Source organism: Dermacentor silvarum, chromosome 8 (genome assembly GCF_013339745.2).
Source record: "Dermacentor silvarum isolate Dsil-2018 chromosome 8, BIME_Dsil_1.4, whole genome shotgun sequence".
In the NCBI taxonomy this organism is placed as follows: domain Eukaryota; kingdom Metazoa; phylum Arthropoda; class Arachnida; order Ixodida; family Ixodidae; genus Dermacentor; species Dermacentor silvarum.
This window is the reverse complement of record NC_051161.1, coordinates 90,779,646-90,923,824: the sequence shown is the minus strand read 5'-3', so window position 1 is coordinate 90,923,824 and position 144,179 is coordinate 90,779,646. Positions and strand designations below refer to the sequence as shown.

General features: G+C 47.6%; 4 protein-coding genes across 4 annotated transcripts in view; 1 reads left to right on the top strand and 3 right to left on the bottom strand.

The window, feature by feature from the left end:
• Positions 1–5,137, bottom strand: part of LOC119462274 (uncharacterized) — a 21,147-nt gene extending 16,010 nt beyond the window's left edge. Inside the window, exons 1-3 of the mRNA XM_049672914.1 lie at positions 5,133–5,137; positions 4,777–5,041; positions 2,738–2,929 (exon numbers count right to left, since the gene is read on the bottom strand). Of these exons, the coding sequence (XP_049528871.1) occupies positions 2,738–2,929; positions 4,777–5,041; positions 5,133–5,137 (462 nt within the window). The remainder of the gene's footprint in view (positions 1–2,737; positions 2,930–4,776; positions 5,042–5,132) is intronic.
• Positions 5,138–23,106: 17,969 nt separating this feature from the next.
• On the bottom strand, positions 23,107–51,658 carry LOC119462273 (disintegrin and metalloproteinase domain-containing protein 10 homolog). Its single transcript, XM_049672913.1, has 9 exons — positions 51,581–51,658; positions 49,076–49,269; positions 44,744–44,936; positions 36,565–36,742; positions 34,050–34,209; positions 32,630–32,728; positions 32,335–32,525; positions 25,392–25,597; positions 23,107–23,301 (listed from the first exon to the last, which is right to left on the bottom strand). Exons 1-9 carry the CDS (start codon positions 51,656–51,658, stop codon positions 23,107–23,109), a joined length of 1,494 nt encoding a protein of 497 aa, XP_049528870.1.
• An 18,341-nt stretch (positions 51,659–69,999) lies between these two features.
• Positions 70,000–71,067, bottom strand: LOC119462272 (glycerophosphodiester phosphodiesterase 1). Its single transcript, XM_037723614.2, has one exon. It carries the CDS (start codon positions 71,065–71,067, stop codon positions 70,000–70,002), a length of 1,068 nt encoding a protein of 355 aa, XP_037579542.1.
• A 9,057-nt stretch (positions 71,068–80,124) lies between these two features.
• On the top strand, positions 80,125–129,445 carry LOC119462270 (disintegrin and metalloproteinase domain-containing protein 10). Its single transcript, XM_049672912.1, has 15 exons — positions 80,125–80,313; positions 80,480–80,627; positions 92,190–92,346; positions 94,728–94,846; positions 96,711–96,973; positions 98,956–99,237; positions 101,219–101,371; positions 104,739–104,931; positions 110,878–111,062; positions 116,132–116,309; positions 120,190–120,349; positions 122,660–122,758; positions 122,863–123,053; positions 127,568–127,779; positions 129,251–129,445. Exons 1-15 carry the CDS (start codon positions 80,125–80,127, stop codon positions 129,443–129,445), a joined length of 2,724 nt encoding a protein of 907 aa, XP_049528869.1.
• Positions 129,446–144,179: the final 14,734 nt, after the last annotated feature.

Sequence of the window (144,179 nt, the reverse complement as noted above, 5' to 3'; positions counted from 1 at the left end):
TTGTTCAGAAGTAATCGTTGTTTCTCTCTGCCAGCAGATAGCATCAAGCTTTGATTCCGCGTGAAGTGTGAAGGAGGATTCTTAGTTTTTACAGCGAAGCTGTTTATGCAGACCCTGTGCCGTCGTCGGACTTCGCTAAAAAGGGGCCACGTGACCTAGCGAGAGAGGAGAGGAAAAGAAGAGCTCAACAGGGGGAAAAGGTTGGAGTGACCCCGTTCCCCCTGTGAAAATGCTGTGAGAGGGTGCAGATGAAAAGCAAAGCGGGGAGGAGGGTTGACGTAAGTCTCGCCGTCCAATACGCGCGTTGGAGGGAGAGAGCGTGAGGCGCGCCAACCAATGACACTGTTGGAAAAAACTGTCAGCCTTTCCACTGGGGTGGAGATGGAAGGCCAGCGAAGCTTTACTATGGTGGGAATTATGTATTTCAAGTTATTATTATTAAGATGTGATGGTGTAATTGGTTATTTGACCTATTAAAGAATAAGAAATATATATGATCCGGTGGTTTTCATTTATTTAATGATCACAGGGCCCATGGCCTTATGGTCGCTACGGTACACCGCCATAGGGTGTACGGCAAAGGTTGGCACGTTCTTCATCAACACGTCACCAACGCCACGCGCGTTTGGTGCGAACGCGGGCAAAACATCGCCGCCATCGACAACAGTTCTGCACGTTGTTTGTGTGACCGCATCAACCGCTGTGAAAACGCTGGCGTGAGCAAGCGCACCAGCAGCAGCAAGCGAAGGCTCCTGCGGTCTATCGCTTCAACGGAGACTGAGCGGTGAAAGCACAGCGCAAACAAAGGTAGGAGCCGTGTTGCAGATCGCTTTCGAGATACGGTGCGCGCGACCACCCGGCGTCGCGCAATGTACAAGTTGCTCGCAGATTAGGAGCCGCAACCCGTTCCTCCCGCGCTGCCTTCCGGCTGTCCTCCTTTCGCGTGGGAGATTGAGTCACCACTTCCCCTTGCGCCCGGTCACAAGATACGCATTTGGTGCCGCAGGTAAACGTCGCCTCCCCTCCTTCCCGTCCCCCCACGGCTTTTCGCGTGAAGAAAGAAGTGGCGTTTGCTCTCCGCCGTGCGCTCGGTCCCCTCGAAAGCGCTAGTTTATTAAGTTGTTCTACAATTTTCATATTGGCACTTTTCATCTAATTGTAATATGCGAGAAGTTGATTAATTAAGAGTAATTATGCAATTAAGCGGAATGCAAAAAATAATCGGAGTATCTACAAGCGACGGCAAACAACATTGCCTTGGTTCTGTCCAGCTACGGGGCATTAGGATATTTTTAAATCTTCTTGCATGATAGTTGGGACACCCTGTAGATGATTCAACTGGGGTTCGAAGTGCAGCTCGCAGATCTTCCAAGTCCTGTCTAAGGCCTTGTACGCACGGGGCCCGGGCCGCTGCCACGCTTTAAGTGCCTCATCGTCATCAGGCACCGAGAAAATGGATGTTTTTTTTTTTCTTCTGCTTTTCTAGCAGAAACATAGCCTGTATAGCCTGCCCGGCACAAAACAGTGCGTGGCAACGGCATGGCAACGTGTAAAACTATTGTCATCACAAGGAGGTACAACTGCACAGCGTTAATGCGAACAGAAATGAGCTGTGGAGCTAAAAGAACCGAACAGAAGCATGCAAACCGAGCGCACTCGCTAGCTCCGGCAGCAGCCAAACTACAGCGGAGGCACCTTAGTGTCTACGCGCGCGCCACCACTCGGCATCATGAATCACTGCAACACGCGCCGCGCTCTCCGACGGCTGCGTTGCTCCCACCTCCCCCTTCTAGCCACCGTAACTGAGCCCTTAACAGCTTCGCTGTAAAAAGTAGGTCAGCGGAGGAGTGGGGTGTTAGAGGAGTGCGCGCTAGCGTTGGTTGGATTTAAGGAACTTTGGTCAAGGACTCTTGTTTGGGAACGTCGTAGCAAAATCGTAAAGAACACGCTAGGAACGCCGTCGCTCGTGGACGCCGACGAGTCCAATCCCCCCCGCTAGTCGCGCCGTCCGGGCCAGCCAAGCAGCCGCGAATGCAACTACGGCTCGGACACTCGCTCCCATTGCAGCCGGCCTGACGCGGCATGCCGTACGTTTTTTTTTAAAGCATGGTCACCACGCGAAGCACGTAAAAGCGAAAATAAGGTGAAAGAATGGTAAAACAAACGATTTCCGATATAGCCTGCTTGCGACTTGCATGTTGTAAGACTCGTTGTAACTAACACAGCTTCGCTGTTCGACCATCTTCACGGAGTGGAAGGGGCGGTGATTTTTTTTAGCTTCGGAGCACTCGGCGCCGCAGGCTCAGTGCCTGGGGTCTTCTGCTGCTGAGTTCGTGGTCACGGTTTTCATTGCGGACCGTGGCGGCCGCATTCCGACGGGGGCGGAATGCAAGAATGCTTGAGGATCATGATTTGGACACAGATAAAAACAAAAGTCTTCGTGGTAGACATTCACCAACAGCCTCCCGTTATGGCGTTTCTCATAGCTCGCTATTTCATTAAGGATTTAAAACCTGGGTCAAACGTATATAATTTAGTTTCATTTTGCTAGTCTTGAGCAACACTCGGTATCAAAGAGTTCAATTCTGCGTTGCTAAATGCGGACGCCTAACATAACCTAACTTAATATAATGTAGCATAACTTAACCTATCTAAGGTTGCACTGACAAAGCAGACTATATATGTATATCACGATCCCTCGTGTGCCCTGTATGCATCGTGTGGCCTCATAGCATACCTCGGCGGTGAGATTGTCACAGAGATCCTCGAGGCTTTTCGAGCCGGTGGGCAGCAGCACGGTGGCCGAGAAGGCCTCGCACGTGAAAGGCACCTCCACGGCCTGCAGCGACAGTTCCTCGAGCAAAGCGTAGCCGTACACGGCGCACGTTTCCAGCGTCGGTGCAGCCTGCACCTCGCCGAAAGGGCTCAGCTGCACGCACGTGCGCAAAAATAAACAAAATAAAAGAAAATCGATTATCAAATCGATTCGAACGCCTTCATAACGAAGTGCTTGCGACCTCCGAAATCATTCGTTATACAGGTCACTACGTTGTAAAGGTCGCGCACCCCGCAGCTCGCAATAGAACGGATGTAGAATTATTCCTTCGTTATACAGAATATTTGTTCTAGAGACGTTCGTTGTAGAGACGCTTGACCATATTTGGTTGTGGCAGTGAATGAAGAATGACTAATATAAGAATAATCACGCTGCTATTATATAATCGTGGCAGTGCTGGATAAATTAACAGTCAACTCAATATTACAGTAATGGAATCTTTAGTTCCAAATACCGTGTAGACTTCTGGGTAACGAACAGAAAGACACCATAACGCATCGCCCTAGCTTGGTACGGTTTCGCTTACCGCTGCTCGCTGAGTTGAGTACCGCTAAGCTGCCAGACTGTCTTACCTTACGGTAAATAAGCCCTTTTACACGTACAGTAACGACACCGACAATGTAGAAGAAAAAATTACACCGTCTTCCCGTAGGGGAACCCTGAGCAGTATGCGAAGCAGCCATGGGGTCGACTCAAGGTAGTTTTATCAGCTGTATAAACTTGGACATGCAGCAGCACCAGCAACGCGCAGAACTGTTGTCGACGCCGTCGGCGTTTTGTCCAGCGTTCGCACCGGACGCGCGCGGCGTTGGTGACTGTTGCCGGTGCCTCTGGGGCGCCTACCGTCGCGCCTCTAACCTAAGCTGCTTCGCATTATCGCGCGCGGAGCCGCAGGTGTTGCCATTCGTTGCGCAATCCCGAGAGCAGAGGAGCGTCGGAGAGGAGAGGAGGAATGCCGAGAGGAGAGGAGATGAGGAGAATGAGAGGACGAAGTGAATGACGATGAGTGGGCGAAGCAACGGGGGATCATTCGGGCAAAACGCCGGAAGCGTTCTCCGGAAGCCGGAAGCTGGCTTCCGGAACCGGAAGCGGAATCCGGTAGTTGAACCGGAGGTGAAAGCGGAACCGGAAGTGGAACCGGTAGTGGAAACGGAAGCGGAACCGGCGACATTGTGCTGCGGCGCCAGATGCGTATCTTGCGACCGGGCGCAAGGGGAACTGGAATCTCGCAGGCGAAAGGAGGAAAGCGGGAAGGCAGCGCGGGAGGGGCTTCTGCTATGCGAGCAACTACGAGCAACTGCGTACTTTGAGCGGCGGCGGCCTGTCGCGCGCACCGTATCTTGAAACGATCTGCAACACTGCTCCTACTTTGTATGCGCACGGCCGCTGGTGAAAAAAAAAGTTTTTTAAAATCCTTTTTTATCCTTTTTCTACCTTTTTTTTTATCCAGCAGCCGTGGTATGCGCTGTGCTTTCGCCGCTTCCGTTGAAGCGATAGACCGCACGAACCTTCGCTCGCTGACGCTGGCGTGCTTGCCGACGCCAGCGTTTTGATAGCGGTTTTGTGCGGTCATCGGGTCTGATCTATTCATATTTGCTTGTGCGCGCTCACACCATGCTGGTTAATTCAGTTAGTAAGCGAATGTGTCCAAGTTTATACAGCCGATGCAACTACTGTCCTTACTAGCTCTCTACTAATTTGCTATCGCAATCGATGCTTCGCCTTTCGGGCGAAACTGCGAACTTTTTTTTTACTTGCATCGTAACTGTGGAGGTGTATTGCTTGCTTCTCGGTGCCGAGGCACCCGCATCGGTGGAGCACGGAGTAATCGTACATAGCGACTCCCTCGAGTGGCGTCCGTGTACGCTGAATGCCTTTGTGACGAAAACACCCGCGAGCGCGCATCGCACTTGTGACATGTAGCGTAAGGACAGACAAACCTTGGCAGTGACAGGCTGCCGCCACGAGGCAACTCGCACGGCTGCGGCGCTGAGCAGAACAATTCCCGTGTCGGCGGCCAAGGTGCACGCGTCGCCCAGCAGGTCCCCGGTGATGCCCGCGTTGTTCTTCGCCCACTCGTTGACCCTGCGGCGTTCGCCGGCGGCATCGTCGGTGAAGTCCGCTTCCTCGACGGTCGTGCCGTAGACGCGACTGCCGATCTTACAGTAGGAGTCGTTCAGCGACAGCGCCGAGCCCACCAGCACTCTGCGTCGGCATTTGGCAGAAAAATAATAATTATAACGTTCATAAATTTTGGGGTTTTGCGTGGGAAAATTCCTATTTGATTATGAGGCACGCCATAGTGGGAGACTCTGCTATAATTTCTACCACCTGGGGATCATTACCGTGCCGCCAATGCGTGAGACGCCGACGTTTTAGGGCGATATATCTATACTACTCCATGTACAAACCCAGGACACGCCTGGTTCCGTAAATATGACCTTCAAGCTCAACCAAGGTCAAACTGGTACTTAGCCTGAGGGCGCCTAATGTTTAGGTAACATGAAGGACTCCTTGCGGAAGGTAGGGAAGTGGTGTAAGGTTAGGAGCATTTCTGAATCCGGGCCTAAGAGTCTCATGCTCTACCGACTGAGCTAGGCGGGCGCTGACGTGGCTGTCAAAGTTGCAAAACCCAGCCGGACGTTTAGCCCGCTGGGCTCTGGCTCTTCAGAAGTATACTTACAGAGTGGACTACAAGAAAGGCACCTTCAACAAAGTAGCCGACGCCCTGTCGCGAGCACCATGCACTATCCGGGGATGGCGAGCCGGCATCCGAGGTCCTGACATGACAGCGCCTGTAGACGCCTGGGAAACACTGGTCGCCTGCCAGCAGCTGCTTGACGCTCAGTTAAGCAACGACCACTGCAACCTAATACGCAAGGCTCTGGGAAGCGCCAACTCTGCTGGGAGCGGCAACTACGACTGCTACTTGCAAGCAGGCGATGGCCTGTTCTTGCGTTATATACCCGCTGTCGATGCGGATTGCGGTGAGTCCCCATTCCATGTCGTTGTGCCTAAGAACCCGCGCAAGCCTTTTCTAGAGTACTCTCATGATGCACGCCTCGCCGGTCATAGCGACGGCACGAAAACATTTGAGAAGTTGAGTCGCATCGCCCATGCCAGACTTTGCCAGACTTTGAAGCCGAGGGGAGGCAAGCCACTGGGCTTCATGCAACCAGTGGAGAGCTGATACTCATGGGAAATTGTGACCTGCGATGTAAGGGGGCCGTACCCCAGATCAGCTAAAGGGAATCGGTACTTGTTAGTAGCCGCTGACCATTTCTCGAAATAGGTAGAACTGTACCCGCTGCGCAGGCTGGATTCTAAGATAATCTGGGATAAGCTGTTCGAAGCATTTACCCGTTTCGGTTTACCAGCGCAGCTTATCACAGAAAATGACACATATTTCGTAGGCAGCATATTCGTTGACACCTGCAAAGCTCTTGGCGTGCAGGACAAAAGGACGAGATCCTACCACCCTCAAGCCAACATCACAGAGCGCGTCAACAGAAACCTTACGACAATGGTGGTGGCTTTCACAGAGCGGCACAAGGACTGGGACGTTCGTATTCAGGAGATGGCCTTCGCCACAAGGACCATGTTAAACTGGTCGACAGGGTTTACACCGGCAGCTATTCTCCTCGGTCGCGAGCTCCGGTTTCCTATTGAGCATGCTTTCAACAGTGGCTCTGAATTACCAACTTGCAGTTACTCTACATTCACACATAATCTTTACAGCCGCCTAACGCACACTCTGAAGGAAGCCAGGGAAAGCTTGGACCTTGCCCGTCTGGAACATGGTAACCAATACAACAAGGGCAGGCGGTCCCTGGAGTTCGCGGTTGCGTAGTGTCTGTGAAGACGAAGGCATTGCTTTCCACATTTGCGAATAGCCATGTTTGCCAGGCCGGTTCGGCGCTTGCTTTTCGCCTTGCGTGTTCTGTTATTGGTCGCAAGATTGCGGCAATTGATTGTCTGCTAAAGCCGCTATTTTATCGCCCCTTTGCCAGTACACTTGTTTGCCTCGCTATTCCGTTTCTTGCCGCGTCTCCTTGGGCTTTTTACTGTCGGCCGTGAGACTGCGGTGATTGTTTGAGTGCTTCGTTACGTCGTAAAGTCGGTTCTGTTCCTTGCGCCACTGGTTATTTGTCGTGCTGGTCGCGGCTCGCGGACCTCCTGAGCGAAGGCGAGGGGCCTTCAAGCTCGAGGATGGTCCGTCGAGTGTATGCCGCAAAACCTCCGCCTGGCGATTACGTCACCATGCGTCGCCTAGCAACGCTTCGACCCAGCTGCGCCGACAGCGACGAGCTTCGCCACAGCTGCGTGAACCGTGACGTCACCGCGCGCGCCGCATCGCTTCGCCTTAGCGTTGCCGAGCCATGGCGTCACTGCACCGTGCGGAGTGGTTGCTGCGGCTGCGCAGAGGCGGAGCTAAGCCATGGTGACGTCGCTTCACCGACCCACGGGATGCATAGCTCCGCGTCGCCGCCGTGGCGACACGAAAGCCTCGCTATCTCCGCGCCTAGCACATCGCCGTGAAGATGGGGCGGCCGAAGAAGAGCGTCACTCCTGAAGAAGAGGAAGCGCGGTGCGAAAGCCGCCGCACCGCTACACGAGAGCGAGCGAGACGACTTCTGTCCGATCCCGAGTATCGCGCCGCCGAAGGGGAGGCGAAACGTAGGCGATTCGCAGATGATCCGGAGTTACGAGCCCGCGAAACCGAACAAAAGCGTTTCACCGTCCAGAAGCGTCCAGATATTTTAATGACCGAGTGTTCGTTGCTCCTTGGGCTGTCGATGATTCCGGGGTAATCTTGCGCAAAACGTGGCCGAGTATCACAGCATACCCTCGCTAAAACTTGGCCGAATCGAGATAAAGCTAGGTGGCGTCGCCAGCTTCGCTGTTTGCCCAGTCTTCGCACCACTAGTGTGAAGCTGTCCCTAATTTTTAGATGCGAAGCAGCTTATGGTCGGGGCTGTGTCCCTCCCTCCTTCCGCCGTGCGGCGTCCACTTCCGGAAGCCGGCTTCCGCTTCCGATTCCGCTTCCGTTTCCACTTCCGGTTCCGCTTTCACTTCCGGTTCAACTTCCGCTTCCGGAGAACGCTTCCGGCGTTTTGCCCGAATGATGAGCGGTGCTTCGCCCGCTCATCATCGTTCACTTCGTCCTCTCATTCTCCTCATCTCCTCTCCTCTCAGCATCCCTCCTCTCCTCTCAGACGCTCTCTCCTCTCCGGATTGCGCAACGAATGGCAACACCTGCGGCCCCGTGCCCGATAATGCGAAGCAGCTTAGGTTAGAGGCGCGACGGTAGGCGCCCCAGAGGCACCGGCAACAGTCACCAACGCCGCGCGCGTTCGGTGCGAACGCGGGCAAAACGCCGACGGCGTCGACAACAGTTCTGCGCGTTGCTGGTGCTGCTGCATGTCCAAGTTTATACAGCTGATAAAACTAGCTTGAGTCGACCCCATGGCTGCTTCGCATACTACTCAGGGTTCCCCTACGGGAAGATGGTGTAATTTTTTTTCTCCCTTTCTTGCTGCGCGGTGCATTTACTGCGGCGGCTTTGCGCGTTCTGCGTTGGATGATTTATCGAATTCGCGTGGCATGGTTTATGACGTTTTTGGCAGTGCGTCTGACAGAGGCGTTTACGCGTGTGACATTATTTCGAGAAATCATTGAACTGGGCTGCCTCGAGAGGAATGGTGCACGAGAATTCCTTTGAAACTTCAGCTGTCTTTGCTCCATGCAGCAGTTTGATACTTTGCATACACGATTGTCAGCGCGTTATCTACGCACCACGCTCGTCTGCTTTCAATGCCCAAACCTGGTGAGGGGCGCTTTATAAACACATGAGATAGCGGCCGTAGCAGTGCTAAAATGACGTCAAGGAGCAACACGTGTCATGTCTAGGTGTCCGTAGAAGTTCTTGAACGAACGTCAAGAATCCCATTGGTGTTGGAAATGTGCCAATATAAATTCTTGAATGGCCGTTAAGAATGTTGATGGTATTGGCAGAGTGCGAGTAGAAACTCCTGACTGATCTTTAACAATTTTACATGTCCAACAAGATAGCTTTGGCGGATTTTTTGACTGGGATCGAACGCGCCTATTTAGCATTGGTTTCTTCAAGTCATTATAACAACCAGGACGACAGGCGTGTTTTGTTAAAGAAAGAAAATAAAGCCATGCGTCATTATTTAGAGTCGCTAGACATAAAGCTTCAGTGGACACTGAACCGAAACGATAGTAATATTCCAACACTATACGCCAGGCGTTTCGGTCGCGCTATGCAACGTACAGTTGTCCAGAAAAGTTTACGGATCACGGGATCTGAGCAAAAGCGGAATATCTCCGCAGCCTCACAACACAGCCTGGTATTGGCATTTCCATCCTCTACTTGTATATGCGAACAACATTGTGATGTACGGCTTTACTGGCTACTGTTACAGGCTGCTCGGAAATTCAACGTCTTGCTAGATACCGTTGTCCGTAAAATTTTGTGGCCGACTTTGCAGTCACTTTTTTAATCGCGTTATCAATTAACCTCGCGGGAGCCAAGGCGTTAAATTTCTTTCTAGTCTGCATATGTCGTTTTTTAGAGTGAAACCGTCATCTAGGTTCCAGTACATCGCGTCCGGCAACAAGCGGAAGTGCATCAACAATTTCAGACGCGTCGCGCCACCTTGTGGCGTCATATGAAAACGTCGGGATGGCGGCATTTTTAAACTTCGGGATTGTAAAAAAATTGCTTGGTTTCCTTGCTCGCTTGACCCACGCACCATCAGAATTGTTGCGTGAGCATTGCTTGCCTACTCACAGAAGAAGATGACGAAGGGGACCTGCACACCATCAGAATTGCTACGTGAGCCTTTGCATATAGGTCAGACACGATGTCGGGTCGGTGTAGTAAGTAAATACTGAAGTAAGTAAGTAAGTAGTAAGTGTACGATTTCGCTTCCACGACACGGTTTTCGCGTAAGGACGTTGAAGGTCGACTGAACGATGAGACATATAAGGCTTTCGCCTTAACCCTGTCGGCCCTGGTGATATCAATTGACGCCATTGCAGAAAACGTCCCACACAATTCATTAAATAATAATATTACGATATCATCAACAGATGCTCAAGAGACGAGCCGCCGCGAGAAAGACGATGAAGTCTGTGTCTTGTCACTCGTAACATTCTGGTGGAGGTTAGCGATCCCCGTCCTCGCCACGGAACTCCGAAGTGGTCGGTACATCGAGCTTGTCACGATGCCTCCCGTTGACGAGACCGCATGTGCAACGGCTTAGACCTTCCCGGCCCATTTCCCGAATCTATATCAGGAAACAAATGGGTTGCCGTCGCTGCGGACTACACGACCCGCTACGCCATAACACGCGCTCTTCCGGACAGTTGCGCAACTGATGTTGCGGACTTCCTACTACACGATATCATTTTGATGCATGGTGCGCCGCGTCAATTGCTCACAGACCGTGGCCGTACGTTTTTGTCCAAAGTCATTGACGTCATAATGCGTGCCTGCTCAATACAGCATAAATTTACCACCTCCTACCAGCCACAAACGAACGGCCTCACTCAGCGTTTGAACCGCACCCTTACAGACATGCTATCGAAATACGTTTCAACCGACCACCGTGACTGGGACCTGGCTCTACCTTACATTACCTTTGCGCACAACTGTTCCCGTCTCCAAACTGCTGGCTTTTCCCCGTTTTACCTCTTGTATGGCCGAGAGCCGACGCTACCACTACACACTGTGCTTCCATCCACCACAGCTTCAACTAGCGATTATGCCCGTGATGCAATCGCCCGTGCTGACCATGCTCGTAAACTTGCGCGCGCTCGTCTGCAAGTGTCTCAAGACAAACGGAAGCAACGCTACGACCTCCGTCACCGTGATGTCCATTTTGCGCCCGGCACCCTCATGTCCCTTTGGTCACCATCGCGTAAAGTTGGCCTTTGTGAAAAACTGCTCTCCTGTTACACAGGCCCATATCGCGTGCTCCGCCAAGTGACCGATGTCACCGATGAAGTCGTTCTAGCCACGCCCACTACGTCCTCCGCTGTGACAACCAGTGACATTGTCCACGTCGCCCGACTCAAGCCCTACAACTCACCAGGCGCCTTGGATATTTAACAGCTCTGTGACGGCGCTTTTGCCTCCGGAGGGTATTATTACGATATCATCGAGAGATGCTCAAGAGACGAGCCGCCATAAGAAAGACGATGAAGTGTGTCTGGGCTTTTGGCGCGAGCGAGTGTCGGCTCCAATGTAAATAGCGTGTAAATAGCCTCTTTCGTCTGTGTCTTTCCACATGTAGCAATATAAATAGAAAAAGTTAAACTTTCTGTGTGAAGCCAGCATAGTCCTGAGGGAATTGCCAGAATTGTAAGTCGAATGGAACAAGATAACAATTTTTCTGAGGTAAAATCAAACTCAGAAAAACAATAGCAGCAGTAACACTCTTCGTTTCACTTTAGGACGTCATCAGTGCCAAATAATTTGTGCATCTGCCTTCATAATTTTATTGTACAATAAAAATATCTTGAATAGAAGCTCAATAACAAAAATATGAGCAATATAATTTTGACGACTCGTATAATAGCTCATTTTGCCGTGTGCGAATTTGACGCCACCAGGGCTCAGTGGTTGTAAAATTGAGATTGCGGGTAGTCAATTCGTTTTTTTCCATATGTGTCCCGATGCGTTTTCTAAAAGCGTAGTGGGCATTTTCGTTGCTTTTCGGCATATTTACTCGTTCGGGACTGTTATTTAGCTGAAAAAGTGATAAAATTAACTCCACATGAAATTCAGGAGCATGTAGAATAATCATCAATGAAAAGCAAGAAGACTAATTGAACTCGAGTGCCCAACCTGTGCGCTAGACGAAAAATAAATTGGGGACCGCTTCGAGAAGCTTTGCCTACGGATATCAAAAAATGAGTGCGAACTGCGACAGAGGACAGTAGGTCACCTGGGATAAGCTTATTTTTATTTCTTACAGTTATATTTTCTTGTCTGAACATTGCAAGAGCCAGCATAACGTTCGAAAGTAATAAAAACCCACTTTTTCACCCCTGCAACATAAAATATAAGAAAGCTGTACGTTTCCTAAAAAAATCATCACCTGTTGATTTAGAACCTTTGAACCCTTTTGGCGTCATTTGACACCATATCTGTACGTAACTTCACTAAAAATTGGAAAATAAACATTTTCTTTTTGTATCGTGCTTGTGAGAGCTTTTTCACATTAAATATGTCAAGTGAAAAAACATCTGCCTAAAGGAGAAAATTCACGGCCGAAAGGATTAATGCGGGTACGAGCTAGGGACAAGAAAGAAAGAAAAAGAAAGAAGGCCGGGAAGAAAAAAAGAAGGAAGGAAAGAAAGAAATCACGTGTGGCTCATGCATATGTGTGGTGTCTTTTCAACCATTTAACATAACCCCAATTAAAAAAAATATTAAGATGCAATAAATCAAAACCAACAGCTTCGCTGGTCTTCCATTTTCGCATAGTGGAAGAGCTGTCAAAAATTTTTTTCATAATGTTCTGGTCCAACCTGATGGGATTCCAACATGCTCGCAGATTTCAGCTAATAGTTTAAATTTTGCGGATTTGGTAAGCGCTTTGTAATGGATGAGTATTTAGACAGCGATCGCTGAAGAAACGAACTTGAGCCTACACTGCATGGATGGACTTAGCAGCCTCACTTATCAAAAGGAAGGTGCCACTAAGTTGGACAGATAAATGGCCAAACTTAGAGGCTGCTCTGTTGTGTTGGGGTGGTGACAACGGAGAAGTGTAACTTTGTCATACAGTGAAACTTTTGCAAGCGTAGTTTCCTTCATGTTCTGACGGATCCATTTTATTACCCTGTCAACAAAAGCTTACGCCTCTTCACGCTTCACATAGATCGTGCCTTATAGATAACTCTTTGCGAAGCACGTTCGTGCGAAGCTGAGTAAAAGTGTTCTCATCCTACGCAAAAGCGTATGGCATGAAAAATTAGCTAAGGGGAAATTAAGCTACTGAGAATTACTAAACAGTTTGCTGGTAAACATGTGAGGTCACTAAACATGTGAGGTAAATAAAGGATGAGATTGAAAAGAGGTACATACACAGGGACGCAGTTCCGCCCTTGTTTTTCCCAAGACGGGCTTGAGCGCTGGCTCGCCAAAGTGTGAACCGACGTCGGCGGCATCATTTTTTTTTGTTTGGCGCGCTTACAGGCGAAATGTGGAGTTATGAACTTTTCGACATCTGAAGTTGGCGTAAGTTTCATGTCGTTTATTCAGGTCCGGTAATACTGAGCGGTGAGGCGGCGAAAACCTCGTGCCCATAGGTGAAGTGGAACACAGCGTTGAACTCTGCTACATGCCAGAGAGAAAGCTTATTAGGAAGCTATCAGCACAGAAGGATGTCCCTGGGCTGTGTTTCCGATCGATCACGTCCGGATATACATTCACTTTGGCGTGGCGTAGCGTAACTTCACTTAAGAGACGGGCATTGTCGTAGCGCATTCAAGATAGAGGCGATGTGCAAATAACGCTAGTTCTTGTGATCCCTCCGCACTTTATCTTGGAAGCGACGGCACCATCATATAAACGATACAAGTAATAATATCGATGAAGCACCAGATGAAGCCAATTTGCTAGAAGGCTTTCCTATTTAACGCTTCTCTGAAATGGTATTTTATGTCCCAGCTCCTATACGCAATAATGGCATAAGTTTAAGGAGAAAAGGAACTCGAAGGAGAAAATTGCCTCGCCATCACAGCCCGGCCAACGTTGAGGGCCAGCGAAGCTGTTGAAAACCACCACTACAACTGCTGAGGGGGGGGGGGGGGGGGGTATGCGATGCCTAATTGCTCAATTCCGCCTCCTCCGGTGCATTATTCAGCTAAACGAGAATGTGGACGTGCGGACTTTCCCTTTGCTGGAATTCCACATTCGACCAGCCGTAGCACGCCACCGCTGGTCGTATCGCTCGTATCGTCGTATCGTGGTCGTATCGGTCGTATCGTTTCCCTTTGCCGCTCCTCGTATTCACGATTCACGCGACGGGAGTCCGAACTAATTGCGTTGCCTACTCATAGCGGTGCTACAATAACAATGAAATCAGTTGCTAGGCTGGTTCTTTTATATACGACTGGCTAGTGACGTCACTCCCCACGTCACAAGCTGCCCTCGCAGTGGCAGCTTGTTCAACAGTGATCTCTACAGGTAAGCGCATGCGGGCAGAACTGCGTGCTTCGCATTGTTATCAGGAGCGCCTTATCATCAATCGAAGCGAAAATTGCGTATCAAAGAATGTGCGCACTTTTCGCTTCAATCGCTTAATGTTTTATTTTCTTCATCGCCGAAGGCATTTTTTCCCCCCATGAGGATGACGCCGAAAAAAATCTCGGCCAACTATACAGTCTGGTACAACTTAAGAAGACAGGAGAGGCCCCGCCCAGATGACCGACGCGCCGCAGCCGATTGCCTTCGCGACTAAATAAATTGTCCCACAGACGCGCTGACGCGCCTCTGACACGTCATGGCCGTTCGGCTCATGACGTCAGTCTAAGGTGCATGCCCATTGGTGGAGACTCGTGAACCTTTGAGGCGGCAAATACCACTGCCTTCTAGAGTTGTACCCGACTATAGAGGCTAACAGCTTCGCTGTAAAAATTTATACGTACTCGCAGTGGCTTAATAACATACGGCAGCGCTAACTTTTATCACCAGTATAGCGAAGTTCCCGATGCAGCTGCCGTGACTCCCGTTTCTCACAGACCCACAATCGAAATTCCCTCTATCTGCTGGCCTTACAATTGACGTGAATGCAGATCGCAGGAATATAGTGCATGTGTACTTGCAACACTGCAAATCCGGCCGTCATCTGAATCCACTCTCTTGAATTCATTGCCGACGTGCGTTATAGTGAGCGCTTGTCCAGTCGTGCTAAGCAAGCAGGCGACGTTTGCCGTCCGTGGTGGGCGGCTAATTCACGAAGTCGGCGGGATTGGATCCCGGCTTCGTCGGCCGCATTTCGATGGAGGTGATATGCAGAAGACACCCTTGTACTTAGATTTAGGCGCACGTTAAAGCCACCCGCCGCGGTGGCTTAGTCAGCTAAGGCGTTGCGCTGCTGAGCACGAGATCGCGGGATCGAATCCCGGCCGCGGCGGCCGCATTTCGATGGAGGCGAAATGCAAAAACGCCCGTGTGTTTGCGTTGTAGTGCACGTTAAAGAACCGCAGGTGGTCAAAATTAACCCGGAGCCGTTCACTACGGCGTGCCTCATAATCAGAACTGGTTTTGGCACCTAAAACCCCAGAAAAAAAAAGAAAGAACCCCAGGTGGTCCAAATTATTCTGGGGACCCATTGCGGCGTGCCTCATAATCATATGGTGGTGTTGGCACGTAAAACCCGACAATAAATTCAATTACGTTTGCCATTTGCGCGCATTGCGGGAAAGTACTGAGACTTCGGCTTTAGCTACGATGTCCATATATTGGCAAGTAACAAAGCAGACACAGTGCAACGGCTGTTCCATATGTCTCCTTTTGCCGTCGAGAAAAGTGCATGCTGCTTTGGTTCTTGGCGACATGGAACAGATAAGTAGCCCAGCAACGCGCAGTATGAAGCTACTTATCTCTCTCATAGCGGGCGATGCTATTCGTACGTCCTCACCTTCCGAGGAAAAATTTTACTGGTGCTCAGTGTCAGTTATTTTGTCTTCAAGAGCGCCCATTTGTTTGTACTTAAGGTGCTTCACGTTTAGGGCCCCATACTCTTGGCGCATGGCCATGTTATCGGTGAATTTATGTTTCGCGAACGCACGAACATGCGCTTGTTTTGCAAGAAATCTCTTGCTGCGGGGCGGCTACCGAGATAATCAAGACTGGAGGCAATCCACCCACCTGTTGGCCATGCGGAAGAACATCTTATCTTGCTCCGCCGTGGGGCCCCCGCCTGTGGGGAACAGGATGGTTCGGCGCATGGCGGCGTGTATCAGGGGCAGACGCACCTGCGTGAAACGGGTTCAGCCACATGAGGCGAGATTTCGGAGCGCTGATCCGAGTGACAATGTAGGGACAATATTTCTTGCCGTCGGTGCTGTATTCAATGTTTGCGCAAGCAGAATCTTGTTTTGGGCTAGTTGGTCGTTCATGCCCAAGGGAAATAAGCGTCGCTGAACGACGAGGACAGGAACGCAGAGGAAAAGGGTGCACGACGGACTAATACCCGCCGGGGTGGCTCAGTCAGCTAAGGCGTTGCGCTGCTGAGCACGAGGTCGCGGGATCGAATCCCGGCCCCGGCGGCCGCATTTCGATGGAGGCGAAATGCAAAAAAAAATGTGGTTGATCCCTCTTATATAGGAATCGGTATAGAACACGAAAGTGAAACGTGTCTTCACAGAAGTAGTGTAATGTTTATTGCACATTGATATATAATGTCTATTGGTGTTTTGTGGCTAAAGCGCCCTTAGGCGTTGATGCACCCATGCTGACGCCTGGTGGCACGTCTCCTCCATCACGACTACCAACGTCGATGACCACGAGCAACCGTCGTGCATATGGAAGCTGCACTACGCTGCACACGCTAGCACAACGCGAAAGACGAAGCACGTAACTGACACACTAATACAACGCGCAAGACAAAGCACGTAACTGAATCGTCACCGAGTCAAATCAGCGCGTACAGCGCGTCGTAATTGCAGCCTCCGCGATCAACTTCAGAAACATTTTCAGAGCTAATTGCGGAGGCCACGCTCCGCTGTGCTGAGTACGGTGAACGCCACCTAGGTGGCGTTGGTAGTGCTTCTTGATGCCAGCGTCCCTTCGAATGCTGGCATCGAGACGTCGTAGTGCTGAGACCACCGAAGCGTTCACTGTCGGTGCGCGTTAGTGTCATAATGCAGTACTTCTCTTTTCTGCTCGTAGGCGGCGGCACCGCCCCGAGCAAGAGCGCGGGTACACGGAGGAGTGTTAGATATATAAGGCGCGTCTGTGTAGCTCTCTGCAAATGCGTTTGTGGCGCAATGGGTTAAACGCTCGGCGATCTATCGTCGCGGACCGAGAGGTCGTGGGTTCAATTTCCAAATTTTGCATGTTTGTGGAACTTTTTCTTTCTTTGTATTATGTTCTATGACGTATTTCCGTGACGGAAATATGTCAGTGAAGTCTTGGTGGACCCCGGCATAAAACACTTTCGTGTAAAAACGCCCGTGTGCTTGCGTTGTAGTGCACGCTAAAGAACCCCAGGTGGTCAAAATTAATCCGGAGCCCTCCTCTACGGCGTGCCTCATAATCAGAACTGGTTTTGGCACGTAAAACCCCAGAAAGAAGAAGAAGACGGACTAATGACGCATACGTCCTGTAACTCTACGTCCTTGTTCTCGTCATTCGGCGCCGCTTGTTCTCCTTCGACAAAGTGTTAACATTGTTCGAGAGAAAAAGAACAAGGAAAAGTTCGGGCCTGTCACAGCGAAGCAGCTTTCTGGGAACATGCTATTGTGCACCGCAAGCAAGCACTGACGACGGGCGCGCCTAAGTTAAAATGCGACGGATGTCTCCACAGTGTTCACTAATGAGCTGCTGCTCTGCTTCCCGACACCAGCGATACATGTAATGGCACAACAAAAGAACAGGAATAAGGGCACAAACGGAACGACCCGGCAATCCGCCTGTCACAGGCTTCTGTCGGACAAGAAACGCGATTTATTTTTCTCACAAAGATGCAGGCGGGCAACTGACGCAATTATCGCTTCTTTTGTTAATCGCAACGGCTTCTACGATTTCCCTAGTCAGCTGATTAGCGCTCTTGGACAGCAATTGTGTGTGAATGAACAAAGGCGTGCACCGTTCGCGTTACGCTGTACCCGATGCCGCACCAACTAGCCCATCAGTCTTTCTTTTTGCGTAAAGCTGGGGCTTTGACGAAGGCACTGAGGACGAAGACCATCATGAATCGATACTCTAAAGAACACGCTGTTTTGCGCGCTGCGGATGAGAAGCAAAGATGCAGCACGGGGCTCAGCAATTAATAAAGAATAACTCATAGCTAAAGCTTGGACGTTGCCTTTCCTTCTACGCCATAGTGCGGGGTGAGTGACACCGCAACTTGGTGTATACGCTAAGCATTTGTCACCTACTATAAGTCACCTACTACAAGTCACCTACTATGAGCACTTTTGGACTTACTATCGCGATATTGACCCTTTTCGCGGCGATCCCGTGGGCGCTGCCATGTTTGATCACGTGGTGACGCTTCCATTGCTTGCCTCGACTGCCTCCGTTGCCTCCTTGTTTACAATGGAAGTGTACGACGCCGGCGCGGCTTGGAAAACCTCTGTTTTCGGAGATATCGTAGACGGTGACTAGGTGGACGACACGAAGCTTTGATCACAGCTTCAGAGAACATGCAAAAGCGCCTTCGGAGCTGATTAAGCTGTAGGTCCAAACGGCGCAAGCAGCGTATATGGTGCTTGTTCTAAAAGCGGGGCTAAATATGTATTCCAAGCTATCCAAGCTGTCCGATTATGCATTCAGTCAGGATTAGTGTGTTTTGCTCTTTGTTCTTTGTTCAGCAAATATTTTGGAGCAGTGGCTTGTCAGTTTTTGACTCAGCGAAGTTCCTCGATCGGTGCGGCCACTATCTGATTATTTTCTGCCTAATCGCTCGCGGATGGGTTCAGTTCCGATAGATTTGTTCTTGCTGCGCACAATGCTTGAAACGTAGCTGTTTTGTACATTCTAATACTTTGTAGCAAATATATATTACAGCTAGTAAGTCGCTTACTCTTGTGGACCGTCACGAAACATTCAGTTTCGACCATTCGTGCGCCATAGGTGTAGTCCGTCATTTATTGTGCATATACAGTGCGCATATATTTAAGAATGCGCGCATTCAGTTATTCTTGATACGTCCGCGATAGAGTGGGCGTAAGTTTTCCTGCCATTTGGGACAGATGTGTATATATAACGTGCGCGAAACTTACTATGACAGAAAGCGGCGCTACTCCCTTTGTCATTGTTTAACGAGTGGTACTCACTCTTGCCGACGTTCTGGGGATGAAGCCCTTTCTTTGAAGGTTAGCGATACAAGGCTGGCGGATGAGCAAATTTATGTATCCTCAAGGAAAGCCTTACATCACGAAGTGCCGGTAACACGTTCGGACAGTTGCAGCAGCGGTCCGCGAACTTGGCCACACAGATTCATTCTATTCCTTAACATGCCAGCCACTATTTTTGCAGCCAACTACTGCACACGTCTTCAATCCACATGATTCAATCTAGCATGATTGGAGCACAGTGTGTTAGCGAAAACTCAGTTGCCTTTCCGACAGCTGATCGCACAGAAGCAAGATAGAAGCGGTAATGGTTTCGTATTCGTGCGCTCTCGCTGAGGAGAGATATGGCGCGCCGCCATGAGTGCCATCTCGTTTCTCTAAAGCAAACTGCTCCGCGAAAAGGGTCAATAGACAGTGAAAATTTTCAGCTGATTCTGGCAATTTTAAGGGGCCTATTATACGTATGTGAGGTGCTTTGTTCAATGGGGATAGGGACTTGGTGATTGAGGATATCGGGATTGTTATGTTCATTGAGGTATATTATCACTATCACAGAAGAGCACCAGAACGGCTATAACCAACGATACTGATAATACGGCACTGCTTTAATTGGTGATAATCAGTTTTGCCGATGTTTCGAACATATTCTGTGCTACCTATCCAATTATATTTGACGCATACCTGTACAGTCGCGATCAATTAGAAGGTGATCGTGGGAGCATCGACCGGCGGGCCTTTCAAGCTGCATAGCGGCAGATTTCGGAACTGCGAAGATAGAGATTGCGCGGCCTTCTTCCCTTCGTAGGCTCTTCCGGGCTACAACCGTCACCCCCATGACTAACTCGCCACCGTTTTCTGGTGTTTGTTTCCCTCGCACGTCCACTCCCACAGTAACAGAAGAATGCGGAACGTGCGGTGTCAACGCTGCCTGTTTGTTGACGCGTAAAAAAACAACGAAAAGCTACCACTTTCTAGAAGGGAGTGACACCTTCTCAAGGAACAGCGAAAAGAGAGAGAGGGAAGCTACTCCAATGTTTCGCTCGCCACGGAAGGTGGTGACGTAACGTGGCGCTTGCTGCTTGTTTCGATCGCCGCTCAAGCGATCACCTTCAAATTGATCGCGACTGTACTCTAAATATTTGCGCTGGGCGAATCGTTTCTCGCATTTTCCGTTACGTGCGGGTGCGTTTCAAACCGGCTGTCAACTTTTACATTGAAAGCTGTATATGGCTAGGCGAAACGAAAAACCGTGCGCCACATGTTTCGATAAAGGTCTCCATTGGCTGCGCCGTCAGTTACGTCGTTCTCTACGTCGCATCCAAGCGCGCGGGCCATTGGCAGCGCCGTTAGTGACGTCGTTGCTGCTCTGCCAGCAACGCCGCCTCCTCAGCTCGCCGTTGTCGCATGCGTTCGATATCTCGAGTTAGCTTGGCGTCGTGGTTAGCAGCACCCGCCCGCCATTGGCGCTTGCGTTCCATGCACTAGAAACACAAACATGCAACCAATAATTGAGAAACTATTCAATAGAGCGTCGGGATTAACCCGCTGCTAAACACCGGGACCGCACGTTTCAGCTTCGCTGGTTAACCAAGTGTACGGAGTGCTCGGGCGTTTTTTTTTTTTTTTTTTTTGGCACGCGTTCCTGTGAACAAGCTGGTATATTCGTATTTATCGTGCACGCCATGAAAGGCAGTTACTGTGGCTTATTGCGTAGTACCTGTAGAGCTTCGGCGAGCTCCTGCTCGGTTTCTTCCTGCGCCCCCGCGGTAAGCAGCGACAGTGTCACCATGGCGGCATACGGCGACACCAGCACGTTCTCGCCAGTGTCGCAGCGGGAGAACAGACCCTTCAGCAGGTTGCAGCCGAGGACTCGCACGGCTCGGTTCACGTCGACCATGATTTTCCCGTTGTCGTTAGTCCCTTTCAAGGCAAAAGCTCCGTCCCTATTTCCAGCTCTTCTTCTTCTTCTTCGACAGACGCATGTATGCAGAGGTGACGGATGTTCGCATTGCCTCATTTTAACGTCCCGAACAAAGCCATTGAGGTATGTTGGTTGGTTGTTCCTTACTGAAATGCGCAACCCACTCTGTCTGATGGACCGTGAATCGGGCGGCAGTAAAAATAAAATAACAAAAATTGTAAAATTAAAGAGAAGGTAGTAGAGGGATATCTTTAGTATATTCACAATCAAAATGAAGGAGTTCGATGCTCTGAACTATGTTTCTGTCAAATTTAGGTTTTTATTGAAGAATAAATGTTGATAATCTTGTACCTTTTTAAGCGATCTGAATAAAAATAAAATTGCTTCGCCCTTGTTGTTAGAAACAACCAAACAAACGAAAACAACAACAACTAACCATAGTAGGTAGGTGCCATTCGTGTTGAGAGGAGCAACAATGGGAAGGATGCAAGCGAAATCATGGGCAAACCTTCAGTGAGAGTTATAATTTTTGTAACGTTCCTTCATATCTGACGCAATTTCGATGATGAAACTTAACTATGGTACGTACTCATTAGGTAGATAGGCCAAGAATCCGGCTTTATTTCCTCTCTCCGCTACCATGTTGTCTTTGTTTCCTTAGAACTTAAAACAGCCGCAGCCTTTTGCATTTCTCTGTATTTCAGCTCGTTCGTGTTGTTTACTACATGTGAAGGTTTGAACTGATGTGTCCTTTGTTCGCACTTAGTAGCCAGCTGCGCATATCGTCAAACGAGTGACAGCTCAAAATGGGAATGATATTGCCTATTCTTCATTCACTGCTGCTACTTTCTGAGAGAGAAGGATTTATTTATATAGCACCGAGTTTCTCTTGGTTTTCGAAGTGGAGATTGTACCGACGGTGTAGAATTTCTGCAATTGTTATTTTTCATGCTGGTCTTTCGATGGCGTGCTTTCATTTACACGCAATCGTGGCAACCTTATATTCGTCACATAGCCAGCGCGGCTAGCATATAGACCATTATACTCTGCCAGGTTTCCAGGCATATTTTATCAACAATTTTTATCGGCAGGTAATCCCAAACACAAAAATCAATTTTACCGTATATTTCATAACCTTAAATTATCAATGCATTAAGCACAATAGGCATTTATTTTTCTAGGAAACGTATAAAGAGGCCTTCCTACGACGAGTTAAATTAAAAAGACGCTTTTTTTTTGGAGTGATGTTTTTATACGTTCTCTGGGTGTAAGACACTGAACAGGAAGCTCCTTGCAGGTTGGAGGCTCAGTGCTGCCAAGGCACGTGGAAAATTTTCTTCGCTGTTTTGAGTAGCCTTGTTGTTCCAGCAACACATCTGTCAGTTTCTTCCTTGAAGCTGTGTCGAATTCGTTATTTTTCCATTCGAGTACACTTTTGCTGAAATCGTCCATCGCTTTACATTATTTCCGGGCCATTACCTCTCGGAGATAGCGGCAGACACAGGGGTTAAGGTTTCCTGCAGTCTCATCCGGCTCCCTGCTTGCTATAAACATTGCCTCCACTTGAGACCGTTGCCTTGATTCACCGGGTGGCATGCGAATTTCAGTGCGCCAGACCTTCCTGCCATTGGCATGCTTTATTTACATAAATTTCAGCTCACGGTTAGAAAGTTATTACTTAAGTTGCATTGCATCACGCGCACTCTCAGAACATTATAACCTCGTTGGGGCGTATTGGTTGCTTCAACTGTGCCACATCTTTCTGCAGTTCGCACAATTCTAAACTACTTAGCTTTATAGCCGGGACGTACAAATTCCACCTGGGCTTCTAATGTCTCAGTGGATGGATGGATGGATGCTATGAGCGTCGATCCGCATTGAAACGGGGTGGTGGGTTGCGCCACCAAGCTCTTGTCATCACAGACCAATGCTCATAACTCGTTTGTTCCTCCTTGCGGTTAGATCTGACGAAAAACTTAGCGCTGCAATCTGTTATGGTTTGTTGATTCTGGTTCTTCTTTAAATTATATTTCTTAGCTTCCACAAAACCGTTCCAGGTCATTCTCATTTGATGAATCCTAAACGTTTAATTCTATCGTGATGCGTTCCTTCTTATCTGGTATAAGCGGTAATGTTGAAGCTATGACCTTGTGACGTAATCTTATGCGATCGCGTCGTTCAACCTACACAGAGATTGTCAGAAAACAAAATAGACACAGCCAAGACAATACGTAGTTAACAGCGTGCGTAATTGATGCGATCGTCCACTGATGTGAAGCATAGTCTATAGCTGTAAAGTGGCGCCAGGGGATAGTCCCGTGCGCAGCAAACTCGTGGGTCGGCGCATGGTTTCGACGATGCTGTGTGGGCCCTTGAAGTGTGGGTTGCTGCTGGGCGTATGCACTGCGCAACACTTTATGAACAGCGCCGTGGCTCCGCTGCCCAGCAAGACGGCCAACAGCGTGAAGTACCAGTATTCCTGCAACGAATAGACAACCTGTATTGAGCCCCGGGAACACTCCGGCTTTATGTTTGCCCCGTACGCGTGCATTGGAGCATTTGTCAGCTATACGTACAGGCAGGTTTGACACGACGAGGTTGACTGCGCATTCGCCGTTGTCTTAACTGTACTGTTATGAGCCGATTTACTTTATCGAAAACGGAGGTGAGCTGACACGGTTTAATTTATTTGTAACCCAAATTGTATAACACTGCGCCATTTTATTATGTATTTCGTAGGATTTATTGCGTCGATTGATTTATTGACCTCGGAAGTACAGGTTATTCACGCATTCTTTTCTGCGTAGAGTACTCCTTCGTAGTATGTTTTCGTCCCTTCACCACTGTGGTGGGTACCTGCCGTAGTTGATCATTGTCATCGTTAGATAATCGATATGACAGTGCGCAAGCAACTCTTCGGCCATCTTGGCTACCGTTACCTGTAACGAGTCCGTGCATGAACATCGTGTAATTTTCACCTTCTGTATAAACTTTCGTAAGAGCCGCACTATTTTTTTTTTTTGCACAATTCTGACAAGGTGCGGCCCTTACATGGGACCGAACTTTTTGGTAAAGATATTGCTGCCGCAGCAGGCGACTTGCGCACACCCGGTATTCCCAGACGTACCCTTGCATAAGAGGTCAACGCGCAGCTTTCGCCATCTAGTAGCGGCACGCGGAAGTACTCAGCACACAAGTATTCGCCGATGCGAGCGCGCGGAATCGAGACACCGAACGCGAATGCTCCTCCGTTGGAAATTTCTTCCCCTAAATTTTGGGCTGCCAAGTTGGGGCTACGGCCGTTACATGGCTGCGGCCCTTACACGAGTCTATTTTGTTGCCCTGTCCAACACTAATGAATATGCAAGGTAGCCTTGCCAGAGAAGGCAGCTGTGAGGCAGCTGTATACGGTGAGACGTCCACCACAAATCACGAAACGCTATGTCACACTCCCAAAACACACAAAAAAATTAAGTGGGACCAATGACGTGGAAGTTTAGGAGCGCCTCGCGTTGTATGAACGGGTGAGCTGTTGCAGTAACTGCAAATTGACGCTATTGCTGACCGACGTATGTCATCTTATAACTGAAAGGAGTGGCGAAAGTAAGGTTTGCAAACCATAAGGATGCACTTAGAGGCTAGAATGAAAAACACTGTGATTTATTCGGTGTCAGGTGGGAAATATCGCACGTGAAGTGTTGAAGCGTTCATGGAGTCCTCCTACATACCCTACATCCAGGCAGGGTTAACTGTGAGGGTGCTGGATCACCATAATTAACCGAGACTCTCGAAACTGGCGAATGTACGGTGGAGCACTCAAGGTGTTTGCAAAAATGTACACACACCTTGCTACATTTCGCATACTTCTCTCCCTGCCATAATTTCACGGGCGCGCACGACGACGACCACATAATAGATAGTACCGCATAATCGTCAGCCATTGATTAAATGATTGTGTTGATTTCAGCGCAGATATATAAACGAAGTCATGCACTATTGTCTATAATATATTTTACTACTATTTCTCCAGGCTCACAGAACCATCGCATACACCACACTTATTGTAACATACGAGTTCCCGAGACCCGTGAAATTGTGTAAAAATTCGTTGGAATTTAAGCTAAGAACCGGGGGGGAAAAAGCAATGAGCTTCTGTATCAGAACGCGTATTTATAATCCTAATGACACCTGTGTCATAGTGGCATTGTGATGGCATCAAGGTATCAGCATGTGTCAAGTCTTGGCACCACCATCAAGCCCCAAACGATCATTCGTTTTTCACTTCCACATCGCTTAATCTTTCTTCGCTCAGTATTCGTTGCAAAAAAAAAAAAACACAAAAACAAACACGTTAGCATTCGTACTGACTGCATTTGTGAAGCTGCAATTGCGTTATGTACTACCTACGCTTTATATTCAAGTCTGAGACGACGTTCGAGTTTAACACCGTCTATTGAAAGAAATGGTGGAGTTATACTCAAATTGCGCTCGTCTAGAAAGCGCTTCAAGATGTGCCGCATCACTGTGCTGTACATGTTGCACTTCTTCCCCCTGCTGCCTCGCCCTCACCGCCATTACGCTGCGCAGGCCGCGTCCACCGAAAACGAGCCTGTGCAGACGGGCGAGCGCTCCCTCGGCGTCCACCAGGCGGCACCTCTGAAAGACGTCGCAGTAGCCGCGCAGGTCGTCACACGGCGCCCCGGGCTCCATCTTTTTCTTGCAGAAGTCTTTCATGCGTTCGAAGTGGCACGCCTCCATGCAAACGCTGTCGGACACTGCACACCGGAGTGACCAGTTCCATAAGCTTCGTCTACAGGAACACTATACCCGAGCGCGGGTCGAGTCAGAAATCGAGCTGACCCACTCCGACGTGGTTGCGTTTACATGCGTCTTGCCAAGAAGAGTTAACCTACACCTATGGAGCCGGGTTGACAGGACCCACCTCGAAGCTCCCTCGGCCTTACTCGCTATAATGTTTACATTAACTCGATGGCTGGTTTTCGTCCCCGGCAAGGAGACTCGACCCGACTTTATCGGGTTCATGTAATCGTAGCTATTGAATAGTAGAAGGGGGTTTGGCCCGTTTGCACAAGATGGTTTGTTACGATGATTTTTTGTGCCTATATGGGCGTCCTCACGCTGTAAATGAAGCCGTAGGGATATTGTCTGCATTCGATCGTAACAAGCGTCTTGTCTCTCAGTACTCGTAGGCTGCGAGTATCATGCTCGTTCAGTAATTAACTTTCGTTCTCTCTTATTCACCCAACGCAGAGAAGTAGCTTAAGGAGCGCACCTCACGTTAATAGTCCCTTAGTTCCTGCTTAAATAAGCCTTCTATCCTGTAACACATTCCGTATGTCCCAATTCATTCGCATCTCGCCTGTATTCGACCTCCACCTGGACTATCCCGACCCGAAACAACGGTACTTCGCCGATTGTGGCTTGGCAGTCGCATTTACGAAGTCGTTTGCTTTCCGCATCGGATGGGAGAACTAGTGCTGCGTGTGACCACTGCGGCGACGAGGAAACGATCGAACCCGTTGTTTGTCATTGTCGCCGATACAGCGCACACAGGCAGTCACTCGCGACTGCGCTGGCGCGTCTTGACGACAGGCCGCTTTCGGAGCAGACAGTCCTGAAACGGCGGCCTATGCAGTCGCCACAGAACAAGTCAGTCAAGGCACTCGATGTTTTTGCGTTCGAGCGGACTATCTGACAGACTATAGTTCTCACGGACGTTTCCAACCTCTTCTCTTTTTTAAAGCGAAGCTTTATATGGCTAGGTGAAATCACCTGTGTAGAGAAAACTATCATCATCAGCATTGACTCAAGCGTCGTCTTTCTTCTTCCGCAGCTGGCTCGTTGGCGCCCCTCGGGTTGCGCTCGCGCTCGCGCTCGTGCTCGGCAAGTGCTCGTGCCACTGCTCCAACGTTCATCGTCGTCGTCGTCGTCGTCTTCTTCCACAACTGGCTGCGTTGCCGCTCATCATTCCGGCGTTGAATTTCACTTCTCTTCTGTCGTCGTAATGGGGAGGCCGCGTTGACGGGGGTATGACCCATTGCTTAAGGGGGTATGAGCCATTCATTGTCTTACGTAACGGACATATTTAATTTTGAAGCAATTTAATTTCGAAGAATCGCAAGCGGCAATGGGCGGGCGGATGCTGCTATCCAGGCCGCCAAGCAAACTCGAGACATCAAACGCAAGCGACAACGGCGCACTGCGCCGTCAGTGACGTCGTTCTCTCCGTCGCAGCCGAACGTTTGTGTAACCTCATTAAGAAACACAAAGACGGAACCAATATGTAAGAAATACTTTAATGAACCATCGGGATTATCCCAGTCATAAACACCGGGGTCGCACGTTTCAGCTTCGCTGTTTAACCAGCTGTACGGAGTGCTTGGGCGGTGATTTTACTACCGCGTAAGCTGTTATGGGCTCATTCCAATAGCAGTTTCAGGTCGCGATGATGCCGCCGCCGCCGCCCCGTAGCCGCTATCGCACGCGAAAAAAAGTACCCGCTCTCCGCCGGGATCGGGCCCAGGCCCGCTGTGTGGGAGGCGGATACTCTACCACTGAGCCACGCCGTTCTATTTTTTTTCTTTATTGCCTGGCTTTGACACATAACATTTCACAAAAGGAACAGTACAATATAAAATTACAATATACAGTAGGGGAAGGCGTATTCAACCACCATCGTGCTGGCTGCGTCTAATTATAGAATTCGCGCAGATCCACAGGCGGCTCTACGCTTGAGAGCCACAGACTCCTCACCGTTCATTGCATCATACCGCAAGAGCTTAGCGGTCTTCTATATCCTGTAGAAATTTATCCGCAAATTGCATAGTCAAAATGAGAGAAAGAGAGAGAGAGAGAGAAACGGGGTGGGAAAGGCTGGGAGGGTAACCCGTAGATATTCTGGTTTGCTACCCTGCACTGGGGGAAAAGTAAGGGGAAATTAAAAACGGAAAGAACAGCGGCAAGAAAAAGCAAACTCACGAAAAAAAAAAATACCTTGAGAAGAATAAAAAAAAACCGCATATCCACGGGGTGAATGATGATGAGTGGGCGAAGCTCCGGAGGGAATCATCGGTAAACCGTGAATCTTCCTTGTAATTCGCCCAGTCTCGCCGCACTAAATCGAGCGATTGACTTCCACCAATGACACGCGCCATATGTGACGTCATTCCTATTTTATAACAGCGCCCTTCATTATAAATGCACCATCTCCCGCTTAAGGGGACGCTATAGCACAAACGCGTTAGAAACGTGCAGTACTCTCTAGTAAGGGGGAGAGGCCACAGCGTCTTACGCAGCCGTTTACACATGCCGGAACGTGCACCGCGTTTGCCGACGCCATCACATGACTTCTGAGAGAGTATAACCCCCGTATTCATAAACGCTCCTCGACTTGAACTTGACTTGCCACCGCCTTCAACGCGTTTCGAACGTGCTGCCCAAGGCGGTGGCAAGTCAAGTTCAAGTCGAGGAGCGTTTATGAATACGGGGGTAAGGCGGAGAGGCCACAGCGTCTTGCACCAGCTTCTTACACGGGCCGTAACGCGCTATCACAAACGCGTTATAAACCCGCATTCTTTCGTTAATGTTGGGTATTTATTGTCATCGTGGTGCGTGTGTCCATGTGCGCTTCGTGGCGTAGTAGTTAGCGCCGCGCGTTCGGAAGCGAAGGGTCCCTGGTTCGATTCCGCGCTACGGACACAACTTTCGGAATTTTTTTTCATAAAAGTAGACGTGGCTACCTACTACTACTACGACGACGACTACTACTACTACATACTACAGAGGAGGGACAGACCCACACCCTAAGGAGCTTCGCCCCTAAAAAATGCCAGGCCTACGCGGCACACGCAGCACAGTCACAGCGTAAGCTAGACGAGCGTTTCGACAGTACTACCTATACTCGCGGACAACTTTCTGTGGCAATGAAGGGAAAGCTACCGGCGCGTGAATGCCTGCACATGTGTTATCGCGCCAAGTAGTCCGGCAGCGTTTGACAGTGCTTTTGGTTGCTCGGAACAGACGCTGAATCGACGCAGCTTTCACGTGCGACGGTTTCGCGTTTGCCCAGACGCGGAAGGGAAAAGCCACGAAATAAGTAAACTTTTACGCTCAGTATAGTGTGCTCTGTCTTATTTAACTTTTGCTAATAAGCTGTTTATGTTTTCTCTTCCCCAGCCTAAACCAACGTGATTTAAAACGAGGGACTCTTTTCAGAAGCGCTCTCGCTTGTGCGCGCTTTGCCTCCGTAGCTTTCCCTTCATTGCCACAGAAAGTTGTCCGCGAGTATAGTAATTTGAGTGAATGCGTCAGGAACGCGCTTGGGACGCCGTCGCGCGTGCAAGCCGACGCGTTCCATCGCCGATGCCTAGCGCCGTTAGGCCCAGCCAAGCGGCCGACAATGCAACTACGGCTGTCACATTCGCTCCCATTGCAACGCGCCCGACGCGGCCTGCTTGGGACGCCGTCGCGTGTGCAAGGCGACGCGTCCTATCGCCTATTGCTAGCGCCGTTCAGCAGCTTGTAGAGGCGGTGCAAAGCAGTCACCAAGCGAAAAATTATTAGGCAGAACTGCCGTCTTGGAATAGGTTGCCGAAAATTTTAGCCATACCATTTTACCGCACATGAAAATCACATTACAATCTGTTAAAACGATAACCAGCTGCGTTCTTCCGGACGGAAGAATTCATTACAGGGTCAGGTGGATTACTGCGCGCTAATATGGCTCGGTCAAAGCTTTCTATCAGCGCCGGTCGGTACCAGTAGAAACCCTTTCATGGTTCGAGTGCTGGAATCGGCAGTCAATTTGTTTGGAATGATGAAAGGACCTTCGCGCATCAGCTATCTGCCACTCATGTGAGCTTTTTGCGTAGATTTCTTTCGTATTTACCTGTTCCTTCAACGATACCATTTTCGTCTGCTAAATATATATAGTGCGTTGAGTAAGATACGCTCGTTATTTCAAGGCAGAATTTAGGGCAATGGTCGACATCAGGCAATCGCTACTAAATGGACAGTCCCCTCGTTAATTAGTTAGTCAATAAATTCCTTCAAAATTACTATCATAGCACGAGAATTATGAGAATATCACGTTGTTCCCCCTAATCAAACGATTAAACAGAACGGTGTGCTGCCAAGCGTTATGCAGTGCTTAAGTAGAAGAATAAGCTCGGGACCAATTTCAATGCCACCTATTCAAATACATGTAAAATGCAGAAACGCTTTCATGAAACAGCCCCCCTTGAACAATTTGATTAAAATTTATAGCATTTGAGAGAGAAAGTTAAATTAGAGTGACTGTTGTGAGCAGAATTTGGATGTAGGGCCTGAATTTTTTAAAAAGAATTGCCAAAATTCCTCACGTTCAAAAAAAAAAAAAATCACAGCATATCCACGGGGTGAATGATGATGAGTGAGCGAAGCTCCGGAGGCAATCATCGGATCTCCCGCTTAAGGGGACGCTAGCACAAACGCGTTAGAAACGTGCAGTACTCTCTAGTAAGGGGGAGCGGCCACAGCGTCTTACGCAGCCATTTACACATGCCGGAACGCGCACCGCGTTTGCCGACGCCATCACATGACTGCTGAGAGAGTATACCCCCCGTATTCATAAACGCTCCTCGAATTGAACTTGATTTGCCACTGCTTTGGGCAGCGCGTTCGAAACGCGTTGAAGGTAAGGCGGAGAGGCCACAGCGTCTTACACCAGCTTCTTACACGGGCCGTAACGCGCTAGCCCAAACGCGTTAGAAACGCGCTAGAAACGCGGTCTTTCGTTAATGTTGGGTATTTATTGCCATCGTGGTGCGTGTGTCCATGTCCGCTTCGTGGCGTAGTGGGCTAACGCCGCGCGCTCGGAAGCGAGGGGATCCCTGGTTCGATTCCGCGCTACGGACACAACTTCGGAATTTTTTTTCTCATTTTTCTCAGACTGGTTACACACTACTACTACGACGACGGGGACGAACGGGTGCCGCTATAAGGAGCTTCGCCCCTAAAACAGATACTGTCGTTCTGAAAGTTACATTCGTTAGAGCATTAAACGCGGTCAAATTTGATTAATATATTTATTTCTTCCTTAACTGGTTAGAATATTTTTGAGGGTATTGCAAATGTCTTATTCACACATACGTGTTGTATTTGAGAGCCACACAATACATCAATTTCGTCCACTTTATATGTAGTTCACTGAGCTATGATATCACTTTTCACTGCCGAGTTACGGAGTTGTGAACTTGATAGTTTTGTTCTTCGAAAATTTCTGATTTTCAACAATTTAATTTAAAAATCGATGACCTAAATAAAAAATCTGCTACCTACAGTCACTAGATTTTAACTTTTGCTCTTTAGTTCAACAAGTCTCTTGAAATTTGACGCTATGATTGCCGAGAAAAAACTAGTTTTCCTTTTTCATGTATTTAGGTAGGAGCTCTCGAGCCATACCGTCCTCGTAAACAGGCTTTGTGGAAAAAGGCTGTGTAAATGATCGGTACATTTTCGTGTAATATTACGGGCAGATACGCCGGAACGCTACTCAGCAAAAGTGCTTTAAATGTTGATTGGCTTTAATTCCGCAATTCGAGCATGAGTGCTACAATTTATTAATTGTAATATGAATTCGTGAAACTTTATTGACCTAATGGCATTTACAGTTTTCGCATATTTTCTCATGTTCTTCAGGCCTGCGAATTTTGGTCTTAAAAAACTATATGTAGCATTAAGAATCTCCTATTGTGAGCAATTCAAACCAGTAAAAATACCGCGTGTATACTCGAAAAAACACAAATGAAGGGCAGTATTTCCCCGAGCTAGATCTAAAGAATATTCGTCTAGATAGTATGTTATTGTTTCTGTACGATAGTATAGGACGTCGTTGCGTAGGAAACATGACACTGAAGGTCCCACTGCTGCTTTTCGATTTGAATTCTTCATGAAAAGTCAGATGCGTTGACGTAATGTCCACGTGTCATGCTCCTCTGTCGCTCTCTCTGAATCAGCCAGTGTTGATGTTACATGAGAGCTACCATAGTCCAAAATAGGTCACGCCACTCCGATTGACCACTTCCGTCATTTTCTCGCTTACAAAAGCTGTGTTCTCAATGCGAATGGCGGTTTCATTATTCAAGAAGTTTGTATTTTCCAATTTAGCTCGACTGCAAATTTTCCTTTAGAAACTGATTTAGACATCTTAAAAGGTTCTGGTTTTACATGCCCTATTTGCGGGCTAACGTGAGCATTGAAGTAAACTTGAAGAAGGTATAGTTGTTTCATCTTAAGTCATATGAACCAGCCAGCCCGAGTTCGTACGGTTCCAATGTGTGCAGACGTTTTCCGCAAACAAAACCTGTTGGGAGGATATGGACCAGCATGCGCTAAAGGAAGCACATTTCATTATGAATTATTTCTATGCGTCATCTAATTAATGCGTGTAAGTGCAGTCAGCGCAATGAAGCGGACGAGTGCGACCGAAGGGAATACAGGGTCATAAGCGTACCGTTCTCTCGGCAAGCGATGAGGCACATCTCGTCCGGCGTCCGATGCGTCCCGGTGAGGTAGCACTCGACGAGGCCGTACACGCTACACACGGAGCGCACGCACTCGCCAGCATCGCAAGCCTGTGTGCCGTGGTTGCAGAGTACGCCGTCGTGCTTCTGCGCCGACGCGGGACACTCGCCGCTCCACCCGCTGAGACGTAGCCGTCAAGGTCATACTCACCGCCTGCGCCTGCGTCACAGCGCCCTGCTGTTTCGCAATCCCTGCCCTCAACCTCTTCGATTCGCAAAGGATACTCGCAGTAGGCCTCGAATCGGCAGTCGTCGTCATGTCTGCAGAGCCACGACGCGTTGCGGTACTGGCAGGTCTCGCTGCAACAGGCGCTGTTCGTGGGACTGCAGAGGAATGTTACCAGTGAGAAGCACAATAGTGTAGTCACGCTGGTTACTCGCCCGGCGAACACAATGGCGACGTACGCATGCTTTTCTTTTTGCTTCTGTAGAACGCTGGGAATCGCTAGTTCCTCAAATGCGCGCTAAATTCCTGATAAGTGCGCACCGCAAAAGCGCCAGTTTACTCCAAAGTTTCAGTGACGGGAAATGTCGGCGGCCGCAGAAAGTAGCAGTTTCAGTGCATAAAAAGACGTTTTGATAAAAAGTTAAGTGGGACAACAGTCCGCTTATCTGCGCTTAACTCAAAAGTGGTGCTTGTTTCAAAATTCGTTCCAAGGGAATGTGCCTTGTGAAATGACTGGCTTCAGTTCATGCATTGCAATAAGTGCGCTAACGTAATTGGTTCAAAGTTATTTAGGGAATTTTCTTTCATTAGTCAATAATGCGTACCGATTTCCAGTGTAAGCAATGTATACTAGCATTCCATCTCAATGGGTAGATTAGTGTAACGCAACAGGCAATTTTGTAATTTTCTGTTAACGTTAAAATAAAACGCCCGGTATATGAAAAACAACGATGTCGCGCACTTCTGCCTTTGTCTGTGGCCGCTCTCAGCACATTCAGTGGGATTGTTTAAAAAAGTCGCAGTTTCACCCGAAAGGCGAAGCATCGATTGCGATAGCAAATTAGTTGACAGCTATACGAAGTAAGGCTAAAAATTTAACGGACGTATAATCTTGCAAACATTTGCTTACTAACTAAAATGAACAAGCACGGTGTCAGCGCCGTACAGGCACACATAAACACGTCTCTTTCAGACCGCGGACACTGGCTATCAAAACGCTGGCTTGAGGTAGTGCGGCAGCAGCAGCGAGCGAAGTGACCTTCGTGCTGGCTATCGCTTCAACGCAAACTCAGCGGCGAGAAGGCAGCACGCACAAAGGTATGAGCCATCGACGCACCTAGACTCTGACCCTAACGCAGATGGCTTTCAAGATAGGGCGCGCGCAGCCGCGCAATACGCAGTTGCTGTCGGAGCACAACGGATATGGCATCACTGTATTTTTCGTTCCGCCGGAAGTGTTCTCTCGTCACACAGATGGCGCTGAGCCCCATGAACGGCTGATGAACCGCCATGTTTTGAACGTATGGGCTTCTATCGAAGCTTCGCTACCAGGCATATAGAAACCTTTACCTCGACGGACGTCGCTGCTGCACTCTTGCGACCATGAAATTCTCGCCTTCCGTCCGGCATCACCGAAGACGTTGCGCGCTCTTGATTGCACTTTCATTTCTGCTAGCTAAAATATGGCGGCGCACGCACCTGCACTTGGCGTCCGGTCGTAGCGTGCAGCCCTTGCGGTCGAGCAGGCCGTGCTCACGCGGGTAGCAGCAAGGCTCCTGGCAGTCGCGCCAGTCGTAGCCGCAGTCGCATTCTTCGTCCTCCTCCCGTATAGAGTTGCCGCAGAACGGGCCCCGCAGCTCTGCACAGGAAGGCGCGGAAATGCTGTCGCCCAGCCTGGTCGTCAATCGCGCATAAACTAGCCCCGCTTACCCGTTCTGAGTGAAGGCACTTTACTATATCACCGGCACCGCACTTTCAGAAGGAAACGGCACCGGCGTCACCGATCTGCTAGCGTGCGACACAAGGGCGGAAGTTTAGGACAGCGCAAGGAGTGATGCAACCAAAGGTGATAGGCGTAACACTAATAGACAGAAAGATAACATATCGATCAGAGAGCAAACGGGTGTGACCTGATGTTATTTTTGTGATCACGAGGAAGTGTAGCTGGACAGAACATCCAATGCGTAACACCGACAACCAGCGAAGCTATTACAGTCAAGGAAAGGATGCCAAGGGAATGGGAACGCTGCCGAGGACGACAGGTGGTGTGCTGAGGTTAGGAAATTTAGAGGCATATGGTTGATTCGGCTACCGCTAAACAGGGGCAATTGGAAATCGCTAGGAGATTCCTTCGTGTTACAGAGCACAAAAAATTGGCTGATGCTGATGCTAAGAACCCCTGCAGTGCCCTCGGTGAAGTATCGCCATGTCTTCAGGGCACTCAACAACACATACCGACGAACGGTTTGCTCATGATAATGATATTGATACTTTAATAGCAACGCCTTCGAAGCGAGTTGTTCAAAATTAGTCACTTAGTCTGCGTGTGCTAATCCGCTAATCTAAACATGCTTATCAGTCTAGAATTTTGTCTATCGCTCCTTAGTCTTTTCTCTCTTCCTTAAACTTTTTTATCTATACCTTGTAGAGTTATCTATGCTTGTAGTGGATCCGGTCCTACAAATCTCTTCCCTACGTTTTTTTCGAGAAATACTTTTAAACATGTCTTGCTTATCTCGACTGCTGCCCATTAAAATCTTCGATCCGCTTTAAATCTCAGCTCTACTGGAAGGTGGATGTTATACCTACTGGACTCGCTAGGTGAGTGTCTTGGCATTCAATTAGGATGTGCTTAGTTGTCTCCGGATCCCGTTGCGAATGGTTACTCAGGTATTTTTTTGTCCTCAGGCAACCAGCTCGGGCTTCAATCAGCAAGCCAGTGGCTTTTTTTGTTATCGGGCTTTTGTGTTATCGTACAGATCTTCCCTCTTGATTTCTTTCATGCAATTCTTGAAAATATCTATGCATTTTTCGTTTCCTTCCTTTGCGTCCAATTTACTGACTCTGTTTCTTCCATTTCATTTTGGATGACACCTGATTGTGTATTTACATTTTCAATTCTGTATTCTGAATCTAAATTTCTCATAAGTCGTACCGATCAACGAACGTGAACCGAGGCTTTCACGCCTGAGTGTATCAGTGTTTGTGGTTCTGAATCGATTGCACCAGCCTAGCCAGACGAGTGCGTTTCTGTTGCACGTTTTCGGCAACTCGAACTAGAAACAGCTTTCCAGGCCACTCTACAGCAACCAACGGAAAGTAATCCACTAGAATATAACTTGGGCAGTGAAGCCAGGCGCATGTTATTTCTGGTTTTTCTTGTACCATTAAAGCGTGTAATTACGATAATCACGGTACTGCGGGCGTTTGCTATGTACCAGCTTCGCCGACTTCAAGAGCCCGGCTTTGATTATGTGAGCATTTGTTTATTAGTTTGCAGCTAAAAAATTGTTCAAGAACAGTTTCTCTCTTCATTACACTTACGAGAACAGGTTGTCCGTAAAAAAAAGTCAGATTTGAAGAAAAATGGAGCGTGGTGGCAAATCCAACACACTGTCTGTTGCACCTCAGTTGCGTAACCTTATTCAGTACTTTTTCCTTGCATTTAAAAACCAAACAATTACAGGAGTGAATGGACATGTTCCAATCTAAATTCTATCAAAATGATTCTTAATTAAGCGCTATCTAAAAGCTCCTATCTAAATACATAAGGATGGAGAAATAATTTTTCACGTCAACTATTGCAAAAATTTCATGAAGCTTGCTGAACTTAAAATAAAAAGGTAATTTCTACCAACTATACAAAGCGTATAATTTTATTTAAGCCATGCTTTCTTTACAGTTTGTTTAAATCCGCAAAAACAAAACGAATCTAAAGCAGCATGTTTACAACTCTGTAACTAAGCAAAAAGAAAAATAAATATCACAATTCTTTCAAGTGCACTTGCTGATACATTTAAAACCGGCAAAATTGATGTATCATAAGGAATACCTATTAACGCTACAAGGAAAGAAACCCTTAGGAAAGAGGGAGTAGAAAGAAACAGGGTGTCAATTAAAAAAGAAAGGCAATAAAAAATCCATACAACTTAGAAATGATCACCCTCTATAGGCCTTCCGCATAGGTGGAGACGTGCGGATTGGACAAACTCACCCTGGAGGCAGTTTGAGCGGGGACTCTGTTCGGAAAACATCTGCGCGAGGATGGCCGAGATGTCGCGAATGCTGCACACGGAGAAGTGCCGGTTGTTGGGCATCGTGCCATGAGAGGCGCTGGCAAACATCAGGAAGTTGCCCACACTGCCCCCGGGCACACACTCGGGAGGGTCGTGCTGGGAACAGGGAAGTCAAGAGATCCACAAAAAAAAAATTAAAAAGAAATCAGTCATATCCCGACATACCTAGGATCTGTGCACTTTGCATACGGCCATGATTGTGAGTGAAAATACACGTGGTCCTTGGCTCGACTAGTACGCGTTCGCCTGGAATTTGGCAAAACCATTATCCCCTTAAAAGCTCAATGAAGCAGAACACTATAAGACGAATCTAGACTGATCTATAAGCTCAACTCTGCGTCCCGCCTTAACTGTATTGTGGCGGGCGTGGTGTGGAATCGGAAGTACACGGGACGTCGTATTCAGCATCAGGACGCCACATCAACTAAGCCATCGCGGCGAATTGTGGGATTGGTTACAGGGAGTGTTTCTATTGCAGACGCAATGCGAGAACGCCCGGGTGCGAGAACGCACACTGAAAAGCGATACGGACTTAAAAGAGTTGATTTACGGCTTCCGCTGTGGCCTTGCTTCTAGCTCGTACTCTGTTTCGGGATTCTAAAACACACCAATCGGGCTTCACATTGAACAACACATGGAGTTTAACACGCAACGAATCGGCTACAGGAGTTGCCACAGCGGGGAGCTCGGAAACAGTATTGACCAGGGTGTCGAACTGAACCCTATGCTGAACTCAAAACCGTACCCGAACCGGAATTCTAGCCGAAATTTAACCCGAACCCGAACCGGTATACTTAAAACGTGCCTGAACCTGAACCTAGTCTGAATGAACCGAAAAAAATAATAATAACGGTTAGTGGTTCGGCACGAAAGGTTTAAGCATAGAGGGCTAATCTTTTTTAACAAGCTGCGTGGTAGGACGGGACATGAGGAAAGAAGTGGGACTGACGAGCGCAGACTACGAACTGATTTGTTCAATTGTTAGTTTGTTAAAAAGATGAACCCGTACCAGCTCGCCCACCTGTCGACCCTTTTTAAGCAAAGAGACCTTAAACTGGTGCTCAAAACAATCGATTCCTCGAAGTAATTAATTTTCCCTCGGCACACTCCTAGAGACCGTAACAGCTCACGAGTTGGTCGAGCTGTGTGCGAGAACGGAGATAGACGATAGATTGGTGCTGGTAAGTGTATGGCCATCTTGACATGAACGATTGTAGTTATGAACTGGGACGGGACAGCTATGTCGTGTGGTTGAAACGTTGTTTCAGGGGCACCACAGAATATTTGTTTCTGTTGAAGCTCCCCCTTGGGCCGTTAGGCCAGTTCACTATTTTTGGAGATGCGCCATAAAACGCACATGCCAGGACACAAGAAGCGTAAAAAGGATGGCGTCCTCGAGAAGATAAAATGAGAAAAGCAACTAGTTCATCATCACGGTTTCTAGGAAGCATAACCGGTCGCTAATGAGTGCTGTCACCTTCGCAATGCGCGCTAACAATGGCAAAAAATGGCACGGGAAATATGCTTGTGGTGCGGGCCATGGTACATCGCACTTTTGGTGCCTCCAAACAGAATAAAACACTCTTCAATCTGTGGAAATCGCTCATGGGGCCCAATATGTGTGATTTAGACTTTATATAATTGCTTAGTCAGCGCATGAGCGACATGAAGTTGCCTAAGAAATATCGTCGCAGTGTTAAGCACAAACTGTCCTTGTTCTTGGTGCAGAAGCATCAATGCCCTCACCTGCTTCCATTTATGCGAAAAAACAGAAAAGAAGCAAAATCTTATTTGCTGGATTTCTTTGTTTGCTACAGATTTACGTAATACAAAGTAATTTATGTGAAATTATTTGACCAGTCTCACCCTGCTTGAATTTCTTCAAAGCAATGCGTGGCGCTGTATATTGCCCCTTGATCTTTCACGGAGACTTATACACTCACTACATGCATTTGGGAACTCGATCCTGTCACCCTTTTTATTACATTCAGTGCCTTCATGCGCCAGATGTGATTGTACTGTATCACGATGTACATATATCAAATAATGCAAAGCAGCTTTTTTTTTCAGCGAAGCAGGCTGCGCGTAATTTTTTATTTCACTTTTTTTAAATTGGAAATATTCGATATTCTATTGGATATTGGACGGTCGTTTTTTCACAAATACTCGTATTCGATTCAACTCGAAAATATCGCTAATCGAAGACCACTATAAATTTCTACTATTTTCGCCGTACTCAGTACGAATGACGCGGGAAAGAGGGAGGCCGCGTCTGGGCACCGTACCGCGTGCAGCGCTATCTTGCGACGATACTGCCCAAATATAATCGTCTCTTTGTGTATGCCTGCTGTAGCTGTACAGCATTAAACTTCATTGATATTAATGATGTAAAAAAAACATTGATTTTTGTCTTCAGTGGTCCAGGAAGCCCATTTCTTCCACCTCCCGAAAAGCCTGCGCATGCGCCATGCGGAGCAGTCTATAGCTATCAGCAGCATTTAGTCATAGGGCAGGATCACATTTGCTGTGCTGAACCGTTTCGCGAACCAGTTCAGTGTTGTGGAGCAGTTCGTAAACCGTTATAAATATTTATATATAAGGGAGCATGAGAAAGAAAGCGGAGGGGGAGGGTATGGTGAAGGCGTGAGAAGAAATGCGTATTTCCACGCAAGGCAACTGTACAGTGACGATGGCTACGAGATGGCGCCAGACTTGCGTACGTCGCCTGTATGGAAAAAGCACTGCATGAGCATAGGTCTGTCTGCGGCGGCTCCTGTGAATCGTGCCCACGCGTCATTCACGCGCTGCCTCTCGCGATCTCCCGTTCAGCGAGGCAGTCGCGCCACACTTTGCTACGTTGGCAACGTGCCGCACGAGACAGATTGTCCAGGCCAGCCAATATATCGCGAAATGAAAACACGTAGCGAGCTGCGCTCAAATTTCGCACTACGGAGTATCGTAATGGTCGGTGAACTTTTCTTTCTCTTTATTGTTTCAATAAAGGAGCCCTGTCGAAAAATTTGTGCCACATTTTCGTCTTGCTCCTTCCTTGTTTTGTTAGCTGCTGGCTTCGTAATCGTGGTATGAGATATTAATTCTTCGAACATTAAAGAAAAAACATACAAATTCAAAACGCGAGCCACATATAAGCGTGGATTGTTGGTCTACCGTTTGCTTGCAAGGGTTCCTCTAGACGTCAAGAAAATCGTGGTGTGGTGGTCACGTCGTATCACCGATGCACGGGTTGGTGTTGTAGATGAAACATTGAAAGCTTAAGAAGACAGCATATAAGGGTGAAAAGGTGAGAATGGCGCTGCGCAAGAAGGCATGCTCCATTTATGACGAGTTTTGAACAGGTCACATTAAAGGAGGATATAATGAGTGATTTCTTGCGTATTCGACGTATTCTGGCACCCTACTGCAGTTTCAGGATCGGCAGCTATCTAAAAGATCGAAATAAGCAAGATACAAAACTTTCTGTCGGTACTCAGGCAAAGTTGGCCGGGCTCGTTGTCCACATCGTCCTACAGTATATGAAGCAATATACTTCAGCATAGATTCAGTGTTAATTTTCGCATAAGTGAAAGAAGGTGCCTAGTTCTAAGAGAACACGCAAGATAATTTCGCAAAAGTGAGCAGTGCACGTACTATTTTACAAATACTTCCTGCATAATCATATTTACCTTAAGTGCGCAGCCATTGCGTAAATGCAAATAATACACAATAAGTGGTGCGAAAAATCACTCGCGGTTCTTAAGTGTTCACTGAAAATACTATGTAGTGCAGACACTGAGCAAAACGCGGTAGACATGGAGTAACATCTGCTTCAGCGTGGGTGAGTGGAGCTCTCGGAATAATAGAACTATATTTCTTCGCATTCCATAACGATACAAGTTCTATTTCAGGGTTTCCTCAGAACGCTCGTCCGAACTGCCTTACCAAAATAAAGAAAAAGGAATTCCACTTAATATCTACACAAAGAGCTTACAATGACATAAAATTGCGATATCGCCTATTAGCAGCCGAGCATAGCGAAGCAAAGTCCGCACTCACGCCTATTTTACTTAGTTGTTATGGCCTGCACTTTGCCTGGAAAGCTTCCGCGAAGCCCTATTCCGAGCTGCAGGAGCAAACAGCAGTCATTGAAGGCACAGTAAAATTAAACTGAGACCCGGGTATCAGACAGCATAACCAATATGCTCTTGTGCTTGAACACAGTAGGTGCCGTGAACACAAGCAGTACCTTCCACGACGCCGCCGCGTCGCTGACGCTCTGTGTAGACAGTTCGCGCCAACTGTGCGCACAGTGTTCTGTTTGGCCGCTCATGCGTACAGTTCGATGAGTCAATACGTTCGCTGTAAAGAGCCTGTTTGCGTTCACAGCTAGAGTGTAACAGGAGAGGGGATGCTGGCAGTGCAACACGCGCTGTGCCGTGTAGGTGCAAGAAATATTGTCTGCTCTCGTGGAATTAGAAGAAACACAGCCTTGTGCTGAACCTGTGGTCGAACTGGTTCGGAACGGTTCCTCCAGAACCAAACGTGTCGCCTGACAAAAAAGATCTCGAACAGAAAATTGGGCATGATGGAGGCCAATCTGCTGCGACTAACGCAAGCTTTCATCAGCAGCAGAGGGATATATGTCGTTGCCTATCTCAGACTTCGGGTAGCAGAACGCAAGGAAATTGATATCATAATCGGGAAAGGCATCAAAGTAGCGCTCGGCCTCCCTCTGAACGCGTTCACGGAAAGGGTAATGCAACTGGGACTGCATAACAAGCTCGAGGAACTCGTTGAGGCAGCGCTCACGACGCAGCATCACCGACTACTCGGGACAAAAGCCCGAAGAAGGGTACTGGAGAGCCCGGGTTATCAGCCCAGGCATGAGCAAAGGCGATCGCGGGATATAGACCGGCACGTCAGGGGACAAATTTAATGTTCCGCCACTATCCAAAAAACATGAATCAAGCCTTTCACGAAGGTAGAAAGAAGGATAGAGCGGAGGCCTTACAGATCAAATACGAAGGCAGGGACGACGTCGTGTACGTGGCAAAATATAGATAGGGTTGCCCACGTGGCGGTAGCACTAAAGGAGGGTGGATCCCCGGTGTCTTGCTGTACGCTCAGCGGGGTCACAACCATATAGGATGAATAGATGGCCATTTCGCTCGCGGCTAGTCACCCGGGGGTCAAGATGGTCATCAGCGATTCAAAAATGCGATAAAAAATTTGTCGCAGTTTCACCCTAAAAGCGAAGCAAGCATCAATTGCGATAGCAAATTAGTAGAGAGCTACACAGAGTAAGGATAGTATACAGCGGCTCGAGCACTCATCCACCGGGCGTCCCACATAGAAGCTGAGTACCTGGAACCCGAAGGCGGCTATCTCCTTATTTTTAAAGACATCACGACCTATTACAAGGACAGGCACCGCCAATACCCAACTCCTGCAAAGGGGCTGCGCAAGGCTGATGAACGCATTTTGTTCCGACTTTTCACTAACACTTTATTGTGCCCGGCAATCTTAAAACATTTCGATTCTTCCTTCACTGGCAAGTGCCAATACTGTGGGGAGGTGGCTGACACCTACCACATGGTTTGGGCTTGCCAGCTCAACTCAGCTCTTCCCCCCAACCCTAATCCAACCCGAGAGGAGTGGGAGGCGGCCCTGCGTGGTTGCTCAGACCTTAAGGCCCAAAAGGCCTTGGCTCAGAGGGCTACTCTGGCGGCTAGTACCAATGGGGTCCCGGAATAGGGACTCCACCCACTGCGAAGCCCCCTAAGGGCTCCACCTCTCTCTTTTGTTTTTAATAAAGGCTTTCAAGCAAGCAAGCAAGCAGAACTGTTGTCGACGCCGTCGGCGTTTTGCCCGCGTTCGCACCGAACGCGCGCGGCGTTGGTGACTGTTGCCGGTGCCTCCGGGGGTGGCTCGGAGGTTTTTGACGAGATCAGAACGGGACACTCGTCGAGCAACGTCGGAAATCTTACCCACCTTCTCGCCTCGCGACGTTTTATTGCGATAGCAATTATATGGACACTCCAAAGCAGATTTCTGCCGTCGGCGTCGCCGTCGTCGTCGCCGTCGCCGTGAGGTTCCGTATGACGTCAATGGAGATGAAATCGTCGCCGCGCGCCGCCGAACGCTGTATGTGCGAGTGAAAGGGCGCGAGGGACGCGCGCTTTCACGGGGAGTGAACCCACGGCGGAGAACAAACGCGCGTTCGGCGCCGTGATCCCTTAAGGGCTGCAGGAGTAGGTGTCTCTTTCCTCCTTTACAATCACCATATATGTAGAGCAAACGCGCCTTCTTCCGACGCGAGAAAGGCCGTGGGGGGAGGGGGAGGGAAGGGAGGCGACGTTTAGCTGGGGCACCAATTGCCTATTTATATCAGAGGCTCCGGCAACAGTCACCAACGCCGCACGCATTTTGTGCGAACGCGGGCAAAACGCCGACGGCGTCGACAACAGTTCTGCGTGTTGCCGGTGCTGCTGCATGTCCAAGTTTATACAGCTGATAAAGCTTACTATTATTACTCCGTATAGCTTTCTACAAATTTGCTATCGCGATTGATGCTTCGCCTTTCAGGTGAAACTGCGACAACTTTTTATATAAATACGCATTTGGTGCCGCAGCTAAACGTCACCTCCCTTCCCTCCCTCCCATCCCCCCACGGCCTTTCGCGCGGCGGAAGTCGCGTTTGCTCTCTACATATGGTAAAGGTAAAGGAGGAAAGAGACGCTTAATTCTGCAGCCCTTCAGGGAGCACGGCACAGAACGCGCGTTTGCTCTACGACGTGCGTTCGCTCCCCGTGAAAGCGCGCGTCCCTCGCCCCCTTTCACTCGCACATACAGATTCCGGGGCGCGGCGACGATTTCATCGCCGTTGACGTCATACGGAACCTCACGGCGACGGCGGCGACGACGGCAGAAATCCGCTTTGGAGTGTCCATATAATTGTTATCGCAACAAAATTACGACGGCAGAAATCCGCTTTGGAGTGTCCATATAATTGTTATCGCAGCAAAATTACGAATCAGGACGGGTTACGGCAGCCGCCGCCCAAATACTAAATGGAGTGAGGGGGCCCACGGAGCGACTACTGCTCGTGTGGGCGCCCGCGCGCCACGGTCTCAGGGGAACTGAAGAAGCCCACAAGGTAAATTAAATTAAATTATGGGGCTTTACGTGCCAAAACCACGATATGATTGTGAGGCACACCGTAGTGGGGGACTCCGGAAATTTGGACCACCTGGGGTTCTTTAACGTACACCTAAATCTAAGCCCGCAAGGTCGCCCGAGCTATCACATTCCGGTTGGCCTCCGGGGTACTTCAACCCGCTGAGGACGTGGACAGAAATGAGGAACTGAGAACCTATCACGAAATCACTGCGCGTTACAGACTGAGCAAATAGGCGTTTTCGGCGGCGGACCGCACGCTCAGTAAGAAAGAAGTTGTATGGCGGAAGCTGCAGACAGGGGTCTTCCCAAACCTCGCGCTATATAGCAAGTTCCATCCGGAAGTCTTCAAACCACAGTGCAGATTCTGCAAAGAAGTAGCGAATATGGTCCACATGGTGTGGACTGCGAAGCAATATACGATAGCTCAAACACGATAGAATCCTGTGAGACCTTACTATGCAACCCGGACAGCAAGCCTTAGCGAGAAATCACCAGCCAAGCTCTAGCTGCGGCTGAGCCCTTCGGGATCCCGGCCGACGAATAGAGGCGCTGCGGAGGAAGACCGTCTTCTGCAGCGTTCATTGACTGGTGGAAATAAATGATATTTCTCTCTTCAGAAAGTTCCCGTTCAGGTTCAGTTCAAAAATGACGCAAATATATCGGTTCGGTTCCTGTTCAGCTGTATATAACGGTACAGCTCCGATTTTTGGTTCAATTCGGGTTCGGTTCTACACCCTGGTTCACACGATGATTGGTGCTGATTTGTAACGTAACCCTTCAACTTTTCACACGCTTTGTGTGGCGACAAGGCTTCACTTTGCGGCTTGACCCCTGCTGAGGCGGGGGTCCGGATTATGGTTGTGCTATTTATAACGCTCTGCTGGCAGTTGGGCACACGAGTGCGAGGGTGCGGTCACGTACCTGGGCACCGAAGTTGTGTCCCAGTTCATGGGCGAAGGTGACCTCGGAGATCCGGTGGGGCACGCGTACGTTCTTGTTGACGAAGGTGACGACACCCGTGTTCAAGCTAACCCTGCCCGTGTAGTCAGAGGTTAACTGCATCGCAGCGTCCGACTGGAACTTCTCACACAGGCCGCCCGCGTTGCCTGCGAACAACAGGGACATCATGTGGGCGTTGACCGCCACGTGGTCCAGTCAGTGTGCAGGGCCCGCCCTGAATAGTTTTATTAGATGCGAAGCAGCCTTTGGCGGGGTCTTTGTCCGTCCCTCCTGCGTCCCGCGGCGTCCCACACCCCCACAGCGCATGCGCGTCCCCTCCTCCTCTCTCTCCTCTCCTACGCTCCCCCTTTCTCTCCTCTAGGAGTCCTCTACTGTACGGAGCGGCGCCCTCGTCCCACACCCCCACAGCGCATGCGCGTCCACTAAAAATTGCTCCATCGCCCGCTAAAGGAAACCATGTGTGGATGCGAAGCAGCGGGGAGATGATTAGCTTGAGCGGGAGATGGTTTTCGCGGCAGCGGCCCGAGCGCTCATCGCGGCGCTGCATAGGAGAGAGAATGAGGCGTGCGCGCTCCGTCATTTTCATACCGCGGAACTACCGTAGCGCGCCCAGCGGAGTATGCAGCTGTCGCACCACCTGTCGGGCTCGCCGCTCCGGATTCCTAGCGGAGAGAAAGGTGGAGAGCGTAGGAGAGGAGAGAGAGGGGGAGGGGACGCGCATGCGTTGTTGGGGTGTGGGACGCGTGCGCCGCTCCGTAGAAGATTCCTAGAGGAGAGAAGGCGGGGAGTGTAGGAGAGGAGAGAGAGGGAGAGGGGACGTGCATGCGCTGTTGGGGTGTGGGACGCCGCGGGAGGGACGGACAAAGCCCCCGCCATAAGCTGCATCGCATTTAAAAATTTGTCACAGCCCATCTCACGATGACTCTCCATGGAAATGCGCTTAGCATTGAGGCAATATAGCGTCACAATGTATTGCCACTATCGAAAGGCCTAATGCATTATGCGTGCTCTGCAGCTGGACGCCTATCTCGCACTTTCCCATGAACACTCAGTGTCATATAGCGGCGCCGCCCCTAAGCCTGCGCGTCGCCTCCGAAATGCACGGCACCTTGATTCACCCTCTTAGACACGCATATGGGGCAGCCGAGCTCCTCCTTCGCGCTTCATTCTGCAGACGCTACGCCATCCTGACGCGCTGCCGAGAAGTCCGCGCATGACTCCTAGATGCGTGGCGTGTGGTTCCGTTCGAGCGTTGCGAGTAGTCCCCTTTCTTGCCACGCACCTAAAGGTACATACTTACTGAACCAAGTTGGCGAGAGATTCATCGAAGAGCGACGCATACCCTGTACATTAATGACGCAGCTCGTCAAAGCGTTGGCATAAAATGCGTTCATTGAAAACCGGTACATACCCAGTGCATTTGTGGCGCCACTTGCTAACGCTTAATTACCGGTAGGACCAACCTCCGTGCGCTCCAGTCTGTGCAAGCTCAAACACTGCTAATATGGCTGGGCCTTCCCAGGTGCGCATCCACGGAAGCAACAATAGCCATCGCGCATGACCACCCCATCAATATGTACATTTAGGTCGATGCTTTAAGGATGTTCCTCAGGCACCTCGCCCGACTTTCAATGCATCATCTCACCTCCCTTCCTGCCGCTAGACCTCGTTCAGCGTTTAGCAGGATTATCGCCGCCAACCATCGAACATTACCGTCAAACTTGAAGCCTGCAGCAAACCACCTCTACCGCTGTGGTGCCTACATCCACTCCAAGCCTTTCCTGTCACTCCCGGCATAAAAACAAAAAAAAGCAGAAAACAAAATGGAGATGTCATCTTTCGCCCTCGAGGAAACCGTACTGTCATTCCTGCATGAGAAGCACAGGGAACGCATCCACGTTTACACGACGGTTCCATCTCCGCCAAAACTTCAGCTGGAGCAGCGGTAATTTCCGCGAAATCTATCATCGTCCAATTCAAGACTTCTCACATGACATCGATGGCTTCAGAACTCGCAGCTATCCGTGATGCTCGGGAGTTTAATAATCCCAGTCATCGTCCATCCTTTGTGATTCGAAGGCAGCTCTCCTGTGTCTGCTGTGCCCTTCCAACCACGTATCAATGCGCAATTAATCGCAGACCTCCGACTACTTCGCCATCACACAATCGAAGAGCGCACAACATCATCGACCAGCGGATAGCGGGTCACTGCGGAATTGATGGAAATCACCGTGCAGATGACGCTGCCGGATAGGCCCACGACGGTGCCCATACAATATGAATACCACTGTCGAGAGCAGATGCAGCCAAAACGCTTCCCTCCCTCGCACGCGAGCTTACACAAACTCTGTGGAACATCAGTGAATTCACCAACGCATGTCTACACAAATTGGATCCACGTCTACATTTCAGTCTTCCACCAGGGATACTACGAGTGTAAGCAAAACTTCTGTGCGGCATGCGGCTCGGCGTGGCCTTGACGAATGCCTATTCCTTCTGCATTGGAATGGCCGACAGCCGTGCTTGCGACAACTGTGGCTGCGAGGAGACGATCAAGCACCTGCTCTGTGACTTGTCCCCGTTACAATGTCGCAAGAAAAGTGCTCGCGACCTGGCTTCAAAAACTGGGCGCTCGCCCCTTTACAGAGGAAAAAGTTCTAGGAAACTCCAAGTCAGCGTGAAAGACTGACTGAAGACCAGCACAGAGCGAGTGGCAAATACACAGTGACCCATATCGGTGCCAAAAAGGTTCGTTGAAGAGCGGCGCATAGGCACACAGTGCCAAGGACCCAGAAAAAAAGGTTCGTGGAAAACGGTTAGAGACATAGATAGATAGATAGATAGATAGATAGATAGATAGATAGATAGATAGATAGATAGATAGATAGATAGATAGATAGATAGATAGATAGATAGAACGCCCTGAAAAAGCTCGAAGTACCCTGAGAATGCTAATGACATTAAAACACTGCAGGAGCTGTAACTGTGAGGTAAGCAACCTACAAGGAAAGTGCCCTTGATGCACGATATTGCGCGCCCTCACAATTATTGCTTAACAATAGAGACACTTGACAGAAGGGCGCGAGAAGTGCTTCCGAAGCCGCTTTACTAGTATTTCGATCTGGCTTGATCAGACTTCCACCTGTACGGATATTTAAAAGACGAAAATCGAGGACAACGATACAAGAACAGAAGCGATACGTGCAGCAATGCGTCACTGTCCGGAACGGTGTTCTATCGAAGATGTATAGTCAAGCTTAATATATAGCTTTATATATAGTCAAGCTTGCTGACTGGCGAGGCAAATGTATGCATTGAAAGGTGCATCATCATCATCAGCCTATTTCTATGTCCACTACAGGACGAAGGCCTCTCCCTGCGATCTCCAATTACTCCTGTCTTGAGCTAGCCGATTCCAATTTCCACTTGCAAATTTCCTAATTTCATCAGCCCACCTAGTTTTCTGCCGTCCTCGACTGCGCTTCCCTTCTGGCACCCTTCTCTTAAAAAGGTGCATAATGTGAAAAAAAAAAAGAAATGAAATAGCTGAAAAATGACGAAATTTCATTTTCACTAAAGCAGCGTAATCACTTCCGTGAAGTTGCCGCTCCTCACATTCAGTGTGACCTTCGTAGCATTCATAAGGGAACGTATGCCTACGTGATTAAAAATAAAGCACTAGGCAACAAGTAAAGGTTACGCTTCAGTTAATTGTAGTTAAATATTATTCATGGCAGTACAATTAACTATTGTTCGGTAATGAACCCTACAAATCAAACCCTTTGCTGTTTGTTGTCTTAGTGTTGTTTTATAAGTAGGATAAGCTTGCTGGGTGGTGCGACCGTAGGTAACCTAGCGGTTACAGGAACTTGTCTGCTACATCCTTGGCATGACTATTGTTCAGAGTGCATGTTCCGGAAACTCAGTAACGCCATTACAAATTTGAGTGGAAGAAACTTACACCCCAGTCTTCCGTTGTGTGTATAAGCGAAATCAAGACAAAGGGAAAATGTTTATATGTGCTGAAAATCGTACGTTTATCTCGTTTCCTATTGACATGCTTCCGAAAAATCGCAGACAGCTTCAACAAAACGACAGTTCACTAGGTAACTTGCACAAAGCAGACACGACATCTCCGTAGCCATACAACAGTGTCACCACCAGCTGGGCTAGCTGTTCCGGTTTGTACATTCGCTGTATGATTATAGGTAATGTATACGGTAAACATAGTACTCGCACGTTATAATAAAAATCCCCACCTTATATAGTATCACGCGAGTGCCTCGATACATACCATCGAGCTCTGCAACGTACGCCAGACCCAGCGTGCCACCTGGGAAGTCGCGGTACGTCCACAGGTACGAGACGCAGAAACTGTTGTGGTCTGTCTTGGACAGCTCGACAAGCGTGTGCGTTGCGTCCAGAGTGTCGGCGCAGTAAGGGTTTGACCAGCGCACCTCGCCGTCACACGCGCTGGAGTCGTTGATCTGGGGCGAGGGAGTAGCAACCAAAACGACCGTTCAGTTCGAGAACAACCATTCTCTCTTTGCACTACAGTGCTTGCTGCATTGCGAACTACGCGATTCCGTTCACCTTTTGAGAATCGGACGTCGCTGCATAATTCGTGCCGGTATGGGAAGGTTGGGACGGCGATCCGTAGCCGCGTGTGTTGGTGGGGTCATTATTTCTTGCTCAACAAGTGGAAAGGGCCCGTAAGCGCCGAAGGAGAGGAATACGCGCCGTAGGAAAGGATACAACTAGAGTAGGAAGGCGTCACCGAGACGGGAGATGCAGGGCCGCAATTTTGTAGCGATGCCTTATGACTGATTCTAGACTAGCCTTATCATCCACCGCTCACGGCCGGCTGATCCCGCTGATAACGCGAGCGGACCGTCACTCTGACCACTGACAAAACGCGAAAAGGCATTATTACCGTAAAGGCATCGCTACAAAATACCGGCCCAGAACTGCGAAAGCGTTAAGCGTTAACTGTGAAAGCCTGAGGGATCGGCCGGCTTGGCATCGTCATCCCTTCGGCGCTGCCTATGGATATAATTATTTTTAGCCTGTACGTTAGGTACGTGTACGGAGCACTGGAACACTAAATAGGGAACTAAATAGGTCATGGTTTCCGCTTCCATCGACGTCTCCGACGGGCTGATATACCGTAAACTGTATTACATTGAAGTACCGGCTCAAACTAGGAGCTCTAGATGGTACGTAAACGTATGGGGAATACCGAGTTACCGAACAAGTGCACGGCAGCAACAACGCTGGTAGCGCCATCTGATGACGCAGAGTTCAACCAGAAAGCACGCAAAGCTAACATTGCAGTGACCAACGATATTCTATTTACGTGATCATCGAGAGCGTCGGTAGCGACATAATCATGAACATGCAGTCTTTTTATGGTTTTCCGTCGAAGTAAACACTCAATCAACACAAGAACATTTCAAACGCATTGTAATTGGACAAAGCGTCACTATGTGTCGCTACCAGGTCCTGGTATACTGCCGTCCACGGCTCCGGTAAGCCGGTAATCCGTAAACCGCCATAAGTTACTCGTATCACGAAATCAAGACGAAGAAAACAACGGAACAGGCTGGATAATTAACTAAGCTATTCCGGAGGAAAGACAAATATACCCTCCGGGAAGCCTCCTGGCACAAGCGCAAGAACCACCGTAAAAACAAATCGAGTTAAAGATTACCTAATCTTTTTAAGCAATTAGATCTCTTTATCATAAAGCTCAGGCAAGTGCCACTTCAATAATCCAGGTTGTCCAGTCGTTTGATTCATCTGTTCTGTTTACCGCTGTTTTTTTTTCTTGTGTTTGCTAACATGCGCCAACTGGCTCAGCTCACTGCTTTGTTACACTGCCAGTTAGTTTCTTAATCGTATCACTCTACGTAACACTTTGCCGCTTGCATTTCCAGTGCCTTGACATCCATTCAATTACAGGACCAGACCACCATCTGTCGGCTCTGTGTAATACACGATATATCCAAGCCTGCGTGTTCCTCTTCATCTCGACTATAATTTAAGCTATCTGCATTTCCTCCACACCCATACTGCTGCCGTCCTGTCTCTGAACATTATGCCTATCGCTTTTCATTCCGTCACTGGTTGCACTTTTTTTAGTATCTCTTTAAATTCCTCTTGTTATCGTCCAAGTTTCCGTTTTGGGAACATAGTGACTCGGACAAAATTCGAGTCATCCGGTCAGCTGTAAGCCATAAGGTTTAGTACCGGCAGAGTGCACTGATATTATTATTATTATAATGTTTCTTTCAAGCTGTCGTCCACGACTTCACGGTCCCTGCCACACACGCTACAACCCTTTCTTTTTTTCGGCTGGAGATTCCATTCCCATGAACTAGGTCTGTTGTGTCTGTTTGACCTAAATAAACGCATTCATTCACTCCTGAGGCTGTTGCCAATTATGACCTGTTGTTTTAATGAGTTTTCTACATCATATTATTTCTTAAATTAAACTGACTTTAAAACTGAATTCAATTACTCAATCACTTGCTTTAAGTCATCTGTATTATTGCTGAAACGGCAACATCACCTGCGAAACACAGGTTGTGGAAATATATTTCGGTTATCGTTACGACCAATTCTTCCCTACCTAGTGGATACTTCTCACAAGAACATAGTGACTAGTAAAAGAGAATGATACAGAGCTGGGCTGGACGACGCTTTCTGCAGTCAGAATCCCTATTTTAGGTAGTGTGAACCCACCAAGTGTCGATCTTTGCGCCGTTGTATACTTCGAGTTTGGCCACACACACGTACTGCAGCACCGGAGACCGGTGCTATGTAACCGTACATGTGCTGGAGGAGAGGTACTAGTGCGCACGCGTGCTCAAGCATGTTTTTAGAAAAAAAAGAAAGGAACAGCAGTGCCGTTAGTAGTGATCTTCTGATGTTATGATCAACCATCAGGAGTTAGAAACGTTTCGCGTTGATTATGGGATGGCACCGTGTAGGTAAGTTAATTACAAATATGCGTGCTACCTCATATGAGTTTTGAAGCTTTCTTTCTTTCTTCCTTTCTTCTTTCTTGAGCAAACCATAACAAAATTCTACCATGACAGCTGTTTCCCGCATCTACGGTTTATGGCATTCCAGTAATAAGCCCAGGAGTTAGTACGCCTACGGTAGGCTTCTGCTCTAACGACACAATCATCAGTGTTTGAGAAACGTAAAGTTTCTTCGTAATATGTTCCATGGCCAAAGAGGCCAGAAGGAGCAAGAAATGAAAAATAGGCTTTCTGGTCCGTACCAGCGTAAAGTGAGATTTCGCTGGCCTTGTCTGATTTTTATTGTGGTTGGTGAATATACTCTTATCAACAAAGCAGAATTTGGCAGTATCGACGGCGCACACTGAAAGTACCTGCAAGCGTTGGACGACAAACGAGATGTCTGTGATGCCGTTGAAGTTTGTGTTCCCGAAGATTTCCGTGGCAGACGCGACATGCGTGTGCACCAGGCTCGTGATATCCGCTTGAATCTTGGTCGCGTCGCCGTACATGTCCGATGACACCATCTGCGGAGAGCAGGAAAAAAGATGTACAATGGTGCAGAAGTGCAGGGTTCCTGTGGCGAACACGGTGATCTCACCTCGAAGTTCGAGAGGCCATCGCCACCGCGGAGGAGGCCAGAGTAGGCATTATAAAAGAGTGTTGATCGATATTGCCTGTTTTCCTTCTTGTTTCGCATAATTAGCTAGCGTACTTGTCGGAGAATCACAGTGTGAATCCTCATTTGCAATAGAACGCGACAAATCAGAATATTATCTTCTCATGCGACCATCCGACCATGCCGTTCAAAATGCGCGCGCTAGTCGCTTCGCGGCTTTATGGGTTCAGAGCAATGTCATAGTGAATTTAGCTGTTGATCACGAGGTATTAGAAGCCAGCGTCGAGTCCAGCGGTGTCGAGCCACGGGATGCCACCCATAGCTGAGTATGTATCAATTCACTTCCTGCACGATCCCCAAGTCAGATCATTTCTTCGGTATTGAAAGGGCTTGGATCAAGCAGAACAAAATATGTAAAAAATATGAGTTGTCACCGTGCAGCAACAATTTTATCATGCTGTTCACTTGTGTGGTTTGTCTTGTTGGGCTCTTGTTTTGCCAATTTGTGACGATTGGGAGGCGAGACGGGACCAAGACAGCCAAACAACGAGAAGCCTCGCTTACGTCTGTTATCTTCAAATAATAAGCAGTGGCTGTTCGGCTGGTTGGTTTTGAATAGGTGATGAAGGAATTAGCTCAACCAAAGTCCCACCATAGCGCGCACACATGAAGGGGAGGTGAAGACAAGTGCTGTAAGTAGCGCTCGTCTTCGTTTACCCTTCTTGTGTGCGTGTGCGTCTTTCGTTGCGCTAATTACCCAAATTAGCCGTCTTCAATTAAACGCTGCATAATGTATTATTCCCTTAAGCCCCATTCGGCGTTCATTTGCATACGGAGTACAGGCGTGAGTGAGAGCATTCTACGTTGTGGATTCCTTAGAACGCAGAGCGTCCCCCTACGTGACTGTGCTTTTCGATCAGCTGACAGCCAATAAAACAAGAAGCAACGATTTTAGTTTTGTGATCATCGGCAAGCTAACGTGGTGTCATCTCTCCGAATGACGATTATATACTACTGTCATGTATTGACGAGGGCTCACATTCACAAAATGTTTCTGCACTTAAATTGTTCGGAAGAGAAAATCTCAGCCAATCCTGATACTAGACTTATCATGAGAGAAGGCCGATGGTAAGAGATTTTACATATGGCAAACTTTGTGAATTCGCCCCCAGATAGAATCTGTCACTCTTGCGCACCTGTATAGCGCAAGCGTACCGCGAAGTCGACTGGCGGCAAGCATTCGACAAGAACAGGCTTAGCGTTATCGCAGTCGTTCTTTCGTTGTCTCAGTCAGTGCCCACAGTGCCACCACCCTGAACATTCTGGTGCCAAATTCAAAAAACGGTTCATTAGCAAGTGTTTTTTTTTTTTTTGCCACTGGCTGGACACCTTTGATAATAATATATGTCCAGCACTAGGATTGACTGAAATTTTCTCTAACAGACAATTCTAGCATAAGACCTTTTTGTGGATATGGGCCCAGATCTATAGGCGGCACTTATTCTGCGCACACTCTTTCGCGACGAAAACAGGGCGGCGCGCAATAAGACGTTCTGATAGTCCGTGTTGTGCGCCCATTCGCTGCAGCCACCGTTCTTTGAACTTGTATGCCTGAATGCCTATGGTACCATATTGGACTATAGGCGCTCTTTGGCCGCATCTGGCCCTTGCGCCAATAAACCACAATAATCATCATATTGGACTATAATGACCTCGGAAAACAATTGGTGCTCAGTAGGCAATCTTTAAACACATATGACGAGGCGAAAAGTGATAAAGCAGTGCCAACGATTAGCGTATCGGAACTACATGTACAACATGAGAACAGCGATACAGGAAAGCCGGTATATTAGGCACTTTTTATGCTTGTAGAAACATTTACATCTGCTTGACCAACTCCGCTAGTGTTTAACAATTTCACGGGAGCGACGACCGACGGTCAGTGCCGCGTCACGGAGAATCCCTGATCCACCTTCTGGTAGGCGCCTGCGCACAGAATGTTCTCTTGTCCGCCATCATCTCCTTGCCTTTTCCCTTCATATCGACATAGCTCCGATGCTTAACCGTTCCAACGCAAACAGAAATGCGCTCACGTGATTTTAAGTAAACTGCGTTTGCCCGTCGTCTGCCATGGCTCTTGAGTGCACAGTGGTTACAATAAGCAGCTGCAAGCAACAGAGCATCCGATAAAACGCACGCAGCTCACACCTACGGTTTTGCGACCGGTTGTCTCAGGCTGTCCAATCACCATTGCCTCGTTATTTATTTTTCAAGCGAAGGTTGTATCGCCCCACAAGTGTCGGTGCCGTTGAAGGTGTGACCGCAAAAAACCTGTCACGTGCAAGGGAAGTAAAGCAGCCGGAAAGGCTAATAATAGACCGCTGGCGAAACATGTAAGGCGCGCGCCCGTGACACGTGACGGGAGCACCCAATCAGGAGCGGGAGCACGCCGGGAGAAGGGCAAGGGAAGGAAAGGTCCTCGCGCGCGTTGCGTCGGGTCTCCTCTCTTTAGTGCCCGCTGCACGATCGGCAAACGGATGGGAAGGCCCGCGTCGTTCTGTCGGCGGCGGAACAGGCCGTTTTCGACGAGAAACGTCGTCAACGTCGCCGGAAGCAGGCTCGCGCTCGCCGTGCGAATCCCGTGTTCAAGGCAGCGCAAGCCCAGGCTCGGTTACAGCGGCAGGCAGCGGATCCCACGTTAAAAGGCTGTCTTACCGAAGCCCAGCGTCAACCAAGGGCAGCGAACCCCGAGTCCAGGGAACGCGACACCCAATTTTGAGGGTACGACAAGCTTCACGTGCCCCCCTGTTCCCGGTAGGGGGGAAGGGTGGACGAATTTTTTTCGTTTCGCTTCACTAGCCGCGTGCTCCCCACTTCCCCCCTTTCCTCGCCCCTTTGTTTTTCAAACCATTCTTTCCCACAACGATGCCTAGAAGCGCGAAATGACAACGGTCATTTTCTTTTCAGTATCTTCTTTTACAGACAGCCGAACCTGACAGTGACACTACGTGACATAACCCTATTAACTCGTTAATACTAACACGCCAAGGATGACGAAGTCCCCTTTGACAAAGATAGGTCCACCTATAGACACGTCTGACAGCCCGTTTGACAAAGATAGGTCCACCTATAGACACGTCTGACAGCCTGTCTGAGGCACTTTGTCTGTTTAAACAACTTCTATCCCACAGTGTGCCTCCATCTGTCGGCTCCCATATTGACTTAAGTAGGGGCCATAATGGACTGAATGCTACAGCTTAGTATACGACGTTCGGATCCAGGATTCACATCCAGGAGGACGGTCCGCGCGCATGCGCGTAGTCTCGTTACTTTTGCATGTGAGTTCCTTGACACGACACTGCAACGTCGGGGTGGTCGATATTAAGAACTTGCAGAGCTGTACAACGAGCTCGATATTTATGTGTTTGTAACGGAACAAAATGCGGAAGTCATCGAGTGTTTCCGCTGGCCCACCTCGTAGAAGGTGTGGTCGACGCTGAGCTCGATGTTACACACGCGCTGCACGCTCTTGCCCTTGGCGACGACCAGCATCTCCCTGCGGGTCTTCATCGGTCATTCGTCGACCGGACAACCGCTGAGATGCACCGGAATCCGCCGACGCGTTGCCCAAGGCGTTGGCATCAGAGGGCTGCGATACTTTAGGTGCCATTTCGGCAGCCGCCACGGAGCGTCTGGCTCGCCTCTGATTGGTGGGCTATGCAGAGAAGTGAAGTATGACCCATAGATAGGATGAGTCAAATGCAATGGATCGTCTTCACATACAAGAGGGGTATAGGTGGCTGCGAATTCTTTAGAAAAAAATACTTAAGCTCAAAGACATGAAATACTAAGCACAGCCGACACAACAAGCGCCGATTTAAGTGAGCCGAAATTTTACTGCCCGAAAGTCTGCCACTCATATTCATGCCCGAGATTTAGTGTACTAGCTTCTGGAGTAAAAACTAAAATGTGGAAGCACACCGTAATTGGCAACATCGTATGGTATAGTATATAATGCTTATCCGCAGCGGTATATAAGCGACGCACGGTCATTTCGATGTCACCCCCTAAGGGATATTGGTTATTTCGACGCTGTGCGTTAATGCTTATGCCATTGAGAAGGCTAGTGTTACGCTTAGAACTAACTATGGGAACAAAAGTTTCACTTGTTCTAACCAGCTGCTTGTGTCTAATTTTTCGTGCCTTTGAGCTGTCAACCGTAGTGCGCCGTGATGCTTAATAGCTGACTTAAAGGGGCCCTGAACCACCCCTCGGGCTTGGTGAAATAACACAGTCCATGGGTAGCATACGCTGCTGTGAATATCACTAGCCCAGTTTTGCTGTCGTACGCGTTGCGTGGAGCTCGCAAGCGGAGCGCGAAGTCCCATTTCTCTCCAACGCTCTGTTTTCAACAGAAGCCATGATCCTCTCTCTTTTCTGGACGCTTTATTTCGTCATAAAGCGCACTACAATACGCGGCTGCTATTGGTCGCTGCGGTCGGCTACACCGCGGTCACCGCGGCGTGCCGCCACGAGTCCACTGGCTAAGCGTACTGCGGCTCGCTGAGGACAACCCCGTTTGTCTGACGTTTAGCGCGTCGTAGGCACCAAAATCGGAAGCCGTGGCGTCTATGTTAACATCCAAAATGAAACTTGAACTGCGCGCCACGGGGACGTTTCAAAGGCGGAGCGTTGTGGCCACGCCCCACTCCGCTGTAGCCTTCGCAGTGCAAGGCATTGAAGACGAAACGGGATCACAGCGGACGCCCTGTTTGACTGCCAATAACTCCGCTTCTGCTGACCGCATTGAAGCACTTTTTGCGGCAAAGTATTTTTTGAAATAGCCTATATTCACTTCAAATGTATTTCTCCACTTCTATAAAGAGTGGTTAACGCCCCTTTAAGTGCTGCGCAAGTCCAATCTGCACACTCCGTTAACTCCTGTGAAAACTAACATGACATTTCGCACGAAATGCACATGTTACTCCACGTGCTATAAACAAGAAAGGAATGTGGACTGCGCATACATCCTTCTATTTTCTTTTTCATGACAAGTGGCGCCTATGCTGTGATGTTGAGAAACAATGCCTCGTCTTTTCATTGAAAACAATATTCGACAAGCTTGTTCTTTTTTTTCATGGGGTGATATTTAACAGTGTCACTAAGGAGAAACCTCAACTCAATTTAACCTGACAAAGTATTCTTTCAGTACCGTTAATTCCGCAGGAAGACCTTCCAATTCCTTGAAAACAGAAGAAAGGTCAGAGTGTCATTTCTTAAAAATCACAGGGAAACTTGATCGGCGGTACGCCAATGTGAAATCACAGGTTTAAATTTTTGTTCTCTTTTTATTTTTTGTTGTCTTTCTTTGTTATTATATAATATAGTTCACCTTTATATAGAATAAAAATAAATAAACTAATCCCGGGCTTACGATATCAAAATCCACGGTGCCACCAAGAAGTGGTGCGGCAACTTGAAGGAGGCCGCCCGGCCACTATTCAATGTTGCGCCTTTTCTGGCTAATAAATCCTCCTGTCACAGCAAGAGCGAAGTTTTTTGATGCTGTAAGCGGAAATGACTAACACAGATGAATTTAGCTTTCTCTTTAATGTAATTTTCAAAACGGCTTATTGTTTATTGACTGTATTGATAAAGATGGCTTCTGCGGGCAAGCGCCAGAAAGCATGCCGCTTCATTCAATTCATGAAGTGTGACGTCCCAAAGCAACGCAGAGGTCATGAGACGGTCATAGTGGACAGATTCTTATCGATTTGGACCACTTGGAGTTATTTAACTTGCACCTAATGCTTGGTACGCGAGAGTTTCAGCACACCTCAACGGAATGCGGCTGCCAAAGACAGGTGTCCAACCCACACCCTCGTGCTTCGCTGCAGAACGCCAAAGCTACTGGATCATCGTAGGGAGCCTACATGCAAGCGCTGTTTTAAAACGGCGCTTGCATGTAGGCTCCCTAGATCATCGCGGTCTGTATCGCCCTCTCTCTTACACTCGCGTACCCTATGTACGGCCGCCGTCAAAACTTAGCCAAACAATGCAGACACATCGGTTAAGCCTCAACTTTGAGAAATGCGCGCTGTAAAGAGTAAACATCGAATGCCTTGAAAAGATAACTGATTAAGCTTGCACAGTCAAGGAACCCCCACCAGAAATCTCCAGCACAATCACAGGACGAGTAAAACGGCACCTAAGGTGCCAATGCTCACCGTTGCCGGCCCGCGCCCGTGTCGGCGTCGAGCGCCGACAGGAACGTCCTGCACGTGTCGGTGCACTCCACATCCGGCGTCGTCGAAGCTCACGTCCTTAGCGGCGTAGATGAGCGAGTGAAAGAGCGAGGACGAGGTCGAGGACAGGTAAGGGCTGGCGCGCTCTACGTAGGAAGTCTCCGTCGTCGTCGCCGGGTGCCAGCGAGATGCGCCCGCTGAACACGCCGTCCACCAGGGAGCCCACCACGCGGCTGCTGGGGGCGCCTGCGAGCCAACGAGGACACCGCACCGTCCGCGGTGGAACTTTCGACGTTACCGTAGAATCGTGGTGGCCGAAAAGCATGGACGGCACAGATGCACAGAGGTATAGGCGGAAACAAGTGAGCGGGCGGTAACGAAGGCACTGGGTAAATAGCTATAGGTTAGCCTCCACGCGTCAACACGGCAGCAACAAACAACAAGACATCTTAGTACAGTGTCTATATGCTCTTAACATTGCCCTTGGTAACCGCTGTGCAGCGATTGCGCCTGTTGTATTGCAACGTGCTTTGTCACTTAGCGCCTCGCAGAGGAGGTAGCAGTAAGGGTAACACAATACTGGGTGTCCTGGCTAACCGTAGCCAAGAAGTTGTTTAATTTGTTTAGTCGTATATATTCTTTAGTAATTAGCCCAGTAAATAGTACACAACAATTATCCTCGTGCCGGAAGAGGACACATGATCGAACACTGTACAGGTCTCACAACGCTATATTGTATCATGTTAATTTTTGAAGGTTGGCTAACGTTTACTGGCAACCCCCATAGAGTTCTTTAGCAAAGCGTAGATATATTTTTAGCGTAGACGTACGCTAAAAATACTGACCACCCGTCAGTTGCGACAAAGTTGATGTGCTAAAACGCAGCCTTCACACAGAGAGCCCGAAAGCTTTACGGCCATCAGAGAATGTTTACCTACGGGGTGATAATTTCTAAGTGTTAGGGAATTTTCAGAAATAGCTTGTTGCAGATAACATAATTCTAGTCCTTGAGGTGGATTATTCAGACAGGAGGACATTACGTGCCTCGAGAAATCGAAACAAATATTCAACTAATTCACAAACATTCACTAATTATCGTCTGAATTAAAAACCTTACGGCACATATCGCAATTAACGAATTGTAGCCGGTGAGTTTGCAAGACTTTTGTCACTTTGTTCATCTTTTGGTGCAGCTGAAACGCGTTCTCTCTTTATTGTATCCTCTCCCGCTCTTCCCGCCTTAGGATTACTCTCTGTCTCTCTTCACTGCATGCGTGAAAGGTAACGGACCTGGCAATATATAAAAGTGCGCGCTTCCACTGTTTTCCCGAAGACCCTGTTTCCCTGTTTGTCCTCTGCTGCAGATGAAAATCCCCTATGTGATTTCAATATTTGCCCCAGTGTTTAGTCGGGTGCAGTGACAATACTTGCGTTTCAATCACTCTCTGTGAGAGTACGACAGCGATGAAGTAAGTCTGCACGGAATGCACCCACGCACACATCGCATCCTCAGGACTAATTACACTACTTGTGTTTGAGAGTATAACGCTAATCGGAACGTTCGCAACCTACGAAAGAGCTAAAGTCGCAATTTGTGCGCAGGTCCAGCACTATGTTCTCTTACGGTCTCTTACTATACTAAAGACTTATACGTAGGAGTACTGTGTCGGAGACACAGACAGGCGCGCACCTGCAACGTGTCCGGAGTAGATGTGGTCGAGGTTGGCCTGGACGTGTCCTCGACTCGTCACCAAAGAGAAGTCCTCGGAGAAGACAGACCGGTCCTGGGTCAACTGCAGCCGGAACTCTCTGCAGGGCAATACGCAGAAGTACACACCTCGGAATAGCCTAACCCGAGCGAACAGAACAAGCAAAGGCGTTGGTTTTTAATTTTTTAAAATCTCAGGTGCGGAGCAATCTGCTTCTTGAAAGATGCCTCGAAAGCGGCGTTTCAAACCATCGATAGTGGGCGGCCGTTTTTCCGTTCTCCTTTGACGATCGCGAAACTTCGGAGCGCGTTCAAAGATCACTGCCTCGCGGGAAAAAAACGAACTGTTAAGAAAACTAAAATAAAGTTCTCTTTCACGTCTATTAGCGCAGTATGTCCGTGAGCGGGGCGGAAGGTCTCAAAAGCGGCGTTTCAAGCCATCGGTAGAGGCCTAACCATGCCCCATGGGCGTGGTATGGGTTAAAGGAGTTTTGAACGATGACTGAAGGAGTTTTGCAAAACGTTGAGGGTGTTGGACAGTGAAATGAGTAACAATTGACGTAGAAATAAATGAGTTTAGAGCCAGGACACATCAACGAAATCAACTTCCATATATTTATATTTTTTTTCTGGCTGCCGTTTCCACTAAGTCGGTATGAAGAAGGTCATGATGAAGAAGTGGGTACTTCTTTTGAATCGAGCGGTTACATTCTGCTTTCAAGCCAACCTATAAACATAACTGAATCGTCACCGAGTCAAATCAGCGCGTACAGCGCGTCGTAATTGCAGCCTCCGCGATCAACTTCAGAAACATTTTCAGAGCTAATTGCGGAGGCCACGCTCCGCTGTGCTGAGTACGGTGAACGCCACCTGGCGTTGGTAGTGATTCTTGATGCCAGCGTCCCTTCGAATGCTGGCATCGAGGCGTCGTTGTGCTGAGACCACCGAAGCGTTCACTGTCGGTGCGCGTTAGTGTCATAATGCAGTACTTCTCTTTTCTGCTCGTAGGCGGCGGCACCGCCCCGAGCAAGAGCGCGGGTACACGGAGGAGTGTTAGATATATAAGGCGCGTCTGTGTAGCTCTCTGCAAATGCGTTTGTGGCGCAATGGGTTAAACGCTCGGCGATCTATCGTCGCGGACCGAGAGGTCGTGGGTTCGATTTCCAGATTTTGTATGTTTGTGGAACTTTTTCTTCGGGTTTCTTTCTTTGTATTATGTTCGTGTACATTGTAAGCTGAAAATAAGAAACAAAGGAAGATAAGGGCGCGAAATGAAGGACTGAAAAAGAAAGGAGCAAGGTGATGCTATAAAGATCACGTGGTAGCGCTTCACTTGAATTGGCTGTCAATCTAGGAGAGCTGTGACTCCTTAAAATACATCAATAAGCACGAAGCGACAGTGCGAGAGAGAGACGCTAACCTGCCGTGGGCCTTGAAGGCGACCTGCACCGTGCGCGGCCTGCTGCTGTCGTGTCGATGAGCGGCGGCCGATCGCTTCCAGCGTCCCAAGCCGCGCACGCCGACGGGCTCGTACGACAGCGGCTCGTAGTGGCGCACGAAGCGGTTCAACACCCGCGCTGCGTAATCCAAGGAAACCGCGCATTTTATACCACTGATGAGTAAAGCGTACTTTACCACAGCAAACTGTTCGTTTGCACTCTACGCTTTGAGATACGTAATGATGTTTGGCTCGGTAACACTGTATCTGAAACGAGGCCCATGCGATCCGTTTTATGATTTGACGTGTTGCGACACTGAAATCAGTGAAAAGTTTGACGCTGGTTTAGTTCAGTTCACTCGCACGTGAACAGGCGAAGTATTGCACCCAGTTTACGTCGCCGGCTTATTGTACTTTCAGTGGACGCCATGGAGGGTGAGCCGTATAGCGAGATTAGTGCAGCGCTGTTATGGACTAAACTGGATAAAGAGGTAAGCAACTCGAACGGCTACATCAGTGTAATTGTTTGCGCTCGTTTGTTATGGAGAAGGCAACGAACGAAACCCGCAATTGGGGGTGAAGAAAAACACTTTTTGCTGCCATGTGTTGGGCAATTGACTGAGTTCTTTATTCTACTCTAATTTTTGTCCATCTCGCGCTATCTATAACACTGCCGCATAAGCCAACAAGTGCGTTGGATAGATTCAACGCTATGTTGCATTGTTCAAGCTCCTGTGTGTTTTATGAATACATCCTGCAATCGAACATATTCCCATAGTTGCCTCCCAGTCATATCTACAACGTATGCTATATGCCTATCTTTATTTTTGCCATGCTGCGAGTTGGCCGTGACCGCAGAGAGGATGCCGCTCCTCGCGGCGTTGGGAGGTCGTGGATTTCGCTGTGCCGATACGCGTGGGTATCGACACACTCAGTGCGGCTTGTCTACTTATACTCTAGCATTCAATGCTAATACCAGAGGCATCAATTTAGAAAGCGCTGCTGCGTTATTCATGGTGGACTAGGGCGTGCCGGTTGTGATGTATGTGAAAATTCAAGTGCCATCATTCCAGTAGTACAGGTGTCACGCGTGAAAGAATGGCGATGTATGGTTTCTGAGCAAGAATAGACGTTAATGAACTTTAGGGCAACTGCCTTATTACAAAAATTCACGATGAATCATGCATCTTTAACCCTCTATTGCACAGGGTGCCAAATTTGGCACATAGTGGTTATTATTTTTTTAGGCTATTGCAAGAAAGCCGGAGAAGAAAATTATGCACCCAAAACGAGGCCCATCGCCTTCCTGATCTTGAATTAAACTTGTACTGCTATCTATTGAAAGCTTTCCAAAGTAGAAACATTTGTTGTCTTGAAAAAACGCTTAAAATTATTTTGGCTTATGGGCTGGGTTTGAAAATTCGTTTTTTTTGTATTTTAAATGTGTGCAACAACAATTAAAAATTATATTCGTCTAATTTTAGGGGTAAACAGCAAGCAGGAATAAAAAGATATTTTTTCATGTACGAAACTAGTGGTCTTGGACCGCAAGATGGTATGTGCCAGATATGGCACATTGTGCAAATCTCCGCATGGATGCAGCTAGAGTGAGAGCATGGACTCGCGCACATTTTACCGGTTGAGAGGCCACGCGACTGGCGCTGATATTCCCTTTGGAAGTGAAGATTCAGTCCTTTCGGACTGAGATGATGATTATCGAATGGATGAGTAAATAAAACAATTGTGTATAACATTATCACATCATAGTAAAGCAGTGTTGACTTTGGTGCCCTTTTGTATTTGGCGCCAAAACGCGATCCGATGCATGTTTTGTTGGCTGGAGGCGCGCTGTGTAGGATGTTCGAGTCTACCAAGTAGGACACTGGTCCGAATTTGACGACAATAGAAAGCGCTGCAAGCGTCCATTTTGCACAAAAAAGTATTTTGTGCGCTGCAGTAAATGCAGTCAACCTGTGCTTCAATTCAGGAAGCAATTGTTTTCTTCTGTTTCACGAGGAAAGATAGCGCCTCCTTAAGTTGTCATTTTCACTTCACCTAATGCGGAAAAGGTTTCTGTGGATTCGCACAATGTGCCATATTTGGCACATACCGATATCTTTATCACCATGTGCCCAATAAACATATTTTTTTTCAGAATGCTTTCTTTTGACGAAAAATACAATAACACAGTAAAAATTTTTTCCCACGTGGTGTAATAATTCGTGCAGTAGAGGGTTAAAACCACATACTTCCCGAAGCATGGAATTTGGTTTATTTATTCCTTCGTCGACAGCTAACTTGTTTGGCGCTATATCACCTGGGATTATGATAGCCGCATATAGTTACTGTCCACAAGTTAATTTTGTCATTCTGTGATTTCTTAACAGAGCTCCTGAATAAATATAAACACTCCTGCTCTCCTCCCCTCATAATGTGGTCGTCTCGGCCGAAATCGCACCCGCAACCTCGTATTCAGGGACTGCATTCCAAAAAAAAAAAAAAGAAAAATCTCTTACCCTAGAATTGCCCGTAAGACAAATTTTCAGCCAATCATGATGCTTGACATGTCTTTAAGGATTCGGTCGGCCAATGGGAAAGAGCATTTACGAACATGAAGCTTTGTGAATTCGGCTCCAGGGCCGAACGCCAGCTACAGAGCTATTGTGGCAGGTAAGCTGCAACGACACGGGACACTGACCCGGACTGGGGTCTATTTTTAAATAAGGTTGTTCTCTCTCTCTCTCTGGTGGTTGTAAAGGACGCCACAAATGTTGTTACAGCCATACAGTTAAAAAATATCAGAGAAAGCTCTTGCGCTGCGATTATTCAACCAACCATGGTAATGAGGGATAGTACATGGATCTGTCTAAACTTTGTACATGTGGCTTCACACGTTCTTGCGGCGTTATCTGTTCAGCTTTATCCTTCTTAATTTCAAACCAATAATATTTTTTCTAAACACAAGGAGGCAATCAGCTTCTGAGCACATGCACAATTATTGCGGATTGTTTGATATATAACAAAGCCACGAAGTCATTCGAAGCTACACAGCCGTACTTTAGGCAAATCCATATTCTATGCATGCTGACTGAACCACCGTACTTGAAGCTCTTGCAGACACGAAAGTGTCAGAGTTTCTCTATTAACTTTTACAGCAGCCATATAACAGTATAGTTATATGGCTGACTAGTGGCACCACCACCTCAGCTTATTCCAGAGTTACGGGCCACCGATAAGTTTGAAGCGCCTTAGTGTGCTGACGAATTCCGAACTTTACACAACGCGCGGTGTCAGCACAGCCTCAACTTGGGACAGTAGTTAGTAGGCGAACAGCTAAGACGGCTACCGCGGTAACGCCGCCTCCTCGGCGTTTCCAATCCCCTTCGCGCGAGGTCGACGTAATTTTCTGTCAAAAAGCGCAGCGGGCCCAACGGAACTTAAATCCCAACTGCTGCACAGACGAATCGCAGTACTACTTTAGCATAAGACACCGAATCTATCGCGAGATGCGCTGGATAGGGTGACCAAGCGCCCAGCTTCCGCATTCACCTACTTCGCCTCTGAAATCGGTCAGTGCCATAATTTCTTCTTATAGTAGCAAGTGCCGAACTTACCGGTCTGCATTTCTTGGCTGAAAAGAACCAACGTAGTGAGCAGAGAAGCGGCGAGGCCTTTGCGTCGCCAACGCGATCTCATCGTGACCTACCAACGAGCAGCACGGTTCACTTCTTCTTCAGTGATCACGGCTGACTGCGCGTGCAGTTGTCAACGGCGGGACCACAGAGTGATGCATCATTATATGCACTGCGGACGAAGAAAGAACCTGTACCAACGAATACATAGCCCAAATAAGCCGTCGCACCTCAGTACTACAGTTCAATGGGTTCGGACACGAGGTTGGAGTCCGCTCAACAATTTGGCTGACCAAATGGCTCACTCGTCATCCTTTTCTCGCCAGTCTCGTTCTATTCTGAATCTAGAGCTCTCCTCTCAGCCCATAAATCCATTTCCTCTACCCCTTGGAGCACACGTGACATAGGTCAAGGCTGGTGGTTGTAAACAAAATATATAAAAACATTACAAGGACAACAACCAGAAGTCCATTCCCCGACGACACACAAGTGCACCTCCGTGTGTCCTGCTTCCTTCCCATAATCTTTCCACTACCACCAAGGCTCTACATCTACATCTTTCGCACATGGACGAAGCTTGACTGCGAAGGCTACTGGCTGTGTATTTCTTGACGGATGCCATCACCTGGGCCTGGGGATCTACAAATTAAAACCGTGGAAAGTGTCCTTAAATGTCCGGCTCCTTCGCCTACGGCGGACTCTTATCACCTACTGTGGCTCTATGCCTTGAAACTCGGAATAACTTAGGCACAAGGCGTTGTGGGAAGCCAGACTCAGTCCTAATATTTTAGGCACCTATGCCCGTTGGAAAATCGTAAGCAATACGCAAATTCATTGTTGCAGTGCTTGCATTACAGCGATATAGGCGTTTATCTTATTTAATTTTTTGTTACTTTTATTGCATATGCCTTGCGGTTCTGTCATGTTCTGTCATGCCGTATGTGGCTGACCTCTCGCAAGTGGTAGCCGACGTAAGACCCACGCAACAAATGCAGCTGCAGCGAATAGAAAACGTTCTCCTCTGTCCGTTGTGTATCCCTTTCATCTCGTAGCTGTGTCGCCATCAGTCCAGGACACCGATACATTAGGCTTGCTGTTGTCTAACGCTCTCGGTAAATGGCTGGTTGTCACTACGTGCAAATCACACAGTTATCGACTCTTTCGCGAGAACAAGTACACACAGAATGCAAAATTTGCAGTCGCCCTGGCACGCTGCGCTGCCATTCACTGCTGCGGTGAGGCCTGGGGACGTATTCTGCGACGATCGCCTCGGCGAGACTATCGCCTCCACGTGACGTAGTGCTCACTCAGCCAATTAGCTCGTCCAATTTTGCTGAACCAGCCTCACGCCAATACTATCGCCTAAATTGATCGTCGCAGAATACGTTCCCTGTTCGCACCATGGAGGAAGGAAATAAATTATCCTTCCTGCATGGTTCGCTCCACCAACATTACCGAGTAAAGACCACGCGAAATCGTACAGTATATGTGTCTTCCGTGGCTTCTGTGTATGTGGGTTGGCAAGGGGAATCGAAGCGAAGGAAAGCCGACTACAACGTGAATGCATTACCTTCTGCCACGTGTCAAAGAGACAAAGTAATCGGAAAAAGGACCAGGTGGGTGCCATTGTGAATATGTACCAAATTTCCCAACAGAAATAATAAGCACGTGACTTCGCTCGAGGAGCCGGCATGAAATCGACAGCTAGAGCTGCAAGTCAATGGAACGTCTTTCTAGCATATTTTCGGCATCACGTCACCAAGAATCGGTGAGTTGATCTGACGGCAAAGGATACTCATGCTATCTTTATAGTCGACGTAAGGCACATCGATATCCGCTTTAATCGACAACGACACAGAAAACAATGCGGCCATAATTACGGAGCGAATTTCGCACAGCCAGAAATGGATGTTCAGACGTCGGGTCATGCGTCGTAGAAAATACGACAGAAACACGCTCAATGTAGTCCCTGCTTAATAGATCGTTGTCGGATGACGAGCGTACGGTCAGTCTCCCTCAGAGCTTCCAGACGTGCACACAGCTGCTTAGCTTCAGTGATAGCAGCCTCAGTGGTAGCTGAAGCGGAGCTGCGCTTTCAAATTCCGCTGTTTATACGTGCGTCGACATCAGAAGCTTAGAATTACGCATTCGGAAATGTTCTCCAGCCTTACCTATCCAATATACAGCACACTACTTCGCATTTTACATACGTTACTTTAGTGACACTGACAAGAAAAAAAAAACGCACACACACACAAGAGGTAGTCTTTTGTTCTAGCGCCAAAGAAATCAGTGTCTAATGTCGTGTTCACGTTAGGGGTTCAAACGTGAATAGAAAAAAAGTTTAGGGAATAAATAGAATGAAATTTATGATAGCAATAAATATATTTCGCATATACATGACCAGATGTATTCTTTGGCGCCTCCATGAGCGGATTTTCCTGCGGTAATAATTTGGAAAGGAAAGAGTGATGGCGACTGCAAATTTTCTGTAGTGCTTTCTAACCAGCGATAGGAGGCGATGTTACAAGATGTTTTTTAAGTGTATCACAGGCGCTTAGCTGCCTTGTTGAATTGTTCAGCCGCTATCTTACGTATACAAGTATTTACCATGACCATTGAATTCTCATTTTTTACGTTAAATGAAGGTCGTAGCGTTCAAAACTCTAATATACTGGCAAGCCTCCTATAGAGCCTTTTAATTATCTTCTATAAGAGCTCTTCTACAAGCAAGTTTTAGTTTCGTTTCCCAAGAGATGTATTTGTCATGACGTCATGTCTCAGAAGGTGGTCACGTGGGAGCAGAATATCGCGACGCTTCTGCGCTGGCTCGCTTGGTGGTCTGCTACGACGCTACTCCTTACGCAACCCTCCCACGGATGGGACATGAGTGCGTGTGTGGTGCATGTCGATGGACTGAATCGTTCGCCGCTGAAATGCGACAAATTTACTGTCGAATGTCCAGCGAACATATTCATTTTGGAAGCTCGTTACCCTTGCGTTTTGTCATTATAGCAGTAGATCAGGCCTCGACAGAAGACCGCGTCTTGTCTGGTGTTCGTTTTATACATTTGCAAGGAGCTCAACTTCTTCAGGAGGCTGATTGGAAACCATTCAAAACACATGAGCTTTAGCTTATTCTACAGAGCAAAGCGGTCTTCTTTGGGGAACAAGGATCATTATAAAATCTGCACTTCAAGCTGAAAATTATGCATGAAGGCCATCCAAGTATTCATATAGTGAAGTCTGTTGCCTGAAGTCACGTCTGGTTTCCTGACCACGATATCATTCGAAAGGCGCTGTATGCCGAGAACATTAGCGTATGCTACGGGAACAGTATCTGGTCTTGGCCGTTTCTGGTGAAGCCTTCGTCACGCCTGCAAATTGTTTTCGTTGGTCCGTTGCAACACCGCTATTTCGCAGTAATAATCCCTGCATACTCAAAATGGCTTCACGTTGTACCACTCTCATCTCCATCTTCTGCAGCCACCATCAGCCGTTTGAGGACAATTTTTGCAACTCGAGGTATATCTGAGAAGATTGTGTAAGATAATGGCACCGCCTTCACAAGTGCCAACTACAAGGAATTCCTTAATAGGAATAACATCGGAGGCATCAGGGTGCTACCTTACCACCATGCGTCAAATGCTCCACACATTACCGTAGTTCAGATGGTAGAAAAAGATCGTAGAAAAAAATTCGTAACGAAGATTGTTTGGCAAATGTTTCAATACAAGACAATGGCACACAGTCCTACAGCCTTGTCCCCAGCAGAGCTACTTATGGGCCGGTCATTACGCCCGCCTCTCAAATCTCACCCCGATAATTTTCAAGTCCTGCGTCAGAATTTTGAAGAAGAAATCAGAGCTCGTCTTATACGAACTGTACGATGAGATCTTCGTGCAAGCCTAGCGCAGAAGTGTCACCTGACGAGAAGTCACTGGCAACCGCGAATCCTGAAACACCGGTAAATGAATCGCTAGTGACCACACAGTATTCACCGCCAGCTTTGTGACCGCAGATCATTGCTAAAGATCCCTTTAGAGATATCAACTAGAACGCGCAGGCAAGTCTCTCATTGCTCTCCGCAAAAATAATCCGAGCGAAGGAGGTGCCACAATACACGCCTCTAAAAACAAAGTCTCATTAATGCTTGCGCTTCGTGCTCACTCTCTGAATATAAATGAACGCGCCAGATCACTAGCAGTCGGTGCACGAGTTTCCAACCAACATGGCTCGAGAATTTCTTTTGGGGACACTCATAACAGTGGCAATGTATAGGGTAGCGTATACGGGACCGGAGAGCGTCATTTAAGAAGCCCGAATCCATTATGTATAGAATGAGATTGTAGAAATTTGCGGAGGCCTCACTTTTGTTCACCAGCGAGTTTCGACGTGCACCCTTAGTGTACACACAACTTGTCCCTGCACCCCACTGCTCCTGTAGGCACGTAGGTCGATATTTGGTTCGTGCAGAAATGCGCGTCTCTCCATGCGAGACACGTTTCACATAAACGCATAGATTGGGAGAGATGAGAGATTCAAAGCTTTTATTTTCCGCAGTGATTCGGCTTTCGGATGATCTTTCTCCAGAGCGCCGAAGATCTTTCTTCAGATCTTTCTCCAGAGCACTGATGCGGACACACAGCGAGGTGCGTACGCCGTGTTCCGCCTGGCCGGACCTTTAGGCTCAGTGTGTCCGTTATGATGGGTACGTGGAGAACCTGCAGAAAATATTTCTTCTCTACTCGGTCGTTCGGCGTCCACGCTATGACGTGCACACCCCGATCACGCCACGTGCGCACGCTTTCGGCATTCAGCGTGTTTGGGTCCGCCAGTAATGCCGAGGCACCTGTCACGTAATGGAGCAGGCCGGTGTTAAGCGCCTGCTCGAGGAACCAGTCGCCGACTTTCGCTATAAGATGCTCCTTGCGGGTGTCGAAACGCGGACGCCGCTCCTCCGCGTCCTCGTATGCCAGCAACCTGGGGCGCCAGATCAGCGCCGTCACGATGTCTGGATTGCGGTACCGGAGGGCGTAAATGAACCACGGGTCGGAGGACGAGACGAGCCCTCTACGGTACAGTTTGGGTCGCTGGCGGAACAACGCGTCGAGCAGCGCCACGGCGCGGTAATCGTACCGCTTCACGCGCACGATGAACCGCAGTCCGAGACGAAGGCACTGGTTGACGCCTTCTTCGAGAGTGGGAACGCGAACGCAGAGGCAGTTCTTGGACAGCGGGTGCTTGCTGCCGGCGTCCAGTCGCCGCAGGTCTTCGAAAGACGTGTCCGCCAGTAAGCCCTCGCCGTTGGTCGTGCGCTCGAGGATTTCGCCATGGAAGAGGACACCTGCGTCGTCGCGCGTGAAGGACAGGTCCACCACGATACCCTCCGCTATTCTCTCGGCCGCCACTTGTATGGCGGCCAAGGTGTTTTCCGGCGCGTGGCGTCCAGCGCCGCCGCGCGCGAACACGGGTGGCCGTCGCGAGGTGTCGCCGCTGTCGCCTTTCCCGAAGATGGCCTCCACGGCGACGTCGTCATCAACGGGGGGCAGAGAATACAATCGGCTGACGTAACAGGCGACGGCTGCTAAGATTAAGGTCACGTATAGCCAAGCCATAGCCCCGAGTACAGCGAAGCCGCATACGAGCTCGCCGTGGAACGTGCAGCCGAATCACGGTGCGCAGGAAGGCGTGGTCGAAGTCCCGATGGCTAGGGACACGACTCGGTTGACCCACGTTAGTGCAGATACGTTAAATCAACTAGCGCTCGTGATATGCATGCTGCGTGATCACGATGATGATGGTGATGATCACAGGCGATGACACATGCTTACAACGGGAAATTGGCCAGCAAACGCGCCATAGAACAATAAGAACGGAGGCGGGGGATAGTATAATAGTAATAATGAAAATATTAAAGCTTCAAATTATTGATGATAACATTATTTACATGAATATTTAAAGAAACTGTGAGCAGGTGACGCTTGTCATTCCTCGTATGGCTCACACCCTTTATGGGAATTCGACAGGTATTTGCCGCATAAAGCAATAAAGTAATAGAAATGAAATGCCGAAAACGTTATTTAAGTAATTGAAACATACCGGCAGAACTTTAATTTTGGCTACTTGGGGTTCCTGAACGTGCACCCAATGCTCGGTACAGGGACGTTCCTGCTCACTATGAATGTCTACGTTAATGCGATTAGTATTGAAGCAATGAAGCGACGCGCCGTATTGTCGTCACCGAAACGCATCATGTTTGAGGTGTGTATACTGCAGTCGGCCTCCTTTCTCGAGCTTCCTTCTGAACACGCTAAGTCGCCCTCAAAGTCAGTGTGTAGCCTCCGAGATGCTTGGAGCTCTGGTGTGAGCGAACACTGAAAATTTTTCCCGCATTGCCCGCGGACCCAACGTTGACCCTACATGGAGTCAACATACCCAAGGTGGACGTACTCCGTATTCTGGGCCTCCCTTTCCAGAAGGACGGTGCCGGTCTCGCCGCCATTAAAAAGCTGCAATCGACAGTTACCCAAGTCGCGCACTTGGTGCGAAGAGTGACTAACAAAAAGCACGGCCTGAAAGAGCAGGACACAATCAGATTAATACAAGCCTTGATAATCAGCACAGTCACTTACGGCACCCCGTACCTGGGTCTCAAGAACAGCGAGACAGACAAATTGAACACCCTAGTACGAAAGACCTACAACTTGCACCGACTACGTCGACGGAGAAGCTGCTCAGCCTGGGCATCCACAATACTTGGGAAGAACTAGCAGAGGCCCACAAGATGAGCCAGATAGAGCGACTCAAGCTCACCAGCACGGGCAGGGATACCCTAATAAGACTGGGCTACCCAGTCGAATCTGAGTCCAGAAAACAGCGGGTTCCTCTACCTCTGAGGGAGAAGATCACGGTGGCCAGCATCCCGAGAAACATGCACCCTGTATACAACAGAGAAAGGAGGCGAGCGAGAGTTCAAGCTCTACGTAAGGCCTACGAAGGACCAAAACAAGGAGAAGTCAGATACACCGACGCGGCAAAGTACAAGAACAGAGCGGCCCACGCTATCAGCGTGATCAACGGCCAAGGACAAGAGGTAGCAGCAGCCTCGGTAAGCACTCCAGACATCGACTGCGCGGAAGAAACGGCGATAGCCCTGGCGGCCACTATGGGCAAGCGAGAGGAAGATCGCATAACAGTGATCACGGACTCACAAGCAGCATGTAGAAATTACCAAAAGGGTCGCATTTCCAAACAAGCCCTGAGCATCCTCGAAAAACTAGACAATGTTCAAGAACTGTACATTGTCTGGGCCCCGGGACACGAGTCCCTGGCGGGTAATGTAGCGGCTAACGCCGCTGCCCGAGATCACATTCTCCGGGCTATCCCACCGAGTTCACGACCACCGGTAGACCAACATGATAGCGTCCCGAAAAGATACGCCGATATCCTGAATCATTACAGACTGGGTAGAAGGATCTACCCACCCCCGCATCCCAAGCTGACAAGAGAAGAGGCGGTGATCTTCCGCAAACTTCAGACAGGCACATTCCCGCACGGCACCCTGCTACACGCCATGTATCCTACGAGCTATACTCACAAATGCGCCCTCTGCTCTGCGCCCAATACCCTCTACCACATGGTATGGGAATGTCGACAAAACCCATCGACACCACCCATCACCGGACCAACCGTCGAGCAGTGGGAGGCCCAGCTGACAAGCCCGTGCCTTGAAGACCAGCATCGCCTGGTGAGCAGCAGGGCCAAGCTATCAGCTCAGGCCCACGGCATCCTGGACTAGGGACGCCGCCCACCTCGGACGATCTTACCGTCTGCTCATCTCTAAATAAAGTTTATTCCTCCTCCTGCCCGCGGGAACCCATGTGACGTGGGAACCCATGTGATGCCAGAACCCATGTGACGCGGGTTCGATTCCGCCCAGCGCCGTAGAAATTCTAGAGGACATTTTAAGAGTGCGGTACAACTTGGGTCATCGGGTAGTCCATGGTCTAATGGGTGTAGCGTCGGGCCACTGTGCTGATAAAAAAACCGTGTTGTAAACCAACCGTTGGACGAACTTGGTTCTCTGGGCTTGGATGAACTTGGGTTTCTGAGCATGTGAAACTAGGTGTGTGCCGATCATCGATGCACCTCTTTCAGGCCAAGTTGGGTCACTGGGTATATGTGTTGAAGACAGCCGCGTCTCACAGGTCACAGTAGTTTGATTGAATGAAACTTGGTTTAATAAGTGAAAAAGAAAAGGGAGGGTGCTCACAGAGAGCAACGCAGAGGCTCGAGTTTGTCGCACATAAACTCGCACATAGCGTCCGTCGAACACGCACACGGTATCTCGCGCTCACACTCGCACAGACTCGTCGTCGCACTATCGAACGCGCACTCGCACTGCCACACAATCCAACAACACAATAACGCGTCTCGGCCGCAGATCGCGGTGTACAAGGTAGGGGGCACTAGCAAGCAGCTTGTGAAATAGCTAACATATGTCACTCTTCAATGCACGTTCTTGACGGAAACGTGGGCCACTGGGTGTGTTCCGCTCATTGGGTATGTGCTCGCAATTTCTCCGGTACTGGGCGAATAAATGTCCAGACAATCTTGTCTGAATGCCCATTATGACACGCGCCACTAATCGAGCGGTACGACGGTTCAATAAAATACGAAGAAATCACGAACATAAATCCAAACGTAATTAATAGCTGGAAATTGGGACATAAAAGCCAGCTGATACATATATGATTGCAATCACAACTAAATATTACAGCCAGGGCATGGCGCTGGCAAACTCTCCTCGGCTAGATCTGTAGCACTCATACACACTCGCATATACTGACTCAAATGGACGGTAGGATACCGCCGCCGTAGCTCATTTGGTTGAGCCTCGCACATGCAACGCGAAAGACGTGTGTTCGGCTCCCACCAGTGGCCACGGTGTCTTCTCGTCCACTTGCCGCATTTCCCTCGTCTCTTATTAATAGTACGTTTCAATTAAAACCAGAATTACCCTCCCGTAGGCTTTCCTTGACTTCATTGTCTGTTGGTTTCAAAACTAACAAAGACCGACTGACTAATAAAACAATACGCCTCGGTTCCCCTTCGTGTTAGTCACAGCAAAGCCGCACACAAGCAGACGTAAACCATATTACCCACACTTTTGAGCACTTGACAGGCAGTTTTGGCAGGTTCCGTCAACATTTTTTACGCGTGTACGCTTTATTTATTACTTCTTTATATGTGACGAAACAACACTATAATTGAAAAACGTCCCCGCTAAACACCATATGGTTCCAAAACAGCCTTTATCACGCTTGCGCCGAACCTTTATTTTATTGCGATAGCAATTATATGGACACTCAAAAGCAGATTTCTGCCGTCGGCGTCGCCGTCGCCGTCGCCGTCGCCGTGAGGTTCCGTATGACGTCATTTGGAGATGAAATCGTCGCCGCGCGCCGAACGCTGTATGTGCGAGTGAAAGGGCGCGAGGGGCGCGTCTTTCACGGGGAGTGAACGCGCGGCGGAGAACAAACGCGCGTTCTGCGCCGTGCTCGCTTAAGGGCTGCAGAAGTAGGCGTCTCTTTTCTCCTTTACAATCACCATATATGTAGAGCAAACGCGCCTTCTTCAGACGCGCGAGAGGCCGTGGGGGAGGGGGAGGGAAGGGAGGCGACGTTTAGCTGCGGCACCAAGTGCCTATTTATATCAGAGGCTCCAGCAACAGTCACCAACGCCGCACGCATTTTGAGCTAACGCGGGCAAAACGCCGATGGCGTCGACAACAGTTCTGCGTGTTGTTGCTACCAAAGCCGCTCACCTTACTTCGTATGACATTGCTGTGTTGCTATCGCATTCATTGCTTCGCCCTTAGGGCGAAACTGTGACATTTTATTGCGATAGCAATTATATGGACACTCAAAAGCAGATTTCTGCCGTCGGCGTCGCCGTCGCCGTCGCCGTGAGGTTCCGTATGACGTCATTTGGAGAAGAAATCGTCGCCAAGCGCCGAACGCTGTATGTGCGAGTGAAAGGGCGCCAGGGGCGCGTCTTTCACGGGTAGTGAACGCACGGCGGAGAACAAACGCGCGTTCTGCGCCGTGCTCGCTGAAGGGCTGCAGAAGTAGGCGTCTCTGTTCTCCTTCACAATCACCATGTATGTAGAGCAAACGCGCCTTCTTCCGACGAGCGAGAGGCCGTGGGGGAGGGGGAGGAAAGGGAGGCGACGTTTAGCTGCGGAACGCAGTGCCTATTTATATCAGAGGCTCCGGCAGCAGTCACCAACGCCGCACGCATATTGAGCGAACGCGGGCAAAGCGCCGATGGCGTCGACAACAGTTCTGCGTGTTGCCGATGCTGCAGCATGTCCAAATTTATACAGCTGATAAAGCTAATATCATTATTCCATATAGCTCTCTACAAGTTTGCTATCGCAATTGATGCTTCGCCTTTCAGGTGAAACTGCGACAACTTTTTTTCTTACACACGTTCCGTGTGTAAGGACACACGTTCCGCGCAAGATAGCGCCAATGTGCTGATCGATACGTTTTCAGATGCGGTAAACCGTCCGTCTTCCATTCTCAACCTTTACTCGGAGGCAACCGATTGTGAGCCGGTGGAGTCGCCACTTGCCTACACATTGTGATGCAAGCCGTAGAAAATGATCATGACAGCATAATATTCCCCTGCAAGAATCTTCGGCTGCAGACTTCTGAAATACCGAGAGACCTGCAGCTTCAATCGCGCTTAAGCGTGCCGCCAACATTAGGGAGCAAAAATTAAATAAACACATCGCTAGGCGATGTCTTTAGGCAGTGACATGGTTCCCCAAGAACAAACAATTGTGCCTCCTAGCGAGACAAAAGTGAGCAGAAGGTCCCTTTCTCTTTCTCGATTTTTCTGTCTCTAAACTATTCGGTTTATTATTATTTTTCGCTTTAATTCGGAACAATGCTCCCTCTGATCGGACGTATTTTTCCGTAGCTCCGCATTATCGCCCCGTCTGTTGGCGTTTTCCCTGCCACTGGAACGCTGTTTTTTTTTTTTTTTTTGGACCGCTTTGGCGGTCATGATCACTACTGGCGCCTATTATTGCGATAGCAATTATATGGACACTCAAAAGCAGATTTCTGCCGTCGGCGTCGCCGTCGCCGTCGCCGTGAGGTTCCGTATGACGTCATTTGGAGATGAAATCGTCGCCGCGCGCCGAACGCTGTATGTGCGAGTGAAAGGGCGCGAGGGGCGCGTCTTTCACGGGGAGTGAACGCGCGGCGGAGAACAAACGCGCGTTCTGCGCCGTGCTCGCTTAAGGGCTGCAGAAGTAGGCGTCTCTTTTCTCCTTTACAATCACCATATATGTAGAGCAAACGCGCCTTCTTCAGACGCGCGAGAGGCCGTGGGGGAGGGGGGGGGGAGGGAAGGACGGGCCGTTTAGCTGCGGCACCAAGTGCCTATTTATATCAGAGGCTCCGGCAACAGTCACCAACGCCGCACGCATTTTGAGCGAACGCGGGCAAAACGCCGATGGCGTCGACAACAGTTCTGCATGTTGTTGCTACCAAAGCCGCTCACCTTACTTCGTATGACATTGCTGTGTTGCTATCGCATTCATTGCTTCGCCCTTAGGGCGAAACTGTGACATTTTTACAAAGTACGTCGGCATCTACACCCGAGACGTCCAGCCCGAGTTCTAGTGCAGCCTTGCGCGTGCGAGTGCCCAAGCGGCACTCGCCGCCTCGGCACAGAGCATCGAAGCTGTCGTCCGCTGTGTCAAAGGTCCGGAACGTTACCGATGCAACTGCCATCCTTGCCAGGAGCGTCTCCATCTTGGGGACGAGTGCAAAGTGCGAAGAAAGTAACCTGAGGATGGATACTACCAGCACGGAGCACAGCAGCCCTGCAGTCACGGCGCACACCTCGGCCAAGAGAATGACGGAACCTAGTAGCCTTCCAGGGGATGGAAATACAGCTCCTGCGGCGCCAAAAGGCCTACCCCCTCCACCGACAGATACGCCTTCGGTGTCACCAACGACATCGTGGTACAAAGTGGTTATCAAGCCTCGTGCTAGATACGACATGTCCACTCTGCCCAACCGTACCATTCAAGCGGCTCTGGATGCCTGCCTCGAGAAGTCCAGATTTCAAGGTTTCGCCCTAAACAAACCTACCAATACTGTTTCAGTATGGGTGCCTGCTATGGCACTAGCTTATAAGCTCCAATAACTGCAACAGGTCCAAGTCTCAGAAGAATGTGTCCTTCCAGTTCAGGCGTACCTCGCCAGTGGTACTGATTTAAGGCGCTATGTGGTTAATGGTGTTGACCATGACGAAGAAACTGAAAAGCTCCTGCAGGAACTCTCATGTCCAACACACAAGGTCGTCGCTGCTTGCTACCGAGGTAGCGGTCGTACATGCCTAATCATGCTTCAGGGTCCTAATTCCCCACCTGAACGTATCCTGTACTATGGCTGCGTACTGCGCCCGCGCCCATTCAAACCCTCCGTTGTGTACTGCTACTCCTGCTTTAAACAGGGACATATGAAGTCATCGTGCCCCTTTCCACCTAAGGACGACAACATGGAGCCTGACCCATCAGCATCCTTTCGATGTGGCCTATGCCGAACAAATGATCATGACATCACTTCCCCGACATGCCCTACGAAGTTGAAAGCTACTAAGAAAGCTCGACAACGCCGCTCTCGGCAGCAACCAAGCACCTCTCAAGGTCCACCGATGAAACAAGTCCCTGTGTACAACCGCTACGCCGATCTAGCATCGCTGGAAGAAGACGCTAGCCAGGTGACAACAGAAAGTACAGCGACAAGTGATGCGGCCAAACCTACATATAGCATAGCCGTTAGGGCGTCCATTTCGCGACCACAATGGCAACGGGCATCACAATCGATGGAAGACACGCCGCCTCCCTTGGCGAATGAAGAATTCCAGATCGACGCTCGCCTCGCCACTCTCGAAAAGGAAATCCAGCGTCTCAAGGAACGCCGTACACTGCTCCAGCGTCGTCATGACGGAGCGCGGGCATCACAATCGACGTCGACGTCCATTCCTGCTCACGTGGTTACCAGCATCTATGTCACAGTCTTTTTCACCTCAAGAACTCTTGCGCTTCGTTGCGCAACAGCTCCAGCATCTCACCTCGGTTCTAGTGGCCAACCTCAACCGGTGATGGCTGCTACGTCTTCAAGTGCGCCAGAAGGCATTTTACAGTGGAACTGCCGCGGCATCGCCGGGAAGGTCGGAGAGCTGCGCCAGCGTGTCAGATATGGGAAACTGCGTGTTTGGGCTCTACTGCTTCAAGAAACTAACGCCCTGCCACCCATTTCAGGATTTGTGGCATACTCATCGCCTTCAATGCTGGACCGTAGGAGGGCTACGCCTGATGTCCTTCCACGAAAGGCTGCCGTTTATGTACGATCCACCCTTTATCGGACCCGTGTTGATCTTTCACGGTGGTGCACTTTATGGTAAGAAGTCGTGGCCGTATTGGTTCGTCTCCAACACAAAGACGTTATCATCGTTTCGTACTGTGCACGCCCCTACGGTGGTCGTGCGGCTCGGTTGTGTCTCGGCTGGTTGGCGCACCTAGGAAAGAAGCATCCTGGTTGCCCCATTATGGTAGCAGGGGATTTTAACGCGCCCCACACTACATGGGGTTACGCCATTTCCAGTGCGCGTGGTACATGTGTGCTGGACACTTTTGTGGACGCCCAATTCACGCTGCTTAATAATGTGTCAGTGCCTACTCGTTGGCGGTACCGCCCTCGCGCGCCGCCACACTCACCGGAGCGGACCTGTCTTGGTGGCTAGGAAGGAGGACCGTCTCGTGGTCATGTGAACCCGACTGCTGGGGATGTGATCACCATCCGATTCACCTTGGCTTACCTTCGGGTGGAACAGGCCACCTTCGCCGGCTGTGCTGAGTGGCGGACTGGGATCGATATAGGGCGGTATCGGAAAGCACTGTATCCAGCTTCATGCTGGACCCGTCCCATTGTCTTAGTGCGGCACTAGTTGAAGCAATCCGTTCTTCGTGGGTGGATAAATCACGAACCGCTCCAGATTTGCAACTTCTGCGTCTCTGGGCGTCGCGCCGCCAAGCAGAACTTGCATCAGAACGTGGCCCTTCATCAAATTCCCTCGGGTTGCAGGCCCAACGCCTTACTGCAGTAGCTCGGCGCTATGAACACCGCTTAGAACGTGGCCGTTGGATAGACTGGTGCTCTTCCCTCGGCCCTTCGTCGTCCAATGCCTCTATTTGGCGCACCTTCCGTGTAATGGAACGCGGTCGGCGGCCTCCAGTTGTCGACGTCCGCGGCATTCACCGATTGCCAGGCGGAAGTAGACCATGGGAATGCAGTGTGCTGCGACGAGCAGGCATCCCCGATACGTGGTGCGGGCGAAGACACTTCTTTGCGTCGGAGCAGTTCTTCACGAACGATTGAGTGTATCGTCGAGGCCAGGTCCGACGACGAGCTCATGTTAACACTTGCCACCGTTGTCAGGTTAGCCAACCGTCCGAAATCGGTGGTTATTCGGCGCATCTGCAAGGTTTCAAAGGTGCGGCAAAGTTGTATGACGTCGGACACCGAATTGAATTTATCCTTGGTAATGAGGAAACTGTAGACGTATTAAGCGATCCCCTTGAGCAGATGGCCAACTTTGTGTTCTTCCGACATGCTTGGGTCCACCTGCTTACACAACCTCACGATATTCTCAATGTATGCGGCGCAAGTCTCAACAGCAAGTTGAGCCCTGTGGGCCAGAGTCAGCTCAGCACGCTTTTTATTGGCAGTGGTGTCATCGAAGCAACTACTGAGTTCCTCAACGAAAGTGTTCCAGTTTGTCGGGGTGTCGTGGTGATTCTCGTACCAGACGAGTGCCGTATCGGTTAACGAGAACACTGCATTTGTAAGCTGGGCCTTCGAGTCCCATTTGTTGCTCCTGCTCACCATTTCGTAATGGATCAGCCATTCATTGACTTCTTCCCCATCTTTTCCTCCATAGGAGCGTGGCTGCCTGTGCAGTTGGCAAGGGCCAGGAGGCGATGACATCGTAGTGTCTGCGTCGGTGGACATGTGGCGTGGCAATGGCGGATGGCGGGAAAGGCGGCGCCTGCGGCGAAAACTTGATGGGAAAGGTTCCATGGCCGGATGTAGTACCCAGCGCTAGAGCACTGCACGGGCTCGGGCTTACCCGAAAGCCCGGGCCCGGCCCGGCCCGTGGGCCAGGCCGGGCCGGGTAGAGGAGTTTTTTCACGGGCTCGGGCCGGGCTCGGGCACGGTGTGTGCTTTTTGACCCGGGCCCGGGCCGGGCTTGGGTTTTTTGACGCGGGCCCGGGCCGGGCTCGGGCTGTCTGCGAGTTATTCTCGGGCTTCTCAACTCTGAAAAACATGTATTTTTCGGTCTCGGGCCGGGTTCGGGCCGGTTTCGAGTCGGGCTCGGCCGGGCTCGGGCTTAAGGTAAAGGGGTGGCGGGCCGGGCCAGGCGGGTAACGTAGGGTCTCGCCATAAAAGTTTTGATCGGGCTCGGGCGGGCCGCCCAATGTAAAAACGGGCCCGGGCCGGGCCCGGGCCGCAAAAATCGGCCCGTGCAGTGCTCTACCCAGCGCCTCCACCGGAAATGTTACAAGGCGGGAGGCGTTTATTTATAACGCTCGGCGCTCATGCACTGCACGAGGCAAGGCCGCCTTGCTTGCTTGCTTGCTTGCTTGCTTGCTTGCTTCCTATGCCATGGCGCATACCCACCACGGGGGATTGGCCAAGAAGCCGGCGGTTAAACAGGCGGGTTGAAATTATGCAATGAAACTAACTGAAGTCAGAGCCGTATTTTATTTTATCTTATAGGGAATCGTGTGCTTTTTGGAAGGAGATCAAAGTAGAAAGTAGTAAATTTCAATCAGTTTAATTGGAATTTTCGAAATTAATAAATAATCGACCAGTAAATTAACGTAAATTGGAATTTTGTAAAATAATAAACAATGTCTCAGTGAATAAACTTGGTATTCTCCTTGTGTCACCGAGGAACTCGCATACGGCCCTGCATACGTTCCTGTGGCTAAAACCCAGTGTAGATGCCCCAAAGGATAGAATATTTTCAGTGTTTATAGCGATGCCTAATTTTCGGAACAGAATTTCGAAGTATTTCTTTCTCTGGATTGCGAATGGGCGGCAGTTTAATAAATAATGATCAATGGTTTCAGGTTAATTGTAGAAATGACATAGAGGGGACATCGCCAGACCAAACCTGTGTAGATAAAAATTTAGGGGTGGAATACGGCATCGTAATTTTGTAATTGAGATTTCCAATTTACGTGTGGGACACCATTGATTATCCCAAGGGTGAAACAAATGCTTTAAGTCTGTGATTTGGAATGTCTGTTTTGCAGAGTAATTTAAGAGACAAAGTTTTCTAAACCTAGCCGCGGTGATATAAGCAGAAGTCGGCAGAACATGCATGACAGGGATGAACGTGCGAGTGCGTCGGCCATTTCATTTAAAAACAAACCATGGTGATCGACCTGGTACCCATATTAAACGCACCAGACGTAAGTTCGAAGGGATTAATCTTTATAGTTCGTTCAAAACTGTATTGTCTGAGGATGAGGTGAGTGCTGTGCACACTGACAACGAGTCAGTTACTATTACAGCTGTCGAATAATTTCGAAGAAGTTTACGAAGAGATAATATAATTGCTAATAATTCTGCCTAAAATATAGATGTAAAATCAGGCCGTCGCATTGAATAAGACCAGGATAGCGCCTCAGAAAAAAAAAAACCTACACCCGCTTTCTCGTCACACACTGATGCATCCGTCGCTATTACAGTATTGATTTTCATTTGCACTAAATGATCTTGCAGTAATCCGCTTAGATATTTAGTTGGCAGGAGTTTAGCATTGGAAGAAAATATGTCATCAAATTCAATTCTAGTAGCATTTACGGGTTTTTTGAGGGGAATGATGTCGCGTATCTGAACCTTTAATGGTTCTATAGTTGAGTTTGCACAAAAAGAACCTGCGGGTTGTATAGGCGGGAAGACACCCCAAAAAAGTTTTCTTCTTCCTTCTCTTCTCCCACTCCTTCTCCTCTTCTTTTTGTGCACAGGCGTACTGTTACAATATTGAAGATGTCGCTGAAACAACGGCTGACGTCAGTGCCAGGAGAAGAAAATTTTGCCACCGAAAGAAAGCTGATCGATATGTGTAAGGAGCCCTCAGTCTGAGGTTCCACTGGCTGCTTTCATGAGCACTCTATCAATGGAAGCTGCCAGGTGCTCTTCATCATTCCGTATATATTTAGATGCTGGTCTGCCATTCTGGGGAGGGTATGCCGACGCCAAAGAAACGACGCCAACAAAATAGCGCGCCTAAACGGGAAAATGTTAATAAAGCATCGCTGTCATTTTGTATGATCTAGGACAAAATGTAAGAGCAATGTCGTGGCCGGCTTCCTGAATCTAGGCGCTTCAAAAGGAAGAAAGCGGTTAGCATTTCTTATCAACGAGAAGAAAACATGTAAATCAGTATTTCTTGGCCCTGCTAGTCAGCTTTACACTATACAGCCTGCATTATGTAGCTTCCTGGAGAGCAAATGAGAAAGCTAAGCAACGCGGATATACGAGCCCTTGTACAGGAAGTGACATTGAACCAACCCCGCTTCGCGCTTAGAACGGCTAAGTATACTTAGTCAGTGACCTTGTTTACTGGTATCATATGCCTCTGCGCCGAACGGCATCGGTTGAGAACAAAGTCTGCCGCCCACAAGCAGAAGCACGCGTGCTCAAACAAACGGATTCCCAGAGCCGCATACTCAAGATACTCGATTGACTGTCCGAGAATTAGCGCGACTTTAGAATCGTCAATGTATACATGATCTCGTGTTTACCCATGCAAACACAAAACAGTGCTCGCAAACGAACAAGCACCCACTTTTAAGGGCGCAGACGCCGGTCTATATATAGATATACTGGGGGTACCACGTAACTTGAGTCAAATTGACAGACAGACAGACAAAGAACTTTATTATAGGTCCTGAGAAGCCCTGCCCTAGGGCAGAGCTGCGGGCCGCTCCCACGTGGGGACGGGTAGGCCGAGCCTAACCGCCGCATCGTGGGCTCTCTGGACAGCCCAAGTTTGTCGTGACAGGTCTGAGCTCTGGATGGATTATTTTTGTACAAAAATTTGTTCATCAAGTGCTAGAACGCGTTGTACGGCTGTTATTCGCTATATTTCCCACTGTCATGAAAAGACTCTACGTCACGACGTCTTTGCATTTGGTGGAAATTGTTATGTGCAAGGTGGGGTTACGTGCAATGTGTGGCGAAAAGATAGTGTTTCGAAATTAAAAAGGAGCTTCGCAAATCATAACCGAACCGTCGTTTTCTTCCTATTTTCATGTGTTGTGTTAGGCGCCTGTGGTGTCCAATGTGAATAAATGAGTCACCGGGTTTATATTCGCAGATTTAGGGGGAACGTTATGGGTGATGTGTACGCAAAGTCAAATTGAAAAAAAATATGCAAATGCCACGTAGCTGGACCGAAGCAAGGTAATGTTATTTGCCGTTGCTTGGAGATACTTATATTATTTCTTGCATTCCATCTAATGACATAATTCACATTAATTAAATAATAAACGTCCCGAATATTATAATTACATCAAAAGTGTCAGCGAGAATATTGTAGAGCAACATGAAAAACTACTGATACTGTTGCTCAACACGGGCTACATAAAAGTGTTTTTCCAAGCATGAGAGAAAGCCGCGAATGCACGCACGATTGCCGCCTGACTGACCACTGGAGGAAGTTTGCGTGCATTCGCTTTTTTTAAGTGTTCCGCGAAACCCCGCGAGCATTAAACGATGAACTCGGCGAACTAAACAAGCAACTTATTTAGCTTTAACTTATTTAGTAATTAAATGACAAGCGGGAGCAGCAGCAGATGTATTGGCCACAAAACCTGAAGGCTTCGTCGTTATCGTCTTACCGCACGTGGGGGTCATATTCTCGCCAATGCGAATTTTCTTTTTTTCTTTTTTAAACGAGCTCTTATTTCTTAACTCCATAAAGGTACATTTCAAGAACACACACTGACCTTGCCAAAGCAAGTGCCACGGTCTTGTTTGGGACCATACATTAACCTTTCCTCACCTGGTCAACAATAATTTTGACCTACTGTATCTCGCATACTTTTAGAGAGACCGTTTAATATAATCAATTGGTAAGTGTTTGAGCAAAGTAAAGAATAACTAAAGCAATAATACCATTCTAGGTCAAGTCTTTCTTATCTTGCCAGTTAAAGGGTTAAAAGCGCGCGGGTAAAGGATAGTCTTGGCTGGATATTCCTTAATTAAATGTAAGAAGAGTTGGGCGAATTGGTGCGGTAACTAAACAACTTCAAAAACACGCAAAAAAGAAGAAACAAATAGTAACTAAGTGCTCGAAAGCATAGTAGTCTGCGGGAATCAGTGCCAATGCGTGAGTCGTATGTGGGACACCGTTTTAAACTGCGTGGCTTAGTCACAAGCAACTGAAATTTGTTATGCCACTGCTCGAAAAAAAAAAAAAAAAACTGGAGCCAGATTCACAAAGATTTTCTTACGTAAGTGCTCTTTGGCATTGGGCGGCCGCCTTAGATCATAATATGTCTTACATGCGAAATGGCTGAAACTAGTTCTTACGAACAATTCCAGCGTAAGAAGTTTTTGTGGATTCGGGCCTATAGCTTCGCTAGAATTTGGGCAGTGCTTCTGCAAGGTCGCACAACCCTACAGTGTTTTATTTGCCTGTGGAAAAATAACCTATACACTTTACTGATTCCTATGGTGGATTTTAACGATGTGCTATATATACCTGAAATATACCTGTCCGAACATTGTTACTTCTCTTCGGAGTGGGCTCTGCATCGACGGAGAGAACTCCGCGATAGCTTCTGGGAGTAAATTGTTTCAAGGCAGCAAAGCCATACAGCGATACTGTGGTATAAAAGGCGCTGAAACGCCACTGGTTTCTCACTTCTTCGCTCTACCTAGTTCTCCATCTGCGTGCACACCACAAAAAAAGCACTCGCACATATGGTCACCGTTAAAAATCTCAGGCTACCGGAGGAACGAGACTTCGTTCTGCCGACGCACACTCATGTCCAATCAAGTGAATCTGCAGCTTCCGGCTGCTGACATCCACAGAAAGGTACCTGTTCCTCGCACGTTTAATTAATTTCATGACAAAAGTAAAGTGAAAACAGTGTCCATGTGAGACGATCATCATCAGCGTTACCATGGCCTGCGGCTGCTGGTTTGGCTGGGAGGAGGTCTTTCCGTCTTTTCAACCATCCAGGCCGTGAGTACAGTTCCAAATTTTAATACTCCACCAGCATAAAGGTCTCAGGAATCTTCCGTAACAAAAATGAGCTCTCTACATCTAGTAAAGCATAGATATCACTCATTTTCATCTCACATTGTGTCCTACTGGCGGCCATTGCCTACCTTGGATGTTCAAACAGCCATTACATCCTACTCACAGCAGTTTTCTGAGAGGCAAAGCTGCCAAAAGATGTCCTGGGACCTAAAGAAGCAAGTGTGATCATTGAGAATCAGGGAGAATCTTTTTCCGAACAAGAATCGCCTCGGTATCGTCACTGGTTTCCCGCCAACACGGGCGCCGCCATATTGGAGGAGGCGAGCCCATTGGACTAAAACGGTTGTAACTCAGCGAGTTTTTGTCTTACGAAGACGATTCTCATAGTAAAATAATCAGAAAATGAGAAGATATTCGTAGAAAAAAAATGGGAGTGTCGCAGATACAGTGCAAATTGAGAAACCGCACCTCCCCCCTGCTAAGTGAAGACACCTGACACTTCACTGTGGCTTTACCTAACGTTCGGAACCCGAAAAATTTGGCAGAACTCGTGTTTTTTTTTCACCTAAAATTGCTTAGCAAGTTTAAAATTGAATCCCGTGTGATTCAATGGTGCTAGCGTGCGTTAAATAAGCCGCTAGATATGACGGAAAATTATTTTCTGCTAAAAAGGACATGTTTCTAAAAAAATGTTCAAGTTTCACCCGCAAGGCGAAGCATCGATTGCGATAGCAAATCAATAGACAGCTATGCAAAGTAAGGATAGTAGTTTTATTGTCCGTATAAACTTGTAAACGTGCACATACTAACTAAATGAACAAACATGGTGTCACGCGCGCACAATCGAACATGAACACATTTAACTCGATGACCGCGGAAACTCGATGTCAAAACGGTGGAGTGAGGAAGCGCTGCAATATATAGCGGCGAGCGAATTGACTTTCGTGCGGCCTCTCGGTTTAACGCGAACTAAGTAATGGAGAGAACACAGCGCACTCGAAGCTATCAGTACTCGGCGCACTCTGCTCCCATCGCAGATCGCTTTCAAGATACAGCGGCCCTGCGGCGCCCGCCCGGGCAGCCCGGAGTAGAACACGCCTCCCCACTCCATACCCTCGCCACGGAGCGTTGCGTGCGACGAAAGACGGCGCGCTTCCTCCCCGGTTCCCTCCCTTGCGTGTGCGAGATTGAGCCGCAATCGTCGGCTCACGCTCGCACGCTTTCACTCGCACATACAGCATACTGCGCGCGGCGACGATTTTATCGCCCTTGGACTTTATACGGAACCTCACGGCGGTGACGACGGCGACGACGACAGAAGAAATGTCGCTGGAGTGTACATATAATTGACATCGCAATAAATATAGAAGTAAAAGTTGGAAATACAATGTCATTACTCTTTTAACGTATTCTCCTTTGCCACCACTTCATTTTCTTGTGCACCAATATGATTTTTCTACTAACCCTACTGACTAGTCCTGTTTCAATGGCATGGCACCACCAAGCCAAACCTGATCCTTTCGACTCAAGAATGACCCTAAACGCGCCTGCTAGTCAACTTTAAGAGTTCGTGCTTGACGAGCATTGGGGACATGTTATTGATGTGATGTGATCACCACGATTCTGTTTCGCTGTGTAGTGCAGAAAGGCTGGAAATGCATTCACCGGCGTCGTTAGATTATTATATACATGCGAGCCAAGCAATGGGGAAGAAAAAACTGAGTATGGTGGTTTAGCGGTGACGTTGACGGTTGGTGACGATATTGCTAGAGCCAGTGCTGATGATGACAGTTTTTCTCTGCACACGGACGCAATCCTGGGGAACATAGCCCTTAACAGCTTCGCTGTAAAAATGAAATAATGTAATCGCATGCATCGCTGTGGGATGCTGGGACTGCAACAATGAGGTTGCGTATTTGTTTCCATTATCCAATGGGCATAGCTGTCTGAAGCGTTAGGGATGAGCCTGGCCTCCCTTTGCACCTTGTGCCTAAATTATTCCGAGTTTCAGGGCACGGCCACAGCAGGGGATAAGAGTCCGTCGAAGGCGCAGGAGTCCGGAATTTAAGGACACGTTCCGCGGTTCTAACTTGTATACCTCCATGCCCGAGTGATAACAACCGTCAAGAAATACCCAGCCAGTAGCCTTCGCAGACATGCTTCGTCCATGTGGGAAAGGTTTCGGGAAAGAAGCAGGACACGCCGAGGTGCACATGTGCGTCATCATAGAATGGACTTCTGGTTGTTGTTATAATGCTTTTGTTTGCAACCACCAGCCTCGACCTATGTCACGTGTGCTCAAAGGGGTATACGTGAAATGGTCTTCTGGGCTCGGAGGAGAGCTCTACGTTCAGAATATATGGATGCTCGTGGAGTCTCAGGAAAAGGATTACCAATGAGCCATTTGGTCGGCCAAATTGTTGAGCAGACTCCAACCCCGTGTCCGAATCCAATGCTCTGTAGTGCTGAGGTGCGACGGCCTATTTGGACTATGTATTCGATGGCACAGGTTCTTGCTTCGTGCGCATTGCACATAATGACGCATTACTGTCTAGTCCCGCCGTTTGCAACTGCGCGCGCAGTCAGCCATGATCATTGAAGAAGAAGTGAACCCTGCTGCTCGTTGGTGGGTCAGGATGAGACTGCGTTGGCAACGCAAACCCCTCGCTGCTTCTCTGCTCACTACGTTGGTTCTTTTCAGCCAAGAAATGCAGGCCGGTAAGTTTGGCAGTTCCTACTATAAAAAGAAATTATGGCACTGACCGATTTCAGAGGCGAAGTAGGTGAATGCCGACGCTGCGCAATTGGTCACCCTTTCCAGCGCTTCTCGCGATAGATTCAGGGTTTTACACTAAAGCAGTACTGCGATTCGTCTGTGTAGCAGTTGTGATGTAAGTTCCGTTGGTGCCGTTGGTGCCATTGCGGTTTTTGAGAGAACGTTGGGTCGTCCTTCCGCGGAGGGGATTGAAAGCGCAGAGGAGGTAGCCTTACCGCGGTCGCCGTCTTCGCTGCTCGCATACTAACCACTGTCGCAAGTTGAGGCTGTCCTGACACCGCGCGTTGTGAAAAGTTCGGAATACGTCAGCACACTACGGCTCCACAAGTTTATCTGTTGTCCGTAACTCCGGAATAAAGTCAATTGGCGCTACCAGTCAGCTATATAACTGTACAGTTTGCTACAAAAATAATAGAGGAACCTCTAGCACTTTATTGTCTGCAGGAGCTTCAAGTGTGGTGGTTCAGTCAGCATGCATGGCATATGAATTTGCTTAAAGTTCGACTGATTTTTAGCTTCGAATGACTTTGTGACTGTGTTATAAATCCAACAATTCGCAATAATCATGCCTGTGCTCAGAATCTATTTGCCTTCTTGTGTTTAGAAAAATATTATTGGTTTGAAATTGAGAAGGATAAAGCTTAATAACACCGCAAGAACGTCTGAAGCCACAAGGGCGAAGATTAGACAAATCCATGTGCTAGCCATCATTACCATGGTATGGTTGAACAACTCCAGCGCCAGAGTTTTCTCTAATAATTTTCTTTTATTGCGATAGCAATTACATGGACACTCAAAAGCAGATTTCTGCCGTCGGCGTCGCCGTCGTCGTCGCCGTCGCCGTCGTCGTCGCCGTCGCCGTCGCCGTGAGGTTCCGTATGACGTCAATGGAGATGAAATCGTCGCCGCGCGCCGAACGCTGTATGTGCGAGTGAAAGGGCGCGAGGGGCGCGCGCTTTCACGGGGAGTGAACGCACGGCGGAGAACAAACGCGCGTTCTGCGCCGTGCTCGCTTAAGGGCTGCAGAAGTAGGCGTCTCTTTCCTCCTTTACAATCACCATATATGTAGAGCCATAGCCTCCTATATATATATATATATAGGAGGCTATGGTAGAGCAAACGCGCCTTCTTCCGACGCGTGAGAGGCCGTGGGGGAGGGAAGGGAGGCGACGTTTAGCGGCGGCACCAAGTGCCTATTTATATCAGAGGCTCCCGCAACAGTCACCAACGCCGCACGCATTTTGAGCGAACGCGGGCAAAACGCCGACGGCGTCGACAACAGTTCTGCGTGTTGCCGGTGCTGCTGCATGTCCAAGTTTATACAGCTGATAAAGCTAATATCATTACTCCGTATAGCTATCTACAAATTTGCTATCGCTATTGATGCTTCGCCTGTCAGGTGAAACTGCGACAACTTTTAACACGAAAGTGTTTTATGCCGGGGTCCACCAAGACTTCACTGACGTATTTCCGTCACGGAAATACGTCATAGAACATAATACAAAGAAAGAAACCAGAAGAAAAAGTTCCACAAACATGCAAAATTTGGAAATCGAACCCACGACCTCTCGGTCCGCGACGATAGATCGCCGAGCGTTTAACCCATTGCGCCACAAACGCATTTGCAGAGAGCTACACAGACGCGCCTTATATATCTAACACTCCTCCATGTACCCGCGCTCTTGCTCGGGGCGGTGCCGCCGCCTACGAGCAGAAAAGAGAAGTACTGCATTATGACACTAACGCGCACCGACAGTGAACGCTTCGGTGGTCTCAGCACTACGACGCCTCGATGCCAGCATTCGAAGGGACGCTGGCATCAAAAAGCACTACCAACGCCACCTAGGTGGCGTTGGTAGTGCGTTCACCGTACTCAGCACAGCGGAGCGTGGCCTCCGCAATTAGCTCTGAAAATGTTTCTGAAGTTGATCGCTTTTTTTAATTTTATGGCTATAACAACATTGGTGGCGACCTTTACAAACACCAGTGTCCCGTGTCGCGGCAGCTTACTTGCCACAATAGCTCTGTAGCTATAGCGTTCGGCTCTTGGAGCCGAATTCACAAAGCTTTATGTTTGCAAATACTATTTCCCATTGGCCGACCGCCTTCCTTTAATGATATGTCAAGCATCATGATTGGCTGAAATTTCGTCTTACGGGCAATTCTAGGGTAAGAGCTTTTTTGTGAATGCCGTCCCTGAATACGAGGTAGCGGTTGCGATCTCGGCCGAGGCAACTAGATTATGACTGGCGAGGAGAGCAAGATTGCTGTCTTTAAACTTAGACTCAGGAACTCGGTGGAGAAATCCCAGAGCGACAAAACTAAATTGTGTACTATATGCGGCTATCATATTCCCAGGTGCTGTAGCCCCTAACCAATTAGCAGTCGACGACAGAATGAATAAATCAATCAAATTTCATGCCTCGGGAAGTCTGTGGTTTGTGAAATGCATGACTCTTCGTGAATATTTGTAATAAGACGGTTGCCCTGAACTTCATTTCCGTCCATTCTTGCACAGAAGCCATGCATCGCCATTACTTCACTCGTGAGGCCTTATTCTTGAAATGAGTGCACTTGAATTTTCTCATAAATCCACAACTGGCACGCGCTAGTCCACCATGAATAACGCACCAGCGCTTTCTAAAGCAATCCGTCTGGTATTAGCAGTGAACGCTAGTGTACATGCAGACAAGTATGTGTACAAGTACGCAGACAAGTATATGTAGACAAGTACTTGACACTTAGTGTATCGAGTAAATAATCACGGTATCGGCACCACGAAATCCACGACCTCCCAAAGCAGCTAGGAGCGGCATCCTCTGTGCTCACGGCCAGCTCCAGCATGGCAAAAATAAAAATAAACATATTGCGTACCTTGTAGATATGACTGGGAGGCAACTAAGTATAGAAATACGTTCGATTGCAAGATGTATTCATAAAAAAACAGAGGAACTTGAACAATGCAACATACGGCGGAATCTCTCCACTGCACATGTTGGCTTATGCGGCAGTGTTATAGCTAACGCGAAATGGTCAAAAATTAGAGTAGAATAAAGAACTCAGTGAATTGTACATTGTTGCATGAAGGTAAGCAGAACACATGGCAGCAAAGAGTGTTATTCTTCACCCCCAATTGTGGGTTTCGTTGGTTGCCTTCTCGATAACAAACGAGCGCAAAAAATTACACTGCTGTAGCCATTCGAGTTGCGTACTTCTTTATCCAGTTTAGTCCATATCAGCGCTGCACTAATCTCGTTATTCTACTCACCCTCCATGGCGTCCACTGAAAGTACAATAAGTCGGCGACGTAAACTGGGTGCAATACTTCGCCTGTTCACGTGCGAGTGAACTGAACCAAACCAGCGTCAAACTTGTCACTGATTTCAGTGTCGCAACACGCCAAATAATAAAACGGATCGCGTGGGCCTCGTTTCAGATCCAGTGTTACCGAGCCAAACATAATTACGTATCTCAGTGCGTAGAGTGCAAAACGAACAGGCGACGCTGCTGTTGGGTCTCACTTTGCTGTGGTAAAGTAGGCTTTACTCATCAGTGGTATAAAATGCGCGGTTTCCTTGGCTTACGCAGCGCGGGTGTTGAACCGCTTCGTGCGCCACTACGAGCCGCTGTCGTACGAGCCCGTCGGCGTGCGCGGCTTGGGACGCTGGAAGCGATCGGCCGCCGCTCATCGACACGACAGCAGCAGGCCACGCACGGTGCAGGTCGCCTTCAAGGCCCACGGCAGGTCAGCGTCTCTCTCTCTCGCACTGTCCATTCGTGCTTATTGATTTCCTTTAAGGAGAGATAGTTCTCGTGGATCGAAAGCCAACTAAACTGAAGCGCTACCACGTGATCTTTATAGAATCACCTTGCTCCTTTCTTTTTCAGTCCTTCATTTCGCACCCTTATCTTTCGTTATTTCTTATTTTTATACGTTTGCTTGCATGTAGACTGCAAACGCTAGAGCAAAGGGAATGTTCACTACTTCATCAACACCTCCTTCATCCCGACTTAGTCGATACAGCCGCCGGAAAAAATATGGCAATTGATTTTGTTGATTCCCCCAGCTCTAAACTAATTTAGTACTAAGTCAACAGTTGCTGCTCTCACTGTCCAACAACGTTGTTCAGAACTCCTGCAGTCATCGTTAAAACCTTCCTTGGCTGAGCACAATGGAGCAAACATGGTCACGACCAGGAGAAAGTGATGACAGCCCAACGTGGTGGTGATATGAGGATGATGAGGATGACGACGATGACGACGGTGGAATTGTGACTACAACGAAGACAGGACGGCGGACGTCGTGGCGTAGCGAAGGAACGGATGAAACCCTATTTGAGTTTTTAAAGGAGCACTGACGCAGAATTTTCGACTTTTCATATTTTGTGCATTAATATGAATGTCATGGACCTCGAATCCTCCGAAAACATATTGGCAAACTTGAGAGCGCCCTAAAGAGTTTGCTACAATTGCTTCTCTAGAAATCAGTTTTGGTTTCATTTTTCGAGAGGTGCATGATGGCATGACACAGATGGTGGTCACATGGGTGCAGATCATTGCGATGTTTCGGCGCTCACTCCGGCTCGCTCGCTCGTCTGCCGTTTTGCTACCAAAACACCGCGATGATTTGCTTCCACGTGACCACCTTCTCTGCGTCATGTGGTGTGCAAGTTCTGGAAACGCAACTGGAAGTGGTTTATCGGGAACATATTGTAGTAACTTAATAATTGCGTTATGAAGCTCGCCATTATTTTTTTGTAGAGTTTCTGGGTTCACAACACCAATTTAACGCAGAAAATGAAAAATCGGAAATTTCGTGTCAGTCATGCATGGATTCACGGCAAGCCGGCCACTTCGCACAGTAACGAAGCGGAGGTAGGGAGAGATATAGGAAAGCCTGTTTCGAAGTGCTGCTGCACTAAATAGAGAACAAGACACACACAGCATTAAGGGACCAAATCAGCTGTGCTTTTGTAGAATAGAGGGTTCGAACTCCCGCAGCTGAAATGAGATACGCAGATCGCCATCCCCATATAACTTTGGGCTATCCTATCAAGTAAAGCCAGCTATCGTACATTTTTAGAGCCAATCGAAGGATGTCAGCTGAGTAAAAAAAAAAAAAAAAAAAAAAAAAAAACCTCCTAAGTTCTCTTTCTTGCAACATAATGTGCAATACACAGCCACCTTGCTTCCTTCGTATTGATTTGACAAGGAGAGGCAGCATAGTTTGGTAATTTTCTATTTCTTTTCCAACGCTGAACGGGCTCAAATGATATTATTTCGCCGTGTACTTGTAGATTGTCTCGTAACATTGCAACGAACACGACGTTTGACGGGCTCCTGCTGGCACGGCCAACGTTAATCTTGCCTCCATTAATAGACTCATTTAAGTCACGATTATCAGCATGCACCTATAGTAGTCAACTTGCCGAAATTTTGGGTCAGTTGTGAAAGTCGAAGCAAACATAAATGCCGCGTTGCTTTGAACCTGTAGCTTGATTCTGCAAGCGATATGAAATCGTTCAATTTTAATTTTTTTATATTTGTTTTTTAAACAAGCTTTCGTTTGGTGAAACACCTAGGCTGTGGTTCGGATATGCAGTGCATACAGTAAACTATTTCACTTCACAGAAAGTGCTTTTACTCTGTTCAGCCTCCCTGCCTATTCGCGGTTTCGTTATCGCGTACATATATGCACCAATTCGCGCAGTTAGCTCTAACAATGCCACCCGATTTAGTTTTCCATTTCCACAGACACAGCATAGTGAAAACAGCCGAGCCCTCCTTCAAAGAACATCAAGGGAAGGAGGAGACAGAATATATGGATTCGAGAACACCGCGGTTCGCCTAGTCTTAACACAAAAAAAAGCAGAACTGGGGCAGTGAAGCAGTTATGTGTCGCCGAAACGATTCTGACTCACAATATGTTATTAAAGTTCCAGGCGTTTCAGCAAAGGTTTTCACTTACTCCTAGCACAATGCAGTATAGGGACGAGCAGGTTATTTTCTGAGAAGCATATTGCTCACATCTGCGATTATCAAAAATTGGAACCCAACGCCTTTGCTTGTTCTATCCGCTCGTGTTAAGCGATTGCGAGATGTGTAGTTCTGCGTGTTGCCTTGCAGAGAGTTCCGGCTGCAGTTGACCCAGGACCGGTCTGTCTTCTCCGAGGACTTCTCTCTGGTGACGAGCCGAGGGCGCGTTCAGCCCAAGCTCGACCACATCTACTCCGGACACGTTGCAGGTGCTCGCCTGTTTGTGTCTCCCACAGAGTTCTCCTCAGTATATATACTCTTTACTTAAATGGTTTGCACGGGCCACATATTATATTCGATATTACTTTCGTTTGAATTCATTTCATTTTCAATGTTTGGACTAAGTGGTCGACACAGACAAGAACAACTAACATAACAGCGTGCACGAACCAGTAACTGAAGGCAAATAGAATGAACTTGGAAACGAACCGTAAGAGAAAGCAGTCCTGGAACAAAGCACAAATTGCGCCTTTAGCTCGTTAGGAGGTTGCGAACGTTCCGATTAGCATTATACTCTCAAACAAAGGCAGTCTAATTATGCCTGAGGATCCAATGTGTGCTGCATGGGCGCGTTCCTAGCAGACTTACTTCAAATCGATCGCTGTCGTACTCTCACAGCTGAGTAACTGAAATGCAAGTATTGTCACTGCACCGACAAAACACTGGGTGAGCGGCGAATACGCAAATATTGAAAGCACGTAGGAGCTTTTCAGCTCCGCCAGGGGATGGTGTATCTTCGGCAAGAGAGTGGAAGCGTGCACTTTTATATACTGCCAGGCACATTACATTTCACACACGCAGGAGCGAAGAGCGCAAGAGGATACAAAAAAAAAAATGAACGTAGCTTGCACTGGAGGCCCATTGCTAAAGCTAGTCCTGGCTTTTGGCCTAGGCTAAGCACTACCAAGTCATTCCCAGCATTTTCCGAAATTTATTGATTATTGATCGATTATCGATTAGCTATTTATTGGCTATCGATTGCCTATTGATGACTGACTAAGGCTTAAGTAGACCCAACCGTGCTTAGATAGACTCAGGTTCGCTAGTTTACAGCGGTATGTGCCATTGCACTTGGGCGCTTTCTGCCTTTCTCCAGTTAGTTTCTTGTTAAAACGTCGCGTTATGCGTTGAAGCACAAAATTAACTGGAACGCCAATGCATTTCTCCGCAAAGTTCGGGAAATTAATATCTTGAAAGTGGTGTCATCCTGAGAATTAATTCCAAGTGAATCCGCCTTGCGAACACTATGGATCCAATTTGTGAATTGCAATATGGACTATCAGGTAATTAGTTAAAAACCTAATTAGTAAGATTTTGTTAATTAGTTGGTTATGCATTTCAATTTCTTGTGCAAGTAATCCGCCTCTAAGATTAGACCAGCTAACTAACTAGGATTGGGCTATCTGCCACAGGCAACCTTAAATAAATCTTGACAGTGTTCGCTGAAACAACCTATATATATATATATATATAACCTTCCGTACATTACGGCACATATTGAAATTTCCGAATTGTAGCTGGTAAGCTTGCAAGATATATCCACTTGAAAGGATCTCCATGATGACACCAGGTTTGCGGTATTATTTCCCAAATTGTGTATCGAGATACATTGGTGTTCCAGTTATTTTGTGCTTCAATGCATAAGAGAGCATTTTCTTAAAACAATAGGCGGAATAACAGTGCGTTCTTACGGCAAAGTTGATGGTGTACATCTCCAAAGTGCCGTTGTTTTGGAAAGTTATTACAAGCGGATACGCCTTGCAAACTCACCTGCTCCAATTTGTGAGGCGCTAAGTGAGGCGCTAAGTGACAACGCACGTTGCACAGCGGTTACCAAGGGCAATGTTAAGAGCATATAGACACTGTACTAAGATGTCTTGTTGTTTGTTGCTGCCATGTTGACGCGTGGAGTCTAACCCAGCTAGTTTTTCCAGTGCCTTCGTTACCGCCCGCTCACTTGTTTCCGCCTATACCTCTATGCATCTGTGCCGTCCATGCTTTTCGGCCACCACAATTCTACGGTAACGTCGAAAGTTCCACCGCGGACGGTGCGGTGTCCTCGTTGGGTCGCAGGCGCTCCCGGCAGCCGCGTGGTGGGCTCCCTGGTGGACGGCGTGTTCAGCGGACGCATCTCGCTGGCACCCGGCGACGACGACGGAGACTTCTACGTGGAGCGCGCCAGCCCTTACCTGTCCTCGACCTCGTCCTCGCTCTTCCACTCGCTCATCTACGCCGCTAAGGACGTGAGCTTCGACGGCGCCGGATGCGGAGTGCACCGACACGCGCGAGACATTGCCGTCGGCGCTCGACGCCGACACGGGCGCGGGCCGGCAACGGTGAGCATTCGCGGAGGTATACGCTTACAGACGCTGTTATACTTAACCCGTACACACACCTTAAGTGCCGTTTTACTCGTCCTGCGATTGTGCTGGAGATTACTGGTGGGGGTTCTTTGACTGGGCAAGCTTAATCAGTTATCCTTCCAAGGCATTCGATGTTTGCTCATTACAGCCCACATTTCTGAGGCTCAACCGATGCGTCTGCATTGTCTGGCTAAATTCTGACAGCGGCCGTACTTGGGGACGCGAGTGTAAGAGAGAGGGCGATACAGGCCGCGATGATCCAGTAGCTTTGGCGTTTTGCTGCGAAGCACGAGGGTTTGGGTTGGACACCTGTCTTTGGCGACCGCATTCCGATTAGGGAGTTGGGCTGAGACGCTCGCGTATCAAGCATTAGGTGCAAGTTAAATAACTCCAAGTAGTCCAAATCAATAAAAATCTGTCCACTATGATAGTCTCATGACCTCTGCGTTGCTTTGGGACGTCGCACTTCATGAATGGAATGAAGCTGCATGTTTTCTGGCGCTTGCCTGCAGAAGCCATCTTTATGTATACAGTCAATGAACAATAAGCCCTTTCGAAAAGTACATTAAAGAAAAGACTAAATTAATCTGTATTAGCCATTTTCGTTTACAGCATCAAAAAACTTCGCTATTGCTGTGATAGGAGGATTTATTAGCCAGAAAAGGCGCAACATTGAATGGTGGCAGGGCAGCCTACTTCAAGTTACCGCACCACTTCGCTGTGATGCCGTGGATTTTGATATCGTCAACCCGGGATTAGTTCATTTATTTTTATTCTACATAAAGTTGAACTATATTATATAATAGCCAAATACTAAACTTAAGAAGTTTCTAGAACCTTTATGCACTAAAGGGGCCTCAATACAACAAAGAAAGAAAAAGAGAAGAAAAATTGTAGCCTAGCTGTGTTGTCCCTTTAGCGTACTGCCGATGAAGTTTCCGCGCGATTTTTAAGAAATGACACTCTGACCGTAGTTGCACTTGCAGCGCCACTGCGATGTCAAAGAAAAGCTAATATAAGTATGTAAATAAAATATGCTGTTTTATGATAAGAGTAATTTTGACGTTTGTGTTTTTGCGTTTAATTACAATTTAAAAATTATTCTATTAGCAACAAGCAAGTTGTTGCGCTTCAGTTTGAGTAATCAACTTTACAGCCAAGTTAATCAGTGCTAGGCCTACGAGCCATGAAACAGACAATCGAATTCGGAATCATCGGCGTCCAATGACTCAATCTTCATTACACACGTAGTTGGAGAAAAGCGATAACCGCAGTCACTTCTCTACGAACTCCACGCATTACCACGAGTCGAGCCCAGTTTGGCGCTAGGTTAAAGCCATCGCTTCGATAGGTGCCACCATGTTTTTTTGACGCAAAGCTTTTCGGGCAGTTTTGGGGGCTCCCGCTAAATCAGTGAAATAGCGTGCCCGACGCAAAACGCAAGCGCAGTTAGCGTCTCGCGCATGTGCAGGGACTTCGGCGCTATTCAATTGGGGCCCCAGAACGTTTGGGGCCCCTATTCTAAATCTCTATATTAACGCACAGCGTCGAAATAACCAATGTAACTTATGGTGACATCCAACGACCATGAGTGGCTTATATACCGCTGCGGATAAGCATTAGATACATACCATACGATATTGCCTAAACTATCCATAAACCTAAAATGTGCGCTTCCACATTTTAGGATTTACTCCAGAAGTTCCAGAAAATGTCCTTACTAACCTGGGAAGATAACATCATCATTAAATTAGTCCATTAAATCTCAGGCATGAATATGAGTGGCAGACGTTCGGGCAGTAAAAATTCGGCTCACTTAAATCGGCGCTTGTTGTGTCGGCTGTGCTTAGTCCTTCTAAATGTATTTGCCCCGCCTATACCCCTCTTGTATGTAAAAACGGTCCGTTGCAATTGATTCATCCTATCTATGGGTCGTACTTCACTTTTCTGCATAGCCCACCAATCAGAGGCGAGCCAGACGCTCCGTGAAGGCTGCCGAAATGGCACCTCAGGTATCGCAGGCCCCTGATGCCAACGCCTCAGGCAACGCGCCGGCGGATTCCGGTGCACCTCAGCGGTTGTCCCGTCGACGAACGGCCGATGAACACCCGCAGGGAGATGCTGGTCGTCGCCAGGGCAAGAGCGTGCAGCGCGTGTGTAACATCGAGCTCAGCGTCGACCACACCTTCTACGAGGTGGGCCAGCGGAAACACTCGATGACTTCTGCATTTTGTTCCGTTACAAACACATAAATACTCCGCAAGTATTTAATATCTTCAAGGGAGCACCCGACGTTGCAGTGCCGTGTCAAGGAATTCACATGCGAAAGTATCGAGACTAAACGCATGCGCGTGGAGCGTCCTCCTGTGTCCGAATCCGGGTTGCGAACGTCGTATGTAAAGCTGTACCATTCAGTCCATTATGGCTCCTATGAAGTCTCTATGGAAGCCGCCAGATGGCAGCACACTGTGGCATAGAAGTTCCATAAACAGGAATAATAAAGTGCCTCAGACAGATGTGCGACGTTTTGATAGGCTTCGTCATCCTTGGCGTGTTACTTTTAACGGGTTAGTAGGGTTACGTCGCGTGGTGTCACTGTCGGTTTCGGCTGTCTGTAACAGAAGGTACAGAAAAGGAAATGACCGTTATCATTTCGCACTTCCAGGCAACCTGGTGGAAAAGAGCGGCTTGAAAACGAAGGGGAGGCGTGAGGAGCAGGCGCTAATCGAAGCCAAACGAAGAGTGAGAGAGAGAGAGAGAGAGAGAGAGGGAATGGGGCCGAGTGAGAGCTGGTCTGAAAACCGTAGGTGTGAGCGGCGTGCGTTTTATCCGCTCATCTGTTGCTTGCAACCACTTATTAGACAGTTTTAGCACAGTGCCGCTTACGCTCCGCTCCGCTCAGGTTTCACGCTCTGAGATACTGCAGGGAACTGCGTAGATTTCGAATTTGATAAGCGCGTCTTGCCGAGACGCGAGCGACGCGCTGTCAACTCGGCTGCAAAACGACAAAGGGGCCATGTAGACATGCTGTCACGCTCCGATCAGTCGGCTTTGTAGCGGGGCGAGGGATGCGGTCTTCGTTCCGCTGCAAGTATGAGCGTTGTGCGCAAGAGCACTAGCGTTCCCGCTAAGCGGTTCTGTGGCATATGCCGGTCTGAGCGGAGCGGACAGCAAGCGCTCAGCTAAAGCACTCTATTGTAACCACTGTGCGCGCACAGAGATAGAGAGATTGTGGTGCGCACAAGAACCACGGAAGACGATGGTCAGATGCAGTTTGCTCCAAAGCACGTGAGCGCATTGCTGTTTGCTGTGGAAGCGGTTAAGCATTGGGGCTATGTCGATATGAATTGAACAGCCAAGCTAACGATATCGGCCAAGAGAACACTCTGTGCGCAGGCGCCTACCAGAAGGGATTCTTCGTAGCGCGGGACTGACCGTCGGTTGACGCACCCCCAAATTATAGAAACTATGGGAGTTATTCAAGCAGATCTAAATGTTTCTGCAAGCATAAAAAGTACCTAATATACCGGCTTCCTTCTTTCCATGTTAGTTTGTTATACATGTAGTTCTGATATGCTGGTCGTTGGCGCTGCTATCGACCCTTTTCGTGTCGTCAATTGTGTTTCAAAATTGCCTATTGAGCCTGCACAAACTAGATAGCGCAGGCCTACGCACTCTGATATAAGACGTCATGCTTCCTGGCCTAAAATTGCCACTTCCAAGGCTGGCGTGACGAAAGCGGTGACGTCAAAATAACTGTTCCTTACGCGGGAGCATCGCCATTAGATTCTATGGCAGTCGGGCTAGGCAGCATGACGTCATGATTGGAGTGCGTAGGCCTTGTGCTATCTAGGTGGTGTTGATTGACCACCGATTGTTTCCCGAGGTCATTATAGCCCAATATGGTGCCATACAACGTCGAGTTATGCCAGTTGAAAGGACGGTGGCTGCAGCGAACGGGCGCACAACACGGACTATCAGTACCGTTTCTGGTGCAAATGAGGATTCACACTGTAACGCTGGGCAAGTACGATAGCTATTATTGCGAAAAAATAAGACGAACAGGAAATATCTATCAGCACTCTCTTATAATGCGTACTCTTGCCCCTTCTGTGGTGGCGATGGCATCTCTAGCTTCGTGGCGAAATCAACGTGTTCGTCAAAGGATCCCTGCACTTCTGCGCCGTTGTACGTGTTTTGTTTTCTTTCCCTCTTCAGATGGTATCATCGGACATGTACGGCGACACCACCAAGATTCAAGCGGATATCACGAGCCTGGTGCACACACATGTGGCGTCTGCCACGGAAATATTCGGGAACACAAACTTCAACGGCATCACCGACATCTCGTTTGTCGTTCAACGCTTGCAGGTACTTCATGTGGGCGCCGATGACACTGAACTCTCCTGCTTTGGCGATAAAAGTAATTACCGACCGCAATCAAAATCACACAAGAGCAGCGAAATCTCGCTTTACGCTGGTACTGGCCTGAAAGCCAATTTTGCAATTCTTGCTCCTAATTGCCGAGATTGCCACGGAATAGTGAACCTTTACCTTCCACAAACCTTCGTGATTGTGTCATTAAAGCAGAAGCCGACCGTAGACGTACCAGCGTCTGCGCATATTACTGGAATACCATAAAATGTAGAGGCAAAAAACGGCTGTCATGACGGAATTTTATGAAGGTTTGTTGAAAAAAAAAGCGAAGAAAGAAAGCTTCAAATCCCATATCAGGTAGCAGGCCATAATAGCAATTAAAGGTTTGAATCTTTCTACTTATCAACGCAAGATTACCTGCAGGGTGACATCGCATAATGTTCGCGAAAGTAAGGCCATTTATTTTTATAGACTACGGTCTTTCTTGGGCTACCTAAACGCGAACAGCTTGGTCTGTCTGTCACTCGATTCAACCGCTCGGCCAAAAGCGATTCAACCGCCCGGCCAAAACCAAACAAGCTACTAGCACTGGTGCCACGGGGTCATACACGTCAGCATTATACAGCGCAAAGGAAACCTCAGGCCTATTTGAGGCAAAATATATGTACATCGCCGTGATCCGCAGCATTAACCTAATTAAGAGTCCACGTTGGACTGGTTTTTACGTTAGTAAATGAAAGATCAACGCGTTAGAAATGGTGTCGAAGAGACGCTAGGCGTTAAAAACAAACCGACTGAAGCCGTGGCTCTGTAGGCGGCTTTAAGCCAACAGTAATAAAAGGCCCCAACAGATGGCGCGAGAGCAGGGCGAACGCGGAAAATTTGAATTGAATTCAGGAAAAACCTCCATTGCGTCCATTATGGTACGATTCAGAGGGGAGGGGCAGAAATGATGGGTGGGAGGGCGGAGAAGAGAGGGTGTTACGTATCAGGGGCGGCAGAAGGCTATCGTCTTTCGACGTCATCTGCAGCGAAGCAAGCAGAAATGCGGCCAATTTTTATTTGGAGGTTAGCGATGCAATGCTGGCGGCTGAGTGAAATTTTTATTTTTTCAATGACACACCGTGCAACGCCTGAACGTTTCTAACTCCTGGTGGTTCATCATAACATCAGAAGATCATTACTACCAGCACTGCTGTTCTTTTTTTTTGAATGCATGCTTAAGAATGTGTGCACACTAGTACCTCTCCACCAGCGCGTTTCTTGTGCTGCAGTGTGGGTTGCCAAGCCCGATGCAAACAAAGCCGACAGATCGACACCCAGTGGGTTCGCACTACACCTCAAATAGTGATTCAGGCTGCTCAAAGTGTCGTACAAACCAGCTTTGTGTCATTCTACTTTAATATTCACTATGTTCTTGTGAGAAGATCTTCGCTAGGTAGGGACGAATTGGCTGTAAGGATATTTCCGCAATCAGTGTTTCGCGGGTTATGTTGCCGTTCAGCAATAATACAGATGACCTAAAACAAGTCACTGAGTAACTGAATTCAGTTTTAAAGTCTGTTTTAAAGAATTATATGATGTAGAAAACTGAAATTATGTTCAACAGTCTCACAAGGAAACAATAGGTATAGAGCTACATATGCAGTCGACGTGGTACTTCTGGTGTGAGACGTGCTCGATGACTTCAACACAAGCCCCAAAAGGGATAAGCCACAGCCTGGAAAAACAGGCGGCGGCAAACTCAAAATGGAGAAGAGGAGGAAGAGGAAAGCGCGAGGCACGGGCGGAAAAGAGCATGTGCTGCGAGGTTTGGAAGGCTGGCGACAAGGAGGCGGGACTGGTTCGTGAACCAGCGGCAGCGCATCGCTAGACAGAGCCAGGAGGCAGCCCTGCGGTTCGAAGGAACCAGACTGCTCCGCGGACGTTCACGGATGACTGTCCATGGTCGAGCGTTGCTTGGTTGGTGGAGCTGACTGGCCGGTCGAGCGAGAGGGCCCGGCCTGGCCGCCCCGCAGCCAGGGCGGGCTCCGTCGACCATAGCTAAACATTGATACGCACCCTGTCCTGCCGACCTTTCCGGTGAACACAGTTCCGACCCGTTCGTTGACCGTGCTGGTCGCGACAACACAGCTTGACATGGCAGACAGCGTCGACAAGGGGCTCTGCGGTCCGTCCTCCGTCACGTACTCGGCAATCAGGCCGTCGTTTGGGCGACCACCCCGACGCCACTACCCTGGTGAATCTGTGTGTCACAGTCACCGTGACTTTAATAGTTACCGTGTCATTGAGGAGTGGAACATTACAGTTATTATATAACTTTGGTCACATCCGTGCTGATGTTTGCTACATGCTATACAAGTACTCCTGGGTTGTAAATATGTTAATTTCCGTGATAGCTTGGTGTAAAAAGATCGTATTTGGTGTACAAATTGCTCTGTCTGGTAGTCGCACTAAGATTGCCCTGGCGTGCACGATATTTTCACCAGAACCTGTCATCACAAATTGGCGTCCACGACAGGACAAAGCCGGATACTACAGAGTGTGCGTCTAGCAGCTGCGAGATGAATACCCTGGAGCATAGCCCGTTAACTGAACGCATAGACCTTGTCCCTCCAGAAATGAAAGACTGAATTGATGAGGAACAGAGAAGGGCGCGTGAGGAACGTGTAGCAGAACGTGAGGCGGTAAAGGATCGTCTAGAGCGTGAGGAAAAGATTCTACAGTTGCGCATAAGGTTAGCAGAGATAGGTGGAGCAGATCGACAGCCATGTACATGTCTCAGTCGCTCGTAAGCAACCTAGGCAGAATCCTCGGTTTCCGTGAGCCCGCATAACATGATCCCTCTGTTCAATGAAAGCCGCGATGATTTAGACGCATATCTGAAGCGGTTTGAACGAGGGTTGGCCAGGGTTGGCCGAAAGAGAAATGGGCTACCGCTCAGCCTATGTTTCGACGGTGAAGCGTTGAGAGTGTTTAGTCGGTTGCCTCCGGAGCACTCTCTCGACTATGACAAGACCAAACTAGCATTGCTGCAAAGTTTCAGGTTTACGGCGGACGGCTACCGCGAAAAGTTTCGCCACAGCAAGCCCCAAGATAGAGAGACTGGTGAGCAGTACGCTGCCAGACTATTTAGCACTTGTTGAGCGAGAAAGAATCACCGCGCCAACGCACTCGGCCTCAGATCGCCGTCCCGACATTCTCAGACCGTGGTCTGTTGTGCAAATTATGCACCAACGTCTGAATTGCACATGGTGAACTGAATCGCGTAGTTCGGAAGCCAGCAAGCACTGAAGCGTTAAGAAATTATGGTTGTTCTCGGACTGAACGGTTGTTTCTGGTGGCTATTACCTCGCCGCAGATCAACGACTCCAGCGCGTGTGACGGCAAGGTGCGCCGGTCAAACCCTTACTGCGCCGACACACTGGACGCAACGCACACGCTTGTCGAGCTGTCCAAGACAGACCACAACAATTTCTGCGTCTCGTACCTGTGGACGTACCGCGACTTCCCGGGTGGCACGCTGGGTCTGGCGTATGTTGCAGAGCTCAATGGTATGTATTGAGACAGTCGCGTGATATTATATGATCGGGATTTATATTACCGTGCGAGTATTATGTTTACCGTATACATTACTATATAACATGTACAGCGAATGTACAGACCGGCACAGCCCAGCTGGTGGTGACACTGTTGTATGGCTGCAGAGATGTCGTGCCGGCTTCGTGCAAGTTACGTAGCGAACTGTCGTTGTGGTTGAAGCTGTATGCGATTTTTCGGAAGCTAGTCAATAAGAAATGAAATAAACGGTAGATTTGCAGCACTGATAAACCTTTCCCTTTTGCACTGATTTTGCTAATACAAACCACGGAAGTCTGTGGGGCATGTTTCTTCCACTCAAATTCGGAAATGGCGTTACTGAGTTTCCGGAACAATGCACTTTGAACAATGGTGATGCCATGGATGTAGCAGCAAATGCCTGTAACAGCTATGTTACCTACGATCGCACCACCGAGCTAGCTTGTCCTACTTATAGCACAACAATTGGACAACAAAACAACAAACAGTTTTATTTGTAGGGTTCATTAACGAACAATACTAATTGTACTGCCATAAATAGTATTTAACTACAATTAACTCAAGTACAACTTTTACTTCTTGCCCAGTGGTTTCTGCATCACTTGGGTATACGTACCCTTATGAAGGCTACGAAGGTCCATACTGAATGTAAGGAGCAGCAACTTTACAGTATTACGCTGCGTTACTGAAAATGAAATTTCGTTACCTTATGTTTCAGACATTTAATTTTTTCCCACATTATGCACCTTTCAATGCATACATTTTCCCAACAATCAGGAAGCTTGACTCTACATCTCCGATAGAACACCGTTACGGAGACTGACGCACTGCCTGTACGCATTGCTTCTGTGCTCGTATCCTTGTCCTCGAATTTTGTCTTTTAATATCCGAACAGGTGAAAGTCTGATTAAGCTAGATGAGGTAGCAAGGCGGACTTCGGAAGCACTTCTCACGCCCTTCTGTGAATTGTCTCCACTGGTAAGCAAGAATTGTGAGGGTGCGCCATATCGTGCATCAAGGGCACTTTCTTTGTAGGTTGCTTACCGAGCAATGGCAGCTCCTGCAGTGTTTAATGCCATTAGTATTCTTACGGTACTTCAAGCCTTCTCAGGGCGATCTATCTATCTATCTATCTATCTATCTATCTATCTATCTATCTATCTATCTATCTATCTATCTATATCTATCTATCTATCTATCTATCTATCTATCTATCTATCTATCTATCTATCTATCTATCTATCTATCTATCTATCTATCTATCTATCTATCTATCTATCTATCTATCTATCTATCTATCTATCTATCTATCTATCTATCTATCTATCTATCTATCTATCTATCTATCTATCTATCTATCTATCTATCTATCTATCCGTTTTCCCGCCAACTTGTTTCTCTGGGTCATTGGCACTGTGTGCCTATATGCCGCTCTTCAACGAACCTCTTTGACGACGACGTGGGTCACTGCGGTTGCGGTATTGAGTATGCGTGGTTCTATTATTCTCTTTCACGCTGACTTCGTGCACTGTGTATGTGCCGCTCGGTATGCGCTGCTCTTCAACGAATCTCTTCGATACCAACTTAGGTCACTAGGGATGGGCCAGTAGGTGCGTCCCTCTCTTCTATGAACGTCTTTGACACCAACTTCGGTAACTAGGTAAGTGGCACTGGAAATGTACCACTCGATGGCAAAAAACACCTTTTATTTCTCCGATGAACTTTACGGCGGCGCCGATAGGCGGCATAGCATGTGCAATGGGAAGCAGCGTGCAGTGTAGCAGCAGTGCAACGGGAGCGGAGCCCGGTTGCATTTTTACCAGCTGATTTTGCGATAGGAGATTCCGACCAGCCGAAAGTACCAGTAGAGAGAGAGAGAGAGAAAGAGAAAAGGGAAGGGAAAAAAGGAAGGTTTCCCTAGTGCAAGTACCGGCTGGCAGTCTTGTGCTGGGGAAAGGGGTCAATGGAATAAAAGGTGATAGATGTAACATTAAAAAATAAAGTGACAAACAATCACAGAATAACGCGATGCTACGCGCTACAACTTCCAAAGTCTGTCGCACATTTGACAAGCCCTTAAGAACTTGAGCCGACCACTTAAGGCCTTGAGTGCCGAAGCCCGTATGAACCAGCGTCCTATAACTTTTTCCTCGGCCAAGCGGCGATCGTAGAGTTTTTGGAGCCCGGTCGCGAGCACTTTTCGTGCCACATTGTGACGGGGCAGCCGCAGAGTAGGTGCTTGGTCATCTCCTCGCAGCCACAGTTGTCGCAGGCATATAGCTGTCGGCCATTCCAGTGTGGAAGGAATAGGAGTTCGTGAAGGCCAAGCCGAGCTACGGCAGCACAGAAGTGTTGCTTCCTCTCGTAGTATCCCTGGTCGAAGACGGAATGCAGAGCATGGATCCAATCTGTGGAGACGTGCTTTGGTGAATTCACTGGTGTTCCATAGGGTCTGTGTAAGCTCGCGTGTGAGGGAGCGAAGTCTTGCGGCTGCTTCTGTTCTCGACAGTGGTATTGATATCGTATGGGCACCATCGTGGGCAGATCCGGCAGTGTCATCCTGCATGGTCATATCCATACATTCCGCAGTTACCCGGTATCCACTGGTAGATGATGGTGGGCCACTTGTCGATTGCATCATGAAGCAGCCGGATGTCTGCGACAAATTGCACACTAGGTTCATGGTTAAAAGGGGACAGCAGACACATGAGAGCTGCCTTCTAATAACAAAAGATTAGCCGATGACTGTGATGATTCGTGACCAATGAACTCCAGAGCATCAAGGATAGCTGAGGGTTCAGTAGCCGTCGATGTTGCAATGTGAGACGTCTTAAATTGAATGATAGATTTCGCGGGCATTGCCACTGTCTCAGCTGAACTTTTGGAGGAGACAGAACCGTCCGTGTAAATGTGGATGCGTTCTGTGTGAATCTCATGCAGGAAGGCAAGTACGGTTTGTTTGAGGGCGAAAGATGACATCTCCGTTTTCTTTTTGATGCCGAGAATGAGAAGATGGGATGGCACCACAGCCGTATAGATGGTCTTGCTGCAGGCGTTAAGTTCGACGGTAAAGTTCCATGGTAGGTGGCGCTAATCCTGCTGAATGCTGAACGAGGTCGAGCGGCAAGAAGGGAGGAGAGATGATGCGATGGAACTCGGGCGAAGTTACTGATGTGCATTCTTAAACAGTCGACTTGAATTTATCTATTGATTGGGTGGTCATGCGCGATGGCTATTCTTGATGCTGTGGATGCACAGCTGGGAAGACCAAAACCTATTCGCAGAGGTTGAGCTTGAACAGACTGGAGGGCATGGAGGTTGGTCCTACCAGTCATCACGCGTTAGCAAGCTGCGCCGCAAGTGCACTGCACTCTAAAAACAGTTGCACCTTCTTGGGGTGTACTTTCACCATACGAAAATAATCATCTGTCTTGCTTTCGTTTCCTTTCTTGAAAACTGTGCACTTGCTACTTTCCTGTCGAAAGTGCTGTGTCACACTGATAACGCTCTTCCTGTTCGTGACCTGGAAGGACCAGGTGCAGAGCTTTAAAGAGAGGGAAAAAAATATGGGGTTTTACGTGCCAAAGCCACGATCTGATTATGAGGCACGCCGTTGTGGGGGACTCCGGAAATTTTGGACCACCTGGGGTTCTTTAACGTGCACCTTAATCTAAGTACACGGGTGTTTTCGCATTTCGCCCCCATCGAAATGCGGCCGCCATGGCCGGGATCTAAAGAGAGGAAAGCCGCGCAATACAGAGGACGATTAGCTTTCTGTGGCTAAAATACGGCCCGAAGGGTGTAGCTGTGTGGGTATGTGCCAGGTTTTCAATGAACGCATTTCATGCCCAACGCTTTGACAAGCTGCGCCACGAACGCACAGGGTATTTGCCGCTTTTCGGTGAACCTCTTGTCAACTTGGTTGAGTGAGTATATACCTTTAGGTGTGTGGCCAGAGACGGGGCAACTCTCAATGTTCGAACGGAACCACACGCTGCGCATCTAGGAGCCATGTGCGGACTTCTCGCCGGCACTTCAACGTGGCGTAGCGTCTCCAGAAAGAAGCGCGAAAGAGGAGCTCGACTGCCACGTGATGCGTGTCTCAGCAGCGCCGATATATGGCACAGAGTGTTCATGGGAAAGTGCGAGAGAGCGGAGTCCAGCTGTAGTGCACGCAATGCGTACATGCGGCGTTTCGTAGGTGGCAATACATTGCGACGCTATATTGCCTCAATGCTAAGCGCATTTCCAACGACAGTCGTCGTGAGATTGGGTCTGCCGACTTTTTTATTTTTACGCACCCTAAGCTTTCTATCATCTCCTTAACTGCACCGAGCCGCATTTCAAGCATACTCGCCGTTTCGCGTATTTGTTGCTCACCTGTCTTCTGTGATGAATGTACAAACGGTCTCCTTGTTTGCTATACCATTGAGGCTGGTTACGGGCGACGACTCCGTACTCGATCTTCAATGCTTGTCTGGCCATGTTCAAAAGGTCTAACTCACCTTCGCACAAAGGTAGAGCTCATGCGCCTGTATACGGTCACTGAAGCTGCTTATAAATTTTTGCAGCTAAAATTTCTTGTTTCCCAAGAAATTTCATCCCAGTATATTAACCAAACACGATAGTGTGCTGTCATCTTATAGCGTGCTGGTGGGTATAGACGATGCCCCTTGGGGGGGGGGGGGGGGGGTTATTCTGTAAGAGTCCACCTAGTGGACTGCCCATTTCGGCTGTCATCGATTGGCTCCAGCTGCACGAGCGAGAAGGAGACTGTCTGGCTTCTTCTCGCTCGTGCAGCTGGAGCCAAGCAGTGACAGCCGAAGTGGACAGTCCACTAGGTGGACTCGTAGAGAATAACCCCCCCCCCCCCCCCTGGTGATGCCAAATAGCAATTTTGAAACAATAAACCCTTTTTGCTGTTTCTGTCGGCTTGCACAAAGCTGGTAAAAACGGGACTCACTCAGAAACGAAAGCTTCCGAATACAAATACAGCGTCTAGCTTCAGCAGGCTGTCCTGAACGCTTGACCGCTGCAGTGGCTGAGGTTATTCTGCGCAAGACGAAGCAAGTACGTGTGACTGATCAGGTGCATGAAAATGAAAAGTGTGATCGAAAGAAGGTGGCCGTCATTCCATATCTGCACACGGCGTCACGTCGTCTCAACAAGATTGGGGAAAATGCAGGTGTGAAAGTTGTCATGTCAGCTCGGACAAACTGACGACATTGTGCAGGATGACATCGCCTGTGGAAAACCAAAAGAAGGGGTGCAAAGCAAAGCACAAAAAAAAAGAATTAGTTACATGTGCCGAATGTCTTGTCTATAGTATACCACTATCGTGTGGCAGAACCTACGTAGGGCAGACGGTACGATTGCTAAACGAGCGGTCTACGGAGCCCAACACGAACGTGACATAGGGAGGACAGGGGCATTTGGTGTTACACTGCCGATGGAATCGAACGTGCTCCGTATCTTGACAACACTGCAGTCTTGTTCAGAGACAAAGATCGGTGCACGCGCGAGATCGTGGAAGCTGCAGTAAGGAGTAGTGATGTTTATGTAGTGCGTGAGCTCGCCGTCTCTACTGTTATCTGCTAAAGAAATAAAATTTCTATGGGGCTGCTGGTGACAAGCGCTTAGTTACACGCACGTATTAGTACGATCAAGTGATTAGTTAAGTTATTTTTGTCTTTTCGTTTCTTCTTCTTGCCTGTTTTTCTGTATATATTCACGACATATGGCATTAAACGTTAGCTCGAAGTTAGCGCCTGTCCCGTTCGTGTCCCTTTCTGTTTTTGTGCTTTCTGCGCAAAAACAATAACAAGTATGGATTAACAACATACCCGAACCAGAGCTTTGCCCTGCACACTGACTGGGCCGCATGGCGGTCAGCGCTCCCACGGTGTCCCTGTTGTTCGCAGGGAACGCGGGTGGCCTGTGCGAGAAGTTCCAGTCGGACGTGGCGCTGCAGTTGACCTCGGACTACACGGGCCGGGTTAGCTTGAACACGGGTGTTGTCACCTTCGTCAACAAGAACGTACGCGTGCCCCACCGGATCTCCGAGGTCACCTTTGCCCACGAACTGGGACACAACTTCGGCGCACAGGTACGTGGTCTCACCCTCGCACTCGTGTGCCCAACTGCCAGCAGGCACCGGCATGTCAGAAACGCAGGATGCCACTAATCGTGCCTCTCTCTCTCTCTCAGCGATTGGCTTTCACTGCTTCTACCTATGAATCGTCACGCCGTAATGAAACGCGAACATGGAATTCAGCGGTGTGTATATGACTCGGGTGTGATTCTTTACTGTAGGCTCAGTTTTGTGACTTATCGCCTCGTTACACCCAGATCACTAAGAGTGCTAAGTAGTAATCTGGCGTAAGGTATATTTCCATTTATTCCCATTTGCACTTTACTCCAGTGCGACAGAGCGTTATGAACAGCTCAATAATAATCTAGACCCAAGCCTCAGCTCCTGTCAAGCCGCAAACCGAAAGCTTGTCGCAGCAAAAAAACGTACCAAAACATGAAGGAATACATTACAAATAAGCACCAATCATCGCCTGAAGCAGGGTGTAGAACCGAACCATAACTGAACCGAAAATCAGAGCTCAACCATTATATTCAGATAAACCAGAACCTAACCAAACCGATACTTTTCCGCCATGTTGGAACATAACTTGAACTGGAACTTTTTATCGGAACCGCTCCAGAAACAGGCTCTTTACAGTAATCGTATTGACTCGTCTATCTTGTACGTATGATAAGCCAAACAATACACTTAAGCGCAGACGTGGCGTCGTCGTGGAGGATGCTGGTTGTGCTCACGGCCATTGCTGTGTCCAAGGACAGCAGCGTATTGGTTGCGATGTGCGATACCCGTGTTGCAGTTTAATTTTATTGTACCTTCAGTGACAGCTCTCACTCCTGCACCTCGCTTGTGGTATCGCGAAAGTTTTTCATGCAAAGTGCAGAGGGCGACGACAACTATAGTATAAAGTGAGCGAGTGCAGCCTTTGTTGCGCTGGACTCGGCTAATGTTAATCGGCATCGCTAATTTATGTAATTGTAGGCTCTTCATATAGGTTTTAGGTGGCCTTCCTGGTGCGCGTGCGCGTGCGTGTGTGTGTGAGGCAGTTTGCGGTAGCGTTCTGGAGAAACCGGAGTTGGACTAATCCGAGATCTCCCCTCGACCCATGCTAAAACAAATGTGACACGACGTCCACAGTGTTTCATTTTCTTTTTTTCATTTCTTTATTTCCGTCCCAAAATTCACTACATGTACCCAAAACTTTCTTCGATGCTATAGCCATCGCGGCTAGTCGCAGGTCGGTTTTAAGAAAAATTCATATTTTTCATTTGCAGCAGCATATTATACGGCGCCACACAATTTTTCAAAAGATAGCAATAAAAACAAGAGAAGTTCATAGCTCGCAGTAGTAGGTACTGACACATTTAATAAGAACTGCATTAGTGTTGGTAAAAGGTGATTAGTTTTAACATTATTGGGAATAATATTTCAAATTAGGGACGAATTAAATTCGAGTAATCTCTTTCCGTCTACATGCTTAGAAGCATGCGGTCAAAGAGATTATTAGTGTAGGCTCTCGTATTCCGTGTAGGTCATGTGAATATGCTTATTGGAAATAGTTTCTTTGTAGCTAACACTTGAACAATGACTTGGGCGACCTCGTATAAGTGTACCCTATGTACAGAGACCATTATAACTTCTGTTCAGTGTCTGCGCTACATAATGTTTTTAGTCAACACTAAGAACTTCAAGTAGTTTTTCGCACAAATTATTTTTATTCTTTGCATTTACGCGGTGGCTCCTGCACCTTGCGTTAGTTACGACTGCTCACTTTTGCGAAATGATCATACGTATTCTCTTAGAACTAGGTGCCTTTTTTTTAGTTTTACGAAAATAACCCGGAATCTGCGATAAGTTAAGCAATCGCTGAGATATATTACTTAATATTCTGCAGCACATTGTGGACAACGAGCGCGACCAACTTTAGTTGAGTAATGACACAAAATTTTGTCTTGCTTATTTTCGTCCATTAGATAGGTGTCGATCTCACATTACGACCATATGTGCTAATGCCTCAAGGTCACTGGGGTACTTACGTCGAACCTTGCGCAAATCACCCTCCAACATCCGTAAGCTAGCTTTCCAAACATTTGTTCGCCCGCAGCTCGAATTCGCCTCTCCAATCTGGTCACCTTACCAAAAGAACCTAACCAGCTTATTAGAATCTGTCCAAAATAGGGCCGCAAGGTTTATCTCTCATAACTATACATACAATTCTAGTATTTCGCAAATAAAACTGGATATTTCACTTCCACCCCTCAGTGTCCGTCGTGACTTCGCTCTCTTATCTCTGTTTCATAAGTACGTTCATGCGGATAGGAAATCTTCCTTGCGGCTTGAATTTGCATCATGCACATCACGCAGGCTACATAATCACCTCAGCTTCACTCGGATATACGGAAACACTCACGCATTCAATTGGTCGGCCCTTCCCCGTGCCATTCGATTATGGAATGCCCTTCCTGATTCCATAGTCTCCGATAAAAATCCTGACAAATTTCGCCAGCTCCTCATTTCGCATTTCATTGCATTATCTCGACAAAAATGCGTGTCCCCGTCTTAAGTTTCCTCATGATATGTCTTCTGTTAGCTTTTTTGTTTATGGGATCACTTTGCTCTTTTTCTTGTATTACTATGTTTCTTTTTTTTTTCTCTGATTATAACGTCACCAATCCAATATATTTTTTATGCACTACTGATGTAACCCTTCAGTTTATTTGTCCATTGTTATTTTTTGTTGTAGTTGCTTTTTTGTATTCTTGTGTATACGACATTGAATTGACTATTATGTGAACTATACCTTTTGTTATATTTGTGTAATCATCCAGCGTACGCAGGAAATAATTCATTATTATGCCAATTAATTGTGCATGTATACTATGTATCAATTATGCATGCTGTTTTCCTTTTCTTTGGGATGCCCCCCTTACCCAATGCCTCTCACGAGGCCTGTAAGGACTTTTTAAAATAAATAAATAAATAAGCTATAGTAGGGTGCCAGAATGTCTCGAATGCGCATGAAATCACTCTTCATATCATACTTTAACGTGATCCCTTCAAAACTTATGATAAATGGAGCGTGGCTACTTGACGCAGGGATACTTTGCGTCACGAAAATCGCAGGTAGTGGTCAGGCGGTATCAGGAACCACTGGAGCATGAATCAGTAATCCTGTTTCAGTGTGTCCAAGTCACAGAATGAACGTGTCGACTAAAGCTAGCCGCACGCCGCATAGCTCATAGCTTTGCCTTTCACTCTGCGCTTCTATTCGACACGGGACAATAAGCTTGGGCCTCTGAAGTCGCTTCTCAAAGAACGTGTAGTGCCATTCTCACCTTCTCGTCCCTATGTGCTGTCATCTAAAGCTTTGAACGTGGCTTCGACTACACCGACCCGTGCATCTGTGGTACGACGTGACCACCCCACCCTGATTTTCACGACGTCTAGAACAACCCTTGCAAGCACACGGTAGGCCAACAAGCCATGGTATATTTGGGTGACGTTTTTAATTTCTATGATTTGTTAAACTTTCCAGGAACTTATATATCATGCCACGATTACGGAGCCGGCAGCTAACAAAGCAAATAAAAAAATAAAAAAAGGGGGGGGGGGTACCAGAAAAACAGTCAGTCGCACAAGAAGTTTATGTCCGGACTCCATTATCAGAACAATAAAGACAAAAATTATTGAGGTTGCATTAGTAAAACACCCTTCTACAAAACCGAAAACAACCCACTCTTCGTGCAAGAAGAGAATTGGTGAGCCAGATAACATACAAGAACGGAAGGGGGTTGGTGGCGACGCCGCCTTAAGATCCTGCACCATCACTGAGGATCAATGACCCAAATGAGCAAAAAGTTTTTAAAACCCACGCGGTCACACTGGTGGGCCGGTGCTGGAGTCATCACGTGAAATTCGATCAGGGAATTTTAACACTCATTGTCTCTTTTATTATTTGACCAATTACTGCGACATTAACGAAAATAGAGTTTTGAAACAATACCTTGCCAGCGTAAACTGATTTAGTCTTTTTCGTTAGTGTCCCTTTAAGAAAGCAAAGAAACATGAAAATTATGGGAGGGTCAAGGGGTAATGCATTGGATAGCTGCACAAGTTGCCACCAAGCCGCTGTATTATAAATTTTTTTTCAAACTAATGTCCATGCAATAGAAAGCGATTCGGTGTAGTTTTATACAATACCCAAACGAATTTGTCTCTCCCAATATACCGCACGCGTTTTCCTCAACACCGGAGGCACGTTAATGTTTTTATTTCTTTTTTTTTGATCCATTTGAACCGAAATGAACTAATTCGGAACGCTCTCAGCCAGTTCTAACCGTTATAAGTTTCGCTCCGGAGCTGAACCTAAACCTAAAAGCACGAACGCGAACCCGAACCGAGCTCGAAAAAGGTTTGGTTCGACACCCTGCAGAGAACGAGCATTTGCCTTCGTCATGCAGACACAGATTAATTGTGTGAAGGTTGAACCTGTATCGATGGGTCGGTGGGTACGGCGGTCTGCTTCTGAGCATGCAGGAGGCGTCTTCCCAAGGAGACGGTTTGCAAAAACGGTCGTGTGCCGAGTTTCGCGTGCACGTTGAAGAATTCCAGGTGGTAAAGATCCAGCGTGTCGAATCGAAGAAAATACCGGCTCGGTTTGGGTACGGGTTCCGCGAGCTCCAATTTTAAATGCGCAGCATTTCTTGGTGAACATTCGCCACTTTGACAGTATCTAGCCGCCTACGTCTTGGTGCTCTCATGGTCGTATCGTTAACTTGGTATTTACCAAAATTGGCATAGTATGACAAGAGTATATGACGAACATAAATCATAGGTTATGACATGAATATCACGACACGTGTGTCATGTAGGTCATGAAACAACTGCCTACGCCTTGGTGCGCCATGGTCGTTTCGTAACTTGACAGGTACCAAAATTGGCATACTATATGACAAGAGTATATGACGAACATAAATGATGTGTCATGACATGAATGCAAGGTGCACAGATCCTAGGTGTGTCGGAATATGACCAATTTCTTTTTTTTAATTTTTTGGTTCAAACTTTTGTTTCTCTTCTCCCAGCACGACCCTCCCGAGTGTGTGCCCGGTGGCAGTGTGGGCAACTTCCTGATGTTTGCCACCGCCTCTCACGGCACGATGCCCAACAACCGGCGCTTCTCCGTGTGCAGCATCCGCGACATCTCGGCCGTCCTCACGCAGATGTTTTCTGAACAGGGTTCCCGCCCGAACTGCCTCCAGGGTTAGTTTGTCTAAGCGCCACCTCCCCGCCTATGTGGGAGGCCTATAGAACCATTGAGCAGTCTCGCGCGTTCTCACGCACAGGCTTCGGAGCTCAGTGTTATATTTTTTAATACACCGAAGCCTCTGACAATAATGGAAGAAACTCTGCGATGTTATAACTTCACTGCCATAAAGGCAATATTTCCATGATTATTTATTTAAATTGATTACCATGAATAAACTTATCGACTACTAGGTTAGTACAAACTAAGAAAACCCCAGCAATGTTTGAAGCTGGGCGATGTTTGAAAATGTTGAGCACAATGTTCACAGTTCCGTAAATCTGCACAAGGAACAGATATCACATTTCTGTAAACTTGACTAGCTGTTCAGCTTTAACAAATGCAGTTTATAGTTAGGGCATCTGTAGCGAACAAATTTGATTTCTGAATTTACAGCTTACCTGACATTGTTCTAATAGTTACGAGGGCATCGTTGAAATCCTACTCATAGTATCGTTATATGTACGTATTCCGAACCAGTAATAATACATAATAAATTTTGTTGCTGGGCGAGTTGGTTGAATACTAAGGGATACATATTAGCGCTAGAAGGAAAGAAGATCTTAGGAAAGATGCAGTACAAAGGAACACAGATCCCGGGCAGGCTTTCTGTTTCTTTCTACTGCCCCCTTCCTAAGAGTTTCTTCACTTCTAGCACTGATATGGAATTGCTTATAAAACGTGAACTTTGCCGGCTTTAAATATCTCAGCAGGTGTGCCGTTGACAGAATTGTGATATCTTTGCCTTTTTTTCTTAGAGAATTGTAAGCTTGCTGCTTTAGAGAAGTTTTATTTTTGCGAATTTAAACAAACTGCAAAGAAAGTAAGGCTTAAACGCAAAAACTACGCTACCTATATTTGGTGGAAATGACCCTTTTATTTTAAGTTCAGCAAACTTCATGAAATTTGGTGTCAATGGCTGTCAAGAAAAATTATTTATCCGTCTTGATGTATTTAGATAGGAGCTTTTAGATAGCGCTTAAGTATCATTTTAATAGGATCTAGATAGGAACATATTCATTCACTCCTGCAATCGCTTGGTTATGAAATATAATGAAAAATTGCTTAGTAAGATTACGCAACTGAGACTTTAAAAGAAAGTGTGTTGGATTTGCCACTACGCTCCATTTTGCTTGAAATCGTACTTTTTATGGAGAACGTGTTTTCGCAAGCTAAATAAATAGAAAGACTGTTCTCCAACAATTTATTTAGCAGCGCCCTAATAGCAAATGCTCAAGGAATCAGCACCGGGTTCTACAACTCGACGAAGCTGGTACACAGCAAAAGGCCACAGTATCGTGATATTCGTAATCACACGCTTTTATGGTGCAAGGAAAACCAGAAATAACATGCGCCTAGCTTCACTGCCCCAGTTATATTTTAGTCCTGTTTAGGAAAATGACAGCGCTGGATGGACAAGGACACAGGCAAAGAAGAAAACGACACTGGCGCCAGTGTCGTTTTCTTCTTTGCCAGTGTCCTGGTCCATCCAGCGCTGTCATTTTCCTAAACATGAATTCCCACCAACTCGCCCAAGTTTCTATTGTAGTATATTCTAGTCGCATAGCTTCTGTTGCTTGATTTAAAGTGTCCTGGAATGCTGTTTCGTGTTCGGGTTGCTGAAATTGTGCAACAGAACCGCATTTTTTTCTGGCTAGGCCGGTGAAATTTATTACAGAACCACAGACACTGAGACGCTCAGGCGTGAAAGCCTTCGTTCACGTTCATTGATCGGTACGACCTTAGGTTGCGCTGCAGCCGATCTGATGAGAAATTTAGATTCAGAATGAAGAATTGAAAGTGTAAATAAATAAACAGGAGTCATCAAAAAAGAAGTGGGAGAAACAGTCTGTCAATTGGATGCAAAGAGGGAAATAAAAAAGCCACCTGAGTATTTCAAGAACTGCAAGAAAGAAATCAAGAGGGAAGATCATTACGATAACACAAAGGGCAGTGCCTTGCTAACTGATGCCCGAGCTTGTTGCCTAAGGTCAAAACAAATAATATCGGAGTAACCATTCGCAACAGGATCCGGAGACGACTGAGCACGTCCTAATTGAATGCGAAGGTACTCACCTAGCAAGTCGAGTAGGTATAGCAGCCACTTTCCAGTAGAGCTTAGATTTCAAGTGGATCGAAGCATTAAACCGTCAGCAGTGGAGATAAGCAAGAGACGTTTAATGTATTGGTCGAAAAACAAAGCAGGGAAGAGATTTGTAGGACCAAATCCGCTACCAGCATAGATAACAGTACAAGACATAGATATAAAAAAATTTAAGGACGAGAGAGAGATAGACAAAATTCTAGACTGATAAGCATGTATAGATTAGCGGATTAGCACAAGTAGGCTGAGTGATTATTTGTCATCGACCAGTCTCAAAGGCGATGCTATTAAAATATCATTATCAAGAGCAAACTGTTCTCCGGTATCCGTTGTTGGGTACTATAAAAACATGGTGATAATTCGCCTAGGGATCTTGGTCTTTGCACTCCGCCTTTAGCATCAGCATCAGCCTATTTTGTGTGCTCTGTAGGACGTAGGCATCTCCCAGCAATTTCCAATTACGCCTGCCTTGCGCCAGCCGAATCCAGCCTACGCCTACAGACTTGGTAACCTCAACACGCCACCTAATCCCCTGTCGTCCTCGACAACATTCCATTTCCTTGGCTTCCTTTATTTTATTGTAATAGCTCCGCTGGTTGTCTCTTCTACGCATTGGATGTTCTGTCCAACTACAGTTCTTCCTCAGAATGTTAAAAAAAATATCAGGCCACATCCGTTCGCTGTCTGATCGATATGTCATTTTTCTGCCAATTAGTGTTACGCATATCACTTTTCGTTGCATCGCTTGCAACGCTGTCCTAACTTTCCGCGCTCGTATCATACGTTAGCAGATTGGGGACGCCTATGCCATTTTATTTTGCAGATTACATTGTCCTATTCAGCAACAATGGAGACGAATTACAAGCAAATGTTTGAGGACCTTAATCGAGAAAGTGTAGAATTGGGTTGAAGATGAATATGCAGAAGACAAAGATAATGTTCAATAGCCTGGCAAGGGAACAAGAATTCAGGATCGTCAGTCAGCCTCTAGTCTGTAAAGGAGTACGTTTATCTAGGTCAATTACTCACAAGGGACCCTGATCACGAGAAATAAATTTACAGAAGAATAAAATCGGGTTGGAGTGCATCCGCAGGCATTGCCAAATCCTGACTGGGAGCTTACCACTCTCGTTGAAAAGAAAAGTGAAAGGAAAAGTGTACAATCATTGCATTACTACCGGTGATAACATATGGGGCAGAAACTTGGAGGTTAACAAAGAAGCTCGAGAACAAGTTGAGGACCGCACAAAGAGCGATGGAACGAAAAATCTTAGGACTAACTTAAAGAGACAGGAAGAGAGCGGTGTGGATCAGAGAACAAACTGGGCATAGCCGATATTCCAGTTGACATTAAGCGGAATAAATGGAGCTGGGCAGGCCATGTAATGCGTAGGATGCATAGCCGGTTGACAATTAGTTACATAATGAATACCAAGAGAAGGGAAGCGCAGTCGAGGTCGGCAGAAAACCAGATGGATGATGAAGTTAGGAAATTTGCAGGCGCAAGTTGGAATACGCTAGCGCAAGACAGGGGTAATTGGAGATCGCAGGGAGAGGCCTTCGTCCTGCAGTGGACATAAAATATAGGCTGATGATGATGATGCCACTTTCTTCTAAAAGTGCGGTACCGGTAATACAGTGAAGTGCCTTCACTCAGAACGGGTAAGCGGGGCTAGTTTATGCGCGATTGACGACCAGGCTGGGCGACAGCATTTCCGCGCCTTCCTGTGTAGAGCTGCGGGGCCCGTTCTGCGGCAACTCTATACGGGAGGAGGACGAAGAATGCGACTGCGGCTACGACTGGCACGACTGCCGCGAGCAGTGCTGCTACCCGCGTGAGCACGGCCTGCTCAACCGCAAGGGCTGCACGCTACGGCCGGACGCCAAGTGCAGGTGCGTGCGCCGCCATAATTTAACTAGCACAAATGAAAAGGCAATCAAGAGTGCGCAGCGTCTTCGCTGATGCCAGATGGAAGGCGAGAATTTGACGGTCACAAGAGAGCGGCGGCAACGTCAGTTCTAAGGGCACCTTGCACCGGCCAGAGCGCACTACAATGTTTTAATTTACTATAATCAGCGTCGCTGACACCGGCTGCTAGGGACGTGAAAAAAATGAGACACCATTGCAAACTATAGTTAGCAACGCGTCATTCACTTATCTGATTGTTACGCACCCAACTCTGCCTAACTCAAGCTCAAGAACGTTCGCGCTTCCGATTTCGATTGCAGACATTTTCTTTCATATACAGAACATGAATACTACGACATTTTGACACCTCGAACATTCCTGCCTCCTGATAAGCGATCGGAGTTGTCACAACAAATGTTTATTGCGTCCCTCGAATTTAGCATCTATCACTTGCTATGCGGCGTATGTAAGGCACTGATATCAAATGTGGAAAGCTTCAGCTTAAGGTGCCTATAGGGTTGAAAATTCCGCCGCTATTCCCATTCAGTCGAATGGGAATAGCGATTTCGCATTGCGCTGAGAAAAAGCACCCGTGTTGCCTTCCTTAGTACCGACCAACGTCGAAAAAGCAGGCACCAGTGCAAAAATCCCAATCCCCGCACACCTGATGAAACTTTACATACAGAGTGAGGCAGAGATTCAAGCTTGGGTCTTCGCGTGTGTCAGGTCGAAACGCTATCCACTTGGCTAACGAAGCGGCTCAGTCAGAGCCCGGAATACAGCAATGCACGAGCAGCATGATCCCCCGGACTCATATTCCTGCCAGTCTGTATCGCGTCCAAAGGCAATCGCCGACGCGGAACTGTTCGTACGCTTTTCAAAATCTTACTGATGCGCTGAGAGCAGTCCGCAGACACCAAGGCGCAAGTGCGTGACATCATTATTTTTCATAGACCGGGTGTTTTATTGTACCTTCAACAGAAAATTTAAGAGTGTCGCCTGTAGCATATACCACTAACCTGACCATTAATCTAGAATACTTGTGTAGATTACTTACACTGGAAGTCGGTACACATTAGTAACACTTAAAAAATCACTAAATAACTTTTCGACTGATTACTTTAGCGCACTTATTGAAATGCAGAAACTGAAGCCAGTGACTTCACAAGGTACATTCAATTGTATCGAATTTCGAAACAAGCAACAGTTTTGAGATGAGCGCAGTCAAACTTAACGTAAAATGCACTGTTGTTCCACTTACTTCTTTAACAAACGTCATTTATACACTGCAGCTGAAAAGTTATTGGAACAGCACTGCATTTCGTCGCAAACTTTGGGAACGCATATCTCGAAATTGGTGTCATCCTCAAATTCGTTTGAAGTGGATATTATTTTAAATGCCCACGTCTACAATTTGTACATTGGCATAATTTAATTAGTTTAGAAGCTAGTTAGTGATAGCTTGGTAATTAGTCAAATATTCGATATCATTTTTTTTCGAACATGCCTCTGCGAGTAATATAGCACAATAAATAAAACTGTGCTACGTACATGCCATGAGTGATACTTGAAACTTCTGTTCATGATTAACTAGGACACCCCATATATTGCTTACTTGCGAGCAGCAGAAGACGCGACACCGCAAAATATGGATGAGGTTATTGATTTGGGCTAGTTTGTATGTCATGATGACTAGGAATAGCGGTAGCGCGAAGAAAAATAGCAACTTCACGACGAGCCAAACAAGGACGAGCGCGTTTGATTGTTTGTCTCGTCAAGTTGTCATTTTGCTTCACGCTACCGCTCTTCCCAGTAATGGATAAGGGGTTACGTGTACGCAGTACCCTATCTCGTGGGCAGCCTGTAATCACATCAACTTTGGATAACGTAGGATTGATTCGTTAAGAATTGCAAAAGTGTTACCTCCAGCTTCCTCACCCCTCCTTGGCGCCTTCGATGCACCTCGACATTCTGAACAGTCAACCAGCACAGCCAAGAGTAGCACTGCTCTTCGCTCCGATGATCGAGGATATGTGCACAATCTTAACGACTGCTACTGCTATAGATACTTTCTGAGGCCGCCGACCTTTTCCTTCAAACAAGGCTTTGGAATAAGCTGGCGTTTTTGCGGTGTGCTCTTCATCAGGAATTTCGCGCGCATATGAGGAACTAGCGATTCCCAGCGTTCTACAGAAGAAAAAAGAAAAGCATGCGTACGTCGCCATTGTGTTCGCCGGGCGAGTAACCAGCGTGACTACACTATTGTGCTTCTCACTGGTAACATTCCTCTGCAGTCCCACGAACAGCGCCTGTTGCAGCGAGACCTGCCAGTACCGCAACGCGTCGTGGCTCTGCAGACATGACGACGACTGCCGATTCGAGGCCTACTGCGAGTATCCTTTGCGAATCGAAGAGGTTGAGGGCAGGGATTGCGAAACAGCAGGGCGCTGTGACGCAGGCGCAGGCGGCAGGTATGACCTTGACGGCTACGTCTCAGCGGGTGGGGCGGCGAGTGTCCCGCGTCGGCGCAGAAGCACGACGGCGTACTCTGCAACCACGGCACACAGGCTTGCGATGCTGGCGAGTGCGTGCGCTCCGTGTGTAGCGTGTACGGCCTCGTCGAGTGCTACCTCACCGGGACGCATCGGACGCCGAACGAGATGTGCCTCATCGCCTGCCGAGAGAACGGTACGCTTATTCCCATCGGTCGCACTCGTCCGGTTCATTGCGCTGACTGCAGTTATACGCATTAATTAGATGACGCATAGAAATAATTCATAATGAAATGTGCTTCCTTTAGCGCATGCTGGTCCATATCTTCCCAACAGGTTTTGTCGGAAAACGTCTGCACTCATTGGAACCGTACGAACTTGGGCTGGCTGGTTCATTACTTGAGAGTAAACATCGAAAAAAAAAAAAAAAAAAAAACAGGGCGTGAGGAAAGGACAGACAACAGCGCTGACTAACAACCAAATGTTTATTCTTTCGAGCAGCATGTATAGGTACCACTTTGCAACAACCAGAAAACACGTGTAGAGAGCATGCGTGTAAGTAAAAAGAATGTATTCACTCCGATAAGAGTGAAATTTCCTTCGGAAGGAGTGAAATTGAAGGAAAGCTTATACACAAGCATCCTCACTCTACTTGCTGTATGTGTAAGGCTTGAGAGATTAGTCGTGCGCACTCATCGTGATAGTTTGACAGGATGGCGCAATCTTTAAAACGTGGCTGACAGTCACATTCAACACAATACAATGAGAGGTGGCTATCTCTTCCTTACTCACTGACATTATTCAGTGTTCGCGCATGCGGTCATTGACACCACGCCTCGTTTGTCCGACATGAAAATGCTCGCAAGAACGAGAAATGTGGTAAACAACGTTACAACTGCACCTAAAAAACGACTGTCCATGTTTTTCTCGGCAACTTTTTTCATTGTGAGTCTCAAGATTGACCTTTGGCACAGACTACCAAGCTCATTTGGGCCAGAAAACGGCTACCTAACGCCTGCCCTGTTAAGGGCCTTCTTCAAATTTACGTCAGTGCACACGTTAGCCAGCAAAGATGGCGTTAAAATCGGAAGTTTTTAAGATGTCTAAATAATTCCTAAGGAAAAATATTCAGTCGAGCTAGACTGAAAAATATAAACTTCCAGAATAAGAAATACGTCATTCGTCGCGAGAACAGAGCTTTTGTAAGCGAGAAAATTATGTGTGTTGTAAATCGGAGTGGCGCGACCTATTTGGGACTATGGTAGCTCTCATGTAACATCAGCACTGGCTGATTCAAAGAGAGCGACAGAGGTGGTTGTCACGGGGGCATACGTCAACGCATTTGATTTGGCGTGGACAATTCAAATCGAAAAGCAGCAGTGGAACCTTCGGTGTCAATGTGCTACATAACGATGTCATGTACTAGCATACAGAAACAAAAAGAAGACTTAGTTTATTGATGTGAAAATGTAGAGAGGTCGGCCGGAATATGGAGCATCTGGCCTGCTACTCTACGTAAGGGAAGGGGAAGAGGAGAAGAAAGAGGGTCACAATGGGGGATGATAATGGGAGGAACTAGGTGAAAAGACACATTGCATAAATGATTATCACAAGCGTGAGTCCAGGCCCGTGTCGCCTAAGAAACGTGAAAAAGCACGCACTGCCTCTGTTGTCTGACAAATCTGTGGCCCTGCGCCTAGCAAGAGGTCCTCCGACAGTGGTCTATTGTATAAATGCCTCAAGGTGGCTGCCAGTGTGAGTCTTTCGCGCGCATGCTCAGGGCACACCACGAGCACATGGTCTATAGTCTCTATAGCACCACACACTGAACATTCCGGGGAGTCTGTCCGTCCAATGATGTGCAAGTATTTGCGCGTGAAAGCGACGCCTAATCGCAGTCTGTGTATCAGGCATGTATGAGGGCGTGGGATTCCACGCAGAACAGGAAATTGCATATCGGGATCCAGCCTTTTAAGGCGAACGTGACGAGCGTCTGGCTGGGCCCAGTATGTTTTCGTCGCACTCCTCATTAATTTCGACAGGAGGCATGTGATGTCTGGTCTAGAGAACGGCACTACAGTTCGTAGGCCATTGCTGAGGGTGCTCTTTGCTTCAGCATCGGCCACCTCATTACCATTGAGCCCGCAGTGTCCCGGGATCCATTGGAACACTACAGAAACAATAACATACTTCTAGACGAATATTCTATCGATCTAGCTCAGGTAATTCTTTTCCTTTATTACTGTTTTTTCAAATATACACGCGGTCTTTTGACTGGTTTGAATTAAACACAATAGGATATTCTTAATGCTATATAGAGTTTTCTTTAAGGCCAAAGTTCGCAGCCCTGAAGAGCATGATAATATATGCGAAACTTGTAAATGCCATTTGATTAATAAAATTTCACTAATTCATATTTTAATTATTATACTGTAGCTCTCATGTTCGAATTGCGGAATTAAAGCCAATCAATATTTAAAGCAGATTTGCTGAGTAGTGTTCCGGCGTATCTGCCGGTAATATTACACAAAAATGTACCGGTGATCTACGCAGCATTCTTTCCTCACTTATTTATGAAGAAGGTATGACTCGAGAGCTCCTGTCTAAATACATGAGAAAGGAGAAATCTCTTTTCTCGGCAGTCATAGCGCCAAATTTCATGAGACTTGTTGAACTTAAGAGCAAAAGTTAAAATCTAGTGACTGCAGGTAGCAGATTTTCTATTTAGGTTGTCCATCTTTAAATTAAATTAGGAGAAATCTAAAATTTTTGAAGAACAAAGCTATCAAGTTTACAAATCTGTAACTCAGCAAATAAAAATTGTCATAACTCTGTGAATTGCATCTAAAATGGTCAAAATAGATGTATAACATATGGCTCTCAAGTACACAAATAATAACTGAATAAAACGTTTACGAAACCACCAAACATTGTACTAAATTGACGGAAGATATAAATACATAAATGTAATTTGTCCACGTTGGATGTTCGAAGGGATGCAGCTTACAGATCGGCGGTATCTGTTTTTGGTGCACCGTTACGAATTTTTAAACAGCGTGCTTCTATTTTTTTTTCATTAACTTACCAATTTTTGGCAATTCTTGCAAGAAGTTCAGGCCCTACATTTAAATTCTGCTTGCAATAGACCCTAGAATTTAACTTTCTCTCGCAAATGCAGCTTATTTGATTGAAATTGGTCCAGGGGCTGTTTCACAACAGCGTTTCTTGGTTTTACATGTATTTGAATATGTGGCATTGGAATAGGTTCCGCGCTTATGCTTCCCCGTAAGCTCTGCATAGCAAACCTTGGCAGTAGACCTTTCTACTTTATTGTTGAATTACGCAGAAAAAAACTTGATAGTCTCATAATTATCGTGCTTGATTGTAATGTTGAATGTATTTATCGACTAACTAATCAAAGAAGGGACTGGCCATTAAGCCGCGACAGGCTATTTGGCCCTAAATTCCGGCGAGAAAAAAAAAAAAAAAAAAAACAAGCGTTTCTCATTCAACGCACTATTTATAGCAGACGGAAAATATTGATGAACGAAGAGGTAAACAGGAAAGAAAACTACGATAGAAGCTCACATGAGTGGCAGATAGCTGACGCGCGAAGGTCCTTTTATCACTCCAAACAAGTTCGCCTGCCGGTTCCAGAATTCGAACCATGAGAGGGCTTCCACCAAGTACCGACCCGTGTCGTTAGAGAGCTTTCACCCAGCCAAATTACGTGTAGTAATCCACATGACAATATAATGAATGGTTCAGTCCCGAAGAGCGCAGTTTATTATCGGGTTTTAATAAATCGTAATATGATTTTCATGTGCGATAAAATGGCGTGACTAAAATTTTCGGCACTCTACTCTAAGGCGACATTTTTTCCTAATACTATTTTTCTCTTGTTGACTACTTTGCACCACTTATACATATAGGCCCGACATGGTTGCCTGCGCCGCAGACCCTATCACCGTTCATTGCATCGTGCCGCAAGATGATGATGATCATTGTGGTTTATTGGCGCAAGGGCCAGATGTGGCCAAAGAGCGCCAATCGGGCCGCAAGAGCTTCGCAGTCTTCTATATCCTGTCAAAATTGATCCGCAAATTGTATAGGAAAAATGCGAATGAATTGCGACATACGGGGTGTGTTACACGATGGAAATTTCATTTACGTAGGTACTGAGGGGGCTATCAACGTCGAGTACACTCCTTGAGCCTATTGCTCTTCATTGGGAAATAAGAAAGAACGAAAGTTAATTACTGAACGCGCATGATGCTCGCGGCCTGCGAGTGCTGAGAGACAAGACGCTTGTTACGAATGCAGATAGTATTCCTACGGCTCCATTTATAGCGTGAGAAAGCACCTATAGGCACAAAAATCATCGAAGCAAACCACCTTGTGCAAATGTACCAAACCCGCTTCTTTTATTCAATAGCTACGATTACATGAACCCGATAAAGTCGGGTCGAGTCGACTTGCCGGGGGCGAAAACCAGTCATAGAGTTAATGTAAGCAACACAGCAGGTAAGGCCGAGTGGCTTTCGAGGTGAGTTCTCTTAGCCCGCCTGCAAGGGTGTAGGGTAACTCTTCTTGGCAAGATGCATGTAAACGCGGTCAGGTCGGAGTGGGTCGGCTCGGTTTATGAATCGACCCGCTTAGCGTCAAGTTCGTGTAGACGAAGCTCATGGAACAGGTCATTCCGGTGTGCAGCGTCGGACAGCGTTTGCATGGAGGCGTGCCACTTCAAACGCATGAAAGACTTCTGCAACAAAAAGATGGAGCCCGGAGCACCGTGCGACGACCTGCGCGGCTACTGCGACGTCTTTCAGAGGTGCCGCCTGGTGGAGGCCGAAGGAGCGCTCGCCCGTCTGCACTGGCTCGTTTTCGGTGGACGCGGCCTGCGAAACGTAATGGCGGTAAGGGTGAGGCAGCTACGCGCGGAAGCGCAACATGTACAGCACAGTGACGCGGCACATCTTTAAGCGATTTCTAGGGGAGAGCTATTCGAATATACTGATTTAAGGTAATATGGTACATACTCATTGAGCAAGTGACGCGAGCATAAAAGAGCGAAGGTTAGTTTTGTAACTGATAAATGACTCTTGTGCAGTTAGATCTGTTGGTAATTTCCTCCAGAGCTCAGATCCAGCATGAGAGAATGTAAATGATCCGTAGTTATTGCGAAATTTTGGAACGGTTACAGTTTTCGAGGTGACTGATCGTAATGGGTATGCGGTATTTTGATAATTATTAAGCGATAACTCACAATTTCTTCCTATAAAAGATGTGGAACTCGAACATCTTATATTTAATACATCACGTCATTGCATCCACGCGAATTCAGTCAGTGCGAACGATTAATGCATTTTCTGGCAACGAACACTATGAGCGATGAAAACAATATTAAGCGATGCGGACGTGAAACATGAGTGATCCTTTGCGACTTGATGGTGGTGCCGTGACATGACGCATGTGATGCCGTGATGTCATCACGATGCCATTATGATACAGGTGCTATTATGATTACAAATACGCATTCTGAAACCGAAGCTCACTGCTTTACACCCCCTGTTTTTATGCGGCCTACATTCCAACAGACATTTTACACCGTATATTTCATGGCTGTCGGTCTGTAATTATTAGAATTAATGTGCTCCAATAAGGGTGTTGTATGCGATTCCGCACGTGCCGTGCCCATCGGCGAATATTCGCGCCCTACGTCACTCCGCGTACCGCTACTAGATGGCGAAAGCTACGCGTTGACCTCTGATGCAAGGGTACGTCAGGGGATCCGCGTTTTTCACAAGTCGCCGGCTGCGGCGACATCATTTTGACCAATAGGTTCGGTCCCGTGTAATGTCCGTACCTAGTCATAATTGTGAAAAAAAAGTATGGCCCTTGAACGAGTCTATGGGGTAGGTGAAAATTACACAATGTCTTGCACGGACTCGTTAAGGGTAACGGTAGTCAAGATGGCCGAAGAGTTGCTTGCGCACTATCATATCGATCATCTCACGATGATAATGAATCTCAACTACGGCACGTGTCCACTATAGGGGTGAGCTGAAGAAAATAGTAAGAACGGGTAATGTAAGCAGAAAAGAATTAGTGAATAATTTGTACTTGCGGGGTCGATCTAACTCATTCTAACCTACAATAGATATAATGAAATGGTGCAGTGCTGTAGAATTCGGGTTAAAAATAAAATGAACCGTGTCAGCTCACCTCCTGCTCCTATTCAGGCAATCGGCTGATAACAGTATAGGCGATTGTGCGGTCAACCTCGTCGTATCAAACCTTCTTGTATGACTGGCAAATGCTCCGAGGCCCGCGTATACGGGACAAACATACCGCGGTAGTGTTTCCGGTGCTCGATATGTCTATCCGTTGCAGGAATACTGGTACTTCACGCTATTGGCCGTCGTGCTGGGCAGCGGTGTCACGGCGCTGTTCATCAAGCTGTGTGCCGTGCATACGCCCAGCAGCAACCCGCATCTCAAGGGCCCACGCAAAATTGTCGGACCCATGTGCCGACCCACGAGTTTGCTGCGCACGGCACTATCCCCTGGCGCCACTTCGCAGCTATAGACTATGTTTCACATCAGTGGACTGATCGCGTCAATTACGCACGCTGTTAACTACGTATTGTATTGGTTGTGTCTTTTTTTGTTTTCTGCCAATCTCTGTATATATGTTGAACAACGTGATCGTATCAAATTACATCACAAGGCCGTAGCTTGAATATTACCGCTTATATCAGGTAAGAAGGAACGCATCACGATAATATTAAACGTTTAGGATTCATCAAATGAGAATGACCTGCAACGGTTCTGTGGAAGCTGAGGAATATAATGTAAAGGAGAACCATAATCAACAAACCGTAACAAATTGCAACACTAAGTTAGTCGTTCGTCAGATCTAACCGCAGGGAGGAACAAACGAGTTATGAGCATTGAGACAGCATTAGAAGCCCAGGTGGAAATTGTACGTTCCGTCTATAAAGCTAAGTGGTTTAGAATTCTGCGAACTGCAGAAAGATGCGGCGTAGTTGAAGTAAAAAATACGCCCCAGCGAGATTATAATGTTTTGAGAGTACGCGCGATGCATCGGAACTTTAGCAATATTTTCTAGCAGCGAGCTGAAATTTACGTAAATAAAACATGCCAATGGCTGGAAGGTCTGATGCGCTGAAATTCGCGTGCCACCCGGGGAGGCGTAGTCTCAAGGGGAGGCAATTTTTATAGCAAGCAGGGAGTCGGATGAGAATGCAGGAAAGCCTGACACCTTTGAGTGCCGCTATCTCCGAGACGTAAAGTCCGTGAAATATTGTAATGCCATGGACAATTTCAGTAAAGGTGTACTCGAATGAAAGATGGCGAATTCGACACTGCTTCAAGGAAGAAACTGACCGAAGTGGCTGGAAAACAAGGCTGCTTAAAACAGCGAAGACAATTTTGGACATGCCTTGGCAGCACTGAGCCTCCAACCTGCATGAAGCTTCCTGGCCAGTGTCTTACACCCAGAGAACATATAAAAACATCACTCTAAAAGAAAGCGTCTTTTCGAATCTAAGTCGTCGTAGTAAATGCCCCTTTATACGTTTCCTAGTAAACGAAATGTTTATTGTGCTTACTGCAATGATAATTTAAATGTGTTTAGGAATTTTATGGCAAAATTGATTTGTATGTTTGTGATTACCTACAACGCAAGGTACTAACCACTATACGATCACGGCCCTCCTACAATCACGGATTACCTACAACTGAACTGTACAGTGCCCAAAACAGCCAAGCTATTTCCATTCGAAATAGTGATGAACCGGATACAGAGGCTCCTTCTATAACTAGCGATCAAGTTAGGATGGCCTTGAAAGACATGACCAGGGGAAAAGCTGTTGGAGAAGATGGAATAACAGTAGATTTAATCAAAGATGGAGGAGATATCACGCTTGAAAAGCTTGCGGCCCTTTATACGCAATGCCTCACAACTTCAAGTGTACCAGAGAGCTGGAAGAATGCCAACATTATACTAATCCATAAGAAGGGAGACAAAGAATTGAAAAATTATAGACCCATTAGCTTGCTTTCAGTATTGTATAAAATATTCACCAAGATAATTTCCAATAGAATCAGGACAACACTTGACTTCAGCCAACCAAGAGAACAGGCTGGCTTCAGGAAGGGATATTCTACGATGGATCACATCCATGTCATCAATCAGGTAATCGAGAAATCTGCGGAGTACAGTCAACCTCTCTATATGGCTTTCATAGATTATGAAAAGGTATTTGATTCAGTAGAGATACCAGCAGTCATAGAGGCATTGCGTAATCAAGGAGCACAGGAGGCATACGTGAATATCTTAGCAAATATCTACAAGGATTCCACAGCTACCTTTGTTCTCCACAAGAAAAGTAGAAAGTTACCTATCAAGACAGGGGTCAGGCAAGGAGACACAATCTCTCCAATGCTATTCACTGCATGCTTAGAAGAAGTATTCAAGCTCTTAGACTGGGAAGGATTAGGAGTGAGGATCGACGGCGAATATCTCAGCAACCTTCGGTTTGCAGATGACATTGTCCTATTGAGCAACAATGGAGAGGAATTACAACAAATAATTGAGGACCTTCATCGAGAAAGTGCAAGAATCGGGTTGAAGATGGATATGCAGAAGACAAAGATAATGTTCAATAGCCTGGCAAGCGAACAAGAATTCAGGATCGCCAGTCAGCCTCTAGACTATGTAAAGGAATATGTTTATCTAGGTCAATTACTCACAGGGGACCCTCATCATGAGAAAGAATTTAACAGAAGAATAAAATTGGGTTGGAGTGCATACGGCAGGCATTGCCAAATCCTGACTGGGAGCTTACCACTGTCGTTGAAAAGAAAAGTGTACAATCATTGCATTCTACCGGTGCTAACATATGGGCAGAAACTTGGAGGTTAACAAAGAAGCTCGAGAACAAGATAAGGACCGCACAAAGAGCGATGGAATGAAAAATCTTAGGAGTAACGTTAAGAGACAGGAAGAGAGCAGTGTGGATCAGAGAAACTGGGATAGCCGATATTCTAGTTGACATTAAGCGGAAGAAATGGAGCTGGGCAGGCCATGTGATGCGTAGGATGGACTGCCCAGCTCCATTTCTAACCGATGGACCATTTAGGGTTACAGAATGGATACCAAGAGAAGGGAAGCGCAGTCGAGGTCGGCAGAAAACCAGATGGGATGATGAAGTTAGGAAATTTGCATGCGCAAGTTGGAGTACGCTAACGCAAGACAGGGGTAATTGGAGATTGCAGGGAGAAGCCTTCGTCCTGCAGTGGACATAAAATATAGGCTGATGATGATGATGATGATTACCTACAGATGAAAATGGTTTATAAAATATGACCATTATGCCCTGCCACGAAACCTGGCCGGCTATAATGGCCTATATGCTTCCGCGCTGGCTATGTGACATGCATGAGGTGGCCATGACTGCGTGTTAATGAAAGCTCGCCATCGAGAGACCAGCATGAAAAAAAGCGGACAGTCACTTTAGCATACCTTAATGAGGATGAAGGCATTCAGGTAGGCAAGAAGACATGAGGTATTCATTAAATTACTTGACATTCTCATTCGAATCCGCTGTTACTTCTTCTTCCTTATTTTCTGCCACCAAAGGTAGTGGGTTCGAGTGCCCTAATTACCTCTACCTTAATTAGCTGTGTCAAACTAACTTCGCCATAATTAACACCACAGGTGGTGCGTCCGACTCCCATGAATGGTCGTGGGTTCGACCATCAATTTTGGTACCATCAATTTTGGTGCCATTGAATTTTGGTGCCATAACGCCTGATGGTCATTTTTTCGACCCATGAGCCATCTAAGGCTTTCGCTTTGATAAGAATTGTAGAAATTCTAGCTCTTCGGTACAATCTTCACTTCAGAAACCAAAAAACTTTGTTCACTCGCATTAATTAATGCTAATCAAGTAAGTTAACCAAGATATCATATTTCTATTAATAAAGCTTTGTCTCTTAAAAAGTCGCGGCAGTGAATGAAGGAAAAGCAGTGAGTGAGACAACGTTAATAAATATTCGGCAAATTGATGGCCTGGGTCTAGGTGGCGCCGGAAGCAGCAGAGAGACCGTGTCTTCGCCGGGAGCAGCAGAGAATGAAAGTGTCTTCATTGTGATAGCTTATCAGGCTTGCTGGATGGCCCAAAGTTGGTCCTGAAGGTCAGAGCTAGTCAGTGCGGTTCTCCACCGCGCCCTTAGTTCATCCGGGGGACTGCAATTCTTCTCTGAACTATTTCACAATCCCATAGTATGTGCTCTAGGGTGGCTACTCTATCATTACATAACGTACATTTGGCCTCGGGGTATAAATCCGGAAACATGCGGTTAAGATGTACCGGGTTCGTGTAAGTTTTGATTTGAAGTCGCCTCCAGTCAACCGCCTGAGACCTGTTTAATTTTGGGTTAGGAGGTGGATATATACACCTCGACTTTCTGTAGAATTGGGTAATGTGACTGAATGAGAAAAGTGTAGCCCTATCCATCCGTTCCATCTCCTCCTCGGCCAGAGCCCCCCCTAGTCGGGCGCGGTTAGTGAATCCTGGCGCAACACGATGGGCAGACTCGTTAAGGTTTGGGTTCGCGGTGGATTCGCAGTCTGTATGGGCTGGGAACCATATGATTTCCTTGTCGTAACATTCCTCAGATGATATAAGTTGGGTTTCACTGTTTAGAATTTTTGCAGCTTCAACTGATATCCCTCCTCTGGCATAATTTCGTATAGCCGATTGAGAGTCGCTAATAATGTTTCTATATTTGGGATAAAAGCAATGTCATCGCCATATTGAGCTGCCACTCATGTGAAAGTACGGAAAACTAGCTACGAACTGCCAATAAAGGACACATCAGGTCAAACATTTACATGTAAACAACACAAACGAGCGATGTGCAAAAGGATGCGTCTGTTTAAAGTTCTAAGAAAACAAAGACAGTATTGGCGGAGGAAGGAAATAAAGCCAGATTCTTGGCCTATATACCTGATGCGTACGCACCATAATTGCATCAGCTATGAGTGAAATTCACAAGAGTGATAACTCTCACTGAAAGTTTGCCCAATGTTTCGCTTACATCCTTCCCATTGTTGCTTTTCTCAACACCAATAGCACCTACCATCTCTGGTTAATTGTTGTTTTCGCTGTTTCTTAGTTTCTAACAAGAAGGGCCCGCAGGCCCAAGGAAAGGAAGGATGGATTATTAGAGAGCAAGTAAGCCGACGGCATCTACGAAGTCGAGGAGGATTCGGGCACCGGAGTTGAAGCTCGTCCATGTCATCAGGGCCCGCTGCCCGTATCTCCGCCAGGAAAAGACAGTGTTCGCGGTCCGTCAGTGTCCGCTTGACCTGTCACTACAGCTAACTCAGTCCGGATGCGAGTACTTCATGGTCAGACTTCATGCCCAGAAGTGTTGCTGAGGGTGCATGGGGCGAGAGAGAGAGAATAAGCTTCATGCAAAAGAGCACACGAGCGTAGGTAGCTCCTTCGCTCGGCAGTGGGTCGTCCACTAAGGCCAGGAGTTCAGCAGCCTTAGCTGCTCTTCTCACTCGGTTGACCAGGTTGTGCTGGCCCATCGAGTCTGAGCTGGACAGCGCTGTCTCCCATTGACATGTGGTGGGGTGTGTTATGGGTGTGAACGTTGGTGTGCGTACAGAGCACACCAGGACACGTCGTCACACTTAGCTGCCTGCTGAGCCGCTTCAGTGGACAGTCATGCTACCTTGGGCAGAGTCATGACGCGAAGTCCAGTCGATTATGACTGCGCCCGTGAAATAGTTTCGGCCAAGGGTATGGCAGTGCACACAAGTAAGTAGCATTTGCAAACGTTTAAAGTTTGGCCCACGTTAGGTGAAACAGCCTGTATACAGGATGTGCCAACTATCATGCACCGCGATTTAAAATATGTAAATGCCACATAGCTGGGCAGAACCAGGGTACTGTTGTTTCCCGTTGCTTGAAGACACTCGGGTTATTTTTTGCATTCCGCCTAATTAGATCTTAATTATTTCAACTTTTCAAATATTATATTTAAAGGAAAGCGTCAATGAGAACATTGTAGAACAATATTGGAAACTCCCGATGCACCAGAATTTCTGTTGCTGAACACGTGCTACATAATAGTGTTTTTGCGAGCGTGAAAGAAACGCGATAAAACACGCAAAATTGCCGGCGCGACTGGCCGCTCGAGACACTTTGCGTGTATTCGCGAAAAACCCTCATGTAGCACGTACTGAGCAACAGTGTATCGGGAGTTTTTCAAGTAGCTCTACAATTTTCTCATTGACACTTCCATCTCATTGTAATATTTGAGAGGTTCATTATTTAGACTAATAATGTTCTCTGAGTATCTCCAAGGAATGGCAAAAACATTACCTTGGTTCCATCCTGCTACGTTGCATTTGTAGATTTTTAAATCTTGGTGCATGATAGTTGGAACACCAGTAGACGTTCGTAATGTTCCTGAGCTTTGCAGTGACTTCATTTTTTTTCTTTGGTCCTGTGAGAAAGACTCATTTTCCTAAATTTGATGTCATTTACGACAGTATTCTGCAACATAATATGAAACTATTCTGAGTCGGTTTACCGGACGTAATTGCGCCACGCTGTTGGCAAATGCGGTTTTAAAAGAAGCCGTTTAAACACGGCACGTTCCGTGGGAGGAAAAGGCACTCATGTAGCTGAAGCTTCTTGCCTTCTTGCCAGTGTGTGGAATCAGCGCGGTGGTTTGTGGGTAGCGCCATCAGAATGGTTACTTTCCATGTGGTGAATTGATAGCACGCGGAATTGTATCTTTCTTGGCTGATGGTTTCCAGAGAATTCACGAGAGCATCTTCATTGTGATTTTCTTTTGTCTCTTCCGTCCAATAGGGCTTCTTCATTCAATTGCCTATAGCATTCCTGATATTCTAAAATGGGATATGGCAAATACTTGTCGGCTGTAATACAGGATCCTGGAGGGCTTAAGGCGAGGACATCGCACAAAGCGACGATGCAGAAGTGCTTGCTGCTCGTGCCTTATATTGCATATTTTTCTGTTCTGTTATAAAGAAGCTGCCTGAAAATACCAAAGTGGGAACTACTTCGGCTACTTTACTTTTCGGCGTTCGTCAGCGAAAAAGAAAGACGTGTAAAGCGACGATGAGGATAATGACCAGAAAGACTAGGGTATAGACTACAGAGCGTTCAATCAACGGCCTGGCTGTGTCCGGTCCGCTGCCCCAAAAACGCGATGTATTTTACGGTCGTCGACTTGTGGTGAATTAGCAGGACGAAGAGGGATAATATTGCTGCTAGCTAAAGGCGGGCCCAGCCTTGCAAACGTTGCCGGCAATACAGGCAAGCCATGCGGCGAGGATGCACTTGTAACGGGGAGCACTACCCACAGCGGGCCATCCGATCCACCTCACCCTGTTAGCTCGCCCGCACGACAGATAATTCACACTCCTGCTCTGTCTATGCCTGTCTTTGAGTCTGTGGTCCTATACGGAAGTGATTTGGCGCTCTCCTGAAAAAAAAAGAAAACGAAGAAGCTGCGTATATGCTTGTGTGTGTGTGTATGTCGTGTACGAGGACATGCATATATCTATATATAGACCGGTGTCTGTGCCATTCAACGTGTATGCTTGCTTATTCGCAAACACTCTTTTGTGAGAGTGTACGGGTAAACACGAGATCATGTATGCATTGACTCGCCTAAAGTCGCGCAAATTTTCGGACAGTAACTCGAGTATCTTGAATATGCGGCTCTGGAAATCTGTGTGTTTGCGCGCGCGTGCTTCTTCTGCTTGTGGGCGGCAGACTTTTTTCTCAACTGATGTCGTTCGGCGCAGAGGCATATGATACCATTAAACAAGGTCACCGACTAAGTATACGTAGCCGTTCTAAGCGTTCTAAGTATACGTAGCCATTCTACATAATGCAGACTGCATAATGTAAAGCAGACTAGCAGGGCAAGGAAATATTCCTTTACATGTTTACGTCTCGTCGATAAGAAATGCTAACCGCCTTCTTCCTTTTGAAGCGCTTAAATGCAGCAAGCACACGGGACAGGTAAGCCGGCCGCAAAATTGCTCTTACCTTTTGTCCTAGATCGTAGAAAGAGGCAGCGATGGCTGAATCATAGTTTTACCGTTTAGCAACGCTATTTTGTCGGCGTCGTTTCTCTGACATCGGAATACCCTCCTCTGAGCGGCTGACCACCGCTAAACTACGCGTATGTACGAAAGGATGAAGAGTGCTTGGCAGCCTTCGACAAAGTCCTCATGAAAGAAAAAAGACTTTTCTTTTTCTGGTGCTGACGGCGACCTTTTCGCGAATCTTAATCCCTGAGGGACAGTTTATATTATCTCCACAAAAGCGGTGAATTCTCCTCTGTTCTACCCGAGCACTCCTGGTGCGCAAATAAAGACGTTGACTACCTTAGGAGTTGTGGCTCCCGCGCGCTCTGCGAGATTAGTAAAGATTCGTTTGCTGATGGAAAAGCGATGCTTAGGGGCGTAAACTTTAGATAAACGCAACTTTGACTTCCATCTGTTGCTGCTGTTTCATGGCAATTTTTTGCTTTAAATGGTTTCAGGTTCTCTAAACGCAATGAATGTCGGTTGATTGATTGGTTGATTGTTGTTCCGTCAGAGAATGAGGAAGCGAAGACCAAATATCGAATTGTGAAGAAAGTTTGGGTCTTTTCTCCAATACTCTAACGTAATATTACGAATCGGGAACACAATTCGTGCTTACCTCCTTTATTTGCTAAAATACTACAACTATTCGTCTCCATGTAGAGCCTGTCATATTTTTAAAGCGTAGCTTTCTATGTCTCACTAATTCGTCCGTGGGCACCGAAAACGCACTGCAGTAAAGCCACCTTACACAATGGACTATCTGCTCATGTGCTAATACACTAGAACAATCTGCGCATCTGCGCACACAATCGCAGAACACTACAATTTACATTCGCAGTTGTACCGATAAGAACAACGCATGGGAACTGCAACGCCACGCTACCCAGATGAACAGTATATATCTGCATTGCATACGCACGACACGCAATGCACTCCCGGCCGTCATCATGGGTAGGCCACGGGTGCAGCGCATGGCAGAAGAGGAGGCTACCACACGCGAACGTAAGCGCGAGCACGATCGTGCCCGTAAGGCCGATCCCGTGTATCGGCAACGGCATGCAGTCCGTGAAAGTGTGAGTGTGTGCGTGTCATCAACGGCTATATGATCTAAAATAAAGGCTATGCAATCCAACGGAACGTGTCTTCATTCAACTTCAACCTTCAAAAAATACAATCCTAAACAAGCAATCAAATCACATATGCATCGCATCGGGTCGCTCAGCATCTCTTTGATGCAGTTTGTATGGGCGAAAGCTTCGCGCTTAAGCATCTTTCTTTAAGAAAGGGGCTTTGATTATATAATTTCAACCAAACCGGAGATGAGTTTTAAAAGCCCAAACAAAGACGGGACGACAAGAAACACAGACAGGCGCTCGGAGAGGTTCAAGTGGCATCTGTGCCTGTCTGCTTCCGTATATTGATTTTGTGGCTTTTGTTTCCACCTGCCTACAATAATACCCAACTGCGCGATGCAGGTTTCTAAATAAATAAATAAAAAAACACAAATATGGTGTGATATAAACAAAGAAAAGATTGTTTGTGCAGTAGTAGTGCATACGGTACCCCGTTAATGGCCTTCCTAAAGTCCAAGAACACGCTACTCACTTGTTCATCTTGGTCAAACTGGAGATGAGTTTTAAAAGCGCAAACAAAGACGGGACGACAACACAGACAGGCGCTCGGAGATGTTCAAGTGACATCTGTGCCTGTCTGCTTCTTTATATTGATTTTGTGGATTTTGTTTCCACCTCCATACAATAATAGTATTAGGGGTGCGCGAATATTCGAGTTCCGAATTTGAATCGAAGTACTATCTAATCGAATAATTCGATTCGATTTTCGAATAGCTAGTATTCGAAGTTTCGAATAATTCGACAGGACGAATAACTAAAACGCGACAAAGGCCAATGGTGCAACTTGGTTAAGGTGGTGTGGTTAAAACTAATGCTAACGTCGTTACAGTAGGCCTTTCGTTAAAACTTTCGCCGGTATCCTGGTTCAAAAGCGAGCGCATGTTTATATTAAAGGAGATTTGCCATTTCCACACGTACAAAAAAATAAACACACATGAGAGAACTGTCAAGCCTTTCACAACTTCGCTTCCGAAACGAAGTCACGAACTTTTGCGTAGTTCAGTCGCGTATGCTGCCAGCGCCGCGAAACACTTTTGCACAAACATCTTCCAAAAATATTACAATGAGCCGCTCATTCAAAGAAAGGATGATCTTTGAAATGTTGGAAAGAGCATGGAGCTTCTGTATCCAGGAATCTCCAAAATTGCTTTACGATACCTTCCCATCTCTGCTACAGAGGTGCCCAGTGAACGCATGTTTTCAACTGCAGGAAACACCGTAACATCACGGCGAGAGAGCCTGAAGCCAGTTCATGTGAAACAGCTTATGTTTCTGCATGACAATTTGTAGCCTTGCGGTAACAGTCACTCACCGCTTTGTGTGCTCGAGGACATTAGCAGACATAATTTTTTTTGTTCTTTCTGTAAATTTTCAATAAAATCTTTTGTATTGGATATTCGATATTTTTGGCCTATTCGGCACTATTCGATTCGAATTCGATTCGAGATAAAATTTTACTGTTTGCACACCCGCATTATGTATATATATATATATATATATATATATATATATATTGCCACACTTTCGAACATGTGCTACATAATTAGAAAGCCGGAGACGCGCGCCAGTCTGCGCGCCAGTCTACGCGCCATGCGCTGGCACCTACTTTGACGGGCGCCAGCGAAGAAGCAGACAAAGATCCTCCGATCCACGCGCGGGTGCTTGAGTTTTTGAGTTTGATCTGCTGGTGGTCAGCGACTCGAACTCAACGCTTCAGGACGCCTGTTCTCCTAGAACGTGACATTTCTGGTGGAGGTGCTACAGGCGTCGTCGAATCTCCGTCGGGTCGAGGTCACGTCGCTTGGAGGTCTTCAGCACGTGACGCATCAGTGGCCTCGCCTCCAAAAGTCGCTTACGTCAGTTTTCCAGGTGAGGGCTCAGAGACCGTTCCTGCGTCATCCTCGATGTACACCCGTGAGCAAAAGTATAAGGACCAAAGGACCGCCGAAAAAACTGAATTTCTCCGTAATTAACGCACAAACTGACATTGACGGGTACACTGGAAAGTTCGCCATGCCAAGTTTGCACTGCAGTCCTCAATTTCAAGTTTCATTCGCAAGCAGTTGAAAAAATCGGCTTTTTATCGCAATCCCTGGTACCTATACTTTTGCTCACGGGTGTACCTCCGCGACTTGGATAGGATCGCCGCGGTGATGGAGATCGCGACTGGGGTCTTGGTGACTGAGGCGCGCGCTGATGGGCGATGACTGCATAAGTACATTGTACAATATTTTACTCCAATATTTTACTCTAACATACGTGCATTGTATTGTATCGTTGGGCTTGTGCAGACCTATAATATCAAGGCTGATATTCACAAAATTCCTGACACACAATAGTGCTTCCGCATGAGTAGTGAGCTTGATTCATGCAACTGGTTCTTGTTTGAACTCCGGTTATTATTGATTCGAAGAGGTCACAGACAAGTAAGCTGGATATGGAGTGAAATAACTTCTTTGCCACCAGTTCCTCAAGATGTGGTCCAGTATAGGTGTGAAGATCGTCTCATTATCACGTCAATCGCTATCACATGAGTTCCGGGAGCCCGATACCGAGCAATGCGTAAGTGCTCTTGTGTCTCAGGAATTTTGTGAATATCACCCTTGATATATTTAGAGGCCTGCACACGCCCAACGAAGGATGGCTTTTTAAAATGTTCTTGATACTCCCTCATTCAAAAGCTCAGACTTTTTAACATAATTACTCTGCTAATGTACCTTGAGCAACTCGCGTTACCAGAAACCCTATAAAATTTCTGTCACTGAGATATCACTGCGAAACGAACTCCAGTCAATGTAGTAGCTCTGCAGCACACCTGATACGTCACCTAGAGGAGGAGAAAGGAAAGAAAGCACACTATGTTTGTTTGTATTTAGTTTTTTTTTCCTTCTCCACGGAGAACGCATGAATGCAAGTCTGGAATAAAGATTCAGTCCTGCAGAACGCGCATTAGCATGTCGCGGGACGCTCCCACGTCGGGACCGACAGGCCTATAGCCTGCCAGCCACATCGTGGGCCTGTTGGAGAGCCCAACGTTGCTCAGCCAGGAGTGGGTTGCGGAGGGTCGCCTCCCACCTAGCTGAGCTGAGGTCAGGGCTTGCTATAAAGATACATCCCCACAGCATGTGCGAAAGTGTTTATCTATCCCCGCAAGCAGGGCACGCGTCATCAGTGTGAATCTCCGGATATATCGCATGTAGCGTGAAAAGATTGGGATAGGTCTCTGTCTGCAAAAGTGAATGTCAGTGCCTGAGGCCTGGTGAGCTTGGGGTGAGGAGGAGGGTATTGTCGCCGCGAGAGCTAGAAGTGTTTAATAAGTTCATTATCAATGGCGGGCGCATCCCTACCATCCGTAACGCTCTCTTCGGCCGTTACAGCGCCAGCGCGGTCAGTCAGTGCACGCGCGGCAACGTGGGCCGTCTCATTGAGGTTCGTGGGGACACCCACCATGTGCCCTATGTGGGCTGGGAACCAAGTAAGCAAGTGATGCTTGATTCTATCCGGACCTGCCTTACGAAGCGGCCCAAAAGCCTGTTCTGAAATTACACCATACTGAAATGCCCTAATGGCCAACCGTGAGTCACTGTAGATGACGTCAATGTTGGCAGATTTTCTGGAAAGACGAAAAGAAAAACGCTGGTGTTTTAAATGCGCAAAACCACAATACGATTATGAAGCACGCCGTAGTCAGGGCGCACAGTACACGAGAATTTCTTGCATTTTGCCCCCTATCAAAATGTGGCTGCCGTATCCAAAGACGACCACTGTCGAGCTCCGCGTAGTCTAGCTGATGTGACATACGACAGCGCAGAGTCGCGGAGCCGCGTAACACCTACTGGCAGTGATGACTCAAAAACAGCTCCATATCAGTCGTCTAGCTAAGCCAAGAGACGGCTAGCTCTAGGTCTAGCTTGGTGGCTTAGTGTGTCACAGGGAGTGAGTGATCAGATCTATAGTAGTTTCATCTTTAGTGAATCTTATGGAATCCTAAAGCCTGCAATTATTCGAACTGATGTGGTTCAGTGCACCAAGGCACATTAGGGGAGATGAGAGGGGCCGTAGCGAAAGTGTGTGGAGCATTTTTCACCTACTTGGCACCTTTCACCTTGACCCAATGTTATGCTCAGGAGCGTTTTAACAGCGGAGCTGTTTAGGCCTGGCGTACTGTGTCTGCTGAATCCAAATATGTGGGCCGACCCTGGCGGCCGTGCAGAAAGGGTCCAAGCGCAATGGCACATACCCCTGTGACCTAGCGAAGCTGAGAATGGCTAAGTCTAGCTAAGCATGGTTGGGACTACTTAAGCTTAGTCACTCATGGATAGGCAATTGATAGCCAATCAATAGCTAATCGATAATCGATCAATAATGCATAAATTCTGGTAAATGCTGGGGTTGACTTAGTAGTGCTTAGCCTAGCCCAAATACGTGGCCAATACCTCGTGGCAGCCAATTGATAGACAATCAATTGCTAATCGATAATCGATCAATAATCAATAAAATGCGAAAATGCTGGGGATGACTTGGTAGTGTTTAGCCTAGCTCAAAAGCGAGGACTAGCTAGGTGCCCATCAGCTCCGCTGTTTCTTTAGCATTGCGCCTCCAGTGCAAGCTACGCTAATTTTTGTGTCCGCTACCGATTGCTTCGATTATGTACACTCTATCAAAACTAAATTGGGCATTACTTAGTTCGCGTAAGTATTCTCGACTGCAACATAATTCCGAGTCACTACGAGCGATCTGGCGCTACACATATAAACATTGACCGTGCATCACTCACTACATGCTCCCTAATCCCTCTAAATTTGAACTCTGTGGAACATTCAGTTTTCCCAGTACATCAGGCAACCATTCTACGCGTAGTAACGCACCCTTCGAAAGCTCACGGAAGCTTGTATTAGTATTTTCCTACAAGTACAGAATTAACCGACACAAGTAGTTTAAACTTTGACCGTACATTGACACAACGCGTTTTCGGTGCCCATGCAATATGCTGTGTCTCGGTGAGACGTTTATTTCTCCAAGGACATTAGCCCATGCAAGTACGCGCTTCATATAACGCTGCTAAGGAGTGATAAAACGCGTATTCAATAAATATTTGAAAGGCCCCCTAATTAGTCTATAGACTTTCCACCTTCTGTGCACATCACCTATAACGCAGCACCCCACTATTTAATACAAATTTCCTGCCACATTCGGTACTGCCAGGACCCGGGAGGAAAATTCTGCGCATTGAATTTAGCACCGCTAAACAGGCTCAGATGAGGGTTTCAGTATTTCCATTTACTACCTTGTTAATCGAGACACATAAATATTTGCACTCTTATCATCCTTATCATATACCCCTCATTGCCTCCGAATTTTAATTTTGCGCATAATCTACTTGGCCAAGGAGACTGGGAAAACACGCATTTATTGTTTTAGTGTGTTTCCAGTGGTTTACTAACAGCTTAGCGATAAAAAGTGATGACAAGCAAAACCTAGAAGCATTATTGACGGTGAATGCAAATCTGGTGTTCTCTTCCATATTGGTTGGCCGTGTACACGCGTGAACTTGCATAAAAAGAGTGCGTCAAGACAGCGGGTAGCGATATCGGAACCGCGAGCCAGCGCGTTGTTGTTGCCATATTACCCCACAGATGTCGCAGTTTCTGCATATTCTTGCCACAATCGATCTAGCAACGCTGGCCGCTAGTGCGTGCATTTGCCAAACGATGCCGCGAGTCTCCAGCAAGGGATCAAAAAGCACGTGGTATAAGCTTTGAGCAAGGATCAACTTTATCTGCACTCAAACTCAAACAAATATTCGTCTGTATACGACTTTCACCTTGTAACGTCTTCTTCCCTCCTGTGTTTTTGTAGCATTTGTAGCGTCTGAATGCATTATTAGCTTAGAAGAGAGTGGAATATCACACATATCAATAATATAAATTAAATATAACACCGGCCGGAGCATTCGACCCTACGGGACACCTTACTTCATTTCAGCTTAAGTGTATTCACTATCATTTATGCTA

What these genes read in the sequence shown, in the direction of transcription:
- LOC119462273 (XM_049672913.1), bottom strand. Translation starts at nt 51,658, where the DNA reads ATGCTTGAGCACGCGTGCGCACTAGTACCTCTCCTCCAGCACATGTAC. An exon ending in CACCGGTCTCCGGTGCTGCA is followed by an intron (nt 49,270 to 51,580) that starts GTACGTGTGTGT and finishes CCCTCGCCCCAG; the next exon opens with ATCAACGACTCCAGCGCGTG. An exon ending in CATCGCTTGCCGAGAGAACG is followed by an intron (nt 25,598 to 32,334) that starts GTACGCTTATGA and finishes TCCGGTGTGCAG; the next exon opens with TGTCCGACAGCGTTTGCATG.
- LOC119462272 (XM_037723614.2), bottom strand. Translation starts at nt 71,067, where the DNA reads ATGGCTTGGCTATACGTGACCTTAATCTTAGCAGCCGTCGCCTGTTAC.
- LOC119462270 (XM_049672912.1), top strand. Translation starts at nt 80,125, where the DNA reads ATGGCCAACTTTGTGTTCTTCCGACATGCTTGGGTCCACCTGCTTACA. An exon ending in TTGTCGTTCAACGCTTGCAG is followed by an intron (nt 101,372 to 104,738) that starts GTACTTCATGTG and finishes ACCTCGCCGCAG; the next exon opens with ATCAACGACTCCAGCGCGTG. An exon ending in GAAACGTAATGGCGGTAAGG is followed by an intron (nt 127,780 to 129,250) that starts GTGAGGCAGCTA and finishes TATCCGTTGCAG; the next exon opens with GAATACTGGTACTTCACGCT.